At 40.5% G+C, this 122,480-nt stretch overlaps 2 protein-coding genes across 6 annotated transcripts; both read left to right on the top strand.

Moving 5' to 3' along the window:
* Window positions 1-8,143: 8,143 nt before the first annotated feature.
* CD274 (CD274 molecule) lies at window positions 8,144-32,064 on the top strand. Of its 3 annotated transcripts, none has more exons than XM_045563880.1 (8): window positions 8,144-8,188; window positions 14,284-14,356; window positions 16,287-16,352; window positions 17,215-17,556; window positions 24,230-24,514; window positions 26,585-26,692; window positions 28,242-28,301; window positions 29,369-32,064. In XM_045563880.1, the coding sequence occupies exons 1-8, from the start codon at window positions 8,153-8,155 to the stop codon at window positions 29,389-29,391; spliced, it is 993 nt and encodes a 330-aa protein (XP_045419836.1). In that variant the 5' UTR covers window positions 8,144-8,152; the 3' UTR covers window positions 29,392-32,064. The 3 variants fall into 3 exon arrangements, with proteins under 3 accessions (XP_045419836.1, XP_045419837.1, XP_045419838.1); XM_045563881.1 differs by lacking the exon at window positions 8,144-8,188 and adding an exon at window positions 10,697-10,878; XM_045563882.1 differs by lacking the exons at window positions 8,144-8,188; window positions 14,284-14,356 and adding an exon at window positions 10,697-10,878.
* A 25,480-nt stretch (window positions 32,065-57,544) lies between these two features.
* Window positions 57,545-116,645, top strand: PDCD1LG2 (programmed cell death 1 ligand 2). Of its 3 annotated transcripts, none has more exons than XM_045563884.1 (7): window positions 57,545-57,821; window positions 69,317-69,385; window positions 76,946-77,251; window positions 91,198-91,470; window positions 99,001-99,135; window positions 104,557-104,606; window positions 112,222-112,883. In XM_045563884.1, the coding sequence occupies exons 2-7, from the start codon at window positions 69,331-69,333 to the stop codon at window positions 112,225-112,227; spliced, it is 825 nt and encodes a 274-aa protein (XP_045419840.1). In that variant the 5' UTR covers window positions 57,545-57,821; window positions 69,317-69,330; the 3' UTR covers window positions 112,228-112,883. The 3 variants fall into 3 exon arrangements, with proteins under 3 accessions (XP_045419840.1, XP_045419839.1, XP_045419841.1); XM_045563883.1 differs by lacking the exon at window positions 112,222-112,883 and adding an exon at window positions 116,016-116,645 and having other exon boundaries at window positions 57,749-57,821; XM_045563885.1 differs by lacking the exon at window positions 99,001-99,135 and having other exon boundaries at window positions 57,749-57,821; window positions 112,222-112,240.
* Window positions 116,646-122,480: the final 5,835 nt, after the last annotated feature.

The following is a 122,480-nucleotide window of genomic DNA, read 5'->3' as shown; positions in this document are numbered from 1 at the left end:
GCACCCTCTTTTCCAGTTGTGGGAGTGTGTGGTTACTTGGAGCAAAGCCATGTGGAGCTTTGGCACTCTTAAGGGTGGTTAACAACTGAAACAAGAAGTAAGGAATAGCGTTTGAGTGCACAGACTCAATATAAACACACGTGTATTTAATTTCCAGCTCTCTCACTGTCACTCTATGACTTTATCACCTTTACGATAAGACTAAAGCCAACTAATTTATTGATGAGTTGCGAGGACTAAATGAGATTCTTGAAGTACTTAGCACAGTGTCTGGCACATAGTTAGCCTTCAATAGACAGTAGTAATAAACCAGCAACAGTAGGAAGCTGTTACTAACTCTAGGCCTGAAGGGACAGAGGGAAGGGAGCAGTTACTAAAACCAGCAGGAGCTGTAGCTGTGGCTGTAGGAGAGGATACCCAACAGGAGCTATGTTGTTCAGTAGAGGAAAGAAATCAATGCCAACCTTCAGCTGAGCAGGGTGAGACCCTATTATTGTAGCCAATGCTCAGACCTCAGCCCAAAGCAGGGACAAGATAGAGAAGAAAGACCCACCTCTCTGCCCTCCCAGCTCTAATATCTGGCTGGAGGCTTCCATTGGCTGGATCCACCATGAAGCCAGAAGACAAGGGAGCTGGTCAAGTTGATGCAGTCTGTAGAGGTCAGCCTCCTAAGCACAATGCCTAGAAGGAAAAACATAAAATATCCAGTACATCATTTCTACAACCTTGGGTTTATTGTGTTTGGAAGTCCTAGATCAAAAGGAAGAAATTTTTCCACTAGAGGACCTAGCTATGGTTCTATTGAATTGGAAGCTGAAATGCCCCCTGGTCATTTTGGTTTCTCATAGTGATGGAATTGGGATGATTGATCCCAAAGGGGATATTGGGTTACAGCTACACAATGAGGGCAAGGAGAATTATGAAACCCAGAGATTCACTGGGGACTTCTTAATACTACCATGTGCACTGATAATGATCATTAGATAACTGTAGGAACCCAATAAAGTCAGAACCACTTAAGTTTCAGATCATGCAGAAATTAAAATGTTGTAGCACCATACCAGGTAAAAAATTCTGATCTACCTGGTGTGGGCAGGGGAAACATAAGTGAATGAACCAGAAGCTATGATTATCAATTTTAGTCTTGCAACAAGCTATAGAGGCAGGACTATAGTAGTTCTGCACTTAAAATGTCAATTGATTATTTTTTCCCTGCCCATCTTTGCCTGTTACCTTGCATGAAGAGTATTGGTGAAAATAAATATTAGGATTTAGTTTCTAGGTGAGAGTATACCTGAATTGAGATCACCTGAAGGCAATATGGTGGCTGATGGGGCTTGTTAAAGAAAACCAGAGTTGGACAATAGTTAAAGTAGTAAAATTGAATTCTATTCAGGAATTATTGGGAATAATAGGGGAAAAGAGACTTAAGTATAGAACTGGACTCAATTCCAAATACAGCAAGGATAAGTGAGGATTTATAGCCAAGGAGCAGGTTGAGGGGGTTGGAATGCAGTGAGGGGAGGTCAGTGGATAGAAAATTACTAAGAGGAGATAGCAAGAGTAGGGGGAATTCTTGCTAAACTGACCTAATAGGGTTCTTGTTGAAGGCAGGCAAGAATGATCAGACATCACCTGGAGGATGGTGGGGGATGAGGAATTTTATCATATGTTGAAGATGATCAAATAGGCAGGGTGGGGTGATTCTCTCTAAACTGACTTAGCAGGATTCTTCCTAAAACTAATTCTGCAAAGACGGACACTGATGCCCAAGGTCAAGCCCTAGTCAAGGAGAGGGCTTAGAGGAGCTGGACTAAACTTTGGTCAAGGAGAACATCTTTTCTGGGCATGGTGGCTCACACTTGTAATCCCAGCACTTTGGAAGGCCGAGGCAGGAGGATCACTTGAGGCCTGCAATTTGAAACCAGCCTGGCAACAGAGCAAGACTGTCTCTACAAAATGTCTTGTTTTAAAAAATAAAGGAGAATATTTTGTAAAACTCTATGATTCCCATGTGTAAAGGATGAGCTTCTCAGCATCTGAACAAAGGGCAAGAATAAATGCTGGTGCCAAAACAAGCAGGCTTTTGGGTTTTGTGTTTGCCTTCCCTCATATCCATTCTCCTCCCTTTCCTGCCCTGTTCCCTACACCAGATGCCGACCTCGTTGGAAAGCATCACCTGGGCTCTCCTCAGTTGGTTTCCATTTGCATTTAGACAGTGGAAGACATTCAGGCATATGGAAAGCAAGAGGAAAAAGACATCAGGATGTGTATTCTCCATTCTTTCTCTGTTTTTGGCTGAAGACCTGGTGGTGGGTGTGTTTCAGCATAATTGCACCTTTTGACAAGAGGTCCTTCCTCCATGGCTCCAGCTCACTGAGCTCTGGAAACACTTTCCTCCCTTGCTTTATAGCCTAGAGATGGCACAGACTTCCTGCTGTTGCGGGATTCTGGGTGCTTCAACTGGATGGTTTTCTTAAACTAGTCCACCCCCCTTTAAATAGTGTCTTCATTATATATGAAGTATATCTTTAGTCAAACCAACTGAGTAAAATTCTGATTCCTGATGGATGCACCTTAAACTATATACACGCATTATAAGTGTTCTTGTATATATGCTACTGTTCATAATTTTAAAATATAAGTGAAAAATGTGACCATAAGAATATATGCCCAGGTAATTGAGAAAAATCTTGATATAGATATTGGACACATTTTATGGAATGTGGGGTAAGGAGATTAAAAGAAATTTATTTCAGCATCAAGTGGCATATAACTTTAACTGGTATGTGAATTATTTCCAGTTGTATGAATTTATGAATACATGTGTTCTTAATTTTACACAAATATACAAATATGTGCTTTTTATCATTTTACATTATAGCATACAGATTTTCATGTTACATATTTACCATTTTCAACAGCTAAATGATTTTCAACAAGTATGTATACAATAACTTCCATTGTTGGATATTTCTGATTTTTTGCTATTGCCAATAACATTATGATAACATTCATATATATAGCTTTCTAATATTTGCATTAGAAATGCTTGGTTAAATAGTATAAATATTTTAGAGAAATTAATGTAAAATTCTCAACTCATTGGAAGCTCCCTATCCCAGGACAGTAAAATTGCTCAATATTTTCCTATACCTACATAAAATAGTAGCTTTTCAAAAAGTTTTTGGAAGCTCAAGATGTGCCTAGAGACATTTCCTTTTAACAGAGATGCTTTCACAAGGATGTGAATTTCCCCGTTAATCTGGGAACAAGGTTTAGCCAAGAACTTCAGCCCGTGAAGGACTGCAAGCATGCGGCTGAGCCTAGAAGCTGTTTAATATTAAACCATTCTGGGATGGTGTTCCCCAGTTTCTGAATTTTAATCTTTCACTCCAATCCTGGGGCATGCCTGTGCCCTGGGCACAATCTTCAGCAACAGAGCATTCCTGGAGCTTTGTACAAGACTTCTTTAGACTTTGTCCATTCCTCAACAGTGACACCACATGGCAGTGTAATACAATGGCAGCAGTGGACTCAGATCCTGTTCTCTCCCTACCTAGAGATTTTTTAAATTGAAATACAATTCACATACCACAACATTCACCATCTTAAAGTATACAATTGAGTGGTTTTTATTATATGCAAAAAGTTGTGCAACTATCACCATTATCTAATTCCATAACATTTTTGTCAACAACAAAGAAATGTCATACTCATTAGCAGTCACTTGCTATACTCTCCTCTCCCCCAGCCCCTAGTGACCCTTTCTGTTTTTGTAGATTTTCCTATTTTGGACATTTCATATAAATGGAACCTAATAATGTATGGCCTTTTGTGTCTGGCTTCTTTTACTTAGTATAATGTTTTCAAGGTTCATCCAAGTTGTAGCATGTATCAGTACTTCATTCCTTTTTTATGGCAAAAGCAATATATGTAACCTAAACATTTGTAGCCCCATAATATTCTGAAATTTAAAAAAAATTCCAGTGCATGGATATACAACATTTTGTTCATTCAAAATTGATGGGCATTTGAATTTTTCCCATTTTTTTCTGCTATTATAAATAATGCTGCAAAGTTTTAATGTGAACATATGTTTTCAATTCTTTTAGGTATATATGTAGAAGTGAAATTGCTGGATCATATGGTAATTCTGTGTCTAACTTTTGGGGGCTGAACAAATACACAATGCCACCAGCAAAGAATAAGAATAATAATTTCACTGCACACTTGTGTTGTAGTTAAGAGCATAGATACTGGAAGCAGAATCCCTCAGTTTGAATCCTAGCTGTGCCATCTCCTAGCTGTGTAAGCTTAGACAAGTTACTTCAATTCTGTGCCTCAGTATTCACATATCTAAAATAGAGGCAATAGTAGTACCTTTCTCATAGGATTGTTGCAAGATTTAAATGAGCTAATATATATAAATCAACAAGACAGTGTCGACGTTTTTTAAATGCTATATGTTTTGCTATTACTGCTATTTTAATCTTTATTATAACTATTGCATTTTGTTAATTTGATAGTTTGAAAAAGTGATGATATAGTTTATTGAGGTTTGTCTTTGCAACAAAGTAATTGAAGATGACAAAAATGTAAGGGGGCAGTAATGTGAAGGGAAGCTTTTTTGAGCAGGGAGCAATTATCCTTCAGAGTGTAACCTGAATAAAAGTGAGGCTTCACATGGTTGAGTCCAAGCATGTAATAGCATTCTAAGAAAACAAACTGACTGCTGAAGCAGTGAAGAATAATGAGAGTCTTCACATTAAGCTTTCTTAAGGAGTCTCTGCAAAGGCTCTGTACGCAGCGTATCAAACAGGAAACTCCTAAAACCCACTCTAGATATTTTTCTCTTTACAATTTTTTTCCACTCATAGTAGCTGCTTATATCTGTCTTTCTCGACTGTAGTTTAGTGGTCACCATACCACTAAACTAAATAACCTGTTAATTTCCTTTTCCTGAAACCCACACAATTCACATGACCCTGTTCTCAGCCTGTGAACCTCTGCCTCCTACAACTCTGAGAAATTCAGCCTGGTGTCCTACCCTGAATGACTAAAAATAACAGAGACGATTCCCTGAACTCTGATGAGTACAATGATCTACCTTATTATGTGTGATATTACATCATAATAAGAAATATACATTTGGTCTCTGTACCCATTGTCTGGCACGTAGCTTCTAAAACCCTTGTAGTTTTTCAAGCAATATGTGTGCTGGGTACGTCTTTTGTTCTATGTGATCTTTGACTCCAGTTCCTGACACAGCACTCCTAATCCTTTGGGATTTCCTGGGTTTTGTTCTAATGAAGTGACTCTTGGTAGGCTCTTGAAAAGGGGCCAGAAAGACCAAGCCATGATTAGAAGCTCAGAATTTTCAGCCGCACCCCTATCCTCCAAGATGGGGAGAGGGGCTGGACATTGAGTTAACAATTGCTAATGTGTACATGAAGAAGTCTCCATAAAAATCCTTGATCTAGGGGGTTTGGAGAGCTTCTTGGTTGCTGAACACGCTGAGGTGTTTAGAAGGTACCATACTCAGAGAGGGCATGGGAGCCCCTCACCCCTTCCCCCATACCTTGCCCTATATACCTCTTCATCTGGCTGTTCATCTGTATCCTTTGTGACGTCCTTTATAATAAACTGGTTAATGTAGGTAAACTGTTTCCCTGAATTCTGTGGACCACTCTAGCAAATTAATGAAACCCAAGGAAGGGGTCATGGGAACCTCCAATTAATAGCAAGTTGATTAAAAGTTCCAAAGTGTTGTGAGACTGAGCCCTTAACCTGTGGGATCTGACTTTAACGTCCCATAGATAGTGTTAGAATTGTATTGAATTACAGCACACTCAGTTGGTGTCCAGTGGGGAACTGCTTGGTATGCAGGAAAACCCCACGCACAGTGTTCTGTGCTATGTCAAGTGTGAGAGTAGAAAAACACCTTATTTAGTTTTTCTATCGCATACATATTATACAGTTCCCCTTCTTTGCAATTTTTCACAAGAGGGATACAGTATCCCTTTGTGCCACCCAGGGACACCAAAAAAACCATACCTGGACCTTGGTCTTCTTTCTTTTCCTCCCCCTTCTATGGTAAGCATCCTTGGAAGTGCTACTTAGCTTGGCCGAGCAGTGCCCATCAAAGTTCTTCCAAGCAAACCTGGGAACAAGTGTTGTCAGTGTCAAAATTTATTCTTCCCTGTGCCAACTATCCATCTTCCTCTTGCCCTCCAAGAACACATGAAAAAGGATGAGTTAACTGTGTTTAAATGTTTGTGGTCACAGCAGGCATTAATTATCCCCTTAACTAAAACCAAGCAAATGAAGGTTATTGCCATAACTATTGGAGTCTGTGAAATATAGTGTGATGGACACCCAATGATTTTGCTTTAGAACAACCTTTTTCCATCAGAAGTAAAATAAGGCTACCTTTTCTAATCCAAACCTAAACTAGCCCTCTCTGGGTTTGGAAAAACTGCTTATCTCCTCCCGCTGGGGCCTTGTCTTGAGAGAGTTGGACTTCATGGGGTAGAATTATGTTTACATTATTTCTGACTTTCCAGGAATGTCATTATTCTATCTTACTCTGAAAATGCTGCTGTGGTTCCCTTTGCCTTGTCAATTCTGAGTAGCACAAAATTAGCAAGAATTTCTGGGTTGGTGATCTTCACTTGGGGTTGTGAAATGACTATAACTCTAGTCTGTAATTCACACATTTCTATTTGGCTTGTTCATGCACAGGCATGACTTAAACCTACACTTTCTAATTACTCTCCATCCTGCCATATTCTGTAAGGTAGTAAAACAGTGCATCCCCAAACAGAGTTCATACGCACTTACCTTAATGCCGATGCCTCAGTTGATGGCATTTCTAAGCCTTTGAGGCTTTGTCAAAGGAAAGCTCTAACCATAACTCACAGCCCTTTGCCCTTATCCCTGGCACAGCGCTTCCTGTGAATTTCTTTATTTTCTGGACCAGTCATTTTAGAGCCTGGTTAATAGCAAGTCCTAGCAGCAGGGCCACGGCCTTGGATCTCTCCCACCATACCACCACCAACATCCTCTCCATTTCCAGAAAGGATTGTAATTTCTTCTTTATGAGTCTCTTGATTGGTTAAAACCAGTTTTCAGTTGTTAATTTACCAAGAGAGTTTTTTGTTTGTTTATTTTTAGACTTCCTTAGAGAATTCCTTAGAGAATTTATATTATATTGTAAAAGCCCAAACCCATCTATAGTATCCTATTCTGGAATAGCATATTAAAATATACATATATATGTATGTGTGTATGTATATATCTGTGTGTATATACATACAAATATATATGTCTTCCTTGATTCCCTTGTTTCCATTCCTACTAATATCCATCTACAATTTCTATTGATTCTACTTTCAAATTATATTTTGAATGTGGTCTACAGCAACAGCTCCTAAAGGTTTCCCAGCTTCCATGAATACAAGGTCCCCTCTATATGCCATTCCTCAGACCACAGCTACAGTGATACTTTTATCAGTAAAACTTCCACCAGGTAACTCTCCCACTTTAAATCATCCAGTAGCTTTTCATTGCAATTAGAATCCAACCTCTTCCTTTAGTCCTGAAGGCCCTTCATGGTCTGATCTGATCCACCAGCCCTCCTTGTACTCTATACTCCAGTCACAATGATTTTTTCATCTTTAGAATTTGCCAAGCTTGTTTCCCCCTTATAGTCTTTGCACTTTTTGTTTCTTCTGCCAAATATGCTCTTCCTGCAGATCTTTCCATGGTTATCTTCATAATTCATTTCTCCAATATCACCTTGTGTGCATTCCCTGAGCACCATAACTAAAGGAACCCCACACGTGAGCACTCTACCACACTACCCTGCCTGGTTTTCTTTTTTCTCTTATAGGACTTTTCAGTGCCTGAAATTTTTATTTATTAGTTTCTTTTTGGACTGTATCTCTCTCAGAAGAGAAAGGTCTTTCTGTCCTTTCAGGAAAGGGTGGGGAAAAGAAAAAATGACTTCTCAGTCTTTTGTGATGAGCCTATAAAATACATTATTAAATATTCAAGTTTACAGGAAACTGCTTCTTCACTAGGAAATTGCTCATATCACTGCAGGCCCCGGCAGAAGACCTTGAAATCTGTCATCCTGAAATCAGTACAAATGAGGATCACCTCTCCTGTTTTAGAAGGAAAAGTGGTAAGTGGGGTAGGCAGAGGCAGAGGGAAGGGTGGTATTGATAAATGAGCCAAATTGGAGGAAAGGGAGTTATAGGTGTTCTAGCAAAGAACTCTTAGCTGAATTTTTACCTTAAAACTGTTTTCAAAACTTTCAGCATGAACAGGACTTGTTAAAATTTGACAATGTTAAAATGTCAACTCCCATAACCACCTCCCAAAGGTTTGGATTCAGCAGGTCTGTGGCAGAGCCCTGGAATCTTATTTTAAACTTGATTTGCCTACCCGCAAGTCAAATGTGATGCGAGTGACCCTCAGAGACATTCTGAGAAACAGAACATTGGCAATGATGAGTTTTCACCTGTAAAAATGAATAGGTGGGATATGAATGGGAAATGGTGACAGAGGAGATGACCAGAGTGTCTAACTTTTCAGCCCTGGCTGCCCATCGCTTGTCTCCCACCTCAGCACTTCTCCATCCACTTTGCCCAAGTCACAAAACTCATGCAAGTTTTCGGGACTTATTCCCCTTCCCCAGCTGTTTTGATTTACATATAGTTTTTGAGATGATAAAATAAGATTTCTCTTTTTCTAAACATATCCTGTTTTTCTATCTCTGGAGGATACCAAAAATTTCATTAAGGAGCTTGATCAATTGCATGGGAAAATGAATGGTTGAAAGGTGGAAACAAGCAGAAGAGATGAAAAAAACCCACAAATCCTCCAATTACTAATATGGAAAGACTGAGCAGCAAATTGAGTAAATACCTCCAATTCCCACCAATAACTTCAGCGAAGGGCAAATTCCATTCACCTCCTGCCTTCCCTCTAGATCATTTAGGTAGACCCTGAACATTGCTTTCATAAAACAAACAAACAAACAAAAACCCCAAACCCCCCCCTCGAGTTTTAAAAGTTATTCATAGACCATAGAGGCCATGTAAGAAGATATGACTTAATCCTGGTTGCTAAGTAAATTGTCCAAGTTAGCTAGTTCACGGTAGATGGCTCTAGAGCCAGTTTTTTCAGACCACACTAGCAGATGATGAAGTCTGTGTCCTAGATCTTGACCACCATTTTTAGCAAAACGAAACATTAAGTGGAAAAGGTCAGACAGCATTGCACCTGGAAGGTCTAAGTATTTTTTCATGAAACTTATTTATATACGTGTGTGTACACATACTACACACATCCAGCACCCATAAATTGAGAAAGAAGAAAGAAAGAAAGAAAGAAAGAAAGAAAGAAAGAGAGAGAGAGAGAGAGAAAGAGAGAAAGAAAGAAAGAAGAAGAAAGGAAGGAAGGAAGTGAGGGTGGGAGGGAGGGAAGGAAAGGAAGAAAGAAAGAGAGAGAGAAAGAAAGAAAGAAAAGAAAGAAAGAAAGAGAAAAAGAAAGAAAGAAAAAGAAAGGAAGGAAGGAAGTGAGGGTGGGAGGGAGGGAAGGAAAGGAAGAAAGAAAGAGAGAGAGAAAGAAAGAAAAGAAAGAAAGAGAGAAAGAAAGAAAGAAAAAGAAAGGAAGGAAGGAAGTGAGGGTGGGAGGGAGGGAAGGAAAGGAAGAAAGAAAGAGAGAGAGAGAGAAAGAAAGAAAGAAAGAAAGAAAGAAAGAAAGAAAGAAAGAAAGAAAGAAAGAAAAGAAAGAAAGAGAAAAAGAAAGAAAGAAAAAGAAAGGAAGGAAGGAAGTGAGGGTGGGAGGGAGGGAAGGAAAGGAAGAAAGAAAGAAAGAGAGAAAGAGAGAAAGAGAGAAAGAGAGAAAGAAAGAAAGAAAGAAAGAAAGAAAGAAAGAAAGAAAGAAAGAAAGAAAGAAAGAAAGAAAGAAAGAAAGAAAGAAAAGAAAGAAAGAAGGAAGGAAAGGGGAGTACCTAGAAGTCCAACGGTGTTTGGAAAAGCTTACGTAAATTGTGACACTACTCTCTGTGAGTCATAATATCCGTTTCACCGATCCATTGACCTGAAGTTACCAGAAGCGCATTCTTAGCCCTCACTTAGAATCTGCTTCCCCAGCCTAGATCCCAAGGACTGCAGGATAGGAGGAATCAGGGCATTCTTAAAAGGTGTAGCTCAGGATGGGAAGTTCTTTGAATGACAACGCAATTGAAGTTTCATTATGTCGAGGAACTTTGAGGAAGTCACAAAATCCATGATTTAAAAATATCTTTCCTATTATACACACACACCTACTTTCTAGAATAAAACCCAGAGCCATGTGGGTCTGTTCTTTTACCTTCTATATGTTGTAGAATTTCTGTCTAGTTATGTCAAGATATTCAGTCATCTTGAAGGCTTTTATCAGAAAGGGGTAAACCTGATGGCAGATGTCTGTTTTAAGAATAAAATCAGGGTCTGACATCTTCGTGCTCTCAGATGTTGGCTTGTTTTAAACTAGATGCGGATGTACTTTTATCCTTGGAGCTCTTCTTGATGAAAATCTGACTTATGGGAAACCTATTTTACTGGTTTCACTTTCGACTCAGTGGAATGTATAAATTGCAAGCACGAGCATCCGCTAGGTTTCCACATTGAAAGCTCGAGCCAAAGGGCAAGGAAAGTCCAGGCTCCACCTAACTGAATTTCCTGGAGCGGGTCTGCGGGGCAGAGGTGGGCGGGCCCCTCCCCGGAGGCCGGGCAAGGTGACCGGCGAGCCGACGCGCCACCCGCTGGCTTCCAGTCCCTGGCGCAGCAGCGCGAGTCGCCGGCAGCGAGTGTCCCCGCGCAGGTAGGGAGCGTTCTTCGCCCGCGGGGCGCCCGCTGCCCAGTCTCCGGCCGGCGCTCTCAGAACTTTAAAATAGAGGGTCTCTGGACTCTTCCTTTGGGATACAGAGAGGAGGAGGGAAAGGAAAACGGGATAGTTTGAAGGCAGTAGAGCCAATTACCTGCCAGGGTTAACAAGATCAGCGGATATATTTGGCCTTTGGCAGGTGCGATGTGACTGTGTGTTCATGAATATGGTCCTGAGGTGGGTAGCTGGGTCTAGAGAGAAATTCCTAGGCTGGAGGTCGGGACACGTGGGTCCCAGTCCACAGTCAACAGCTCACTGACAGTCTTACTCCGCATAAGTCACCCCACCTGCAGCATCTCCTAAGGTCCCTTCCTGCCCTAAAGATGCAGGACTGCCGAACCTAAATTCTTTGCTCCATCTGCTCCGAAGACCTAAGGGACTCCTGAAACAGGAAAGAGGAGCCTAAGAATAAGAACCTTAAAATATTTCTTAGACACATTTACCCTGGCTTATGTCAATGTTCAGTGTGCATTTGTCTTATAACACGAGGAGTAAAAGTACCATTGTTCTACCTTGTCTTTTTCAATCTGAAAAAATATACTGTGGATGGTTTTCTATGAATTAAATAGCCTTCTAAAAATATTTTTTTATTGCTGCGTTCCATCAAATTGGGAAACCAAATGAAATTAATCTTCCATTGCTGGACATAAAAGTTATTTACAGTGGTTCACTGTCTTAGCCATTTGCTGATCCTCATTGCATAGAAATCTATGGGACATTGCTGATTATTTCCTTCAGATAAACTCTTAGAAGTGTTACTACTTAGTCAAAGTGTCTGTTAAAGGCCTTTTGATGAAAACTGAAATTGCCTTCCAGAAATGATGTACCAGCTGACAATGGCAGTCACTGATGGTATTTAAGGAGAACTATGATACTCTGAAGAAAAAATTAGCCTTTCTCAATAGAAGAGGATAGGCAGAGGCTACATGACTCAGTCAGAGTGTGATCTTCAAGAAAGCCACAGAAATACTGTGGGGAATTGAAACCTCATGTGGAAAATGTAGAAGGGTGTCTCAGTGTGACTGAGGGCAAGGAGTTTGGGTACAGGATTGAGTAGAGTTTAATAGAGTTTGATCATTTAGCAGAGATTTAATAGCTGAACTCTCTTAGTCCTTGCTCCTACGTTTGAGAAAGAAAGCTTGAATGTTTTCCCTGTCTCTTCCTCTTACCCATCCTACCCTTGGAAGATGGAGAAGTAGTATCAGTTCCATAGTGTTATGCTGGGCTTCCCCCAGGGACAAACCCACTTCCCCATCCTGAATGAGCCATCACTTCTTCCCCAGTTCACATTTCACTGGTCTTTGAATGTCTCCGTTTTGTCTGGGAATTCACACACAGTCATAATTTCTTACCTGAAGGAGGAGATGTCAGTGTTCTTCTCTTAGACCAACTGCCCTGATGGCTTTAGACATCAGCCGGCACGGTCTCTGTATTCCTCCTTTTCTCCCCCCACTAATGACAGCTGTACTCCAAGGGATTAGAGCCTTGGAGGAGAGGGTAGGATAGGAAATTAGGAAAATATTGGATCTAATCCATCACCTTCTAGTAAGCCTTTATTATCCCTAAAATTTTCAATTAAATTCATTAAAGGATAAGAACTCCACCAGTGTATGCTATAAACATTGGCAAAATTTGGTATAATCCAAGAGTGGACTTAATATCTCTCTGTTTTATTCAACGGTGCTTTGATTGGAGTTTAAAGTATCTCAAGTTTCTTTCTGCCCAAAAAGTGTATTTGTGTTTATAATATCACATTAGTATTTTGTAATTGTGGTATAATCAACTCTAGACCAAGGAAAGGACAGTTAGATAGCTGCTGTAGCACCATTTTAACAACCTTTGTGTCCTCGCAGGCCTGCAGGCCATCTCTCTTCACTGTGTACAGGGTTGATGGAAAAGAGAGAAATAAGAATTATGCAGCTAACTCTAGCAAAAGGATCACAACTCATTTTATTTTATCTTTTTTGTATTATGTTTTTTTTTAACATGAATGGTTCATACAGATGCATAAGAAACCAGTAACATAAACAGACCAAAAAATTAGATAACTTACAAAAGAACCAAACAATAAACAAACCAATGAAAAATTCAAGTTGTACTTTTCAATAATCAAATTAGCAAAAAAAAAAAAATTTTTTTTAAATAATACTCAGTACTGGGCATGGTGACTCACACCTGTAATCCTGGCACTCTAGAAGGCTGAGGCAGGAGGATCACTTGAGGTCAGGAGTTTGAGACCAACATGAGCAAGAGTGAGATCCCGTCTCTACTAAAAATAGAGGTGGTGGCATGCACCTGTAGTCCCAGCTACTCAGGAGGCTGAGGCAGGAGGAGCACTTGAGCCCAGGAGTTTGAGGTTGCTGTGAGCTAGGCTGACGCCGTGGCACTTTAGGCTGGGGAACAGCAACACCCCTGTCTCAAAAAAAAAAAAAAAAAGTACTCCGTGCTGGGTGGAGAGACAGCGTAATGGTACAATTATCAGCATGTGTCAAGAACCAGGAAAATATTCTTTCCCCTTGATTAGCAGTTCTTTTGAGGAAAATCTATCTTAAGGCCTAGCCTGGGGCCTGGCATACAGAAAGCACTCAACAAATATTTGCTGAATACACAAATTCTTATAATATTTTAAAAATTGACAATGATTTGATACCTAACAATAGAGGAATTAAATATTATGGGATCATCAAGTAAGATGCTTATGAATATCATACAGTAAAATGGGGAATATGTCATAATTTTAAATGAAATAAATGGGCATTAAATGTTAGATAAGGTAATAATTACTTTTTAAAAGATTCACAGAGAAAAAGACTGAAAGAAAAGTCTGTACTGAAATGCTCACAGTGGTGACAGGGTTTCTCAACCTTGGTATTATTGACATCTTAGGCTAGATATGTCTTTGCTATGGGGGGCTGCCCTGTGCATTGTGGGATGTTTAAAGGCAGCAACTCTGGCCTCTACCCCTAGAGTCAGCAGCACCCCTCCCCCCACCAACCAAAAATGTTTCCAGATATCACCAAATGTTCCCTGGTGACAGGGTTTCTCAACCTTGGTATTATTGACATCTTAGGCTAGATATGTCTTTGCTATGGGGGGCTGCCCTGTGCATTGTGGGATGTTTAAAGGCAGCAACTCTGGCCTCTACCCCTGGAGTCAGCAGCACCCCTCCCCCCACCAACCAAAAATGTTTCCAGATATCACCAAATGTTCCCTGGTTGAGAGTGATGAAATAATGGTGATTTTTCCTTTTTCTTTTTTCCTCTTGTTTTCTATAATGTGGTTATATTATTTTTATAATAAAAAATAAAAATAACTGAATGTCGTTATTCCATCTCAATTCAGATGTTTGGACTCCATTCTGCGGGTTCTTTACATTATACCACTTGGTCTGCCAAACACTCTGCAGCTTGGCAAGGTAAAATGATTCATTAAATTTTGTTTTCATTTTTTTCTAATAATGAAAGTGAAACATTCAATTCATTTGAAAACTTGAACACATTAAAACACCAAAAAACTAATTCATAATCTCACCTGTCTTGTTCTATCTTTTCTTCCTTCCTTTCTTCCTTTTAAAACTATAAAGGGGTAAAAACCTGCCTATCCTCCTTCTAATTTAACTCCTAAATATAAATGTAATCACTGCCAGCATCTTGGACATTTTCTGAGTTTAAAGACACACACATCCACACATACACATTTTTCTTCTTCTATTTTTAACGAAAATGGATTTCTGCTAGATATACTGTTCTGCAACTTACTTTCTACATCTTTGCAAAATCAATACATATATATGTACTGAATTCTGTCCTTAATGGTATTATATTTTATGAATATACCAAAATTTATTTAACCATTTAGGCCATTTAGGGTATTCCCAGTTTTGTGCTATTATTAGCAGTTCTGTCCCTTTATATATATAGTTATATGTATGTGCTTTTGTTTTTGTAGAATAGATTTCTAGGAGGGAGAGTGAAAGGTCCTATGACATACACATTTAAAATTTTGATAGAGATTATCAAATAGCTCTCCAAAGAAGTTATACAACTTCACATTCCTATCCTTAGCAAGCAGGCCTATTTTTCCACATCCTCACAAACACTAACTATTAAGAATCTTCATAATTTTGGTCAAGCTAATAAGTGGAAAATGGTATTGCATATCTTAAATATATACATTTTTATTGGTGATATTGAGCATCCTTTCCTATGTTTTCATGTCAGTTATATGTTAGAACCTTTTGCTTATTTTCCTTTTTGGTTATGTGTAGTTTTCTTACTGACTTTTAGAAGCTCACTATATATTAAAAGAATTGTCTGTCTTATATATGTGTAGCATTGATTAATTGATCATTTGTGTATGTATATAGAGGTTGGAGAGACACTAAGAGAGAAAACTGACTTCTCCATCAAAGTGTATAAATATATACATAACACAAGAGAGAGAAAATATGTTAATAAGTAGATTGGCTGAAATAAGTACAGATCTTCTTTTACTCCCCTACTTGAATATAAGCTCCAAGAGAAGAGTGACTTTTCTTTCCTGTTCACTTCTGTATTCCCAGTGCCTTCAATAGTGCCTGGCATGGGAGAGATGCTCAATCAATGTTTGCTAATGACAGAATTAGTCAAATTTCAAGCAGGATGACAAAATGAAGAATAGAATTTAGGCAGATACCTCTGGAAGAATGGCAGTGAGTCATTCATATCTTAGTATGCATCAGCCACATCTAACTCTCCTTCCCACTCCCTCCTGTTACTAGTAGAATCTGTTTACTGAGAAAATAGGATTTATGATTTTGAATAAGTGAGAGGCAGAAGAGGAGATTTTGAAGGATGGCACCTGGAGGAGAGCTGGCATGGTTGAGATCATGAAGTAGAGTCTTGAATAGTTAAAAAGTAGGATGAAAGTATTTACCTGTAGGGAGAAAGAAGCATTGAAAGGCTGGAGAAGTGGAGGTCAGATTCTCCTTGCTTTGAAATTTTGAAAGGGCGGGTTTGAATTTCTAGATATGTTACAAAGCAGAGAAAACATGAAATAGGTGAAAGGATTTTTGTGCAATATTTTCTTCTTGGCTTCTTTTGAGTGTATATTACAAGTTTTTGCAGGGCCTGTTACTAAATTTAAAAAATGCATATCTTAGTAACTTTTTTTCACTTGGCTTATATGACTCTGGGCTATTAAATGAAGGTATTGAATTTCCAAATTCCTCACTGCATTTTCACACTTACAGTCACGGCTGGTTATTGGAAGACTATTTCAATTAGAACTTCCAAGTTCCATACTGTCATATTGTGTGTTTAATTATTGAGTAAAGCAGTCTTTTTTTGTGTGTTTTTCATAACTAGGTCATTCCAGAAAGATGAGGATATTTGACATCTTTACATTCACAGCCTACTGGCATCTACTGAATGGTAAGACACCAAATCCTTTCATTAAGATCTATATTTTAAATATTTTAACCATGAGTTAAAAACTAAAATAATAATTTTAAATGGAGATAATTTTCTTATAGAGAGAACATTCTATTTTTCCTTCTGTATTCCATAAACAAGGCACCTGTGTCATTGTATAAAGACATAGAGAATATAGGCAAACCAAAAGAAACAAAATTAACCTATTACCCATTTCCCAGGGATAGCTATTGAAAATATCTGAGGAAGTGGCCTATATGTATACTTTTATTTGTTTGTTTTAAATAAGGCCTGGATTATTCAATCTAGGTGCTCTGTGATCTGCTTTTTCTGTTGAGGATATTCTAAGGAAGAATTTTAGTATACATAGAAAGTGTCAGGGTATCACAGTGTTAGCATCATCCTTCGGTCCTGCCTAAACTCCATACCAATGGACCACTGGCGAAAGAATTGATCAAAAGTGTTGGGCAATACGAATAGATGAATACTCAAATCTACAGTTCACTCTATGTAGAAGGCAAATAGGTGTCTAGTCAAAGGGCATTCTAGAGTTGTCTCCTTGAAACCAAGTCTCCTTGGCTATAAGTACTCCATCACAATATAATATTTCTACAGAAATATATGCTTATGAATTGTGGGGCAACTTGTTTAGCTAATTTTATTATTCTAACTCAGGGATGAGATATAGCATCCCAAAACATGTTTCAAGTCCACTGGATAAAAGGTGTATTTTAAGGAAGTAAGTCCTTAAATACAATTATCACATAACTAACAAGATAAAGTTATTGTAAACCCTGTACTGATTCTGTAAATGTTTTGAGGAATTTTCCCTCTTCTAAAGATTGGTCGTCTTTCTTTTCAGCATTTACTGTCACAGTTCCCAAGGACCTGTATGTGGTGGAGTATGGCAGCAATGTGACAATTGAATGCAGGTTCCCAGTAGAAAAACAATTAGACCTGATGTCATTAGTTGTCTACTGGGAAATGGACAATAAGAATATTATTCAATTTGTTCGTGGCGAGGAAGACCTGAAGGTTCAGGACAGTAGCTACCGTGACAGGGCGTGGCTATTGAAGGACCAACTCTTCCTGGGAAGTGCGGCGCTTGAGATCACAGATGTGAAGCTGCGGGATGCAGGGGTTTACCGCTGCATGATCAGCTACGGGGGTGCAGACTACAAGCGGATTACTCTGAAAGTCAATGGTAAGAATTATTATAGATAAAAATGCCTGACCTTTATTAAAAATATATCCCGAGTCTTGAGAACTTTTCATTCTTGAGAGTCCAGATTTACTTTCAAACAGCACAGCACAATCCATTCCTTCATTGATTCACTTATTCACACGCTGAGCCTTTCTGGAGCATCTCCTATTTGACAGTCTCTGGAGATCTGGAACCAAACAACACAGAGCCATGTTCTATATTATGTTCAGTTTAAAAAAAAATCCTAGTCTTTACTTTTTTATTATTATAAAAGTAATACATGTACTTGCAAATAATTCAGATACTATGGAAGGGAATAAAATGAATTGCAAAAGTGTTTCTCCTCCATTTACCACCATCTTCCATAGCAAGAAAAGATAGTAGCCACTATTTGTGTGTCCCTCCAGAATTTTTTTATTCAACTACTATTTTTTTTATTTTATTGGGTCTATTTTCCTTCCTTTGAGCCTCTCTGTGTCAAACCCATATAAATATATTAAGGACAAATCCCATTGTAAGGTTCACATTCAAAAAGGCTTGAAGTCAATCTATGCAAACAAAAAATAATCTTAGTAAGTGTAAAGGAGTCATTCTTCCTCACAGATGGTATAAGCTATGCTCAATAGGCATACATTCATCTTGAAAATGTATACCAGTGTTATCTTGGATAATTGAAAAGGAACTGTGAGTGTTAATTCCTGGGTACTGACCCACAAATATGTCACTAGGTTACTTGATTTCAAAGTTTGGGGTTGGCCCTAGCTAAGCAAAGGAAAACACCTTAACTGGCCACCTCTGCTTTCACTATTGAGTTTCATCGGATCGAGAGCTGAAAGGACCCCAGGCATGAGCAGCTAATCCAAACTCCCACGAAGAACAAAAGTCCCCCAAAGGCTCTTCTGCTCATATGCTTCCAGCAGTGGCACCCCTGTCATTTGGACACCCCTTCCATAGCCTGTTGAAATTACTCCCTGATATTAAGCTGAAATCTGACCTTTCTAGTCATAGTTTTGAGATTATCTGCCTGCTTCTTTGGTTTTCATGGTGACCTTTCAATATTTGAGTAGAAGTAAATCATCTCTTCTTGGTCTTTCCATTACTGGGCTGATGACCATCAATCTGAAGGTCAATAATAGAAGTAGAAAAAGTTTACATTTATCATACTGGATCACTGATAATTATAAACTCAAAACCAAAATCATGTAGGGATTAGAAAAAATGCATCCATTTTATTGCATATTATTAGTCTTTGATTCTGGCTCAATTAATGCTACTGTTGTCAAGAAAATGTCACTTGTGAAGTAGATTTAATTTTCACTGTATTTTTTACCGTATGCTTCTCCATTCATGACACTCATGAAAGAAAGTTTGGGATGTAGTGATTTACATTTTCAACTTTTCTTTAGTCCATCAGCAAATATCAGGCATCTACTGTGTTTGAAGTCATTAAAGAAATTATCAAGCCTTAGCTTCATCAACAGCTAGCATTTTTAGGTCTGGGATGGAGGGGAAGAATATAATCCTGGCATTCAGGAAGAAAGAAGCATGGAATACAAGTTTCTGCTTCTACAGAAGGTCGTTCATCAGCCTGTAGGGAGTACGCAGGGAGGGGACAGCTGTCCCTATACTGAGGAAGTGTTTCTTCCAGGTCATCTGGGCTCCATAATATCCCTTATGGATCTGCAATTTCCTTTACTGTCATCCAACACAATAGGAAAACTTCTGGCACTGATGAGGGTTTTCCAAGGAGGGGGTCCTTGATGAAGCAAAGCAGATGACCTACCAGGTTTAAGGATCTGATTTGTATTATAACATAATACAAATATATACAAAATTGTCATCCTAGTCCCAATCTATTTTGTTGGCATTTGCATAATGTGGTCTTGGGAGTTGAGTTGAGTTATACCAAAAGGCTAGACCTTCTGCACTGAGAACAAGACAGCCACCAAGCTTCAGTTGCACTGAGGTATTGTCACCAATAGAGACATGGTCTCTGGCTCTCAGGAGCTTTACAACTTAAGGAAGTAGAACTCCTGAGTCACCTCCATATGTAAATGATTTCACAGTAAGAGTTTTTCTTCCCATCACAGCAAATGTGTGGTAACACCGCTTCTCCCCAGGGAGTTTACCCATCATGGGACTTTAAGGGTGAAGCATTTTGAAACTGAAATTTGAGTTTTGTTTTGGATTAACTCAATTATCATTATTACTTTGGGTGTTATTGCACCTTTCATCTTTGATAGTTTAAATACCAGACTGTCAGGCATCTGACTTTCAATAAAAAATGTTTACCCCTAATCAGTGAACATAATAGGAGGGAAAATGAAACGTCCATTTATACTTTCGGGATCTTAAATGGAATTAGGCAGCTGAAAGAACACAAGGTTGCATAGTTATCCTGATAAAGCTGTTTTGAGCCTATGGACCAAAGATTAACTGCTGTCATTCCATCCCAATCCCATCTCTCCCCCCAAATTCTCCAGCCCTGTTTAAGTATTCTCTATAGCATGTATCCCTGTCTAAGATATTGTGTAGCTGAAAGGGGTGGGGAACCTGTGGCCTTAAGGAGAAATATGGCCTTGTAGGTCCTTAAGTGTGGCCTTTTGACTGAATCCAAATTTGCAGAACAAATCCTTTTATTAAAAGAGGTGCAGCAGAGAAAGATGAAGCTTTTCTTGCCTGTTTTGGTGCTTAAGAAAGAAGAATCTTGAAATCAGAAGGCCTAGTAGCATATCATATAGCTGTACCTATCTATTTTGTTTATTGTCTCTTTCATTCTAGAATATAAACTCTACAAGGGCAGGGATTTGAGTCTGTTTTAGTCATCATTGCATCCCTGGGGCTTGACGTACAGTACAGTAGTGTGACAAGAGCCCACAAAAAATATTTGTTGAATGGATGAGTGAATGAATGATTCCCTCAAGTAGGATTAGCCTAAAATTTTGGAAACATAAACAGGTTTGGATATGTGAAAATTTATTTCCAAGACTGTCCATCAGAAATTGTCAGTACTTTCTAAAGAATACCACAAGATTACACTTAAGCGGTCGTAGTCAAAAGAGGAGGAGAAGGAGCAGCTCTAGTACTACTACACGTACGCAGTACCATTCTGTGTTAGGCCCTGTATGAAGCACTCTGCCTATATTAGTTCTTGTAATCCTCAGAATGACTCTACGGGGTAGGTGCTTCATCCTGTCTAAGATAAATGTTTTTCACATTTTACTGTCTCTGAAATCTGAGTGTGTCTTTCAATAGATGGAATCTTTGATTCAATAATATGTGGTGTTATTCTAACCATTTTAAGGGTGAGGAAACTGATGTCCAAAGAAATTAAGTTATTTGCCCAAGTTCACCCAGCTAGTGAGTGGTAAAGCCAGGTTCTAAATCCAAGCAGTCTAGCTCTGAAGTCTGTGTCCTTAATAACCATGTTTTACTGCCTGTATTTGTACCTCTGGAATGTGTATCAAGTTGTATATTGACTTCAGAACAATCAAGAGCAGGCTGGGTGCAGTGGCTCACTCCTACAATCCCAGCACTTTGGGAGCCCAAGGCAGGAGGATCACTTGAGACCAGAAGTTCAAGACCAGCCTGGGCAATATAGCAAGACCGTGTCTCTATAAAACAACAATAAAAAATTAGCCGAGTGTGGTGGCCCATACTTATAGTCCTAGCTACTTGGGAAGCAGAGATGGGAGGCTCACTCAATCCCAGGAGTTCGAGGCTGCAGTGAGCTATGATCATGCTACTGCACTCCAACCTGGGCAACACAGCAAGACCCTATCTCTGCCAAAAAAAACAAAACACACACAAAAAACCCAACAACTATCATGAGCTTTTCTTGGTCCTGATTGACCAACATTAGCACAGTGCTCTAGATCTAATAAACCAGGGGTCTGTAAAAATTTTTGCTTACATACCCTATCTGTAGGGCATTTTGAACTAGTGTGTGTGTTCATGCACGTGTGTGTGTAATTATAAAGAATTTATTTTCTACTAATATATAGACTGTATCATAAAGAATTGCCATTTTGAAGATCAGGAGAGGTTGAATATCACCAATTTCATCTTGTTCAACCTAATATATTGTACATTCTTAAAATGTACAAAAATAGACATTTTAAGAGGATGAAATAAAAATTTAATAAACAATATTTTCAATGTCTTACTAATTTTGATTCTTCACTATCATTAGCTAATATGTGAAGCCATAATATCCTTAGAGTGAAATTCATTATTAACAAAGGTGGATGATCTCGATAATCTTGAGGTTTTTTTTATTTTACTTTATTATTATTTTTTTTGAGACAGAGTCTCATTCTGTCGCCCCAGGTAGAGTGGTGTCACATCATAGTCCACTGTAACCTCTAACTCCTGGGCTCAAGCAATCCTCCTGCCTCAGCCTTCCGAGTAGCTGGGACTGACTACAGGGGCATGCCACAACGCCCGGCTAATTTTTCTATTTTTAGTAGAGACGGGGTTTCGCTCTTACTCAGGCTGGTCTCAAACTCCTGACCTCAAGCGATCCTCCCCCCTCAGCCTCCCAGAGTTCTAGGATTACAGGCCTAAGCCAATGTGCCCAGACAATCCTGAGGTTTTTTAACCAACACTTTGTCAGGTCCAATTAAGTACTTGTTGTTCTTAACCTCATAAGGGGCTGACAAAAAGTGTAAATTCTGTCATTTCTTTTTGGTCTGTGCTTGAATTATTAGTGTTGTCTTCAATCCTCAGTTTCTTTGAAGGAAATTTTCTACTTAGTTGTTCATGTTGTAAGATGGTTAGTTTAGTCAAATTTAGATAAGAGAATTTGAAAATCCATCTTAACCCCAAAGTAAGTCACGGTCCTCCCTTCAGTGTCGTAAAACTCTTATCTTCCTGTAAGACCCTTGTATGGCACGCAAAGTGTGACCTACTGTCAATCACTAAGGCTTACTAGGCCTAAATTATTTCTTAATTGTTATGATAAAAACACATATGTGAAAGTTTTAATATTTTTTTCTATACCCCATGTATGTGCCCCACTTTAGAGACTAATGTAGTGGATACTTAATTCTTGTGGAATGAATCCACTCATTCATTGGACCCAGAGGTATACCATATTTATACATATTTCTCAATATAATACAGCATTCTCCTTTACTCTTATCCCATTAGAAATGATGATAGGAGGGTAAATAAGCAAATATTTTACCCTTAATGTTTTACCATTAACAGTGATTTTAGGGCTGAAATTTTAATTGCCCAGAAATCAAGCTATGTGCCAAGTGAACTACACCCCATTATGGTAATATTACTTTATGAAATATTTATTCCATGAAGTATAATCAGTAGATTCATTTTTAAATAATTCTTAAACATGACAGATGCAAGATTGAGGACTGGAGTATTCATAATATTATTTGTGTGTTTTCAAATCATAATTATGTTGATTTCCAATGTTTTCATTGATGGTGGTTTCATTGATTTAAGAGTACCAAAATATCACATCATTATTTATTTCAGTTTTGTTTGATCCTGGGTGTTTTGTGTTAAATCTCTGTGAATAAATCATATTACTAGCCTATTGTTACGTATTTGGTAAAGGAATGGAGAGTTAAGGCTCTGGACCATTAGTGGTTACTCTAAAGTATTAGAAGTAAAATAAAGATTATACCAACAAAATAACATGTTAATGTTATTTATTTATTTATTTATTATCTAAAATTTAATCAAACTTTCTTCCTTGAATATAATAATTATTTGAATAATTTGTTAAAATAGCCAGCATTAAAAAAATTTTAAAAATAAGTATCATAACATAGTATCCTAGATGGAATCCTAGAAAAGAAAAAGAACATTGGGATAAACTGGTGATGAATGGAATAAATTATGGAGTTTGGTTAATAATAATGTACTAATGTTGGTTCCTTAGTTATGAAAACTTTACCATGGTAATATAAAATGTTAACAATAGGGGAAACTAGGTATGGGGTATACAGTAACTCTGTACTATCTTTGTAACTTTTCTGTATCTAAAACTATTCTAAAAGAAAAAATATATTTAAACTTTAAAAAGTATCACCAGGAATGTGGATCAACTTTTACAAATAAAATAGTACATATTTTCATATCTAATTTCTGATCATTGACTTAAAGTCAGAAAAGTGAATGACAAATCAAAATCAGATTTTCTGTTTATTAAATAAAGTCTAAGAAAACGGTACTTGCCAGCCAGCCGAAGAGGTTTATGTTTATGAAGACAGCTTTACAACAACAAAAAGAAACTATCCAGGAATAAATTTAAGAAGAAATGGGCCCCATGTAAAAACTATAGCACTTTACTGAGAAATATGTGAAGACTCAAATAAATGGAGAGACATATTTTATATTAAAGACTATTGGTTTAAAGTTAACAGTCTCTTTAAATTAATCTTTATATGTACTTTAAGCCCAACAGATAGACCAGCATGATTTTTTTAGTAAGATAGTCATTCCTTTAAGCCCAAACTTGACCCAACTTTGAACTGAGTTGAGGCGGAACTAGCAGAGGTTCTCCACTGCTGAGGCATCTGAACATTAAGCTTATTTCTCTGAGAACCAGCCTGCATTGACATTTTTTCTAATGTGGACCATACCAAGCCACATGTTTAGTTCTGTGCTAAGCAAAAATCCTGACTTCTTTTTGCTCATGATCTAGCCCCGTATCGCAAAATCAACCAAAGAATTTCCATGGACCCAGCCACCTCTGAACACGAACTAACATGTCAGGCTGAGGGTTACCCCAAGGCTGAAGTCATCTGGACAAGCAGTGACCATCAAGTCCTGAGTGGCAGGACCACGATCACCAGTTCCAAGAGGGAGGAGCAGCTTTTCAATGTGACCAGCACATTGAGAGTCAACACAACCGCTAAGGAGATTTTCTACTGCACTTTTCAGAGATTAAATCTCAAGGAAAACAGTACAGCTAAGTTGGTCATCCCAGGTAATATTCTGAATGTGTCAATTAAAATGTGCTTAACGCTGTCCCTTAGCACCTAGCATGATGCCTGCTCATCATAGTCATTCAGTGTTTGTTGAATGAATGATTGAATGAATGAGTAACACTATATTTATGAAATGCATTCTGCTTTCTCACCTCCATTTATCTGGGTTATATTGGTACTTAATAAACATTCACTAAATAGTTATTGAATATGCCCTATGTGCCAGGCATTATATTAGGCATTGCGTGCACATGGAAGAATGAGATACAGTTCACACTCTCCGGGGGAAAGAGATAAGAAAACAGGCAACCCCGTTCTATGTAGGAAATGCTCTTGTAGCTGGAGAACCTGGGGGAATACCTGAGAAGAAGGCTCAATTTAGGCCATGTTTCAGGAATCCAAATCCTAGCTCATCAGAGCTGCTCCCTCTTTCCAGAGTTTCTGTGGCAGGAAACAAATAGAATGTACTTTTCTATCTTATTCCAAACAGGATAGATCCTTTCTCCCCATGTACTTCTCCCAAGGTAGTCTATGATATTTTAACTCAGGACAGTCTGCGTGGTGCCTAGGACATGAGGCTGTGTTTCTCTGGGCAAATCATTAGACTTCTTTGTGCTTCACTTTCCCTGCAGGGTTATAACCTACAAAGTTATTGTAGGGATAAAATCAGCAATAGTATATGAAAATGGTTTGAGACTCTTGCCTGTACAAAGTCAATGATTTTTTTTTTTAATCTCACTACCCTGCAGAAGTAGGTGGGGTGGGAAACAGTCTGGTGAGAGACTGTTAGAGAAAGTGAGGTGGGTGAGCATGACGTGCAACACAAACCCAGAGATGTCCTGAGAAGCACTTCTCACTGCTCCCTCCCCCAATAGATGTTGACAGGAAAACTCCAGGTACTTCAGAGAAAATAACTGAAATAACTGGATAGAAAACTCAATCAATAGGAAAAGACAAGCCAGGATGGTCTTGCAAACAAAAAGAGGAAAAAAAAAGTTTAGACAATTAAGGAGATGCTTTCACTGGGGTATGAGACCTCAGGTCCTGAACTGTCCTTCAGTAAGAGTTTTATTAGTGGATTCCTACCATTTAAAAGCTGTTTTATGATAACTAATTTGTGGGGCATCCTAAAGTAACTCACTTGACTGCTCTGAGTCTGTGTCTTCATCTGTAACTTGGGATTCTTTTTTTAGTACCTGGTACGCCTCACTCATAGAATTGTGTTGAAACTCATATAAAATGTACATGAACAGGCTTTGGGAACTGTAAGCTGTTAATACTAGTCAAATGCTGGCTGTCATTGTGGCTTTAAAGCTTGAACCAGGTAGCTAGGGATCATGGATCTCAGTTCACAGTTGAGCCAAGCAGGAACTGACTAATGGTGAGAGGTGGGATTCGGCAGTCTGAGCATCCGTGTGCCACAGGACCCGTTTTCTTCCTGCATTGGACCACAGACAACAAGACTAGTGAGAGGCACCAATGACTAGATGTCCAGAGGTGTTCAAACTTCAGGGAAAGACAAGAGAACAAGCATTGGTCCCCAATCATAACCTCAGATGTGGGGAGGCAGGAGCTCCTTAGCAGTGCCAATTGGCCTTCCATATTGCACTCTGGGCCACCTTTGGCACGTACAGTGGGCTGCTAGCTTCTGTATTAAAGAATGCAAGAGGAAGTGAAGTTATCAAGGCCCCCATTTAGTATTGAACAGCCATTCCCTGTGGTCCCATGCTAAGCATTTCACAAACATTAGCCTCACAAGAAATTTATTAGCATTTCCATTTTGTAGGCTGGTTAAAGGACTTGCCCAAGATCTCAAAACTGGTCCATGGCAGCAGAATTTAACCCCAGGCCCACCTGTCCAAAGCCTGGGCTTCTTCCACTTCTTCATGCTGCCCCTACTTTCTTATCATAGTATCTCACTATTCCAGCCACTCACTGGCCAGGAACTTTGTTATTTAAGAAAATTAACCTAAAGCTATACTAAATTAAATTTCAAGAATGATTATTCCCCTGACCTCTTCCCATCAAAATTTTATCTTTAGTCACTTTCTTTTTGTCTTGTTTTTCAGAACCACCTGTAATACCTCCCCAAGATGAGAGGACTCACTTGGTGATTCTGGGAGCTGTCCTGTTCTTTGGTGTAGCACTGACAATCCTCTTCTGTTTAAGAAAACAAGGTATTTCCTTTATTGCAATGATCTCCACCAGGGATGAGGGGAAGTGTAAGAAGGTGTTATTATTGTCACGATAGCACTTAGTAGGCAGAGCTAAGGATGCTAAATATTCTGCAATCTGCAGGGCAGTCCCACATACCAGGAAACTGTCCTATCCAAACTGCCAGCGGTACCTCTGCTGGGAAACACTGATTTATAACATGCCACCCTCCTGTTAGCCTTCCCTCCCAGGGCCAAGTTTCAATTATGCAAAGTGGGTTTTAGCCATGCCACAGTGTTCACTGTGCACCACCTCTTCCTTTGGTCCTGCTAATTTTACTGTTCTTCAGCATCACCTACATTGGAGGGCAGCAACAAACACTCGTAGTAGTATTAACTGGGGGAGGTGGGGGTGAGTTGGATCATGGATTCAAGGAAACCTGACTTACCTTTGCAAGTCGGCACAAAGGCATTCCACTGTTCAATAGCAATTATAGTAAAGCTGAGTGGGATTGCTGGGTGAAAATCAGATGTACAGAAGTAAGGGGTGGGAGAATGAGTGGAGATGGAGGTCGAAGAAGACTCAGTGTCAATGGCTTCCTGCCATCATGCAAATAATCACCAACTTACAGAGGAGAAAGAGCTAAAATGCTTGTCAGTTTCAGTTGAATTTTAGTCTTGCTTTAGTCGCACTGTCCTACTGAGCTTGTTTGTGAGTGCCCCAAGTAATAGAAATAGTTCCTTTTGTAGAAATGTGGTATTTTTAACTTAGAGTATTCTGCAGGATTTCCGGTGGCGGATGTTATGTAGATTTTGAAATAATTTGCATGTGTTTATTTCTCAATTTACCCATGGGAACAATTAAAATCCAGGAAAATGAATATATTCAAATAATTTCCTCCCATTTAAGACGATTTGAAGTGAACATTTCCCCCAATACTTTCAGACGTATACCAAGGATGGCCTGCCCGTAGGGTTGTCTAAAGACAAACAGGAAAGTAAAATATGGAAGGGAATTCCAGTAGTCACTAAGAAATTCCCCACAATGTTTTATGAAAGTGGGTGTGTCTGAGAAAGTGGTGTAACTGAGGGAAGAGAGATCAGCTGTTTACAAAGAACAGGTCCTTAAAAGAACTAAGTTAGGCAAAATATTAATATAAGGATCAGGTTTCAATGACAGTAAGATCCTGAGATGGAATTGAGTTGCCCAAGGAAATGATTGTTGTCAACTTGCATTTTGAATGTTTCCCTGGAAAAAAATTAGTTGGCTTTAGGAATATCTAGAAAGCCAATAGATAATAAAGTACCTCAGAATATGGTCCATCTCTGAGAGAAAGTTGGAAAATAAAAGTATATACTCCTCAAGAAAATCTAGGAACAAAAAAAGCATGTGCCCTAAACTGCTGAATCATTACTAATTACCCCCAGGGGTTGGGACCCATGCAATAACAAAGTCTACCAGACTTCCTAAGGGATTAAAAATGTTTTATAGGAATGTGTGATTTAAACATGAGTCACTGTATGGATGTAGCATTGTGCTATATGAAAATAAAAATGATTTCTTTTTCTCAAGTGAGAATAATGGATGTGGAAAAATGTGGCCTCCAAGATACAAACTCAAAGCAGCAAAATGGTAAGAACATCAGAAGGGATTGGGAAGTTGAAAAAAAGAAGGAAACAAGAAGCCAAAGCAGTAAAAAGGAAAACTCGATCAGTGATCATCTCCCCACCTTTTAAAGAATGCTGGTGGTAGAGACTGAGAACTCTTCCCACAGTCTGAGGAGATGTAGGAGCAGCCCTCAAAAGTAGGGAGTGGGGAGCAGCTCTGTGGAGAGAGAAGAGGAGAGAGGAAGGGGGAGGAAGCAGCTTCTCTTGCCCTGCATTCCAGCATCTCCCTGCAATAGGGGACCAGGCTGACTTAGGTGGATGGATCATTCATTCATTCATTCATTCTAAAATCCCACATGTCAGGCACTGTGTTAACTGCTTCATGCACGGTATCTCATTTAATCCCCCCGCCCACCAACCCTGCCGCCAAAAAAAAATCAAAGAGATAAATACTAGAATCATTCCCATTTTACAGTAGAGAAACAGAGGGTCAAGAAGATAATGTAAAGTGCCCAAGAGCACACAACTGATGACAAAACTCAAGCTTAGAGGCCCACTCGCCTAACCATGGACACTTAACCCATCAGCTTCAATCCATTTTACTACAAATGTCTACGTTTATAAAAGGGCAGAAAAACCTCACCCAGCTTACTGAACTAAGATGAAATTTATATTAGGGTTTTTAATTCTTATTAATGTAGTTAGAAAACAAACTTGAGCAATGAGCCCAAGTTTAAAGTAGTCTAATTAACTTGCACAAGCTCAACCAGGTTTTATTATGTGGTCCATAGCATTCATTTGTGTGGTAAAGCCAATTAGCAAGTGTTGTTTGAGTCCATCCCAATTTGCTCAAGACACAGGGTTTTCTCAGGATGTCAGACTTTCACTTTTAACACTAGGAGAGTCCCGGGCAAACTAGTCGACCTTTATCATGTAAGAGTTATTGAGCATAAATACAATCTGGCTCTTTCTCTTATTTCAAATTTATTATATCATCTAGCAAATATGAGTTATATTTCTCTTTGGACTTTATTTTGTTATTTTTTCCCAGTCCCCTCCTCATAAAATTAATGTACTATTATCACTCTCCAGATCCACAATTTGAGGAGACGTAAGCCAGCATTGAAACTTCTGATCTTCAAGCAGGGATTCTCAGCCTGTGGTCTGGGAGTTCCGCAGGGCTGCACACAACCAGAGGAATGAATGGGCCCGTGGGAAGTCGACGATATAGGAATGAAAAGGCTCAAACACTGAAAATGGGAACCTGGGGAAAGAAGAGAAGAACAAAGAAAGGAGGAGTAGAAACACTGAAATGGGAACAAGAGAAGAACAAAGAAAGGAGGAGTAGAAAGGGGAGCCTGGAAAGAGACCTTGGTACTTCATGATGCCTGAGAGACTCACCAGCGCATGTGAAAGGGAGAAAAGGCACTTCTGAACGAGGAGCCTCCAAGCAAATCACCCATGGCTCACCCCAGGAAAACAAGTTGAGAATCCCTGACGCGATGGTCAGTTCCTGCAGAAGTGCCCTTTGCTGCACGCAATTCCTCGACTTGTCTTTTGTATGACTGAGAGTCCCAGTGTTGCGACAGTATTTATTGTTTCTATTTATTTGGAGTCTATGGAATCTTGTGATGTGAGGGTGTTTGTGAACGATTTCCTTTGAAGATATATTGTAGTAGATGTTAAAATTTTGTCACCAAACTAGGCTTGTTACTTAACCGCTTGCTTGCGTCCAGTAAATCGTAAAGTATTTGTAAGGTGCTTGGTACCCTCCTGTAACCATAAGTACAAATAGGAAGCACAGAGAACAAACCATTGGTTTGTATAGGATCTGACTTTATTTAACCCCCTGGTACTTTGGTTGACTTGAATAATCTTATTCTTAGACCTCAAGTGTCTGTTGCAGCATCTGTTTCTTTTAAACATCAGCTTTACAATTATGTGGAAACCTACACCCATAACCTCATTTCATCCCTGTAACGACCCTGTTGTGATAACCACTATTCTTACACTCATTTTACAGCCCAGGAATCGGAGAGATTAAATAACTTGCCCGAACCAGTAAATAGCAGACCTCAGATTTCCACAACTGTCACCCATTGTCCTTTTGGAATATAAGTTACAGCAATTTTACTTTAAGCAATTAATGTTTTCAAAAGCTATTTATTAAGTGCTCTTGGAATATCAATCACTGTGCCAGGTGTTGAGTCTACAGATGTAAGCAAGACAAAGTACCTGCCCTCAAGGACCTCGGAGTATAACGAGGAGCTTGGCAAGAAAATTTGTTATTACAATTTAGCGCCATGTCATGGCATAAGGTGTTGGAGGAGAATGATGGTGTGAAAGAGAAAGTCTAGCAATATTGCCATGAGGAGGAGTGGCCAGTCAATGTGGTCTGAGACAGTTGGATACACTTAAACATTTTAATAATCAAAACAATTTAGTTTACAAAGATAAGTCAATATTTTAAAGAACTATGGGAAATAACTCTTGAATTCCTGCTCTAGCATTAGATTTATCCCTGATTTATTTGCCTTCACCATACAATCTGATGCTTGTATGTATAGTGTCTGGTATTGTTTAACCTTTTTCTTTGATTTAAGTACTATCGTATTTTGAATCCATACCCTTCCATGATTCAAAATTCAAACAATCCCATGGGAGACAGTTAAAAAAACTCTTCATTCCATCCTCCCAGCCTTCTAGATTCCCTTTCTAGAAGCAACCTCTGTTGACTTTTGTACATGTATTCTTCTAAAGATAGTCTATATATGGAAATGTATGTTAAAAGTACATATTTTTAAACATTTTTCCTGAGTGGTAACATTATGCATCTGCTGTGCAGTTTGCTATTTTTATTCAATATATTATTTCTTATGTAGCAGCTTGAACAAATTTGAAGTTCTAAGTGGTCAGGAACTGTGTCTATTTTGCTTCTAGGTCATGTTTCCCATAGCCTTTCAGTATCTTTCATATGATTTGGTACCTGCTAAAATATGTACTACTTACATGTTTAGACAACCAGCATTTGTTGAGTACTTGCTCTGTGACTGAATTCAAATCTGGTTTGTTTTATGTTTGGTCAAAGGAGACCCATGGGTTCTCCAGGGTATACTGAGTCAACTTAGTGAACCTGACGGGCAACTTTATTATTAACTCTCTATGACAGAATCATGTCTGGAACTTTTAATGTCATTTTCTCTTGGGTATAAACTTCATTTTGATTCTGATTTGCAAAATTACATGTTCTTTCTGGAAATTCCAGTAGTGTACCTTGACTGTTGGCTGCCCTAGACCCTCATCTGTGCCAGCAAAGTCTCATTAGCTGTGCTTGAACTTTTGAATGCCATGAGCTCTCATCACTACCTCCCAAGGAGTTGTTTTCCTCAGACTGTGAGAATCAGATATCTCTCAGGAGGTCCAGCAATTTTCCTTCCCTCTTGGCCATTTACTGGGATCAATGAAAAGGAAAGCCTTTGTTTTGCCATGGTCAAGGCTAAAGAAACAGAATCTGCAACAGAACTCCTGTCATCTATCTGTACATGTTCATTTGCACAATAATTTGTATGACTCTGCCCTTTGTGTGAGGTACAAGCGAGGACTCTGACTGAGGGAAGCCACTCATTCCATTCTTAAACCTTCTCGTGGTGGTATATTTGTAAAGCACTTTATCCCTTTGTCTTGTGTCTCATTGTAAATGACATAGGCAGAGATGATGTCTAACTCCACATTTGATTGTCACTTTTTATACCTGCATTAATTTAATAAAATATTTATTTTGTTCCTCAGTACACCAGCATGTCCATTTTCTTGTTTCTTTTGTATTTTATAAAACCACTCTGGTTTAACATCCCAGAGGAGAAAATTACTTGGAATACCTGCAGCCTTCTTCCTAGTTCTGTTTTTCATAGCTTCTACGTTTATACAGCATGCTCTTGAATCCTGCATGATGAAAACATATCAAAAGAATTTACTCTTTTTAAAACAATTATTGAAAATTTTCATTCTCACTTGGCAGCTTCTTTTAGGACAATACCAAGAAAGAGTCAGAATTCTTTCTTCTAAATTGAAGATCTGAGGGAACGAGGGTGGGAGAGAAGGAGTGGAACTTGGGAGAACTCTAGGGAAATGAAGGGACTTTCCTCTATGAGGGTACTCTTCTCAGATCTGTAAACATAGATGTGCAAGCCAGCGCGTATGAAGCTGGATATGTTTCAGTCTTCATGTTCTGGAAAGGAAGTGAGAAACCTAGAACTAAGCCACGTTGAGGGTTAAGGCCTAGAACTGGGTGGGACCATAGGAAGATCGGTGGTTTTAACACAAACATGACAACATTTATCATTCAAGGAAGTGTAGACCTCCAGTTTGACACCTTAGTCATAAAATTCAGTTTAAAGAGATTTTTGATCATTCCTCTGAATCAGACATGCTCAAAGGATGATAATGGCTATTTCTAAGAATATATGTCAGACTCCAGATGTTTTTAAGAGAAGAATAGCAATATCTTTGTAGTAATTATGATGCACTATTTTTGCCAGCCCCTGGGTCATCAAAGCAATAAAAATGAATGCTGGGCATCAACATATCTCAACTTTCTGATCAGGGAAGGATGTAGAGAACCAGTCTACCTAGCTGGCTTTGATAGTCTTGGTTCCAGCTGGAATTCTGTCATTAAACTTTTATTCTAGTCCCTTTTACAACCATGTGACTGTCTGTCACAAATGGGCCAAATATCTATATGCACATGTACACACACACACACACACACACACACACACACACACACACACACACATGTATGGTATTACTTTATTTTTAATTGACACAGAATAACTGATACAGAAATTTATGGGGTACAGTGTAATGTTTCCATACATGTGTACATTGTGTAATGATCAAATCAAGTTATTTGGTATATCCATCACCTCAAACATTTATCATTTCTTTGTTGTGAGAACATTCCATATCCTCTCTTCTAGTTATTTGGCAATATACAATTTAATATTGTTAACCATAATCACCCTACTGTACAATAGAACACCAGAACTTATTCCTCCTATCTAACTACAATTTTGTAAACATTGACAAATCCCTCCGCACCTCTGTCTGCTTTCTCCCCTCCACAGCCTCTGGTAACCACTGTTCTACTCTCTACATCTGAGAGATTGTTAGATTCCACAGATGAGTAGATCATGTGGTATTTGTCTTTCTGTCCCTGGCTTATTTCACTTAACATAATATCCCCCAGATTCATCCGTGTTGCTGAAAATGGCAGGATTTTATTTTTTATTGCTGAATAGTATTTCATTGTACATGTATACCACATTTTCTTTATTTATTCACCTGTTGATGGACACTTAGGTTGATTCCTTAGCTTAGCTATTGTGAATAGTGTTGCAATAAACATGGGAGTGCGGATATCTCTTCAACATATCTGATTTCATTTCCTTTGGATAAAAACCCAGTAGCAGCACTGCTGGATCATGTTGTATTTTTAATATTTTGAGGGGCCTCCATGCTGTTTTCCATAATGGCTATACTAATTTACATTCCCACCAACAGTGTATTAGGGCCCTCACGTCTCCACATCTACACTAGCATTTGCTACTTTTTGTCTTTTTGATAATAACCATTCTAATTAGGGTGAGGTAATGTCTCATTGCAGTTTTGTTTTACATTTCCCTGATGATTAGCATTGCTGAGCATTTTTTCATACACCTGTTGGCCATTTGTATGTCTTCTTTTAAGAAATGTCTATTCAGGTCTTTTGGTGTTTTGCTTATTTTTGAATTTAATTATTGTTTTGCTATTGAGTTGTTTTAGTTCCTTATATATTCTGGATATTAACTCCTTGTTAGATACAGAGTTTGCAAATATTTTCCCCCATTTGGTAGATTGTCTTTTCACTCTGTTGTTATTTTGTTATTTTTGTTGTGCAGAAACTTTTTAGTTTTATGCAATCTCATTTGCCTAGTTTTGCTTTTGTTTCCTGTGCTTTTGAGTTCTTACTCAAAAAAACCCTTAAATATTTTAGGAAACATATAGATTGTTACTATTTTAAAGCTGAAAAGTCAAAATTAACTTTTGCACTATTAATATCCCTGGCCAAATTTGTGAAGACAGCTACATCCTATTTTTATTTAATAGAATTTTTCCCTGTCCAAGGCTTCCAAAGTTTCAAGAAAATTGATATACTAAACCAACTTACTCCTATTATAATTTAAACATTTTCAGAATTGTTTACATATTAAATAAAAGAAGTTAAAATTTAACCAAATGAAACAACTGTTAGTAGTGTTGTTTTATCATTAATTTATGATAATTACCATTTATTGAGCATTAATTCCATGTAAGACACTAGGATTACATGTATTATTTTATTAATGCCATGGGCTGTCAATAAGATGTACCAGTTAAAGGCACCATGTTCACCTGGAGAGCTGCCAAATCAGGAAAATCAGAGCATTAAAATGGCAAAAACAAGCAAGCAAAAAAAAAATTTATATTACTGGAAAGCTTTAAAAAAACAAAAGTTTTTATTGTAATTTTTGCTGATAATTTACTTACATCTTTCCCTCAACAGAAAAATATAAAATGGCCATTTACAGTTAATGCATACAAGAATATAACATTAATTTTGAATGGAGAACAAGTGGCCAAAAATCAGCTGAAATATACATATCTCAGTTTCTTAACTGTTGTGAAGCTATCATATGTTGGCTCCAGTTTCTACTGATTTAGGATCTAATTGGAGATGCTAAAGTAGAAAATCGCAGTTGGATGGACAGGATGTTTATATCTGTTTCCATTCAGGGGGCACTACCAGTAAACATAGATTCCTGGCCTCCTCCTTCCAGTCAGTGTGACCTCGGTAGGAGATCTCTTCCTGCACAAGCTGAGAGCAGCTAACACTATCTCGCCAAGGAGAGGGTCACGTTGGGGAGTTGGTCAGCAGGCAATGGCATGGTATAAAATCTCACCCACAGCCCCATGGTATAAAATCAATCCCACATTAGAACCTTTCAGGCCAGGAGACTAACCAAGGGATGACCCAAAGGGAGTGAGGAGGCCAGAAATGTTCCAACCCTGGCCACTCCTCCTGCAGGCATAGGCCTGAGAAAGTGGGGAGCAGCGTCCTGGTTGAAGATCCACCCAATCTCTAAACTTGCATAATCTCTAGGCTGGGGACCAGGCAAAAGGATCACACACTCTCACATTCAATGCATTGAGACTCTGGGGATGACTATGACACTGGTGAAATGGAATTAGGACAGTGTTCCAGTGCCAACATTTTGGGAGAGGAAAATCCTCAAGATAAGAAGTAAATGGGTTTACCAGAATAAAGCCTTGTGGCAGGATTGCGGCATATCTCAACATATCACTCTGATTTTTCTCTATGTGTTTCCTTCTGCCTCTGCTCTCCCTCTTTGTAGCCTGAGGGTCAATTTCCTAGTCCATGCCAAAGCTGAGACAGAAAGTATTACTTTAATACCTGAAGTACATTTACATTTCCCACTACAAACATCTCAATGAGTCACAATTACTCACTGGGTATCTTCTACAGGCATTTTACTGGGCATTGTGAGGGACTCAAAGAAATATTCAGTGTGGTTCATGCCCTCATGGAGTTTACAGTCTAATTGAGAAGACAATATATAAGTTCATGAAAAATTAAGTAATAGTTCAAGTGTTAGAGAACATGAGGGTTTAGGAAAATGTCTCGAGACAGTGAGAAGAGAGGACAGCAAGTACTGTGAAGTGTATAAAGGAGATAATCCCAAAAACTAGAAGCCCATCACAAAGGAGGCCAGACTCACGTGGACTCTGTTCAATGGAGATGATGCCCATCTCTGATGGTGTGCAGAGTAGCTTCTTTCCTTTTCAGAAAGAGTAAATTTAACAACCAAAAATAAAAATCTGTGATCCCTTACATTGCCAGTGGGAATGTAAATTGGTACAACCTTTGGGGAGTTGAGGAAGATAATCTGGCAGTATTTATCAAAATTATAAATGCCACAGCAATTCCACTTCTAGAAAATTGGCCCTATAGTGATATTCTCTTATGCACAAAATGACATATATATAAGAATATTTGTTGCACCTTTATTCATATAGAAAACACTGGAAAAAACCCAAATGTCCCTCAATAGGGAACTGGTTAAAAAAAATGTTGTGGTGCACCCAAACAATACAATACTATGGTAGACAGCCACAGAAGCAAATAAGGAATTCGCCCATACTAATGTTAAGTAAAAGAGGAAGATACAGAACAAGAAGTACAGCATGCTACACTTTATACATTATATTGATTATATACAGAACATTCATACTATGAACACTTATTTTGCATACTGGGTACATAGTATGAATACTATGTATACTTAATTTGCATATTATGTATCTTTCCAGATACAAATTTTGTTATTTTTTGAAAGGGAAAAACTATAGGTGCATATTTGCTTGTATATGGAAAAAATACATATATTTAGAAGGATGCATGAGAAACTGATAAAACTTCTTGCCTCTGGGATGGCAAATTGGGTTCCTAGTGAAGGAATTTTACTGCATAACATTTTTTACTTTTTAATTTTTGAACCATGTGAACATATTATTTATTCCAAATAAATAAATTACAATTTTTTAAATCCTGAGCTTAACAATTTGCCTTTCAGGGACCTTCATGCACTTTTAAGGAAATGATAACTCTCATTAACGTATGAATCCAAATACAAATGTCAAAGGTGAGGCAGTTTAAACAATTAAATTCAACCACCCCTGGATTTCAGTCTGGACCTGAACCTGACTGTATCAAAAATTTTCTTTTATTTAATTTTTCCCTATTTAGACTACTCTCTCTCCTATCACAGGCGCTAATATGTGGGAGTGTGATCAGTTTATTTATGGCCTCTGATTAAGCAGCTATGGATTTGGATATGCATGATGATAAATGATACGATTATAAGAGAATGAATAGACCAAATCAACCCTCATTGTTCATGCTTCCATAAACATGAAATAATCAAGACATTTGGACCTTGAGAACGCTTGCAAGAAACATCCCAACTTATATTTATTCAGTCTGAGAGCTGAGTTTAACATACCCTTGCAAGAGAAGCTTTTGTATAACAGAGGTGGGGCTTTTAGTCAGCATTTTGGGGGCTACTGGTGACTATCAAAATTCCCCCACACCTAGGCTTCCCTTCTTAGCATCTTGGCTTCTTCACGGGAGACTTTGGCTGCTTGCCTTAAGATTAAGCATCTAGCCTTGGACAAGAAACAAAAAGCTGTTTTTGTGTCAATGCTCTGCAGTGGAGAAAAATGAAAAGAGAAAGAAAGCTCACAGAGAAGTTTCTCAATAGGCAACATAATTTACGTAACTGAAACTTATTAGAAGAACTTTTTTGGGTTTTGTGAGAGTCGAAGAAAATGCCATGTCAAGCTTAAATAATGAAAAACTAGTATCAGCAACAGCAAATGGCTGAGAGCAGGTTTCATCTGTCAAACATCTCTTCTTTCCGGACACAGACAATTCAGCAAGCTTAGGGGAAGTTGTGAATGCTAATATATATTAAATCAAGTATAACGGTCATATGCTTAGGATATTTGGAGACTTAAAAACTTGATTGAAATGATTCAGGCATCTAGGAGAAAACTGCGTGAACACACACACACACACACACACACACACACACACACACACACAGCCCAGAAAAGATCTATTTGTATATACCAGAAAATTCACTGCTCTAAGAGTTGCACTCCAGGTTACTATGAAAGAAAAAAATATCTAGCTGTATAGAATTGAGAAACGTATGTGCATTTGGGGAAAATAGGAAACTGTATTAAAAACCTGGAATCAGTCACACCCAAGTTCCAGTCTTTTTAGCTGTATGACCTTAGATATGTACTTTAACTTCACTGAGCCTGTTTCATTGCAGGTAAGATGGAGTAAGGACTAAATAAAGCAGCATATCTAAAGCGCTTAGCACAATGCCTCGTCCTCAGGAAGGGTGCAATAAATCTGTGTATCAATATTATCAATGCCAAAAAATGGTTTATTAACTTATTTTTAGATCCAAGAGCTAGGAATCCAACCAACTATTATCATTACATATAACTTAATTTTTTAATTAAAAATTTTATTTATCCATTTATTGTTAAAAATTAAAAATATTTTAAAAATTAAAGTGTATAATTTTGCTATCTTAAAATATAAAATGCCAGTTAAAGTTGTGCCAGTTTGAAGATCTAAATTGACAGACTTAATAATTTTGGAATTTTTCATAATGTCCAAGTTAACTAGAATTTCTTTTCTTTTTCAATTTGCACACTTAAAACTCTGGCATCTATTCCTTTTTGAGTCATCTAGTCCCTTATGTCAATAAATATTGAGCTACTGTAAATTTAAAGTTACTTACATAGAATAACATAACTTATTTAGAGGCAATTTATAAATATTTTAGATAAACCACATTTTATCTTGTTTTGTTTTTTAAAAAGATGCCTCATTCTTCACTAACTTCAGAAGAAACACGTTTCTAATGGAAAGCAATTCCTCTTTTTATACCTCAAGTTAAATATTTCTGTCTATTCTTTAGTCAGATTGAAAACAAAACATAACAATGACCTAGCTTGGTTTCTAACTGCACACTATGTGATAGCTTACCCTCTTTGTTAAACATTCATTGAGTGCCTACTGTATCTACTAGGCATTATAAAGGATACAGAGATGACTCAGATATCCACCCTTCCCTTAAAAACATGAATATTGAAACATACTATTATAATTTATGACATAGCTCCTCCTACAAAAAAAATAAGACAGAAAACACAAATAAACAACTGTGTTTGTCAGAAATACAGACACATTTGAGTGCAGATGTCTCTTTTATAGAATGTCTTTTGTTCTGTTGGGTAGATGCCCAGTAATGGGATTGCTGGATCAAATGGTAGATCTACTTGTATCTCTTTGAGGTATCTCCATATTGCTTTCCACAGAGGTTGTACTAGTTTGTAGTCCCACCAGCAGTGTATGAGTTACAATTCTCAATTGCAAGGATGTGGAAACAACCCAAGTGCCCATCAATACATGAGTGGATTAATAAAATGTGGCATATGTATACCATGGAGTACTATTCAGCCACAAAAAAAAATGGTGATATAGCACCTCTAGTATTATCCTGGATAGAGCTGGAACACATTCTACTAAGTGAAGTATCCCAGGAATAGAAAAATAAGCACCACATGTACTCATCATCAAATTGGTTTTAACTGATCAACACCTAAGTGCACATATAGGAATAGCATTCATTGGGTGTTTGGCAGGTGGGAGGGGGGAGGAAGGGATGGGTATATTCACACCTAATGGGTGTGGTGCGCACTGTGGGGGGGGGATGGACACTCTTGAAGCTCTGACTTGGGTGGGGCAAGGGCAATATATATGTAACTTAAACATTTGTACCCCCATAATATGCTGAAATAAAAAAAATAAACATATTCATAAAATTTCAAAAAAAAAAAAAAAAAAGAAATACAGACATAAACCATCAAAGCACCAGAAAATAATTAAGGCAGTTCAATCTTTACACTTGCCAACCACTTGAGTTATAGTTTATCAAACCTCTGTTAAGTTAGTTCAAGTATTAATATTTTGGTGCCTCATTGGTTCTAATCCAAGTATAGTATTTTTGTAGTTCCATCTGGTTCTAGTGCTATATAACAGCGCTAGAACACATGTAAGAGATTTAATAACTAGTATTAACAATTATTTTTTTTAGTATTTACTGCATCCCAGACAATGTTCTGAGTGCTTTATGTGTATTAATTCACTAGTGTTCCCAATAACCCTACGAGGAAAGTACTGTTATTATCATCTCCTGTTGACAGATGAAGAAATGGAGGCATAGTAAGTTCAAGTACCTTGGCCATGTGAACACAGTTTGACTACAGAGCCAATGCTCTTAAACCATACACTATGCCACACCTAAATAATTATGAGTCATGTTAACGAAGGGATTTTGAAGTTTGATGATATTGGAACAGTATAATATGCAGATATATCTCTCTGGGTTGGACAACTCCAGGAGCAGTCTGATGTTTGTTTGCCTGAATATTTTTGCTTTTCTAGGCAATTGGGGGCTAATCTGACTAGTGCTGCTATAGATATTCTAGTATGTGTCTTTCAATTAATGTTTGAACTTATTTTCTGTTCAGTACACACCTGGTAGTACAATTGCTAAATCATTGGTATATATTAATACAGAAGAGTAGAATTTCTGGATCACAGTATGAAATTGATGGAAAAATGTACCAATTTGCATTCCCACCAGCAGTATATGGGAGTTCCAGTTGCTCCATACTCTTACCAACATTTTCTACTTCTTTCATTTTAGGTGTTCTGAAAGGTATGCAGAGATATCACATTATGGTTTTAATTTACATTACCCTGATAACTAATGAAGTTGAGCTCCTTTTTATACGTTTATTGGCCATTTGGAAATAAAGTGTTATGAAGTATTTTTTCAAGCGTTTTGCTCATTTTTCCAAATTAGGTTGTCTGCCTTTTTGATTTTGTAGGAATTCCTAACAGATTCTAGATATAAGTCATTTGTCAGATACATAAAATATCTTCTCCCATTCTGTGAGTTGCCTTTTCCCACTCTTAAAGTCTTTTGGTGAACAGTTCTTAATTTGACATAGTTCAATTAACCAAATTTTTACTCAAGACTAATACTTTTTTTGTGTCCTGTTCTGAGCAAACTTTGCCTATTCCAATTATGAAGATTTCTTGCCCGTTTTCTTCTAAGTCCCTCGTTTTATCTTTCACATTTAGATCTGTTATCCTGGAATTAATTTTTGGCATGTGGTGTGAGATAGGGGTCAAAATACATTTTTTAATATGGATATCCAACTGTTCCTACACCATTTATTGAGAAGACCACACTTTCCCCTACTATACTGCATGTCACCTTTATCATAAACTAGGTAATTATATTTATATTTATGTCCATCTACCTACCTACATACCTGTTTTTCTAACTATCTGTATCTGTTTATAAACTCTGTTCTATTATATTGATCAGCTCATTTGTTTTTTGTGTCTAGAAAATTTGGTTAAAGCAGTATTGATAAGTTTGAATATTGCCTCTTGGGGCTATGATAATGCTTGAGGTTGTGATTTTTCATCAGCAGCCCTAGCTATGCCATGGCATCCACTGAAGCATCCATCCTGTGGATATTTATGGCATGCAAAAGACACTCCCTCCCTTTCTCCCACTGTTTTCCCTTCCCACTCTCACCCCAAGTCTTTATGCAGTTCTGTCTATCTCCCTGGATGTGTTTATCTGTCTTCCCTTAAGTACAAAAGAAAACTTTTGTCATTTATTTTATCTCATATCTTCTCTTCCTTGTGCATTATTTTAAAAGTAGCTGAAAAAATAACTGGCAATATTTTTTAAAAAATAAAAGAGAAATTAAATTACATTTAATGTAGCCTTCAATGAATTTTCTTCTACTGTAAATTCAATGGCTTTTGATTCTCCAAAAAGATTTTGAGCTCTTACTATAAAATTGTGTGGGTATTTGAAGTCTAGAAGGAGGTGATTTTATTCCAATCTGACAATTACTGTAAAACAATATGTCCTTTCTGCTGTAATTCATACATCTATAACAAAAACCAATATTGTACATAACTGTGCCTTCCTAGAATGTTTGCCCTCAGCTACAATGTTGTAGGAGCTCATATCATTTCACAGTCACATGTTGGGAGGAGAGCCATGTAGCAATATGCAAAGCAGACCCCCTTTCGGGATGTCTTTTGGCCTCAGACTAGCTCATGTACTGGGCAAAAACTTGCCCAAAAGAGAAACCATGCCCATCATTTTCCCATTTCTGTTAATGGCCTTTCAAATTCTCAGTCATCAGTCTCAAGACCATCTTTTACTCCTCTCTCTCCTACATTGTGCAGCTTTAATATTGACTTAATCCCCTTTTACAGAATAGCTTGTTCTAGTTCCTTCATTTGTGAAGTCATTGTTGCTGCTCTCTCTCAAGCTTTATATTAGGATGTTCATACTGGCTTAAGAAACTAGAAGGATCATTATAGCATAAAACAAGAAATACACAGGTAGAATGGCTCTGTCTCTGCTGCTCTGCAATTCTCTTGGCCCCACCCTACTGGTGGATCTGTACCCAAGCTGGTAGCAAGACAGTGGTGGCAGTTCCAAGTTATACTCAGCAGACCACACCTCATGGCTCATTGGCCAGAATCAGGTTACATACCCACCCCTAAAACAGTTGTTGCAAGGATTTACCCTGGAGCCAGGGATGAGATCATCTTCCCCGAGGTCACACAGGGAAGGACATCTGAACAAAATCAGTCTTGTCACCATAGGAGATGGGGTCTGAATGATGGTAGATAACAATAGTGTTTTCCCCAGTCCTTAGCAGCCTCCCTTCCACCTCCTAAGTGTGGTCCCTGCCTCCTGTTTTTAGCCCCATTTTCTCAGCATTTGTAATGAAGCCAGTACAATCATCCTTACACACACTTCTGTCATCACAGCACTTTCTTGGTCGGGGGCCCAGGTGGCTTCACTCTAACTGATGGATAAAGTCCAAACACCCTTAGCCCCCGTTCAAGATGCCCTCAGTCAGACTCCAACCTAACCCTTATCCTTCCTTCTGCCTAGTCCCTCTTAACAGGGGTGAGCAAACCTCTTCCTTAAAGGGCCAGACAGTAAATATTTTAGGCTTTGCGGGCCATATAGTCTCTGTCACAGTTATAGTAGTCCCCCCAGCATCTGTGGTTTCACTTTCCATGGTTTCAGTTATCTGCAATCAACCGCAGTTTGAAAATAGGTGAGTGCAGCACAACAAGATATTTTGAGAGAGAGAACGAGAAGGACCATATTCACATAACTTTTATTGTAGCATATTTTTATAATTGTTTATTTTATTACTAGTTATTGTTGTTAATCTCATACTGTGCCTAATTTATATATATTAAACTTTATCATAGGTATTTATGTATAGGAAAAAACATAGTATGCACAGGGTTCAGTCCTATACTCAGTTTTAGGCATCCACTGGGGGTCTTGGAATGTATCCCCCATGGATAAGGGGAGACTATGGTATTCAAGTGTGCCCTTGTAGTGCAAAAGCAGCCACACACAATACAGCACAAAATAAGTGTGGCTGGGTTCTAATAAAACTTTACTTATAGAAACAAGAGTAAACCAGATTTTTCCCACAGACTACACTTCGACACCTGCTGTCTTTGTAAGAACCCCCTTGTTTTACTGGGCCGTAAACTGGTATAAGCCACATCCCATTGGAGCCACGAATATGACAAGGGGATGGTATGGGGCAGTCCCAGACATGCAGGCTGTCTGGTAGGGTCTAGGCTTCATATCTGACACACCATCAAAAGGTACTATGGCAGTGAGACTGTTTTTTGTAAATGTATTAATTGCATTAGATCATTTGGCTGATTCAAAGGTCAAGAGATCCTCTAGGGCTGCGTCTCCTTGCCTTTTTTAGGCTGTGGTACATGGATTTCTTAGGCTAACTAAGACAAATAAATGGATTTATTTCCTCACCATGAAGATAATATCTTGGTAAGGCATCAATTCAAGATTTCTTTTCTCACCCTTGTTCCCAGATATATACCCCACTCACATAATCTTATCACTGTCTCCATCGCCCTATTTAAAACCTGATGAAACAAAAGGAAGAAACCCAGAGACAGTAATACCCAAGATTACACTGACAGGCCTACATGACACTGGTTGAGAAATAATGTCTAATGACCCAAGATAATCCACACCACATGTCAAAGGATTTCACACGGTCCTAGGAAACAAACATGTTGGAAAAGACTAGAATTTGGTTTATTTATTTAGTTGTTTTGTACCTACATCAACAAAGAGTTTAATAAAACCATTAGGGAAATAGAATGGTAGAGTGATTGAGAGTATGAACTTTAGAGTTAGCCTATCTGGGTTTGAATTCTGCCTCTGCTCCTTCCTGTTTATCTGACCGTGGGTAAGTTACTTAACTTCTCTGTTTCTCTATTTCCTTATCTATGTAATGAAACCAATGACAGTATCTTGACCCAGAGAATAGGATAAACATATGAGTTAATATGTGTAAGGAATTTAAAACAGGACCTATCACATTAACAGCATATATGAGTTGGTAAAAGAATATATATGTTCTGTCTTAGGCATGGAGTAGAATTCATATAAACAAAAAGACAGAGTCAATATCCTCTTAGGCAGGCAATCTGCTCCCTGTACTCACTCAAGGACTCAGAGAGACAAAGGCTCTACTATCTTTAATACATGGGTTTCAAGTTTTCCCTGGAGGTCTCCAGACAGCTAATGGACTAGGAAAGCACAGAGAATCTCATTGGGAAATTTCTACACACCAGGTTTGGAAATGGTGTACATAATATCCTCTCACATTCCATTAATTAGAATTTATTCACATGACTATGCCTAATTGTAAGAGAGGCTGCAAAATGTAATCTAGCTGCCCAGAAGAAGGGGAATATATGCATTGGGAGGAAGAGCTATCAGACTTGGTTATGGCTGAGCATCTAGACAGCAGTTTGTTATATTGGTATCCTAGCAATAAAAGTGTACATTGAATTGCAATATCTATAATGTCATTAGCCTTTCTTGAGATTATGTTAATGAAACAATTTTTTGAAACTGGTTATTAAGTATAGTCTAAGAACACTGATGAGGAACGCTTTGTTTCATTACACAGTGTGCTTTCTAAAGAACACTAGGAAAGATTTCACTTTGATCTTAATGCCAAAATAGTTGTTTCCGCAAGTGACAAGTTGCTTTGCTTTGCCCCCTGCCCCTACCAATCTTAGGACTATTATTAATTGTTTAACTACCCAAGGTTGGCTTAGAAAGCTTAAAGCCAATTCTATTCTTTCACTCAACTAATTTACTGAGCATTTGCTACATGTCAAGCTTCAAGTTAGATACTGAGGATTCCAGAGGGAACAAAACAGACATGGTTCTTGCCCTCAAGGAACTCACATTCTAGTCGGGGGTCGGGGGATGGGTGCAAAACTATACAATAAACAAACAAATGTCCATATGAGTACAATAATACCAATCAGTGAGAGGCCAAGCTAAATGATTACAGAGTTAGGAACCAACTTTATTTTTTTATTTTATTTTTTTATTTTTTGAGACAGAGTCTCACTTTGTTACCCGGGCTAGAGTGAGTGCCGTGGCATCAGCCTAGCTCACAGCAACCTCAAACTCCTGGGCTTAAGCGATCCTCCTGCCTCAGCCTCCCGAGTAGCTGGGACTACAGGCATGAGCCACCATGCCCGGCTAATTTTTTTGTATATATATTTTTAGTTGGCCAGATAATTTCTTTCTATTTTTAGTAGAGACGAGGTCTCACTCTTGCTCAGGCTGGTCTCGAACTCCTGACCTCGAGCGATCCACCCGCCTCGGCCTCCCAGAGCTAGGATTACAGGCGTGAGCCACCGCGCCCGGCCAGGAACCAACTTTAAATAGGATGGGTGGGCTGGGGACAGTGTCTCACACCTGTGATTCCTGCACTTTGGGAGGCTGAGGCAGAACGATTGCTTGAGGCCAGGAATTCGAGACCAGCCTGGGCATCACAACATCTCTACAAAAAATTAAAAATTAGCCACATATGGTGGCATGCACCTGTAGTCCTAGCTACTCAGGAGGCTGAGGTGGGAGGATCACTTGAGCTCAGGAGTTGGAAGTTGGCAGTGAGCTATGATGGCACCACAGCACTCCAGCCTGGACAACAGAGTGAGAACCGGTCTCGAATAAATAAATAAAGCAGGATAGATGGGACAGGAGCTTCTTTGAAAAAGTGACATTTACACTAAGCTAGCCTAGCCATACAAAATGTGGTGTACCCCTAGCTGGATGTACAATGTACAGAGAAACTTTGAGGTGGGATTGAGTTCAAGGAGTTCAAGGAATATAGAAAGGAGGCCAGGAAGAAGAGTGGTGAGCACGGCGGGAGGGCACAAGATGAGATTGGAAGCTCTGCATGCAGCCCCGGATGACTGTGATAAAGAGTCTGGATTCTGTTCTAAATGCAATGGGAAATGGTTGCAGGCTTTGAGCAGGGGAAGGACTGATCCAGCATGTGCTAGGGGCAGTGTGGAGGGAGCACTAACCAGGCATGAAGCAGGAAGAACAGCTGGTGATGGGTGCCCTAAGCATGGAAAACACTGATGGTAATGCAAGCAGGTGAAGGCCAAGGACCCTGACAGCCAGCACACCTTCCTGGCTAGTGCCCAGGCAGAGGAAGAGTGGGTACTTCCGGCACTATTCTTATTTCCCTCCCCTTTCTAGTCCCACTTCTCATCTCTACTCTTTTGTTACACGTTATAGACCCTTGTAAATAGCATTAAACCCTTTCTGGATATCCTAGAATCCATGAATACGGATTCTTTCTTTGTTCCAAAAATGATGTCATGATATTACTTGGAAAGAAGAAATGTCCTTATTGTTTCTCAAGAAGGTTGGTGTTTCTGGGTAGGTTGATTAATAGGATTAAAAGTTGTGAAGACAGTTGGGACTTTTAGAGAAAGTGGATCTAGAAAACCCAAATTGCTACTAAGAAATATTGATAAATGTAGGTCATGGAATTCAAAGAAATTTCTCTATTTTTCCTGGATTATGTGAATGGGAGACACTGGGAAATTCTGTGGACAGAGTCAGAAAAGCCTTGAGTTTGGTGGCTATGAAGGGAGGTGCTACCAATGGGGAACCGAGGGGTGGATGTGGAGAGAGGGAAGTAAGACCAGAGGCTACTTCCTCAAAGGTCAGGGCCATTATGGGAATGCTCTGGGTTGAACTTCAGGATGTTCCTGGGAATGAGTAAGTACATACACATGTGTGTGCGTGCACCCACACACACACACATCTATCAAAAAGAAGATATAGCAAACATCTCTTGTGAGTGAGCTTGTGTCAAGTTAAAGTACCATAATTATCCTTCAAGACTCTTGCTAGGGGAGAAGGGGTGTTGACTGCCCAGTGTGGGTGTGGACAGGGACCGAATATCCTGGCCGTTGTACCATAATGGAAATGGACTATACCCCTCTCCAGACCAGCCCTCCCAGCCTCAACAGGCTCCATCCTACCCACTGCACAAGGGCTTGCTGAGTCTTTTCACTCTTTGGTCACTCCCAACAGCATCCCATTCTCTTCATTCTTACTACATCACATTGTGACTCAGGCCTCTTGGCTGGACCCCGGAAGTCTCAGGTAGGTACCTCATTTGGCCCAACTGCTTTCCTGTTTTCTTGAGCAGTATACATCCATAACGACCTTGGCTACACATTGTATGGAGTAAAATGTTTATGAAATTGGATAACTTAATATTTTTAGAAAATTAATAGTCTGTGGAGACAAATTATGTATGTATGATACATTCACACACATATATACACACATGGAGAATGTCTGCATGCAAGGGAGATTACCAGTGTGTTTGTCTGTTGGGTGCAAAGTAGTGACAGCCTATGGAGAAGGGACAGAAGAAACAGGGAGGGAAAGGTATAGGAACTAGGGTTGACAAAGAGTAAAAGCAAAAATGCCCCTATACATCCTAGCTTTAATGCAGTTTGTCAGTGTCAGATATGATCCCAGATCCCACAGCTAGAGTCCCGTTTTTCTGTCCCTGAAAGATGCCTTTCTCTTTCCCAACCCCAGGCCTGGTGGGGCTCCATTCAATCCCCTTTTGCTTAATCAGCTTTTGATCACTCTTAAGTGGCTTCACTTAGCTCAACCAGCTCAAGATGGATCCCATTAGTTTCTCTAGAGTTATCCCTGATGATATATTTTTTATTTTTTTGATGATATATATATTTTTTTCCGTTTGTCTTAGGAGTGTCTAGTTAAAGACGGAATCGCAGAAGCCCATTATTACATGCACTATCGTAACAATAAAGAGGAGCAATAGTAAATAAAGAAACCTGGAGCCAGATTATGGAGGTTAAATCTGTTCTCCCATTTACTCGATGTGTGAACTTCAGCAAATGGTCTATCCTCTCTTTGCCTCAGTTTCCCTATTTATAAAATAGGAACAATGAGAGTATCTACGTCCTGGGGTTGCTGTGAGTGTTCCATGGGTTAATACACATAAAGCACTTGGAATTGCCCTGGCAATGTTTAGACTTCCGTGAATGGTAACTTGTACTACTGCTTTTCTCTTCAGTTAGGAATTACTAAAAGTAGTAGCAGAATGCACATTCCATTGACCCTTCCTGGTCACACTTCACCTACCCCACGGCTGTGCGATGGAACGTTCCAACCCAGAACCACATCTGAGGTGGCCAGGGAGACTGGAGGGAAATGTGTAGACTGGATGACCTCTGGTTTGGGTTGGGGGTCCAGGAGTTTCCTTCCCTCCCTCCACCCATGAGAGGAGCCAGCCCAGCTGGCCAAGCCTTGGTGCAGTCCATCCAGCGACCACTTCCTTCCCACCCTCTACTCATCTTTTACTACTCTCCAGCCAGCAAAAGCTGATGGGTCCTTTGGCCACCACTTTTGTTTGTTGCCTCATGTTCCAGCTTCATTTGCTTAGGAAAATGCTCAGGATTATTGCCAGGTGATAAGGAAAGTTTGGGGCCTGGAAAAATCTGTCATAAGCCTGTTTGGAACAAAATACCCTTGGCCATTATACTGTCAGAAGGTTCCTCAAAATTACATGACATTTTTCAGCCAATTGAACTTCCCTAACCTGACTTCCTAGAAAAGCCAGAAATTCAGAGAAATTGTAGGGCACTGGTGGTCTAACAAAGAGGTCAGTAAATTCTCCCATAGAGTCCCCTCTTGGGCCTGAAAAATGAAACCTGTGGCCAGGGACGGCCTTCAAAATTTGCCATCCCACACAATGGCTATCAGCTCGTTGCCCTCCCACAGCTAGGTCATGAGTTGCTGCAAAAGCCACAGCCACTTAGGTCCTGGCAAAGCAGCTAACACGCTAATCTGTTGTCCTGCAATGAATTACACTCCTGGAACATGTGTCCTCAGGTGTATACACTTGGATCCACTTGCAGCAAGTTGTCTGAAGGAAATAATCAGAAAGGGGTCCAGAGCTGACTGGGCAGGGCCACTCACGGTGCCATTGTTTTGTAATATCAACACTTACTGGAAACAATCTAAATGGCCATCACGATGGAATGGTGTAAACAAATTATGGCACACCCATATATACAATGACATACTTATCAGTCTCTACAAATAATCATGGGATTTGTTATTATTGAGATGGGAAAATGCCCATGATATCTTTGATGAGTGATAAAAGCAGTTCATTGAACTGCATTCTGATATGATGGCACTTATTAAAATTATGTTCATATAGATGTGTCCAGAGAGCTATAAAGAATTATGTTCACCAAAATACTAACAGCAGTTTTCTCTGGGGTTGGGTATTCGGGTAATCTTTACTTTCTTCTTTACTTTTTTTTTTGATATTTTAATTTATAATGATACAGTGTGTTATTTTGTACTCTGGAAAAATTAAACTTTTAAAATTTTAATTCTGAAGGGGAAAATGAGCTAAGTTAATCACGTTTTGGGGATTAAGATCTCGGGTTGGCCACACCAATCAGGTAATAGCATAGGAAAAAATGATTAACATTTATTGAGCAGGTACTATGTGCCAACAGGCTCTGCTCTAAATACATTTTCCATGTGTCAACTCATCTCATCTGTGCAACAACTCCTTTGAGGCAAGTCTTTTATGATCCCCATTTTATAGATAAGGAAACAGGTACCAAGAGATGAAGTCATTTGTTTAAGGTCTCAGGGCTGGTAAGGGGTGAAACAGAGATTTGGACAGAAGTCTGCTTCCAAAGCCTCTGGACTGCTGGCCACATGGCTTACCTGCTCCTGATCTGCAGGGAAGGTGCAAAGGTGCTGAGGTCTGAGGAGCGAGGGGGTGACAAGACAGAGGTGGCTGCTGCCAGCAGGGACCAGGACTCTGTGCTCTTCCCCCTGCTGTTCCTGAAGACTCTTCAGTCAGTCTCCCACTGGCCACTTGTTTACTTAACCTCTCTAAGCTTCTGTTCCCTCTTTTGTAAAACCAGGAGCCTTCTTAGGCCAGTCAACTTAGAATTAGTCCCCTCTAATGGCATATACACATCTATAATAGTAGACCCTTCTATTGTGGCACAAATACTGCCCCATCACCACCACTGACATCCCATTTCAGGCTGAGAGACACAGGCCCCAGTGTCCCCCAGTGGGCAAGCGTCAGCGTAGTCTGGAAGAAAGCTGGGCATTCTCTGTCTCGGCACTTACCATCCTGTATGATAATCCTGTTCCTTTGTCATTCTCCACACTGCACATGAGCCCCTCGACGCAGAAACACTGTCTCGTGCACCTTTGCATGCTCAGTGCCTGAACATAACGTTGCTCAATAAATAATCATCCTAACTGGAAATTACAGCCATGTAGCCCTACCATTCCAGAGTAATAGGCAGGGAAAGCAACACTTGCATATTGGTTTCTTTATTAGTTGTTTCTGTTTTCTACTTTACCTGACACAGTTCAAGAGTGAGTACGGTCATTAAATAAAGAAGTCACTAATTTTTAATGTGCCACTTAAGCAAAAGGGTCCAGGAGGTCCTATTTTATATCGATTACCTAATTCAAGAAATTCTAAGCATTCTATTCTATAAAAATTATAAAATATAATTCACAAAACTCTGACTCTTAGTTCAGGCATTTTACAGCCAAGGCTCGGAGCGGTCAAGCCGCCCGGCTAGAAGGAGTGAGGCCAATCCGGCATCTCCGCCCTCCACATCAACTGCTCTTCCTACTTTCTGCATAGCTCCACCCCTCTAACCAGTTACCCTCGTTTCTAAAGGCAGACCTGCCATTAACTGTCACCTTAGGAGAGAATAACTTATACCTGAGTGCTTCCACCACCCCCATTGGTAAATCGAGGCTCATGATATCAGCTCTTCTTAGTGAAAGAAAATCTAAGCATGGACAGACGTAAGCCACCATCTTGAAACAGCTAAAACTTGTCTTTGGGTTCTTACCTTCTTTTCTCCCTCTTGCTCACTTCCCTTCAATGATTGCTGTCACCAGCGTCACCAAACCCAAATCCCTAATGCTAATCCAATTACAGCAGAACTGGCTACTTCAGAACCACCTGATAAGTTTTGAAAATGCAGATTCCTGTACCCACCCTTGGAGATTTTGAACCACGAGGTCCGGGGTAGTGCCCGGGCACCCCTATGTTTTTCAAGTTCCCCAGGGGATTCTGATGTGCCCCCAGGTTTGGGAAGCACTAACCTGACCCCAAAATATGAGTCAGATGTCTCCTCCCTCCCTTTTGACTGTATTTGAAGAGATGAATCATCATTTCACTTTCTTCTTTTTTTTTTAAACTGAGCTGAAACCATAGAGTCATTGTGAGAACCCCTGATTTCCTTGACCTACGTTTGAGTTCAGATATCTCCTCTGTTTGGTCCAAGAACTTCCTCTGCTTCTACAGGTCTTAGGGCCAGAGGACATTGGCCCAGACTTCAGGAGATAGATTCCCTCCCCGGTTCGGTCCTGGGAATATGCTATAGCCCTCATCAGCCCTGGTTCGAGAGTCCCCGTGGGAACCAGCTGGCTCTGGCAGTCCTCCAGTGCAGAGTTGCTGGGGCCACACCAGGTTCACCCTGCAGCGTGTGCAGGTGTGGGGGTCCAACAGTCTTGCTTCCCCCAGCTTCCTGGCACCAGAAGCAGGAAGAAGAGAGGACTCTGGGTTATGGTCAACTGCACAGGGCTGAGGCAGCCATTCAGATTCTCAAGACCGGGGTGGGAAGGCCTGACACTAAAGGGCAGGAAGTTGCTAGAATCCATGATGGGCCAGGTATTGTGTTAAGGCAGCAGAAATTCTGAGAAAGCAGAGGCCACGAGGAAGAGAAAAGAGGTTCAGAGTGGAGGGAAAGACTGAGGAAATCGGCAGGTGGAGCTGCACAGAGGAGATGTGCAGATTCCAGCTGAGGGAGAGGGACCCGCGAAGCACTCCTGCGAGGTGAGCAAGGAAAGCGGTTGTGCCACCCTGCCTTTGCCTCTGACAGTTTCAGGTCCCGCCCGCACGATCTCACCAATGTGATTGAGGAGACTCAATCAAATGTTTTATTTTTCTAGTAACTGTGGCTAACAGTTTTCTGTCAAGCCCTCCTAGCCTGTTGGGTAGTGAGGGACTTTCATCAAATCTCAGTCCGATTTCATAATTTTCAAGTCACTTATTATGACTCAGTCTAGTCTCATGTTTTCTAACAGCTTTTGAGATAGAATTCACATACCATGCAATTTACCCACGTACAGCGTACCTTGCAATGGTTTTTAGTGTATGCACAGAGACATGCAACCAACACTACCATCAATTCTAAAACATTTCATCATCCTGAAATAAAATCTCATACCCTCTAGCAATCATTCCCCCACTCCCTCTTATTTTTCCCAGTCTCAAGCAACCATTAATTATTTTCTGTCTCTATGAATTTGCCTATTCTGGACATTTCATGTAAATGGAATTGTACAATATATCGTCTTTTGTGACTGGCTTCTTTTACACAGCATCGTGTTTCCAAGGCTCATCTACATCGTATCATGCGTCAGTACTGCATTCCTTTCTGAAGCTGAATTATAGCCCATGGCATGGACATACTACATTTCATTGGCCCGTTCATCATTTTCTGGACATTTGGCTTGTGTCCGCTTTGGGGCTATTATGAATAATGCCGTTATGAACACTTTATGTAGACATTTTTGTATGCACATAAATTTTCATTTCTCTTAGTATATACCTAGGAGTAGAATATGGGTCATACTGTAACTCTATGTTTAACATTTTTGAGGAACTGACTGAGTTGGTCTCAATTAAAATCCAACCCCATATATTTTTCAAATCTCTCTCCTTATCCCAGAATAGGCTAAACTTGTGGCCCTGCCATCTTGGAGTCAGAGAGGGAAATGTCCCTGGTCTTAGCCACAGTCAGTCTAATGGTAGTGGCCTCTGATGAGGGCCCAGGCCTCCCGTGCCTCCAACCTCCCTCCCTTCTGCATCTCCAGAAGCCACAGTATCAGGTCTTTGGTGATCCCTGAGGGCTCAGGGTTCTAGGATGTAAGGTGCCCCCATTTTTTTCATTCCTGAAAACAACCCTACAGCCCCTCATACCTCCTGGGCATAAGATATCCAGTGAACCTCCCACCTTCAGAAACTTCAGGAAAGAAGCAGGTGTTAATCTCTACATAAGGCACTCTCAAACTTTAGGGATGTGTGTCCAGCACCCACTTCCTCTCCCCAAGAATGAGAGGGGAAGAGGACAGTACATACCCCCTCTAGGCTCTCAGAACCTTCTCCCTGCCTCTTGAGTCCTCCTTTTTTACTTTTCATTGTTAAAGGCCAGTGGACTAATTCAACCTCTTCCATCCCCCTCTGTTCTCTACCCTCCTTTCCTGCCCCACCTCTGCACCTGTGAGACTCTCTTAAATTTTTTTCTTACCATATTAACAAAATGATCTTTATTTTTCTTACTGCCTTTAAGATTTTGTCCATATGCACCTGTTCATTATTTTTAATTGATACATTATAATTGTACATATTTATGGGAAACTGTGTGATCCTTTTTGCCTAGTCATGTGTAGCTCTTTTATTTTCCTTTTTTATTCTTATTTTTAATTAACATAATAATTGTACACATTTATAGGGTATAGTATGATACTTCAATATATGTATATAGTGTGTAGTAATCAAATGAGGGGAATTAGCATATCCATCACCTCAAACATTTATTATTTCTTTGTGTTGAAAACGTTCAAACTCCTCTCTTCTAGCTATTTGAAAATATTGAATAAATTATTATTAATTATAGTCGCCCTCCAGTGCTATAGAGGCAGGCCTTACTTAAGTTTGACCTTTGTGAGCTCATAATTTTTTCTCACCAGGAGCCATCTCCTCAGTTATTTCTTCACTATTCAGTAAGACGGGGTGGGACAGAAAGCTGAGGCAGGAAAACCACCTAATCCATTACACTTACAATAAACCTCCCTTTATTTTGAAAAGCTCCTTTCAGTGAATGAGCCAAGCCTACACTTCTGTCCTTCTAAGAACAAACAAGCATCTCAATTGCTCTGGCCATAACGTCGATCCTCAACTTCTCTTCCCTCCGCCTGAGACCAGGCCTTCCCCAGCAGGCAGGGTTCAGGTGGGACTCCAAGCAAGTACATGAGTTGGAGTATGATGACCAGTGACCGACCTCAAGTCCCTGGGCCGACCCTGACACAAGGGAGGCTGGCCCCATGTGGACTCCTCCCTCCTCCTCTCTCTGTCCCCAGCTGCCTATGACCTTCTCTCCACCCATTGAGTCCCTGTCCCCATTTTCAAGAGTGGAGGCTAGCCTCCACTCCCTCTCATCACATTCCAGATAGACTTGCATCAGAACCTTGGTTCCTGACTTTGGAAATGTTGCTAAGGCTGCTTCTAGATAAACCGCTGGCTCCTCGCAGTTCTTGCGCCTTCCTTAGCTCTTGCTCTTTACTCATTTCCCCCGCCGCTCCCCAGATTCAGATGCATTTCTTTTTCATCCTCAGGCTGTGTTCTTTTTTATCCCTATAAGGCCAAGTAGAGTAAGAAAGGCTGGACTTATTTTTTTGGATCTGAAATAGTAAAGATTGATTTGGTGCCTGCTATGTGGCAAGTACTGTCTGTCCTAGGTGCTTTACAGGAACACTTACATCATATCACATACATACATTGCATTGCATCATATTGTATTGCATTGCATTACATTCACATCACATTGCATTTGGGAGAAAATATCTTGGGAAGAAAGAACAGAAATGGTTGTAACGTTTCTTCCCCAATCTGCTTTGCACTCACAGGGTGACCATGGTTAAGCTCTGTAATCTCTTGTTGTCTCAACTTTCCCTTCTATAAAATGGAAGGGGCCTCATAGACTAGTTGTGTACACTGGTGAGATTATTATACTTATTATAGTGCAATATTGTATGACCTAAATTCTGATTTTCTATTACCAACTATCAGTGCAGTGTTGGGGAGTCTGAGTCTACACACAGACACACGTGATTTAACTATGCCTCTCAGGGATCTTCTAAGGAACAAAGATAAATTAAATAAATTAGGAATACACATAGCCCTTCGCTAAGTTCTTAAATGTTTTCTTGTTATTGTTTAGCAATCTAACTATACTTTCCATTACTGCTTTTTTAAAATTATCATTGTCTTTACAAAAGTAATTTGTGTTCATGGTAGGCTATTTAGAAAGAAGATGTAAGCAAAAAAAGGAAGAAAGGGAGGAGGAGGAGGAGGAGGAGGAGGAGGAGGAGGAGGAGGAGGAGGAGGAGGAGGAGGAGGAGAAGGAGGAGGAGGAGGAGGAGGAGGAGGAGGAGGAGGAGGAGGAGGAGGAGGAGGAGGAGGAGGAGGAGGAGGAGGAGGAGGAGGAGGAGGAGAAGGAGAAGGAGAAGAAGAAGAAGAAGAAGAAGAAGAAGAAGAAGAAGAAGAAGAAGAAGAAGAAGAAGAAGAAGAAGAAGAAGAAGAAGAAGAAGAAGAAAGGAACTAAAAATCATCTACAAGTCTTCCACCCAGAAATGCCCTCGTTAAGACTTTGGTATGTTCCCCTCCAGTATTTTTTTATAGGCTCATAGATTTATGAGGCAGGCTAACTTTCTAAGGTATTAGTCTGAATTTTAATTAGCCCTGTCATGAAAACACCTGGGCTTCCCCTTGCTTTTAGATGGGAGAAACAGGGCTGAGCTGCCCACAGGAAACAGTGGGGGGGGGTGGCTAGGCAGGAGGAAAGTTACCCCAGATAGAGGATGGAGAGGGTACCTCATTCCTAAAGAGGGACGGGCACTCTGGCGGGTGGTGTGTGGATTCCACAGATACTGAACTCTCAGAGCCATGCAGGGGACATCTGTCCATTCCTCAGCCAGTCACTACAGGGAGGCAGGGTCAGGTGAGGGCGTGGCAACTTCTACAGAAACCACGAGCCTAGAGCCGTAGGTAGAGAAGCAGGTCCCCAGAGGAAGGACAGCTCCCAAAGACACAGCCCCCATTCTTGTGGTCTAGGCAGCCACTACCATTTGTAGCTACTACTATAGAAAGCTTCTTTCTTGTTTAAGGGATGGAGTAAAAAGAGGATACAGAACAAGAAGGAGGAAAGGAGAGCCCTGCTTTTGCAGAAGAAAAACAAAGAGGCACGGGAGGCTTAGATGGGAGCCAAGGAGAGAGGACAAGAAAACATTAGAGAAATGTGACCAAGAAAACATATTGAGTGTTCAGACCCTGTCACTACTGAGATGAGCTCAAGGAAAATGGGGGGTAGGTGGTAGGAAGGGGATTGGTCATCCAGACCTGCACTCAATTTGGCCTTTCCTTACCACCTGGTTTTAATTTCACCACGAAGCTTGCAGTGGGGCCACCAAGGCCTGAGTTCAAATTCAGCTGTGCAACTAAGAAAACATTGGTTGATCTCGACTCTGTTTTCTCATGTATACAATGAGTCTAACGGTATCTAGACTCCAAGTTGCTCTGAGAATGAAATGAGGTACAATAGTGGATTGACTAGCATTCCCCCCAAATTCACGTCTACCTCGGACCTCAGAATGCAGCCTTATTTGGAAATAGGATCTATGCAGATGTAATAATTTTAGATGAGGTCATACTGGATTGGGGGGGCACTAATCTAAAGGCTGGTGCCCTAATGAGAAGAGGACATACAGAGATACACACAGAGAAGAATGCCATGTGAAGACGGGAGCAGAGACTGGAGTGACATGACGCAGCTACAAGCCAAGGATTGCGGGAGCTACTGAAGAGGAAGGTAGGAAGAGACAAGAAAGTGTTCTTGCCCTAGAACCTTCAGAGGGGGTGTGGTCCTATGACACCTTGATGTCAGACTCTCTGCTTGCAGAACTATGAGAGAATACGTGTCTGCTGTTTTAAGCCACCCAGTTTGAGGTAATTTGTTACGAGAGCCCTAGGACACTGAAGAGATGCCTATGCAAAGTTCCTGGCACAGAGCTAGGACATGCTGGTATTCTTTCCCTCCCTTTCCCCTACTCCTAAACGTGCATCACCAGGGACACTGCCCAAGGGGTGCCTGCATGCAGAGAAACGACAAATGATGTTGAAAGTAAAACCAAAACTTCCCAATACACTGTGCTTCCGTCAGTTCCTCAGACCCAGTTCTGGCTTGAATTACTCTCGTGCTACGGCAAAGCTTGAGCTGGATGGATGTGATCACATCTTTTCTTCTCTTCCTTAATATGTCTTCACCCCAATGCTGACTGCTTTTTTGTTGTCCATCCTCAAATGTCCCAGCTAGAAAGAATCCTGGGTTGGAGATATTGCTTGTTGATGATTTTGGTTTTGGTTTTGGCTGTTTGTTTTGTTGGCTTCCATAAGGGAATCTGACACAAACAGCAACTGGTTGTTGCTTTTTTTTTTTTACATCTTTGCCCGAGGAGCTGTGCCAAGTCCTCATGTGAGTATCGAGTGGGTTGAGATTGTCTCCTACTTTGTGAGTTTATAGTGTGAACCATGATGAGGCTGCCACGGTGGGGGAAATGCCTGCCTTCTCTCCACTTCATATGAAGCAGGAGAAATTGCTCCTGAGAAATTGTACTTAGGAGCACAAACAAGCTAATTTCTTCCTGTCCACAATGGTAGGATTTCTCTCGCTAGTCCTTATGCTTACTATTCTTATTGGGCAATTTTAGGAGGGGAGATATTTTCTGTACCAAAAATGTGCACTGTAGAAAAATGTAACTATGCTTGAGATTGCCTCTCAGAGTTTTTGGAGGGTTAATGGTGAAAAACTTAAAACTCTGCTTTTCTACAACTGACATCTGTTTGTGATTTTGCCTTTGGCAGACAGTTAACATTCCAGGCTGGCCTGTGTTTACAAGTTATGCTCTAAGAGTAAGCTGTTAGGGAAAAAAATTAATATTTTATTAATTTATTGAGGTACCATTATTTAACAAAAGCATGATTTGGGGCCTGCAAAAAGGCTATTTTTCCATATAAAATGATCATGGAAAAGGTAGCAAAATTAACACATTGACTGCCGTGTGAGTTGTATTGAACTCAGGCTAGTTTAGCCCCTGGGGCCTCATGAAGCAAAACCCTGCAGTTGGTTCATGAATATCTTGTTCTTGTTGTTACAATTAATAATAACAATTTAATTTTCAAAACGTGGATTGCATTGCCTATAACACACGCACAGAAAACAATAAAAAATAAAATATTAGAAAGGATTGTTTTAATAAAAAACACCGTGTTCCTGGGGAAAAAATTTTTTTCTAGTGTGGCAGTCAATGTGTTAAAGAAAACTGCAACTATTGCTATGGATTGCTCACCACCTGGGCACAAAAAGAAGAGAGATGGCAATGGATTCATATGGACAGGTAAAGCTTGAGTAAGGTCACCTACTTATCAGGACTTCTTCTATCCCTGAAATGCTATGGTTCTGTAGGGAATGACAGACACAAACTGACAAATGCAAAGTAAAAATATTCAGTGAGGGCAGTAATCAGGCAGTTGTATCAAGAGTCCAACACCGATTGATCTGGATGTCCTGCTAGCTCTTTTCCCAGCCCAAGATTCCATGAGTGGGCGAACAATATTGCTCTTGCTGCTCTTGCCATGGGAACCTGTTCTATTTGCCCTTATTACCCGAGCTCTCACCATCAGCAGGCTCTTCCTAGCCTGCTGCTTCAACACGTCATCTCAGATTTCTCCTATGAGCCCATCCATTGAACTGGAGCTCCTCGTAGGCAAGGACCACACCTTTTTAAGGTTCTCTGAGTCCCAAGTGTCTAGCACAGTGCCTGGCATTACACATAGGGTACTTGTTGAATTGGGTATTTGTTGAATGGTTGAATTCATTTATTTGATGAAATGTCAGGAGAATCACCAGAAATGAAATGTTTGTGTAATATACAGTTGAGGTTGGTTTGAAAGGAGATGGTGGAAATGTCCTCAAAGACAGTATTATGGGTCATGCTTCAGACTTGATTTGCTTTACAATCCATTGGACAGTGACCCATAGATTGTTGTGTGCCATTTTTATCCCACACGCCAATGTCTGAACCTGCCATGTGACTACTTGTTGCATACTTGAGTTACCCTATAAGGAGGCAACTGCAGTTTCATTTCCTCATGTTGAATCGTGCTCCACTGCAGCTGGATTCCCTTATCTTCCCATCAACTCACAGAAATCCAGGATAGATAAGGAATCCGAAAGGTTATCTAGCCCCAGTCACCTCTGATGCCTTCTAGCTGTCTCTAACAACCCTAGGACAGATTCCCAGTTATTATTCTTCATAGCTCTCTATTATTAACCACCCCTCCTTTGGGAGCTTTCCCCCACTGGCTGGGAGACAGTGCTATGGGGAGGTGCTCATACTCTTCTGGCCACCTTGTCTCTGTCTTCTCTGGTCCTCTGCTCCTCCCCTCCAAATTTTGGGGCATTCCTCAGTTCAAACTTTTTCTTTTTACTCTCCCCCTCAGACAGTTCATTCTTTCCCCTATATCAACTAACATTTCCATGTTAGAAATAACTTCTTTATCTTTAGCCCTAAATTATGTCTCAAACTCTGGACCTACAGTTTTCTTGAATGCTTTGCATTACCCCATGACTCATACTTAACTCATTGTCTATCCTCTAAAATTAGTTCCTGATCTACTATTTCCCCCACCCACCCCCCATGGCTCCAATATCATCTTCATAGTCTAGCCTTAAAACCACAGGCAACCATGTTGCTTCTCTTTTTCTCTCCTGTATGGCTGATCAGTTGTCAATTGTTTTGTCAATTGTCCTGTAGTAAGTTTCTTTTTCCCCTCCCTTGCTTCCCCTTTCTGACCCTAAGTCAGGGCCTTATTACCAAATATCTAGATAAATATAATGACCTTCTAATTGAACGGCTGGCTGTCAATTCTACCCACCCCCAATTCTATACTCAAAAAAAAAAAAAGATTTAATCTTTTTCAGACACCCCCCTCGTGTTATCACCCAGTTTTTGAGAGACTGTCACTATCTCTCCATTAGCAGCTCTGCATGGCACTCAGCCCTTAACATTTTCATCTCAATTTAAACTTCCAGCCAAGTTAGTCTGCTCATTGTCCCCTCAGCAAGTCTGTGCATCTGCACCTCTGAGAACTTGCCTCTGAGCCATCTGCAGTGCCCTCCAGAATGACTTCAACTCCAAATCTTACCCGTGTTTCAAAGGCCCAGTTCAAAACCCACCCCTCTGGGAAGTCTCCCTTCCCAGGGTTTTTGCAATTTTATCACTCCTTCTACACCAATTCTTACCATTTCTCATGGGTGTGAGTTTTAACCTTATAACTATGTTATAATGCTTTTAAGGGCAGGGGCCCTTTCTTCGATGAACCCTTCTGTGAATTCTACACACTCATATAAAGACTTGCAAGAAATGGGAACTCAGCATTTATTGACTAAAAAATTGATATTCAACTTGAGCTTAAGAGCCCCATTAAAATGAGTAGAATATAATCTTAAGACTAGGGTAGTCTATCTATGCCACAGATGGTTTAGAGATCAAATAATTACTCATCCACCTATGAAAGCAGAGCATTGGCTCTAAGATCCCCTAAAAACTCAGATGCCTGTAGGGGCTGGCAAGTGACAAAACGATGTGACAGCTAGGTATAATACATGGGGGAGTGGTGGGACCTGGGGCGTTCTCTGCATCACTTGCCCAAAGGCATCCAAATTCAAATTATTTTAAAACATTGCTAATTACAATCATTGTCTTAGACTGTTCACTTCAAAAACAGTGGTTAATTCAGGTATTTCAGTACAACTGGGTGTGTATTTATCTAGGTTTTCATGGACATCCAGGGCTCTGCTAGACACTTAGGGAGAGGGAGGAGCTGAAGGAGATGAGACTGACATGTTCACAAAAGAGTAAAATGTTACACAAACATGATCCTTTATGCTGGCTATTATTGCACAAAGGAATTATTTGCTAGAATTCTTGAAATATTTCCATAGAGTGTCTATGCCTTGGTTATTCTACAGATCAGAGAATTCCTTGAAAGTGCTGGCTGTGTCTTATTCACCTCTGTATACTAGAGCATGGCTTATTGTAAATACCAAGTAAATGCTTTGAATAAAAGCAAGGAAGGAAGGAAAGGAGGGAGAGGGAAAGAGGGAGGGAGGAAGGAAAGGAAGAAAGAAGGAAAGATAGAAAAGAGAAAGAAAGAAAGAAAGAAAGAAAGAAAGAAAGAAAGAAAGAAAGAAAGAAAGAGAGAAAGAAAACAAAAGAACAGCTAAAGCTTCAGCACCAAAATTTCATTTCATCTATCCGTTTGCAAATAGATTTCAACAGATGGCAGAAATGTCAAGAAACGTGGCCTACAGCAACCAAGAAGTGAAACTGCTAGCAACTACTATGATTTTTGATCCTCTTGCAAGTTGTGCTTGGAAAAGATTCCCTCATTTTTTGCTTACAAACCTGTCCTCAGAATTTGCAGAAGTTGTCTTGACTTCTCTGGAAAGATACAATGAATGCAGTTGCATAAATGATATGAGCACTTCTTATGTAGAATAAACAGAATAAATTGGGCACAGTGGCACATGCCTGTAGTCCCAGCTACTTGAGGTAGGAGTATTGTTTGAGGCCAGGAGTTTGAGGTTGCAGTGAGCTGTGATCCATAGTGCCTGTGAATAGCCATTGCATTCCCGCCTGGGCAACAAGCAAGACCCTGTCTTGGGGGGCTGCAGCAGGGAAGAGGCTAAGAGCTAAAATTGGACTAGGGAAAAAGTTGAGTATAAACATAAACTGTTAAATGCAAGGCAGACAAAACATATCCTGAGAAGTACAACTGTTCTTCAAATATTTGCTTGGGAGGCTCAGGAAAGGACTTATGAAAAGGTAGCCTTGAGTAAGTTTTAAAGACTGGGTAGACTTTTTCCAGATGAATCTTAGTGGAGTTAGTGAAAGGAGTGGTCATATAGGAATTCTTGGGATTTTTAGACCAAAGATTACCACTCACCCTTGTGAGTGATAATGACAATGAATCTGAAGAATGCTTCACCATTTACAAAGTATTTTTTCACATACCTTGTCCAAGGACCCACAAGCATTTCTGTTCACTACTTGGGATTGGGTGAAGAGAACTGGATGTTAAAGAACTTGATGATTTCCAGCTTCTATCACCTCCCAATACAATTTAAATGAAAATAGACAGCCACTTCAGAATAGACAATAAGACATTAAGTAAATTTTTAAACGGGAGACAAAAGAGGTGGGATGGTTGTTTGAACATGTTCATTTTGTCTCCCGGGGAAAAGTCATCACAAGGCTCATTCATTGGGCTAAAGGAGGGCCTTCCACATGGATGCTCTGTAGATGAGGTGATGAGGTAACTCATTTTGGCCATGCATTCCATAAGTTCTCTAAAGAAACTCTTTTGGGCCTTGGCTGCCTAAGGATAAAGGAGTGCATACATCCCTAACTTTAAAAACACTAAGAAGCTACTCTTTTCAGAAAACATGGTTCGCCTAAGGAACCCAGAAGACAGGGGTCTTATACAGATTGACCAGTGTTTTGAGAGAAATTGGTGAGGGGCCTGAGATACTTGTGAAAACATTCTTCGGGGTGACAACCTTATAAAAGTCTTACTGTTGAAAAGCGATCACCTTCCACCTCTTATGGAAACCCTTGCTTCCACATGGACCCTTTGACAATGCTAGGGCTAATGACCTCCCCACCGCATTAGCACTCCGTTCTGCTGTGAGTGGCTCTAATTGAGGGGGTGTTCTTCCTTAGGCTGGGTCAAAATAAACAAATTAAGATTTCTGTTTTTCCAACAGAGGAAGGAGCCAACTGGAAGCCATTAGTCTCAGATTCCTGAGTGTGATGCTAAATTGTCATGCATGCACCTACTCATTTCTTTGTTCATTCAGCAAATATTATGAGAAATCAATTAAGCACACAGAGCTCTTGTTCTCCCAGGGAAGACAGAAGTGCAACAACTTAGCATACCAGAAATGAGTTAAGTGCTAACACTAGAGGGTAAGTTGTGGATACAATTGCAGCAGAAGGGACAGCCTAATGCAGTTAAGAAAGGCTTGTGTTGAATGTAGAAGAATGTAAGGCCACTTAATGAGAGACATATGATGCAATACAATTTTTTAAAGCTGACGAAGGAATTGAGGTAGAAGAAAAATAAGATTAGAAGAAATAAAATGAGACTAGAATTCTCAAAGCAGCTGTGAGGTCCTATTTATAGAATGCACATGTATTTCCACGTGGCCAAGGCAGGAGGGGCCAGATCCGGGAAACTGTTGCAGGCCACACTAAGGAGAACTTTACTTTGTAAATAATGGGAGCTAATGAAGCCTTTTTAAATGAGTGACATGGTCAAATTTGATTATTTGAGACGTTATTCTGCCTGCTATGTAAAGGGATAATTAATTCAACAAATATTAACTGTATGTGCATTTACTGTTACAGGGATAAAGGCATAGCAGTAAGCAACACTCTCACTGTCTTATCTTAGTACTTACATTCTTATGGAAGATGATAGGGAATAATAAAATAAAGAGGCAAATTGCATGTTATGTTAGATGGTCATGACTGGTTTGAAGGGAAAAAAGATGGTTAAGGATTGTTGGAAATGCTGGGGGTGGGGGGGAGCTGCTCTTGCAGTTTTACACAGGGCAGTCTCAGCAGAAAGAGCAATGAAAGTACCTGGGTCTAGGGATGTGCACACTGGCAGCAAGGTCCTCCCTTGAGGGTTGGATCTGGGGAAGAAGCCACACAGACCTAAGCAGGTTTAAGGCCATTCAGGCAGGGAATTCCAGTGTCCCGAGGATCAAGATTGTGATGGGTGGAGGTAAGAAGGTCAAGGGCTCTAGAAGACACCTCTCAGCCCTGAAAACACCTTACCCTGTCTGGAGGAGTACAGCCACAGCGGGGTCCTCTAAACATGGGGCCCAAGACAGAGGCGCCTCTTGCCTGGACTATCGGAAGGACTGGATTTTACTCCATGTGACATGTTGAGCCAACAGAAGGTTGTGAGAAGATATATTTGACTTATATTTTTAAAGAATCACCCTGGCTGCTGTGTTGAGAATCAACTGTAGGAAGGCAAGGTCGGAATCACAGAGTCCAGTTATCAGATTATTTGCAGAAATCACATGAGAGATGATAATGGCTCTGACCGATATAGAAGCTGTGGAGGTGGATGGAAATGGTCAGATTCTGGATGTATCTAAAAGAAAGGACTATAGGATTTGTTGATGAGTCGGACGTAAGGTGAGAGAAGAAAGGAGTTAAGATGATTCCAAAGTTTGTGTCCTCCACCTCAACAAATGGAGGATGGAGCAGAGGGAAGCAAGAGGAGAAGGTAAAAAATAGCAGTGAGGAGGCTCCACGGTGGTGTAAGGAGAAATGACAAGAAGCTGAATTAAGGTGATGGCAGGAGAATGGAAGAAAGGAGATGTATCATCCACAAAGTACCTAGGACGTAGAATGAGCAAGACTAGGGGACAGACTGATGAGATGAGAAATGTGTAGGTGTAAGATGACCCTCAAGGTTGTGACTTGAGGTGGGTGTTATTAGCATTATAGGAAAATAAGGCAAAAAGAGTTCTCATAAATTGCCCAAGGCATTTGAGGCTAATAATTTGTAGAGCCAGGATTTGAACCCAGATGTGTCTAATTTCAGAGGCTGAGCTCTTAACCATTGCATGGACCATATTTTCCCAGGAAGAAAGATGATTAGGAAAGGAGGCTGGTGGTTGGAAAGTACCTTTATAACAGTGTCTGTCCCTCAGTTTCCTCAAGGAGGCAGTGTGCTAGGAAAGTCCCCTTGGAAGGCTAAGGAAAAAGGGGAAGTTAAAGCCAGTTGTGGGTGATCCAGGGATCTTTTCTGTTGCTAGAACTATGTTACATGCCATCCTTTCATGTTCTAAAAATAGGAATGCTGGCAAGTGTGGGTGCAGCTTAAGATGACACTATTCTCTCATGTTCTAAAAATAAGAATGCTGGCAAGGCCTGTTGGTGCAGCTTAAGATGGCACCTTTTCTAGATATATTTGCATTTTGATAAGGAAGAGTATCTTCAGGTCCTGCTAAAGTGTGCCATGACATTTCCCTGTGGGAAGCACTTGATTCTGTTCCCAGTTGTTACCTGCTGTAAAAGCTCTGTCCCTCAAATAAAAACAGTAATACAGCTCACGGATGACCTCATGTTTTCCTCTAGCTATTTTCTCATTTCCCTTCTCCCTTTTACAACACTTTTCTCTAAAGAGTTGCCTACATTCGTCTCCACATCTTTACCTCCCATTCTCTCTCGAACCCATTCAGGCTTTTGTCTGTACCAAATTCACTGATCCTGTGTTTGTCAGGATCATCCATGACCTCCTTACCGCTAAATCCAACTCTTAGGAGCATTTGGCTCTACTGATTACTCTATCTTTGTAGCACTACGTTTTAAAATGTAGATTTTATTATTATTTAGCTATGGTGAGGCCAACAGATCAGGAGATGATTGCCATTGAAGAGATACTATGTTATACTCACAGATCTCAAAAGAAGAGGGCCCACCATGCCACAGGGGGCCACACCAGCAAGCACTGTGGTCAGCGGGAGGGGGCGAGTAGGGGAGATGTGGGCAAGAGCCTTTGTTGTGGTTTCCACAGGAAGGAATGGGTGAGGCAGGGTACACAGATTTAGGATTAGCTAATATGAATAATTTCAGCAGACTCTGGGGCATAGGGGCTGTCCCTAGCTTTCTGGTACCTGGCCCTGCAGTGATTAGGGCAAGTGGACAGTGGCTGGGAATGTGAAAGCTCCCAGTGAAGGAAGTGGTGGGGGGTGTGGACTCTGTTTATTTGCATTTGAAAGGTGTGCTAGTGGGCAAGTTGTTTACCATCTCTTGGAACTGGCTAGCTGCTGGGGAGTGGCAGTCCCTTCAGCATCAGCAAGTCCCAGAATATCAAAGCATCAGAATACAGAAAATAAAATACACAGTTAATACACACTCTCATTTGCTATTTTACCCTTCCTCTCAATCTTTTTTTGCTGGCGTCCACTCCTCACAAAGATCTATAAATGTTGGAATGCCCCAGGGGCAGTCTCAATCCTTGGCCACTTTCTCTTTCTCCTGTCTCTCTGTAGGTGATACCATGCAGCCCATGGCTTTCAATAACACTTACACATTGATGACTCCCAAATTTATATCTCTACCCCAAACTCTGAGCCATCTGCTATCCAGCTGTCTGCTAAACACCTCCACTGGGATGTCTAACAGGCATCTCAAACCAAACCTACACCAAACACAATTCTTAGTTTCCCTTCCCTTATCTGCTGCTCCCTCGGTCTTCTCCATTTTAATAAATAGCATCCCATTGCCCTAAGGATGCAAGCCCCAAACCTAGGAATTTTCCTGGATTTCTCTGTTTTTCTCAAACAGTATATCCAACCTGTCAGTGATTCCCTTCAGGTCTTCTTTTAAAATATAGAAGACCTACATGAATGGAAAGATGCTGTATTCATGAATTGGAAGAATTAATGTTATTAAGACAGCTGTATTCCCGAATGGATCTATGGATTCAATGTAATCCCTACCAAAAATCCTTTTTTCTTTCTTTCTTTCTTTCATTTTTTTTTTTTTTGCGGAAATGGACAATCTGACCCTAAAATTCATATGGAAATGTAAGGGAGCCAGAATAGATCAAAAAAATCTTGAAAAAGAAGAACGAAGTTGGAGGATTCACATTTCCTGATTTCAAAACTTACTGCAAAGTTACAGTAACCAACACTGTGTGGTACTGACATAGGGTAGGCATATAGTTCAATGAAATAGAAAAGAAAAACCAGAAATAAGCGTATATATCTATAGTTAATTGATTTTTTTCAAGGGTGCCAAGACAATTCAATAGAAAAAGGATAGTTTTATCCATAAATTGTACAAGAACAACTGGATGTCCACATGCAAAAGAATGAATTTGGAGCCTTACCTCATACCATATACAAAAATTAACTCTAAACAGACCAAAAACCTAAGCACTGAACATTTTTAATTCTTACACAAAAAAGCAGTTATAAATCTTTGTAACCTTGGACTAGGCAATGGCTTCTTAGATATGACACCTAAGGTACAAACAATAAAAGAAAAACTACATAAATTGGACTTTATCAAAATTAAACTAATTTGTACTTCAAAATTAAATAAAATTTAATTTTATGCTTCTCAGGGCTCATTAAGAAACTGAAAAGACAATGGCAGAATGGGATATTGTATCTGCAAATTATATATTTCATAAACAGTTTGGCAGTTCCTCAAAAAATTAGAGTTACCATTTGATCCAGCAATTCTAGTGCTACGTATCTGCCCAAGAGAATTGAAAGCATATGTACACGAACTTGTACATGAGCGTTCATAGAAGCATTATTCATAATAGCCAACAAGCAGAAACAATGTGAATGTCCATCAACTGATGAATGGATCAACAAAATGTAGTATATCATACAAGGGAATATTATTTAGTCATAAAAAGGAATGCAGTACTGCTATGTGCTATAGTACAGATGAACCCTGACAACAGTGGCTTCTTCAGTGGAAGAAGCCAGTCACAAAAGGCCACATATTGTATGATTCCATTTATATGAAATGTCCAGAATTAGCAATTGGTAAAGAAAGAAAGTAGATTCGTAGTTTCCAGGAGATAGGGGGAGAGGGAAGGGGAAATGGACAGCTTCTGCTAATGAGTAAGGGGTTCCTTTTTGGGGTAATGAAAATGTTCCAAAATTAGATAGTGGTGTTGGTTGCACAACTCTGTGAATATACTAAAAACCACTGAATTGTATACTTAAAAAATGTGTGTTTTAAATACACACACACACATATATAACCCTCTTTTGTACATCAATTATAATTCAATAAAGTGGTTGAAAATTTTTAAAAATAATTTTAAAGGACAAAGAAATCTATAAAATCTCCAACAGACCACTTCTCACTTCTGCTAGCCCCACCACCCTACCCTGAGCTGTCATCATTTCTGCAAAGACATTCTTTACTTCCCTTACTGCTTCTGATCTTGCCAACCAACTATCCCTCCCAACAACAGCCTACTGCCTACACCAAAGCTGGGTCCTCTTTTAAAAGTGTAAATGAGGTTATGTCATTCTCCTGATCCAACCCCTCCACTGGTTTTCTGTCACGCTCAGAGCAACTCTGCTTGTACCTGATTTAGATGGATGGCTCCAACAGATTTCCTCTGAAGAAATGATGCCATGGCTAATAAAAGTTTGAAAGCCTCTTTGAGGGCAGAATAGCTGACAGTGGTGTGCCCTGTCTCTTTTGCCTTCAACCATGAGAAGTCCATGGATGAAGAAAGCAAAGGAAAAAGGTAGAGCAGGACCAAGGTGGGGCACCCTCATCAGAGCCAGTGTCCTGCTCTCCCTGTCTAAACCTCTTAGTAAAAGGTAGTTCAAGTGATGGGCAAACTCAATCGCAACACTCAAGAGAGCTTGACTACTTTGCCTGCTCAGTCAACTAGTAAGTATTTACTGAGAATGTACTTCTCTTCTACTGAGCCCTGTGTTTGAGTGTCTGATTCCCAGACTTCCAATCCAGGTAGACAAAATTTTGTGCATTATTCATTTGACAAACAAGATTGGGGGGTCAAGGGCCTGCTGCTGAGGAAGCTATGGAAGGCTTCACAAGAGAGACAAAGAGATGCAGATAACATCAGTGTGTGTGAGGCACGAGGACTGGTTCATTTTCTGAAAAGGCCATTAGAAAAGGAAGAAGAGCTTCTCATTTGGATTGATAAAGAGTGCCTCATTTCCTCCTCTCCCTGCCATCAACCTCTAACTTCTCTTTCCAGCTCCACTGCACCCAAAAGATTTGTTATTTCTGTTTTCCTGAGGGAGCAAGCAACAAAGTAATGAGACCCAGCAAAGTTGCGTAAGTCCCTGAAACTTTCAATTATCTATTTCAGATCAAGTACAGAACATGCTTTTCCTCCGGCTAATGTTGAGCCTGGGATTGCAGCTTCATCAGACAGCAGGTAAGAAAGGACAAAGGAGAGCCTGAGAAAGAGGAGCAGGTAGTAGCCTTTAGTCAAAGCCAATAATGAGAATGTGGTCCTCAGGCTGAGGGCTTTCTTTGAGAGGAAGTATGATTTCTGACTGCGACAAGCACCACAAAAAGAATGGTGCCCAGGGTGGCTTGTACATGCCAATGTCTCTGTCTTATAGAAATGGGGCCTGAGAATATCAATCCGTCTATCCCCACTATCCAATGAGGGCGATGACAGGAAACAGGACCACTCGGACCGTGTACATCTCAACTGATACAAGAGAACAGGGGTTGAGTTTCCTCAAAAGTGAGATGCTAACCAGCTGTCCCCTTTCCTTCTGGCAGGGAGAGTATGGAGACATTGACAGGGCACTCTGTTACTCTAAAGATAATGTCTTGCAAACATTCTGCCTATTACTAGATGTTCATATGAGTTCCTCTTCTAAAAAGCAACAGTAGCAGTCATTGATCATTCATACCTCAATGTGGATTACTTGAATAGAAAACTCAGACTCTTCCTAAAGTCCAAATGAACAATGAACTTTAATACTATGCCTTTGGACTTAAAAGAAGGACTTCTATTGGAGGTTGCGGGTGAGCAGGAAGGAAAGCACTTTCACAGTTGGTTGTTTTCCTGGGGAAGGTTGTTCAGACCATTGGAGGGTGCAATCAGGACCATGAGTGTGTTGTTTTGGATGAACACCAGGAGGTAAGAGAGTATGACAGAGGTAGGGACAGGGGATTAGGTCCTCAATGATAGCAGTCCAGACTTCACAAGGAATCATCTATCATTCTGCCCTTGATTGATCCATAATGGCTCCTTTGGCACTTGATAACCTTTTGAAGAGCTTTCTACTCCCTTCTAGCTGGTCCAAATCTGATCTTTTCCCAGTCACATTCCTCTCCCTCTCTTGGGAGAGTCTAGCCCGGCCAGGTCTGGCACTAGAAATATACAGTAAAATTTATTCTTTTTTGTAAAAATGTCTGTGAGTTTTGATAAATGCATAGTCATATAACCACTACCACAATGAAGATCCAGAACACTGATATCATTTGCCAAACAAACAAAAACCCTCTTCCAACTCTTAAACCTAAGCACCTACTGATCTATTTTCTGTCCTTATACTTTTAACTTTTCCAGAATATCATAGAAATGAGATCAGTCATTAGATACTCTTTTTTTGTCTGGCTTCTTTCATTAAACATAATGTATTTGAGATTCATCCATATTGTTATACGTTATCAATAGTTCATTTACTTTTGTTGTTGAGTATATTCCATTGTATGTATACTACATTTTGTTTATCCATTCCCCAGTTAGAGGACATTTGGGTTTTTCCCATTTTTGTTGATTACAAATAAAGCTGCTATAAACATTTGCATGTGGGTTTTTTTGTGTTTACATAGATTTTCACTTCATTTATGGGTAAATACCTAGGAGTAGGATTGCTAGGTCATATGGTTAAGTATATGGTTTAACTTTATAAGAAACTGTCAAACCTTTCCATAGTGGCTGTACCATTTTTACTTTCCAACCAGCCATGTATAGAGTTCCAATTGTTCCTCATCTTCTCCAGCATGTGATATTCTTTTCTTTTTTTAAGTCATTCTAATAGGTGTGTAGAATTATCTGATTGTGATTTTAATTTGCATTTTCCTAATGGCTAATGATATTAAGTATATTTTTATGTACTTTTTGGTCACCTGTATATCTTCATTGGTGAAGTATGTATTCAAATCACTTAACCATTTTTAACTGGGCTGTTTATTTTCTCACCGTGAAGTTTTGAGAGTTCTTTATTCCAGATACAAGTCCTTTATCAGATATTTGCAAATATTCGCCCCTAGTCTGTGCTTGTCTCTTCATTCTCTTAACTATGTCTTTTGCAGAGAAAATATTTTAATTTTGATGAAGTCTGATTTCCCAATTTTTTCTTTTATGGGCCATGCTTGCGGTGTCATATCTAAGAACTCTTTACCTAACCCAAGATCTAAAAGATTTTGTTCTGCGTTTTCTTCCACACATTTTATAGTTGTACATTTTATATTTAGGTTTTTGATCCATTTTGAGTTAATTTTTGTATAAGGTATGAGGTATAGGTTGAGGCTCATTTTATTTTTGCATATGGATGTTCAGTTGCTCCAGCCCCATTTGTTGAAAAATGTACCCTTTCTCCGTTGGATAGCCTTTGAATCTTTGTCAAAAATCAGAGCCATCTTTATGTGGGTCTACTCTGTTCCATTAATCTATGTGTATATCCTTTTGCCAATATCATACTTTCTTGATTAGTATAGCTTTATTGTTGATTTTTTCTTTATTTTTATTTCCAAACCTAAGAATATCTTGTAACCCAAAATACTTTTTACACCTTGTCACGTGTGGGAGGAAAGAGCAACGCCAATCTTCCTTTTCTCAGTGATGTTTCCCACTCTCCCCATGCTCTAGAGGTGGATGAAAACCAGAGGACACGTGACCATGGTGATGCTTAAGGTCACTCTGTGGCAGAGCCAACAGCCCGAGTCACTCTACATGGCCTGTCTTCACCTCCAAAATGACTTGTGCAGACAGCTGAGTTATATATACAAAGGAGAAGAATCAGGTTGGGGAAAGGATTTCTAAGCTAAGACATGTCTCCATGCAGTGCTCCTGCACTGAGCAGACCATGAGTCAGGTGCACAGAGCAGGATTTTGTCCTAAACCAGGAACCTCAGAGTTCTTTTGAAGAATGTGGCTGTGTAAAGCAGCCCTCACCCTCACCTCTCCAGTACATTGTGTAGGACTCTGAACAAACATAAGCTTCTGTTGTGAAATGGGAGGAAATGAGCTTTAAGAAGAAGCTATCTTGGGAGGCAATGCAAATGATTTGTTTTGTGTTTCCTGGAGATGTCACAGGTGCTGATTCTCATTGATGTCAGGTTGCAAATAAAATGCAAAGTTCCCCTGAGAACTTCAAAAGGGCTCCAGCATTACTCAAGTTAGCTGCTTTAATCTGGCTAGAGGTCCAGCATGTACTAGTTTTTTATGTTTTTGTCAAGTCCTTTGCCCTTTAGTTTCGTTAAGGGCCCCAAATGAAGGGAAAACCTGTTTTGTCTACATAATTTTGTAGTTTGGGAACTTTCCAATTTTCTCCTTTGTCTGATAACTTCGGGTGTTCAAAGCTAGGTTGAAGCTTAACTTAATAACCATGTGGCACATGAAATAGAAAACAAATGTCTTTTACTTAGCATCAAGCTAAAAAAAAAGTTTATTTCATTAATGGATGTAGCATACACATGCCAGTTGACATATAGTCATATCTGTAGAGTTATTAGCAGCACAAAGATGAATGTGCATTGGGGCCAGAGAGATGAATTGAATTCTAATTCCATGAGCTGCCACTCTTTGACCTTGGTCAAGTTGTGTTACTTCTTTAAGCCTCAGTTTCCCCATCTGTAAAATGTAGATAGTAACTCCTACCTTGCAGAGTTATTGAGAGCATTAAATGAGCTGATAATATAAGGGTTAGTCCAGTGTCTGACTTATTGTAAGTGTTTAAGAAATGTTAACTATTACTCTACTTCCCAACAATAGTCCAAGAGTAGGCCAGTATTATAAATCTTCTTCTCAAACACTAATGTGCATGCAAATCACTCTGACCTTGTTAAAATGGAGATCTGATTCTCTAGGTCTGGGGCAGGCCTGAGATTCTGCATTTCTACTTAGCTCCCAGGTGAAGATGAGGACAACACTTTGAATGGCAAGATGATAAAAGATGTTTGCAAGTGCAGATGTTTATTTGTCTAACCAATGGTTCTCAATACTGTCTGCACATTAGAAGCTCCCAGGAAAATTTTTTTTTTTTTTAAGTTGTTGCTAGCCTCACCCCGCAAATTTTAATTTTACCAGATTCAAAGTGGGATCTGGGCATTAGTATTTTTGCCTCCCAGGTGATTCCAGTGTCAACCAGGATTGAGGCCCTCTGTTTAGTGAATTTGCACAGAACTGTCTGCAAGAGCATTTTGATTTCCTCTGTAATTTACAACAACTAAGAATGTTTTAGGATTTCAAAAGTGTTTTGCATTTCCTAAAACCCTTGATTTATATGGAGTAATCAATCTCAAAGCTCTGCATGTCTTAGAAGCTTTAACTGGGGCAAAATTAGGCCAAACAACAATCAATCTTCTAGTTATTCTGAGCTACTCAGACACATGACTCATGTTTGCTAACTGCTCCTTTCTGTTATCAATATTAGCCAGAAAATGTCACCTGTCTGAGAGGTAGCATGCTTTTATGCCTACCACCCCTAGAACCTTCTCTGAACAAGGCAAAGAGGAAAAACAAGCAGAAAATGGACTTTTATCAAAGGCCCAGGCATTAAAGAGGGGAGTTCTGCTGTATGCTAAGGGGAATTCCAGAGGAAGTTACAGGCGTTCCCTCTTTCATGAGAAGAAAGCATGGTGTGGTAAATAAATTTGCTAAAGAGTCAATAGCATCTCTACCCAAAGTCTTTTATTTAATTATTGTTTTCACTCAGACTCAGCAACTAACTTTCCTTGCAAACCCCGTTTCCTTCCCTGTTTGCTGTTTTATCATGTGTAATAAAAGAAGTATTATGAGAAAAGGATGAATAGTAGTAAATTCTTTCTTTTTTTCCACAAGTTTTCTCAGTGTGAAAGTAGTAAGTTCTTGAACTTGGCACAGAGAAGATGATTAATGCATTTTTGATGAATGAATGAATAAATTTTCTTCCGGGGAAGTGTGGATTTGGTATCAGGTGGCTCTGTCTTAGGCATAACAGACTTAATAACTCAAGTATTTAGAGATGGTTTTCATCACAAAGGGATCTACCCTTAAGAAGGTTCCATGATAGAGACCCTGAGGTGTGAGTTATCACAAGTGTACAGCAGATTCTGAAAGATGGAATCACATAGAAAATCCAGTTTCACAAGTATTATGCCAGGGTCTTCTCAACCTGGCCCAGCAAGTGCAGGTGTGATTAGTATTGTTTTTGCAGAAGTACTCCCTTACAGCCCTGCTCCCGCTCCTATTCCGCACAAAAGAATGCTGGGCTTATGTGAACTACTCTCTGTACCATAGATCTCTGTACAAAGGCACAGGAATGTTCTATCAGTGGTTAAAAGAGGGGTGGAGGCCAGATATACACTTGTCAGTCATTTCTGATAAATCTCAAGTTTGTGCGTGTCATTATCAAGTATGTCATGTGGCAATTCTTAATAAGAAACCCAAATTGTGTGATCTCAGGCAAGCCACAGTTTGATGAAAGGAAAACAGAAGTCAGTATGATCAGGCTCATCCTTTCTTTCTCTCTCTCTCTTCCTGTCATTTATTTGCCAAACTCTTAACTGGAACTTAGTATGTGCTAGGTACTGGAGATATCAAAGCACACTCAACCCGGTCATTGACTTCAAAGACTTGCAGGTTAGTGGGAAGAAAAACTTGAATGAGAAGAGAATTGCAACATGAACCATTCAAGCAGTAGAAAAAAATTACTCATATTGTGAAATCTGTTCAGGGAATGGACTGTCCTTCCTGGCTAATAAAGGATGGCCACACATGCCATATATGAATGACCACTTTCCCAAGCATTAAAACACGGTACAAAAGACAGGAACTAACATGCGCGGAGTGCCCACTACTTACAAAGCTAAGCACTTCACATCCACCACCTCATCCAGTTTTCACCGCAATACTGAGAGACAGCTGTCAGTCTTGTTTTACAGACAAAGGGGCTGAGACTCACAGAGGTTAAATGACAAGTTCACAGTCAGAGGACTCCTAATCTTAATACAGTCAGAATTTGAACCCAGGCTCATCTGTCACTAAATCCTGTGCTCTTCCAATACCACGTTTTATACTGAAACAACCTCTTGAATAACTAGTGCTTGGAGGAAGCCCCTAAATATTTGTTGAAGGGATGATTTGATTGAATAAATTAATGAATAAATGAAGCAAGGCCTACTGAACATAGTTTAATCTAATCTTCTGTGTTGATTTGGAAACTACTTCAAGATCTTTCCATACCTCCATTATAATGAATACTTATTCATTAATGATGGAAATAACAATTTTGTACAGTTTCTCATGCTTTATTCATGCAAACACCATCTTCCCTACTTTTGCCATGTTTGGCCATTCCTTATGCTATTCGTTTTTATAGAATAATAAAACTCATTTAAATCAATGCAGGTTTTAATTTTCAACAAAGCAGGATAGCCCTGTGGTAGATGGAAAATCAGTATCACTTGTCCTGGTAAACAGAGGATGGGAACCAAAATAAATGCAATGCAAATAAAGCAGTGTTATCAAATTCTACACAGGTATTATTATCTGCCTAGGAACTTCCTGTTTTATTAAAAGGAAAAATAGCCAGTATTAGAGGTGTGAGAGTCTAGTTGCAAATTATATGTAATTGAGATATTGAAATAGAATTAAAAAGGGAATAAATTCCTGTCTGAATAATTCAACTTCCTTTAGGCCTTGATTCTTCCCCATTTAAAATCATCTTACATACTTCTGGTGGTATGTGCCTCACAGTTTGGGAAATACTGTTGGAGTGGAAATGACAGATTTTGAAGTCAAACATCTGACTGGCTCTGAATTTTAAGTTTACAAACTGTATGTCCTGAAGTGAACTTCTTTGAGCCAGTTTCCTCAACTATAAAACCATACTGATAATACATATCTCGTGGTCATATTTTCAGTACTAAATGAGTGGCTAGCACAGTGCCTGGCATGGCACATAGTAGGTATACGTTAAATATCAGTTCCATTTTTCCTTTCCCTTTGACATCTACAGGGGGCTTATGTGATGTGATGGTTAACAGCATTTGGTGCTTAAAATACCTGGTCTGATCCTGGTGTGCAATCTTAGGCAAGTTGCCTAACTTTTCTGTACCTCAGTTTCATTTTTTAAAAAAAGGATAGCAGTATTGCCTACCTCACTGGCTTCCTGGGAAGACTAAATGAGATAACATATTAGCAGAGTGTCTAACACATAGTAAGAACTCAACAAATAATAGTTGTTATTATTGCTGTTGCTGGTGAGAGAAAGTGTTATCTGGCAAGGAAAAATATAAATTGGTCCATATGGATTGAAGAAAATGAACCCATATAATGGGATGTGAAGGCAATTAAGTAAAAGGGGCTCAGATCTTGATGGTAGGGGAGTCATAGGAGACATTTTGTTGTCATGTGAGGGATGATCTGGAGTGAGTGCAGGGCTGTTGGGAGGAGATGGGAGGGGTTCCCAAGAGCAAGTAGTGCTGTCCACCGGAAGCTCTTGCTGGGGGGCCTGGGGAGGTGCAGGAGGACAGTCAGCTGCACAGGTGGGAGTGTTTAGTGGTGAGAACGATCTCAGAGCAGCAGGTCCAGAATTCACTCTTGTCTAGGCAGATGGGGTAAAGGAGAGGAAGGATCCCAAAGGAATGCCCAGATACTAAGAGGCATCTCCTGGAAACTGGAGATGCGATAGGTCTCAGCTCCCACTTTGGAAGAACTGCAATGTAAAGTAAAGGCAGACAATGGCAAAATGTCTTATTTTCTTTTCAGCTTTATTTACAGTGACAGTCCCTAAGGAGTTGTACATAGTAGACTATGGCAGCAATGTGACCCTGGAGTGTGATTTTGACACTGGAGGTCATGTGAAACTTGAAGCAATAAAAGCTACTTTGCAAAAGGTGGAAAATGATACATCCTTGCCTACTGAAAGAGCCACTTTGCTGGAGGAGCAGCTGCCCCTGGGGAAGGCCTTATTCCACATCCCTCAAGTCCAAGTGAAGGACGAAGGGCAGTACCGCTGCGTGATCATCTATGGGGTCTCCTGGGACTACAAGTACCTGACTCTGAAAGTCAGAGGTGAGTGGTTTCCAGGACTAGAATCCACAGAGGCATCTGTCCAGCAGAGAACCTGCATTAGCTGCAGTAACAGAAACTCACTACAAGTTGCTCAAGCAAAAGCTGGGAGGATGGTTCTAAGGAGACAAACCTATTTCAGAGAAAACAAAAGTACCTGCTTAGAAATGTTTTTTGACATCTGAGTATACATCAGCTGAAGTAAAAGTCAATAGGGGTAGGAATTGGAGGAATAAAATGGGGCTAGAGGAAGCCGGGAACATGAGTCCCTGAAAGGTGAGAAGTTGCTAAAGATAAGCTTTGCTTAGTTCACAGTTCTCCCACAGAACATCTCTTACTTGATTATTAAGCTACTCTTTTTCAGTAGTTTATTTCTCTAGTCCAGAGTTTTCTAAACTATGGTTTGCAACCCATTGATGGATTAAAACATCAGTCTAATGAGTAGCAACCAGATGGATGTTTTTTCCCCCAAAAATGAATGAATCAAATAGAATAGATCAGAGGATATCACATGGTAGGGCTAAATGTTGTTTTGTAAAACTCTTGTTCCAGAGGGGAGTGTGTGCGTGCGTGCGTGTGTGTGTGTGTGTGTGTGTGTGTGTGTGTGGTGTGTGTGCACATGCACATGTGTGTTGGGTCATGGTATAAAATTTGATTTCTTACTCTGGTTCATAAAAAGTTAAAAGTTTGGGAAGCACAGCTCAAGTCCAAGCCCTATCTCTAGCAGATGAAGTAGTAGAGGTCCACAGAAGTGAAGTGGATTGCCCAAGAGAGCCCCTTAAGTCAATAGCTGTCCCATTCCTCTGGATTCAGGGCTCTCTCCACCCCAACACAAGCCAAGCACCTAAATCTGAGGAGAATCTTCACATTCTTGTTTGTTCTGAGAAAGGTTATATAACAATTGCAAAAGAATCGCTTTAGCTTGTTCATTGGCTTATACTTTCCAGGCTTCATTGAGTGTTCTGAGTTAAACCGTGCCAATATTTCTCTGGCTCCTCCCTATTCCACTCCTTAGGCCTAAGAAGGTCTGTACCGTCTTCTAGACTGCAGTGGTCCCCAGCCTTTGTGGCACCAGGGACCAATTTCATGGAAGACAATTTTTCAACGGACGGGGCTGGGGCGGGAGTTGTGGCGGAGCTCTGCCTAACAGGCCTGGGGGGGCTGGGGACCGCAGTTCTAGAGGGTCTGTGGATTTTGTCCTGCAAAGACTGTTAACCCTGGCAGCAATGGTGTGACTTTATGATCTGCTACAAAGAAGGACAAACTAGAAGGATTAGACACAAGGGTGAATGTTGTCTTCATCTGAGTCCTTGGGCAGGTGATTTCACCTTTCATAACCTCACATTTTTTATTTGTAAAAGGAGGGCGATAGTATCAATAGTACCTACCACATAGGATTGTTGTAAAGGTTAAGAGAGATAATGAACAAAAAGAACTGAGGATGGTGACTGGCATATGGTAAACGTCCAGAGATTTGGCTAAAAGATCCTCAACTGTTACAGGGACAGAGACCTCCTCACACCTCAACCATCAGTGAGTCACCAGGAAAACCATTAGCCTAAATGCAACTGTTTTCTGTCTTCATTGCATTTCCTACATCCAAGCATCGGCTGGGAGAAACTCTAGAACACTGAAGTTAGTCTGAGTTCAATTCACGTAAGGAAAGAAGGCTGTATATTCTCAGGATCCCCTAATGTACTCATGTATCTGCACGCCTAGATCACCACCCCTGTATTTATTGATCTCTCTCTCTGAATGCTGAATGGGGGACCAGCCATCCCACTCTTTCTCTCAGGCTGAGGACTGCCTCTCATTCCTGAGAAGGCAGCCTGCCCACTTCCTCACCCAGACCAGGGATTTGTCAGGTGGAAGGGATTTGCTCCTTAAAGTAATGGTCATCAAACTGGGATATATGGAAATCACAAAGACTTTCTACGGCAGGGGTCCCCAACCTAGGGTGAGTTGTATAATTATTTCATTATATATTACAGTGTGGTAATAATAGAAATAAAGTGCACAATAAATGTAATGCTCTTGAATCATCCTGAAACCATCCTCCCCACCCACCCATCCATGGAAAAATTCCATGAAAATGGTCCCTAGTGCCAAAAAGTTTGGGGACCACTGTCTAAGGGATGTCTGGGCACAGGCAGTTTTAGGAAATGAGTTTCTAGATCCTCATCTTCCCCAAATACCCCTTCCTAAAACTGGCGAGCCTGAGAATGCGCTTGCTAGGCAAGGCTCTTGGGGTTCCCCTAATATACTTCCTCTTTTACTATTGCTTTCTCCTACTTCATAAAAAGCCGACCTCTCACTGACCGTGAATATAGTCAGTTGCCCCAGGGTGTAAAAACCTCCACAGTGCTAAACAAAAGAGTGATCAGAAACATTGACGCCTTATGGAACTGTCATGACTAACAAATCCTTTTGCAAATATGAAGGATCAAATTTTCTGCTTTCAACAAAATTGAAGGAGACCCTAGTAGAGTTAACAGCTGATAAGCAAAAATGAGTGATTTTTTGTCACATAAATCGTCATTCAAATGAAATGATATTGCTATAACAAAACTGCTTCCACTCCCACTGATTGACTCATATGAACACGATTCTTTAGTCCTTTTAGCTACAAAAAAAAAAAAATGGAAATAGAATTGATGCTGAATTCCACCCTATAGAGTCATTCCAACCATGTCATATGCATCCTCATATTCATGCACAATTTGTAAAAGAGAGCGCTATCCATCTCATTAAGAGACACATTTCCAGTAATTTTTTATCTTTTATCTTTAATAATTATCAATATTCATAATGTTTTACATTTTGATCAAATATTTGCTGTTAATGGAAATTAGATCTCAATGCAGAAGAAAACTTTGAACCCTTAAAGCCTCATAGTAACAAGAAAAAAAATTAATTTCAATAGCTATAAATATTTTATTGTTGTAAAGACACATAAGGACAATGAAAAAAGGAGCTGCCAAAGAAAATTATGTTGCATTACGATAAAATTCTATAGGGAAAATGAAATGGGAAGTGAGGTTCCAGGAATAAAAAGAAACAATGTAAAGCACTGACCATTAAACCAGAATTTTCATATGTAATTTTCAATGGATTATGGTGTGTATAGAAAACACCTTTTTTAAAATTCAGTTGATTTTAAGATCCATAAAAGACACTTTGTTTGATATTTAGACGCCACTGGATACATATGTAAGAATGAAATAATTGTTTCACTAAAAATATAAATATTTATAAGATGCTAAACACTATCTATTTGTCCAATGTAGAAATTTATGAAGAATTCTAAGAATCAAATTAATATATGTGACACTTTGGGAGGCTGAGGTGGGAAAATACCTTGAAGCTCAGCTCAGGAGTTCAAGAACAGCCTGAGCAAGAGAGAGACCCCATCTCTACTAAAAATAGAAAAAAATAGCCAGCCATGGTGGCGGATGCCTGTAGTCCCAGCTACTTAGGAGGCTGAAGCAGGAGGATAGCTTGAGCCCAGGAATTTGAGGTTGCTGTGAGCTATGATGATGCCACAGCACTCACCTGGGCAAGAGAATGAGACTGTCTCAAAAACAAAACAAAACAAAACTTTAATATGTGAATATGTGAAGAGGTACATACTGCATCATAATTCTTTTAGAAGAGATACAAGAAAAAAAGTTGAAGACCACCACCTAAGAGTATCCTATCCTGATCTGGGGCCTCAGTGAAGGTCCCCATAAATGGAGTAGGATTAGAGGAAGGACATGCTTTTATCTTAAAATGCCTGATCTGTAGCATAAACCTTGAAAATATGTTTATAGTACCTTCTTTGATGTCTGGGCAGCAATTTGTATTAAATATAGTGAAAAGAAAGTTGATTTCAAAAAGGCAGAAAAAATACTAGGTGGAATGGCTAGAAAGTCTGGAAGAGACAGTAATAAAGGGCCGTGGTTTCTGAAAAGCCAGGTTGCAGCTCCGGGACGGGGAGCAGTTCGACTGAGGAAGGGCAGGAACGTGAGAAACGGAGGTCCAGAGAGCCCAGGCCCACCGTGCAGGGGCGGGAGAGCCTGTGGCCTTCTGATTTCAAGATTGTTCTATTTTAAGCACCAAAGGAGGCAAGAAAAGCTTCATTTTTCTCTGATGCACACCTTTTAATAAGAGGATTTGTTCTGTAAAATTTGGACTCAATTAAAAGGCCACACTTAAGGACCTAAAAGGCCACATGTGCCGTTAAGACCGCAGGCTCCCCACCCCTGGAAGGGTCTTGCAGAGGAGCTGGGGTTGAGAACTGGTCTGTGCTGGTCTGTGCAAAGGATTCCAGACAGGGTCACAGAGCAAACCCTAAGAAGAAGAACATGAGAGCAGCCAAACCATCCTGGAAGCCTGGGCAGGAGATAGGGAAGGAGGGAGCCAACACATGAATGGGCTGAAGCTGCCAGAAGTACTACAAATCAACACAAAAGCCCAAGATAGACAAAAATGCCACTTAGCAAGTGGAGGAAGGTGGCAGCACGACTTCCATTACAAGGGCCTTCACCCTAAGAAGAGGAAGACCAAGCGCACAGAGAGGAAACAGTCGAAGAGGAGCAAGGCAGGACTGAAAAGATAACTATACACTTAAGCCTCTAGGCCCAGGGAAAACACTTGCTGAAAGAATTTACTGATATTCCTGTCTTTCCCTCACCCACTGAATTTCAAAGAGGGAAAAGCTGTGAATTACAAACTCTTTAACCTGATATTGCCCTCCAAGCAGTTTAACAGATGAATTGGAAGCCCTAAAAGATTTGGTTTAGTGATTACTAGAAATCTGCACGTATTCTCTGAGACCAAGGCATGTAAAACTACATTCCTTCACCTTATTTGCTGTCATTATAATTATAAAGCAGATAATCCTGTGTATACAGCTTATCTTATCTTAGAAATGATATAATAGCATTGCTCATAACATGTCTATCAGGCAGCCAAAGTCAACCAGGGAAACAGAAACCATTTAAACCTGTGGAAATCTAAAGCAGAAAATAGTAATTCTTTTAATGAGAGAGACTGAGGAGCCAACCAGGGAAGCAAATCAGCAATCAGAAGTAGCAGAAGCTGCTACTACAGCCAGGCTAGACAGAAAAGGAGAAGGCAGGGTTAATGAAGCCCAAGGGTTTAGAGTCCCTCGGCACTCACTGTGGTTGGTAGCTGGAGCCGGGGAAGAGATTCATCTGCTGCTGGAGAGGCCATCAAAGCACAGAGCATGGGGAGAAATGCCCTTCCTTCTCTCTCCCATCCACACTCCAGTTTTCGTCTCCTGCTTCCTATTGGCTGTCAAGAGCCTAGGATGCACAGCCTGCAGGAGTCTGCCTTCCTGCAATACAGAACAGAGAAGAAAAAGTGAGGGATGGATCCTGGCAAACAGACCCAGGACCCACAAAGCACACACTTCATGCATAAGGTGGTGAAATGTGGGATGAATAATAAATGGCCCAGTTGACTGGATCTGTAACAGACTAAGCCAGGGCCAAAAAACGGTGATTAACAGCAACCTGGAGACAGTCTCCACACACTAAGGGGTCTGTTATTCAGGTTGTAAGGGTTTAGCCAGCCTAGCTGGGCAGCAGATCATACATTTAACAAAATTGATCTTATGACCTTAGGCTGTGTTAAAACCCTTGGTTTGTCCCAAAGTGTGCTCACTTCATAGGAAGTTATTAGTCACACTGTAATTTGTGCTGTTTAGATAATATCTGGAATACAGGTTGTGTTACAGTATCATTTTTTAGGAACTTGGCAAAAATAAAATGTACCCAAAGACTGATATCTGGAAATGGGTCTGAAGACTATGTCCTGTGAAATATAGTTAAAGGAAGTAGGCATGTTTTATTAGGGTTGAAAAGACTGTATGGGGTCTTTCCAGTTATCTTCAAATACCTGAAAGGTTTCTTGTAATACAGAAGAGCTAATAATTGCTAACACTACTATGTCCTGGTACCTACCTCATTTATTCATTCTAATACGTTGTTATGGATAAATATTACTGTATCCATTTTATAAATGAGAAGACTGAGGGTTTGAGAGGTCACGTAACTATCCCCCGGCTGAAGCCTAGTCAAACCTTCCAGATTTTAAAGCCTATGTTTTTAACTACTATGCTTACCATGTGTTGTTTTACTAGACTAGAAAAGTACCAATGGGTTGAAGTTACAAAAAGGTAAAATTTGGCTTGGCATGAGGAAAATCTTTCCAATGAAAGTTTAACTTACTTATTGTATAATCATGGCAAAGATTGCTTCTGAAGGAAGTAGGAGTTTCCATTTCTAGATGTACTTAAAAGTTAGTTATCTAGCAAGTTATTAATATCAGAAGATAGATATTACTAAAGATAAAAACAGACATCTCATAATGATAAAAGGGTGGGTTCTACAGGAAGGGACAGTAATTCTAAATGTGTCTGTGTCTAATAACATAGCTTCAAACTATCAAACAAAAATTGGCAGACTTAGAAGGAGAAATAGACAAATCCACAATCATATCTGAGATTTCAACTCATCTCTATTATAACTGTAGAAAAAACAAATAAGAAAATAGAAGATTTGAACAACACAATTAGCTATCTTGACCTAATTGACGTATACCAACATGGGAAAGTGAAAAGCTCCTTAGCCCTAGGGTTTGAGGGGGAGAAGGGGTGGAGTGGACAAGAGTCCATGGGGGTGCCCAGTCCCGAGAGAGAGGACAGAAGTGACAGGCCTGGAATTACTAGGATGGGCCTTCGTGCTGAGTAGCAGTGTGTGTACGATTTGGGCTATTGGAGGTACCCGTGGGCAGGAGCCACCACATATGCCCTCCCCTCTGCATGACGCTTCATATCCCAGCTTCTTCTAACGGGGAAGGGAGAGAGGAGAAATTTTTTTATATCTACATATATCTATATACCTATATATATATGTATATCAAGTTTTAAATTATTGATAGTTCGTCTGGATTACCAAAATCACTCTGTAGCCCTGCTGGCAGCTGGTAGGCTACAGTTCTAGTTCCCACACACAGTCTCCTCCTGCTCCACCTCAAGCCAACTATGCAGCCCACAAGAAGGCTCTGTGGGCCCCATTGCCCAGCACTGCCCCATGGGAGGCTCCAGTGGTGCTCCCAGGCCCCAGGAGCACCAGCCCCTTGATCATCTGGGGTTTGTCATCACGTCATCACCGTGTTCTCTCCCTGCTGTCCCCACCAGGCCCTTCTGCCACCTTCTGGGAGAAGGAAACTAAAGGGTCTAAAAGTGGGAGTTGGGGAAAGATTTCAGCCTCTCCCCACTCCCTACTACCCACAGCCTTTACTCCCCAGCCCAGAGAGATGCTGCTCATACCAGAAAAGACTATTGAAAGGTGATTTATTTTATTTTTCTCTGACCTTTCCACGCTTGGGAAATGAGGGGGAAAAAAGACAAAATTGACCATAAAAGACCAAAAAAAAAAAAAAAAGTCAGAAAACCTTCCATCCACAGAAAGTGATGTCTCCCCCTCTCCTTGGAATTTTTGTTTTGTTCTTGGAAATTTTTTTTTTTTTAAGTTGCCTTATTGTGGTGCAGGAATTTAAAATACTCAAATGCCTGTTTTCCTCGGTGGAGTCAACCTGAAGAGCTCCCACCCTCTCTGGATGTGCCTGGGCTTGGACTCCCTGGAATCTTGCTCTGGACTGAGTTGCGTATACGGTACCTCCTGCCTGGAGGCAAGAGAGTTGGGGGTGGCTCGAATCAGAGCTGTGCCCCAAATATCCCTGCTGTTGTATCTTGTGAAGCTGATATCCTGTGTCTGTACACGCTACCGACTGTCGTGTCCTTGCTCTGCTTGCTGCTGTGTCATGCCAGGCCCCATCCTGCCGTGACCCCCTTCTTCCTACCCTTGGAACCCCAAGGCCAAGTTTGCTTCAAACTGTTGGAGAACAGAGTCGGCCTGGATCTGGAACACACTTTTCCTCAGCTTGAGCGTCTCCCCCACCCAGGGGAAAGGTGTACATCTGGCAGCTGAGGCTTAGAAATGTTTCTTGTGTTGTCCTGAAAGATCTCTGAGGCCTCAAGCAGGCTTTGTCTCTCTTAAAAGGTGAAGAAAGGTGTCATTCTCCTCCTAGAGTCCGAAGCGGTCTCCTCATCTTGCATCCCCCTTCTGTAAGCCATCTATCTCTGCCCACTCTCCAGCTGACCCCACCTGGGAACCAGGGATGAGGAGGAGTTCGGGGGACGGTGGAATCTTGCCAGTCAGTGAAGCCCTGTGGCAGGAAGGTATATGTGGACACAGAGTGTACTTGACTTCTCTTCTTCAGCCACTGAGTGTGTGGGTTGGGCTGTGAATGACAGTGGGATGGCTAGAGTCTGCTTTCATCAGAAGCTAAGGAGGCTGGTGAAGGAGTGACCTGTGCAGACTAGGGTGTGTGTCGGGAATGGGCATAACTACGTGCCCACTCTCAGGGGGAACTGGGCAACACGGAGAAGTCTGTGGTCTCATTGCTCAATGACTGAAATTTCTTTGCCATCCTTTTCAACTGCTGCCTCTGTTGGGCCCAAAGGTTGGGAGTAGGAGATAGAATCCCAGGCTGATGAGGGCTTAGCCCCCATCATGGGCACCGCATTGCTTTCAGCTTGTGCCCTTTCCCCACCTGTGCCCTCCCAGTAATTGGCATGTGGGAAGCCCATAAGTTCCTGTGACCCATTCGTCTTGAACCAATGATGAGAGTCTGGTCTCGGCCATGACAGTGGCCATGTCGTACCAGACCCATGTCGTACCAGACCCTGGGCTCCAGGACCCCCTCCTCCTCCCCTTCCTTCCCACTTTCTTTCCTTCAGGTCACTCAGCCCTGTACTGCGTCCAGCACCACAGAAACCTCAGTGTTTGTCCTCTGCTGGGTTTGGGGGCACAGGGAAGCCTTGGGCTGTGGGGAAAGGCTTTTCTTATCTAAAGTTTACCCCCAGGCCAGGGGCCACCATCCTCTCCACAGACAACCCGTATGAGGAAGCCCCTCTGGGACAGGGAGGTGAGGACTTCGTCTCAACATAGGCTGCTGGGTGGGCGGGGGGGGGGGGCTTTTATTTTTGTAATATGTTAGGAGTTAATGTTGCAAAGAGTAGTTTACATCTTCACTTTCTGAAGACACTTGAATTTAGGACTGATTTTCTGTGACAAGCATGCCAGGAGTGGCAGGGGCCATCAGGGCTAGCCACTTCACACCCACCATCCTCCCATGGGGATCTAAGACTGGTGACACAAAGCAACAGCCTTCCAAGGCTGGTTCACGCCAACACAACCTTTGGGCATCAAGCACAGAAGGTCTGTGTCCCTCAGCCCTGTTGAGAGGCAGGTTTCTCTTTTGCCCTCTCCTGTGCCTGGGAGCAAATGTGCACTAGTAGGGAGGGGACATCTGGCTCTACCGCAGCCTGGACGCCTGGGGCTCAGGTGGACATATGAGCCCCCATGTCAAAGTTGTTAAACATTTTTGTTTTGTTCTATCATAGCTCTTTTTCTCCCCATTCCTGACAACTGATTTTTATTATAAAAGAAAGTAACCTGCTCAGAAGGCCCTGGAAGTGGGGAGGAGAGGGGGTAAGGAAGACAACTAGTTAGGAGGGTGAGGGTTTTTTGCCAAATCTGGATCATATGGCAACCTCCTGAGTGGGACCCCAAAATATCTCCTGTGTGGAAAGTTTGCTGGACTTTCCCCAGCCCTGATCCTCTCCTCTTTCGGCCAAGTTGATGGCACAGAAGATAAGAACTTACAGCCCCTTTCTCCCTGGAGAGGAAAACTTGTCATCTGGCTTTGTGGAGAAGGTTTCACCTTAAGCTTGTAGTATGTTTTCTTTACCTTGTGCTAGGACATCACATTTAAAAGGACAAAAAATGTAAAATATTTGAATGAGCTTGTATTGTAACATTAATATTATTGAGCATATCTGCTTTCTAGGCTTCAGTGACTCATTATTCTAGTCCTGCTTCAGTCCTTTGTAATTTGTGGTAATTATGCTTTTCTTTTTAATACAAAAAAATGTATAAAAATAAAAACTTGAATAAACAAAAAAAAAAAGGAACTTACACCCAACAACTGCAGAATGCACATTATTTTCAAGTGCATGTGGAACATTCATCAAAATAGTTATTTAGCAGAATTCCTGTCGAAACTATTTGTCATTGAGCAGTTGGATGACTTAAATTCCTTCCACCACTGACATTCTAAAATTTTCTCATCTTTTCTTAAGAATATCACTCTCAGTCCAGCTTCCCCATTACGGGAAGCGATGCCTTTTCAGCCACTTCCAAAATGAGACAGAGGCTCTGGAGGCATTTTTGATGTAAAAACGTAGGATGTGGGCTCCTGTCCTTTCCCCAAACTTTGCTGATTCTTTTAGCTGAAGATCTCTCCCTCGCCTCTGCTCCCTCATTTATGCATCCCAAGTCTAAGGCTCAACCAAGCTCCTGATTCCTGGCCCTGGTACCTCTGAACTCATCTCTCAACCAGGACACCAAGGTCAGCTGATTGTCCCGCGCCCTCACCCACAGCACACTGCTCCTATGAATCCATTTATTCTACTTTTTTCCCCCAAAGACCTGAGAGTTTGCATAAAAAATCTACAATATGATAGAATGAAATGAGTATAAGAGGACATTGAACCAAGAGAAAATAAGTATAAATAAATAAGAGATAAAGTGAGTATTCAAAATGCACACCTCAGATGCTGTTTTAATTGCTAGAGATACGCCAAAATTTGGCTTCAAGGAGATTGGTTAGTCTAACCAGATCAAGTCTTCAGTAGGCTGCTTCAGAACCTGATTCTCCTCATCTACTGGTTCTGGGTGCTCCTAAGCCCCCAGGGGAACATATTCTTCCTGTTTATGTTGCTCCATCCCCAGACATCTGCAGTTACATAGAGAATCATCTTCTCATGGTGATTCTAGTGCAGAGTGCAGAATACTGTAGCACAAAGAGCATGAGTTCAAGACCCCCATCCACCCCCGATGCCTGCTGTTTCCTTATTTACAAATTAGGAATATGAAATTTACCTCCCTCATAGTGTCTTTGTGTGGTTTAAATGAGATAATGTATTACATACATTATGTATGTATATTAAGGGGCTGGGGTCAGGTTTTCAAGCCACTTACACGTTTCAGACTTTTCTGATTTCTTGACTAAGTAGCTATATGCACAAGAATCAGTAGCCAAATGGGAAATTAACACTGTGGGTTTTTTTGTTTGTTTGTTTGTTTGTTTTGTGAGACAGAGTCTCACTCTGTTGCCCAGGCTAGAGTGCCGTGGCATCAGCCTAGCTCATAGCAACCTCAAACTCCTGGGCTCAAGTGATCCTCCTGTCTCAGCCTCCCGAGTAGCTGGGACTACAGGCATGCGCCACCACGCCCGGCTAATTTTTTCTGTATTTTTAGTTGTCCATATAATTTCTTTCTATTCTTAGTAGAGACGGGGTCTCACTCTTGCTCAGGCTGGCCTAGAACTCCTGAGTTCAAACAATCCACCCACCTTGGCCTCCCAGAGTGCTAGGATTACAGGCGTGAGCCACTGTGCCTGGCTAATACCGTGTTTTAAATTAATAGCTGGATGAGCTCATGATTTCCCCCTTTCCCTTTGGCACTTCTCTGATAGTGTAGCTGGAGAATGTGACTTAGAATAGGAGACCTCTTGTTTCTTGCTCCATTGTCTTAATCTGGGAGCTGGGCTTTGCAGATTAGATCCTCAACTCATTCATCCATTCCAGCTCATGGATAGGAAAACCTGCCCCACCCACCCAATCACAGGCAGAAACTGGACTAACATGAGCGGGAAAGATGTCAGAGCTTTTGGGGACACTCCAGCAGGCCCAGCTGGGGTAGGCTTACCACACGGAAACAAGGACTTCGGGGGAGGGCCAAAGTGTCCACAGGTGATGGTCGGTATGTAGTTACCCTGCTCTCTAGCAAGCCCTGATTCCAGTGAGTGTCTGGCTATAACTAATCAAACCGTCAACTCATAACACAGAGACACACAACAAAGGAGGTGGACAGAGGGGCAAAAATTTTGGAGAGGGGGACGAACAATCCTTCCTCCTCCATAGCAAGTAAAAGGACATGGCACAAAGCTCAACACATAGAAAACAATAAACAAATCGTGCATATTAGATATTTTCCACATGGTTGTTATAATATTGTCACATGAAATGGCTTTTCATAAAGTTTGTGCCCATTTGTACTCCCAAAAATTTAAGAAAAATTAAATTGTGCCTGTGCCTTTACTTCAAGATTACCTTTACTTCAAAGATTTTATTGAAATTCTACTTCTTAAAGGAGTATTCCCTACCTAATGAAAGCCAGTGCTCATTCCCCCTTTCCTTTGTCAAAAATCAACAGGTTACTTTCCACACTCCCTGGTAACTGGATATGGTGTTAATATTTATTTATTTATTTATTTATTTTTGGCTATTGTCTAAGATCACTGGGCAGTTTGTCCTTGTGTCTTCTTGTCCCTCTCAATATTGCCCTTGTCTTATTTATTTTTAAACTTTTGGTAGGGTTTTTATTTTTTCATTTTATTTTAATGTTTTAATTAATTTATTTTTAATTGACAAATAATTGTATATATGTATAGGATACACTGTGATGTTTTGATCTATGTATACATTGTAGAAAGAATCAATCAAGGTAATTAATGTTAATTAATTATTCATCACATCACCAGGTTATTCTTTTGTGGTGAGAATGTTAAAAATCTATACTTATTGCAATTTTGAAATATACAATACATTATCATTAACTGTGGAGTCATCATGCAGTGCAATAGGTCACTAAAACGTATTCCTCCTGTCTAGCTGAGAATTGGTACCCTTTGATCAACATCTTCCCTTTCCCCATCCTTCCCACCTCCAGCCTGTGCTAACTACCTTTATCTTCTGTTTCTATGAGATGAAGTTTTTTAGATTCCAAATATAGGTGAGGTCATGTATAATAGTATTGTCTTTGTGCCTGGCTTATTTCATTTAGCATAATATCCTCCAGTTCAATCCATGTTGTCATGAATGACAAAATTTCCTTCTTTTTTAAGGCTGTATATTCCATTGTAAATATATGCCACATTTTCTTTATCTGTTCATCCACTGATGGACACTTAGGTTGATTCCATATCTTGGCTATTATAAATAATCCTGAAATGAACATAGGAGGGCAGATATCTCTTCTACATACTATTTTCAATTCCTTTGGATATATACCCAGAAACAGGATTGCTGAATCATATGGTAATACTATTTTTAGTTTTTTGAGGAACCTCTATATTGTTTTCCAAGTTGGCTGTACACTCTTGTATATTTTAGATCTCTGGAGGGCAAGGAGCCATAGCTAATTTACTCAGCACATACTGCAAAGAAGCACGTGTGTGCATGAACTGTGTATGCTTGTGTGTGTGTGTGTTGGGGATAAGTACATAATAAATATACCCAACTCTTGATTGTTTATAGACATCATATAGGTCTTTATTTTTTCTCCTCCTAGTCTCAAAGAGAACAGAGGAAAGAAGGAAGTGGAAAGTAAAATTTCAATTAAAGATGTATGAAAAGCATGGAAAAAAGTGAGATATGGGGGTTATCCAGTGCTTTTATTTATCCATCTTCTTTCCAGCCCTCGATTGTGAGATAACTAAAAACACTATAAGAAGCCACCAAGTGGAGTAGCTTAGAGCACTGCTGAGATCCATAATCAGACTTCCAGTGTTCAAATATTGGCTGTACCAGTTATAAGTTCTGTGAACCTGAGCGAAATACTCAACCTCTCTACCTTTAGTTACTCCCAACAAAATTGAAAATATAAACAATGCCATCTTTGTTGTATTGTAAGAATTAAATAATTCAATGCATGTAAAATAGCATGATACCAGGGACATGGCATTAAGTACAGAGCTCTACAGGAATCAGAAAAGAAAGACTTATCTCTCTTTCTTCTTCTATTGTCCAGCTTCCTACAAAAAAATAAACACTAGCATCCTAAACATCCGAGGGACAGATGAGGTGAAGCTCACCTGCCAGGCTAGAGGTTATCCCCTGGCAGAAGTGTCCTGGCCAAACGTCAGTGTTCCTGCCAACACCAGCCACATCAGGACCCCTGAAGGCCTCTACCAGGTCACCAGTGCTCTGCGCCTAAAGCCCCACCCTGGAAGAAACTTCAGCTGTGTATTCTGGAACACTAACGTGAAGGAGCTTACTTCAGCCATCATCACTGACCCTGAAAGTAAGAGCTGCCCTCCACTCCCTACATCTTTCAGTCAGGGTTCAAGCAAGAAACAGCACAATCAAAATGAGTAACTTGAGGAGAGTATAATAAAAGGAGTGTTCATGAAGGTGTGATCAGCATTTAGAGAAACTACAAAGGACAGTGCAGGACACTGGGGCTTCAATGTTGGGAGAGCAGTGACCACTGCTGGAGAGGTTACTGGGGCCAGGAGAAGGCAGCTGTAGGAATAGCCCTACTGTACGGGAGCTGTGGCCTCCAGAAGAGGGAGGCTGTCACCTGCAGCAACTCCACAGGGCAGAAGTTATGTAAATGGACACCCCAAACTCATTCTCCTCTCACCCTCCAACCTCTTGCTGGAGCCTCCCTTTGGCGGAACCAGCTGGAAGTCGGAGAATAAGAGGATCACTGAGGTATTCCATAAAAGCCAACCTCTCAGGGCTCAGAGTAGAGTGTTGAAGTGTAGAGAATGGATCTGTAGAGAAAATAGAAAATATCCAGGCCAGCAGCTAATCACTGTGACTGATGCACGGTACCATGAGTCGGCAGGATGAATATTACTCTGCTGGCTTCACTTCCTGTCAGCTGGTTATAGGGTATTTCCAAGAAAGTTTCAAAATCCTTCAGAGCCTTAACTGGCTATGCTAGATCTTTTTGGAAGGGATCCCATACTTCTGAACTTCATACACCAGCAAAATTCCAAACAACCTTGGGAGACTAACAACTTTTTATTTGCCAAGTAAGAACAACTAACATTTAGTATCTTTTCATAAGAGACAGGTAATTTTAACACCAAGTGTGGAAGTTTCCTATTGCTCCTATATCAAATTACCACAAACTTCACAGTTTAGGACAACAGAAGTTTATTATCTTATACTTACGGAGGTCAGAAGACCAAACATGGGTTTCACTCGACTCAAATCAAGGTGTCAGCAAGATTGCAGAGGCTCTAGGGGAGATACCATTTTCTTGTCTTTTCCAGCTGCTAGAGGCCACCTGCATTCCTTGGCTCATGGACCCTTCCTCTACCTTCAGAGCCAGCAACCCCATCACTCAGCCCTCTGCTTCTGTCACAACATCTCTTTCTCTAATTTTTTTGCTTCTCTCTTCCACCTTTTAAGGACTTTTGTGATTACATGAAGTACACTTCTGCCCTGGATAATTCAGGATGATCTTCCTATCTCAAGGTTCTTAATGTAGTACATCTGCAAAAATCTCTTTTAACATATTCACAGGTTCTGGGGATTAGGTCTGGAACATGAACATTTTTCAGGGAAGCCATTATTTTACCTATCCAACCAAGAAAGGACATAACTACAAAATAAAGGATAGTCTCTTGTACTGATTAGAGTTGGCTTTATGGAAAATTTACTATATTATCATTGTATTTCACCTTTTGCCCTTTGCTTAGTTAGGCAAGACAGAACCTATGATAAGAGCTCACGTAACATGTAGGTATTTAGGTAGTGACCCCAGGGGGCAAAAATGAGAGATTTAGGAGTTTAAGACAGGAAAGAAAGACAAGCAGATATGAAGGTGTATTATCAAAGTTGTTGGTGTGGACAACAGGAACTCAGATATTCAAGGACCACCTGAGAAGTCTATAGATGCATCCTAAGATGTTTACTCAAAGAACTTCAGGTGGAAGGACTTGTCCATCTGCTTTCACCCTCATTGGTTGACAGTTGTCCCCAGGAGTGTAAACTCCCTTCTGCCCTGAGCTAGGCATGTGTGTGGGCTGAGTGAGCTCCCACAGCATCTGTATCATCAGAAAAGTCCAGGGGCAGAAAGCAAAGTAGCCACCTGAGGTGAATTGCTAACGTTGAAGTGAGCGGAAGCCCACCCAGACTTCTACCCTAGCTGGCTGAAATCAGAGCTGAGGCTGAGAGGGAGTGAGGCAGGAATGCACCATCCCCCTTACACTGCTCACCTCCACTCATGCCCTACATTAAGTCCGCTCCGTCACTGAGCCTTCTAACTGGGGGGCAGCCACAATCTCTACAAAAGAAGAGTTTGTGGAACAAGCTGCAGTTCTCACTGCTGCCATCAATCCCAAGCCACAATTGCTATTTGTCATTTCTCTCATCCACCACACATTCTATATTTCCCTCATCCAGCGCTTCAGATGGAATAGTTTCTTTGCCTGATAAGGTGACCCAGACTTTCAACCCTAAGAGATCTGACCCCTTGGTCACCTTGCCCTTAAAACTAGAGTTGCTGCAAATATCTTTTCATTGTCACAGGATGTGGAAGTAGAAACCACCAGTGAATCAGTGGATCCCTGTGTTTCAGACATATTCTTCCTTGCCTCCATTATGTGGCAGCATTCAAGATCTTCACAGTAATCAAGATTAATAACTCCACCAGTATGGCAACTCATTTCTTTGCCCACTGGTCTGCCAATGTGAAGAGTTCAAGGTGATCAGGCAGTAGCTATAACTTTAGATACATTAGGACAAGTAAAGTATCCCTGGGAGGAGAATTCCCCATAGAAAGCCAGACCTTTGATCCAGTAGAGCCTAAATTCACGCAGATGAGAAGGAAAAATTCTGTAAGTGGGCCATTGGAAGTAATGGTGAGAGGGGCCAACCTTCAGCACTGGGGGAGCCCTGGCACAGAAGCAGAACATACTAGAGGTGAGATCAGCAGTGGGGAGTTAGACCCCACACAGCACCATCACCACCAGCCACATTCAGCCAAGGCTAAAACTAGGGGTTGGACAGATGCAGACAGGATCTGAGTTGGGGCATCAGAGATATCTACTCTATCCAAATTAAAAAAAACTTTTTCATGGTTTAGCACTGATCCACAGACCAAACTTTGAGAACTTTAAAGTGACTACATAAGTACCCATCTCATCATTACTTTCCTAGTATTTTCATTTGGAAAAAAAATTCCCCTTGGATAAAATTTTCAGAGACAGCTAGATGCATTGTCATCCCTGCCCTCCTCCCACTTCCCCATCTAACTACACTTCACTACCCAATTCCAACACTAAAGTTAGCTCAGCTTCTTTCTAACTAAATTATCATGATGAAGTGGGTAAGTAAAGAGAAGAGACATGCTGAGAAGCTTGAGAAAAACAAAGACATAAGAAAGACATCAATTTTAGGGCCAACTTTGGGTGAAAGAATGAATTAGGCAAGTTGATCACTTAGCATTATCTACCTCTCTTTATATCACAGTTAAGACCACCAGATTTGTCATCCCATGAAAAATGTGCCATAACTAATTCATACTAATGCTTTAGAAGCTTACATTAACAAACCCACAGGAATTTTTCCCCCTAGAATTGTTTACTTAACTGTCCTTTGTTATGTGGAATTTCATGCCTGGCTAAGTGTAGGCCAGTACTTTGGGTGAAATGTAGTTTTCTAGACGGACACTTACGTGAGAACCTCTGCAGGGAAATAAGGTCCTCTGTAAGGCAAATTTAGAGATAACGAGAGTCCACCTTTTGCACCACTGATCATGTCACCATTTTTTCCTGCATGGTGGAAAGAGTGCAAGGATAGACTGACCATTGTTCTGGAAGCCTTTATACTGTGAGAAGTTAACAATAAACTGGCCCCTCTCGCCCTGGAAGTCAACATGACTGATTAGATAGACAACAACCATGGGAAAGGCCTATGGAGTCTTCATCAGAGATCACGATCTCCTAGGGTATCACCCATAAATGCAGCCAGCAGGGAGATGGAGACATCTTTGTGCAGCTAGAGATTCTCAGCCTGGTTTTCCCCATCCTTACCAGCTTTGTACTCATCCTACTATTCCCTGACATGGGTCCTCTGCTCCATGCAGAGCCCCTTCCTCACCACGTGCTCTCTGAACATCCTTGCACCTTTCCCACCTCCATGCCTTTTTTTGCTTGTTTTCTTTTCCCACAAAAATGCCATTATTCCCCAGCTCCAAGCCCACCCTCTCTCCAGGGCAGCTCAGATAACTCCAGGGTACAAAAGGGTCTTTCTCTTATCTCATCTCTTAAGATCTATTACCTGCACCATTTGTTTGTTTGCCTTATGACTACGACTGTCTTTTCTCTTTTACTGCTATTTTATTTTCCATGTGTTTTTTATTGTTCACACAAGTCTTCTTTATATTCAGACTAAAGCAAAAGCAGAGTGCTTTGCCCCTAGTAAGAGTTCAATAAATGTCAGATTGGTAGGTTGAAGACTTGGTCTTAGATAATCCAGTCCCATCATCCCAGCCGCCAGACTGTGTGGACAGGCAGACCAGAGCAGCCAAATGATGTCTCGGTTTGTGGCACAAATGCCAGCACAAAATAACCGAAGTCACACATCCTCTCATGGGTTCCTTGCTTCTATTTCTCAAAGGCATTTTTAAGTTGTCTTATGACTGTTTCTTTTCTACTTTTTCTCATAAATTGACCTGCTGACTGCTGTGAACCACCACAGGCTTCTCCAGAAGTTGATGAATAAACAAAACAAACACAGAAATGAGAATGTGCAGGGTGGCAGGTGCTCCAGTGACTCCAGAATGGATGACTGAACATCCTCATTTCCAAGCAGAAGTTTAGGAGCAACAAGATTATTTTCCTTTTGAAATAGGCTTTCTTCTGCTCAACCAGTTGTTGTATTTTCATTAGGAAATGTAATGGGACTTGAGCACAAAAACTAGCTGTGAAAAGACTCTCGTGGGGCTGGCAGAAAAGAGAAGCCTCCTAGGAGACCTGGAGGTGGCTGCCAGAAGTTGTCGAGAGCATGGGCTCTGGGCTCTGAAGTCAGACAGACTTAAATTTCCCTCCCTCTCTGCTACCTACTAGCTTTGAGGACTTGAACATACTACTTAGCCATCTTAGCATTCAGTCTATCCTCAGTGTAGAATGAGGGTAAATAATAGTAGATACCTCATAGGGTTATTGTGAGGATTAAATGAAATATGCTTGTAAAGTGCTTGGCACTCAGAAAGTGAGTAAACAGGAAGAAAATATGGCACCTCTAGCAAGATGCATGGCTTCCTTGTGAGTGCATGATATTTGGTAAGGACAAGACAAAAAATTTTTTCCCACTGCATCATTATATCATTATTGAAGAGTTTTCAATTATTATAAAACAATTTAGAAAAATATGTTATTCAGATATAGTCTGGCCAGGTGCAGTGGCTCACTCCTGTAATCCTAGCACTCTGGGAGGCCGAGGAAGCAGGCTCACTTGAGGTAAGGAGTTTGAGACAAGCATGAGTAAAAGTAAGACCCCATCTCTACTAAAAATAGAAAAAATTAGCCGGGCGTGGTGGCATGCACCAGTAGTCCCAGCTACTTGGGAGGCTGAGGCAGGAGGATCGCATGAGCTCAGGAGTTTGAGGCTGCTGTGAGCTAGGCTGATGCCACGGCACTCTAGCCTGGGCAACAGAGTGAGGTTCTGTCTCAAAAAAAAAAGATAAAGGCTAAACTACCATAATGAAGAGACTCCCACACACACACACACAAAAATAAAGTGACTCAAACAAGACAAGAGTATATTTCTCTCCATGTAATATTCAGGTGGTTCAGAGCAGCCAAGTAGTTGTGTTTCATACTTTATTTTCATTCAGTGATCCAAGTTCTTTCCATCTTGTTGCTCTGCTTCCAGAGCAACATCTCCAAGATGTTGTTCCTGTTGAATTTTCAAAGCTAGGTCATGGCCAAATCTATATTTCAGCCCTCAAAAAGGAAAGAGTGGTGGAAGACATAGTCAATGTTTAAGGCCAAGACCCAGAAGATCCATTCTCTTGGCCAGAACTTAGTTTACATGGCTGGGCACGCCTAACTAACTACAGGGGAGGCTTGGAAATGCAGTCTCTGAGAAGACCTAATACAAGGGAATAAAGACAATAGATTAAAGGAATAACCAGCCATTTACCACAAGGTAACTAATGTCTAGGAAGATCAAGCTAGGTGGACTAGACAGACAGACAGTCAATTCAGCCCAACAAATCTTTATGGACACCTTTCATATAACTGGTGCTTGGCTCTATAGAGGATCAGAGATGACTTAGATAAATAAAGCCTTTGCCCTCCAAATATATCTAAGCAGATTGATGTCCTGTTGGATTTACAACTTTGGAAAGTCTTCAGGGAGGAGAAGAGCTTCTGCATGTGGAAGGCACTAAGGGGGATTCTGCACAGGGCAAGAGTTTGCATAAGGCACTGAGGTGGGGACCCCTCCAGTTGTGGGAGACAGTGAGGAGCCCAATGCTCCTTGACTTACAGTGCTACATGCAGCAAGCACTCAATAAGCACTTGCTAGAAGTAAAGAAGCAGATTACAATCAATATGGGTTATCCAAGGTGTAGGTGAGCCAGGCTCCTTATCTTTTCCTTCCTTAATGTTCACCACACTTTTTTGGATAGTGACAAATATCTGTGGGGACCAAGCTTTGGGTTAGAGAGATATGGGTTTGCAACTCTGGCTCTACAACTTATTTAGCGTCTCTGAGCCTTACTTCTTCAACTCTAAAATGAGGGGCTGAGGCTAAATGATGTCTAATCCCTTCTCAGAGAAAATAATCTATAGTTCTCAGACGCCACTGTGCTAGAGGTGGTGTGGGGAGTCCTGTGAAGCTGGCAGGACTGAGCCCTTCCTTCCTCCTGAGAAGCTCTGTCCAGTTTTTCCTGCCCAGCCTATTATGTTTATTCCCTATGAGTGACTCACAAGGCAAAAATCAAGTTATTGAAAAGGGCACAACTTAAGCTGGGTGCTCTCTCCTCTCCCTGTTGTGAACACACCTGCAGCCTTGCTGGAGCCCTTGTTCTAACCTGTAGATACCCAGAGCTCTGCTTTGACAAGGCTTTCCCCAGCCTGCAAAATTATTCTCCTCATCCACCTCTCTACTACACTCATCTTTTCTTCAGTGCCAGGACCTTGATTAGCTGAAACAAAGCCAAGGACCAGTTGTAGTAACCCATACTAGGACACGAGGGGCTGGATTTTGTATATTAGCACTACCTAGGATATTCAAGTTTTTCAAAAGGATCCTGTTAATGCTTGAAATTGAATAACTAATGGTATAGATCTAATCACTGCGAGTGCTTGTCAGTAGAGGAAAGACATTTATGGGCTGAGGGACCTTCCCACTGGAAAGAGAGAGAGGATGATGAGGGGAGCAGGGGGAGAAAGAAGAGGAAAAAGAAAGGTTGATAGATAGATAGATAGATAGATAGATAGATAGATAGATAGATAGATAGATAGAAAAAGAGAATATGGTAGATATAACAGAGTGGCAAAAAGCACAGAATCTGGAACCAGACAGCCTGAATTGTATCTCCGATAAGTCACTTTTGGGAAAGTTTCTAGCCTCTCTGTCTCACTTTCTTCACCAATAAAATAGGGACAGTAGTAGAGCCTACATCATAGGGTTGTTGTGAGGAGTAGATCAGCTAGTAGGTGCTGAGCACTTAAAACAGTGTCTGGCCCGGAGTAAATGCTCGACACACCTGGCCATGGTGGTTATAACTCACTCACATGGCCAACTTGCTGGTCTACCACTGAGCTGCCATGTAATGGGATTCTGGTGCTTTTCCTTCACCCAGGTCGGATAGATCCCGAGGTCACTCCAACTTCGCTGCTTCACATTTTCATCCCTTCCTGCACCATTGCTTCAATTTTCACAGCCACAATGATAGTCCTAAGAAAATGGCTCTTCCAAAAGCTCTATTCTAGAAAAGGTAAGTGAGTTTTATTCATGGTAACCAAAAGGACAGGCTGTCCACAGCGTGAGCCTCTCCTTCGCACCGCAGGCCTCCCCTTCCCAGCTTCACACTAAATCACTTGGGGCTTATGAACCCCTTTGAGCTTGTTCTGATGATTTTTCCCCCCAGAAGAAAATGGCTGTGGTCTTCAGTGAACTGAGCTCCTTACACTGAGTTTTTTTTTTAAAGGGAATGTGATGTTCCTGTGTCTGAAAGAGTTTGCTTTGTTCTTTGAGCCAAGAACTTTCATCAGCCTCGTGATAGTGATGCTATTTTCACAATACAGACAGGCCAGACTTTGCCGGAGAGAGGCTGCCAGGATCCTTTCTGAGGATTCCTTTAGTTCTCATCCCTTTTCCCCATTCTGGGTATGAGCTGGGTTAAACCCACCCCTGTCTCCCAGGAATCCAAATCGCCTGGTTGGGTAAGGAAAGAAGGGTTTGTGAGGCCATTTGTGGTGAGGAGAGCACCTGGTTGGTGATGCCCTGAGATCTTCCAGCAGCTCCCCTGGAGTTTCTCCTCAGCCTGTTCTGTTCTCACCAACCCACTCCTGTTCTGTTGTGCCGGCTGGGACAGAGGATGCCTGCAGCCTCTGAACCCTGGACAGAGAATTCAATTGCTCCTGTGGCTGTCCTTGGTTTACCGGGAGGAGGCTGCCCACAAAACCCCCAGGATGTATGCAGACCTATCTGGTGCTTTCCTAAACCACCCAACAAGTGTCTCTCAAGGTCTTACATTGGCCTTGTCTGTACGAAAGGAAATGACATCTGGAAATAATTCAACAGGAATCTGGGGAAACACTATTTGAGGACTAGGGGGAATTTTAGGTAGTTGTTATCCTGCATGTACAGTCATAACTTCTATATTCTCAACTGCCATAAAATATTGTCATACCCTTATTTATTCATTGCCCTGTGTGTGCATTAGCTTGGTTGGTGACCACAAAACCTCTAGCTATAGAATGCAAGAAAGAACTGTTGTCAAAAGAAAAAGGGTGGGGGGATAAGAGTGGAAGAAAAAAGAGAGGAAGGGAGAGAAAAAGGGAGGACTGGAGAGAAGAAAGGGGGGGAAGAGAGAGGAAGGAGGAAGGAAGGAAATAAAAGGGGAGGGGAAGGGAGCTTCACAGTAAAGGAGGATGAATTACAGGGTTTATCCAGAAGAACTTTGAATTTCAAGTAGAATCACTCCTGTAAACCCATGACCTCAGAGGGCTGTGGTAGATGCAGCTCATTAGAGTTGTGTCTTCTGTCATTCTTCTTTTACCTCCCACACATATACCTCTTGGAAACAGCTTTCTACCAAAGTTCCAGTCCTGGGGCCTGAGGACTCCTTATTCACTTCTTTAATGAGCAGCTGAGTCTTCTGTTCTGGCTTTCTTTAGGAGAACGGAATGGAGTCGCACTTATAGACAGAGAGGGGAAAAAACCTTCCCCTCTTGCCCCATCCTAATCTCAAGAGTGAGTGGATATCAGTAGCTCAGAGCTGGGGTATGAAGCTCGGGCCCCAGCTGTCGTTGGGAGAGCTTTGTTCCTAATAAGAATTAAGTGAATACATTTGCAAAATGATTCCTTTTTTTGTTTTTAATGAACCAGAGGGAAATCATACAATTGCCTATATAATAACCCTCTTCTCTAATTCACTCGTATTCAGATCTGCTTTGTCTCATAGGAGATACACGGATGCACATGTAGAAATGTGTCTGCCATGCACAGAAATTTATGTGCCATGGGAAAGGGTTGAGAACTGCTGGTACTGCAGCTAGAGCTTTAAACCAGAGTCAGACAGCTAGATTTGGACCTGGTGTGACCATTCATTTATGACCTTTCATGAATCACCTAACTGCTTTGGAATGGTCTTTCTATCTATAAAATGGGAAGCAGCAATAGAATTAATATTTTACAGCTTATTGATCCAACTTCATTGCCACTACTGTAGTCCAACCTGTCCTGCAGCTGAATCCTCTTAACTGGTCTCCCTACATCCACTCCTGCCACCTCCAATATGGTCTATTCTCATTTTTAGCTAACCAGGCCTTTAAAATTACAAATCTACCATGTCTTCTTTGTCCAGACCTCTCCCATGGCTTCCCATTGCTCGTTAGATGAACTTCCAACAAGCCCTGAGAGTTTTGACTCATGTCTCCACCTTTAACTGCATCACCATCACCTGCATTGTCCACGCTCTAGCTATACAGGATTTTCCAGTCTTCAGAAGCAACCGACTCTTTCAATTCTGAGTTTTCTCATATAATATTTTCTCTTCTTAAAATGCTTTCTTCTTCTTGTCCACGTGAGTTGAAGTCAACTTTAAATCTCAGCTAATCTGTCACCTCATCAAGTGTCCCCTGACTCTAGCCCTCCTCACCACACCCATTACATAAAATCCCCTTGTTATATGCTTCAATAGCACCTACTTCTCCTTTCAGTACACTCAGCACACAATTACATGTCTAGGGCCTGTTTTAATAGCTTGGGCCACAAATGCAATTGCATCCCTTTTAATTTTAAGTTTCCAGTTAATTCCTCAAGCACCTACCTGCCCATCTTAGCAAGAAATCCAATGTCTCCCTCTTATAACCTGTGCTTCCTCACCTCCCACAAACTGTCAGGAGGCTACTGGGGAAGGATACTGGGGAGCTAGGTTAGTCTACCAGAGGCCCTGGTTTTGAGCTATTGCTGTTTCTGTTCCTGCCATGCAAAATCTCTGTTTTTTCCAGGTGTCTTCATCCACTGTGCAAAGGTACCCTTGCTAGTCCAGATCCACCCGCCCAAAGGCCACAGTGATACAAGATAATATTACAACTGTTATGGCTCCCCCCACCTGCTGAATTGGTCCTAAAGCAGGACCTCCATGGGCTAATGAGATGGGAAGGGATTCCTTCCTTGGCCACAGCTGTGCACAGCCAGCCTCTCCCACTCTAGGCCCTGATGTTGAGCCTGGGACACAGTCCTAACTTCCTTCTCTAGAGTTCCTCTTAGGGCCTCTGTTGTCCTCAACTTCTTAGGCCATTGGAGAGTCAAGTAAAGAGATAGCAATCTAGGGCCCTTTCATTCCAGAAGGCTCTTTGCCTCCTAAACAGATTTACCCACCTATGCTCAGTGACTAGCTCTACGCACTAAGATATATTGAGAGGGGAGCCATTGTTGGTCCATAAAAGGTCCTGTTTACCATCTGTTTATCATTTTCCCCTAAGAGGAACTATTGTATAGTTCAGGGCTCTGCGGTGACCTGCTAATTTCCAGAGAAGAAGTTTGCAACTTCTGTTGTAAAAATAATGTCAAATTCTGTTTTATCTGTGAGTCTTTAAGTTTTATGAGTACAAGGAATGTGTTTCTCTCACTCACCACTGTATGCCCACTGCCTGGCATATAATAGATGTTCAATAAACTTTTAAGCATTGAACCTACTATATGCAAGTGAGTATGCTAGACCTGTTTTGTTCAATATAATAGCTATCTGTGGCTATTTAAATTTAAGTTAAATAAAAATTCCATTCATCAGTCACATTTTAGGGGCTTAGACTCTGTAAGTGCTCCATAGCCACATGCAGCTAGTAGCTACCATATTGGACAGTGCAGATATATTATGCAACATTTTTATCACTGCAGAAAGGTCTATTGAATATCACTGTGCTAGACTCTTTACAAACTTCATATAATTTCACAAAATTGTTTGAGGCAGGGAGTAGTATCTTTATTTTGCAGATGAAGAAACTGAGGCTCAGAAAATCTATATGACTTTCTAAAGTCATACAGCTGAGATTTGAATACAGGTCTATATGGCTCTAAAACTTTTTTATTGGAAAAGTGCTTAATAAAAATTGGCCCGATCTAAATAGTATTATCTTTGGGCAATGGAAGGAGAAAGAAAATCTCCACCCAGAAGACTTGAGTGACTTGTTCATTGACTTGCTGGGCCAATGGCAAAGCCTAGTTGGAGTCTAGCAGGAATCAGCAGCTATAGTATCTAGATCTCTAGACAGGTCTCTAGATCTGGAGAACAGCATTTCTCAAACTCTCTGGTGAAGGACCAGTTTGTTCGTTTGTTTGTTTTTTAAATTTCCAATATGTTTGGATCGATATATTTTAAACACTATAATGAATCACTAAAATATGTAATGGAAAGTACAAAGGCATAAAACAATAAGCCCAATGTTCATTAGACTCAATAAATATTATTTTACATTTCAATAAACATAATCAGAAAAATCATAACATAGTAAAAGAATTACTAAAGTTTCTAGACATTTACACTCAATTTCTATACTTATCAAGAACTGGTAACAAATGTACCAGCACCAGACCATGGACCAGACTTTGAGTGGCACTGCTCTAGAAGACTGAGCCAGAACTTTACAGGAATTTAAACCAAAGGTCAAATATGCTGGTTTATAGTTGCCTAAGGCCCACAGAGAATGGAAGCACTGAGCTCAGGCATTAAAGCAGCCTCCACTGAAATCCCAACATTTGAGAGCAATCCCAATGGGTTAACCACTGGGTTCCTTTCAAATGCAAACCCTCTTGGAGGAGACTACACTGCTGAAATTCCAGGCCAAGGTCAGGCTGGTCATGAGGGGAATTACTGAAAACCTGGTGTACAGAGCAAAACCAGAATTAAGGATAGACTGAGTTCAGGAACCCAGGCAATGGCAGGGGCTGGACATCAAGTACTGAAAGAGAATCAGAGTGGGAGGGAACATGTGAAATCAGGGGTTAAGAAAGAAATGAATCCAAGGAAACTTAGTGGTGAGCAGCATCCCATTATATGAACTTTGCTTCTGCCCCGTGAGATACGTTGAACTGGTATCAGTCATTTTCACCCTAGTGCAGATTAATTGACCAGATCTGCTCTGTGCCAGGGCAGGAAGACAGGAAGTAGCTATCAAGGCTAAAGCAGAAAAGGGATAGAGAATTTTGGAGACATCTCCTGGGTTGAATACCCAAATTAGCAACCTCTCAGCCTTTGAGTGACTGGGGGCCAGGGACAGACAAAGGAATGGGAAGTAGGGGCCTTCTTTGTTCACAATCTTTGCCTAGGGACCAGATTTTACATTCAACATTACCCAGCCTGAGGTCCCAAGCCACAGTGGACATTTAAACTTCTACAGATGGATTTCTTTCTTTCTTTCTTTTTTTTTTTTGAGATAGGGTCTCTTTCTTTTGCCCAGGCTAGAGTGCAATGTGGCATGATCATAGCTCCCTGTCACCTTGAACTCCTGGGCTCAAGCAATCCTGCTGCCTCAGCCTCCTAAAGTGCTGGGATTGCAGGCATGAACTGCCACACCCAGCCTATATGTGCATTTGTTTGGATTTGCTTTTTGTTCTTCCATATTTTAGTCTGTAAACAGAACAATTTTCTCATTAATTTTATTCTAATTCTGGGATTTTTCTTTTTCAGACACAACAATAAGATCTGTCACCACAATAAAGAAGGAAGTGAATAGAGCTGTGAGTAAGCAGGATTTTACTTTTCTTTTTCATCTCCTTTATTCTCCTAGCTTGAATTAAGAAATAACTACTGTTCTCTTAATTCACAAAAGGCAACTGAATAGTTTCAACTTACACAGAATCTTCCTGTTCGGTGGCATTCCAGCTAAGGCTTGTTCTTCAATCCAGATGTTTATATAAAATCTCCTCGTTTTTAAATGCTGGCTGAAAAGATTTTAAATACTGAACAAGCCAAATTAAATATACCCAGAGGTTTGCAACCTCTATCCTAGAGAGAAAATACTATCAGAAAAAGCTTAGGATCTGAGTAATTAGGGCAGAAACATCTATTTGAGGGATCGAGGCACATTCAAAGGCTTGTTAAATGTCCTTTGCAGAAAGATACAGACATTGTAATACCAATTGATAAAATAGGACCAAATCCAGAAGAGCAAATAGGCCTCATTTCAGGCCAGGGATGCCTGGGGCAAAGATAAGGATGGCTTGGGAGACCATTTCTGGGGGAGGAGTGTGGTGATCAATCAATGATGTTGCCTTTGATGTGGTATAAATCATAGGCCCTGTCCATGTATTTACCAAATGTGGAGTAGATGCTCTTTTTACAAAATAATTATGTTGTTTATTTATCAGTATTTCCATTCATCTTCGTCATGGACATACATATTTTAATACTTATAATGGTGATATATTATTTTGTGCCCTACATGTTTCAGTTGCATTCAAAATTCTTTTCTGATTGAACCAAATCTTTTTAATCATGTTTAGAGCTGCATGAAATGTAGCAATTCACTAGTGATCAATAGTAATGGAAAAAATTGCCCATATTTATTCAGCATAATGTTTTATGGTTTTGTCAAGACAAATACCAATGTGTTAGATTTTAGTAGATGCATTTTAAGTTCCTCCCTATTAAGTTACTCAGCAGTTATTAATTCTTTAGCAAGAACTAATTTAACATTTTGGTTAATATCTCCTGGCAAGGATAGGGAGCAGGACATGAAGATACTGATTTTTGGAATAGAGAAAGGATCAGTCAGGGCCCCAGTATTTGGACAGCCCGGAAAACTAGTTCCTGTTGCTGGGGGTAAGAGGTACCCTATCAGTCAGGCTTCTCCAGAGAATCAGAGCCAGTGTGGTGGAGGGGCAGGAAGAGAAATAGAGAAAGAGAGAGAGATATTCAATGATTTAATCCCATTTACAATAGCTAACAAAAAAATACCTAGGAATAAACTGAACCAAGGAGGTGAAAGTTCTCTATAAGGTACAAGGAAATCCACAAACCACTGATGAAAGAAATTGAAGAGGACCCAAACAAATGAAAAAACATCCCATGCTCATAGATTGGGACACTATTGTTAAGATAACCATACCACCCGAAGCAATCTGCAGATTCCATGCAATCCCTATCAAAATACCATTATCATTTTTCACAGATGTATTAATAGAAAAACCAATCCTGAAATTTCTATGGAATGAAAAAAGAGCCTGAACAGTCAACATAATCCTGAGCAAATCCTGAACAATTCTGGAGGCATCATATTCTCTAACTTTAAAATATTAATATATTAAAAGACTACAGAAACCAAAACAGCATGGTATTTGCATAAAAACAGACACATAGACCAATGGAACAGAATAGAGAACCCAGAAATAAATTCATGTATTTACAGCCAACTGATTTTTGACATGGTCACCAAGAATATACATTGGGGAAAGGACACCCTCTTCAATAAATGATAATAGAAAAATTGGACATCTGTGTACAAAAGAATGAAACTAGACCCCTATCTCTCACCATATACAAAAATCAACTCAAAATGGATTAAAGACTTAAAGGTCAGATCCAAAACTAGCAGGAGAAAACTTAGGGAAAACACTTCAGGACATTGGTCAAGGCAAAGACTTTATGGCCAAGTCCTCAAAAGCACAGGCAACAAAACCAAAAATAGACATTTGAAACTATATTAAACTAAAAAACTCTTCACAGCAAAGGAAACTATCAACAGACTGAGGAGATTACCTCTAGACTGGAAAAAAATATTTGTAAACTATTCATCCAAACTAGGACTAACATCCAGAATATACACAGAAGTCAAACAACTAAACAGTAGAAAAAAATAATAATCTCATTATAAAATGGGCAAAACACAAGAATAGATGTTTCTCAAAAGAAGACATACAAATGGCTGACATATATATAGAAAAAATGCTCAACATTCCACTAATCATCAGGGAAATGCAAATCAAAACCACAATGAGAGGCCATTTCACCCCAGTTAGAATGGCTATTATTAACAAGACAAAAAATAACAGATGCTGATGAGGACACAGAGAAAACGGAACTTTATACACTGTTGGTGGGAATGTAAATTAGTACAGCTACTATGGAAAATAGTACTGAGATTTCTCAAAGAGCTAGAAACAGAACTACCACACGCAGCAATTCCAGTACTGGATATTTACCCAAAGAAAAAGAAATCACTGTATCAAAGGGATACTTGCACTCACATGTTTATTGCAGAACTATTCACAAATGAGGTATATACCCCACCCCCATTTTGTAGAAGAAACTAAATATGGGAAGGTTAAAAAACTTGCCCAAGGTCATATGGCTAATATTAATAAATACAAGAGCCAGCAAATTGATCCAGGTATTCAAGTCCAGAGTCCACACCTATACACTATATGTATTTTGCTTAATCTATAAGAATCTCTCCCATGACTCATACTTCTTTATTTTTCCTCTGCATTATACACACAGTCTATACCACTTTTTTTGTTTATTTGTTTATACTCCAAGTGGATAAAAGATTAAACACATGATTATAGCATTATTTTCTGGCTGCTTCTGTGTCTATATTTAATGTCTACCTGGTCAATGTAATGAAGTGAGATATTAGTATTAATGCAACTATTGGGTATTTGATGTTTTTCATGTCCATTTGTCTAGGCTTCTTGTAGTTTATTCTGTGATAAATTTAAAATAAGATGACTGATTTTGACCAAACTTGGCTCACTACTAACAAAAAAAATCAACATAAATTTTGTTTATTTTAGTTGAGTCTACCAGCTCAAAAAAGAATAACTTATAACAATTTTGAGAACATTTTTAAGTTACTTATTTTTTTCTGAGTATAAAAATAAAAAATATAAAGAAAATAAAAAAATTTATAATTCATTTCCCAGTAATTATCATGGTTAATTTTTTTTTTAAGAGACAGAGTCTCACTCTGTCTCCAGTCACCCAGGCTGGTGTGCAATGGTGTGATCACAGCTCACTGCAATGTCCAACTGGGCTCAGCCTCCTGAGTAGCTAGGACTATAGGCATCCACTACTCCACATGGCTAATTTTTTTAATTTTTTGTAGATATGGGTTCTTCCTATGTTGCCCAGGTTGGTCTCATACTCCTGGCCTCAAGCGATCTCCCACCTCAGCCTCCCAAAGTGCTGGGATTACAGGTGTGAGCCACCATGCCTAGCCCATGGTTAATATTTTAATATTGCTCAGGCCCAGCCATCTCAGGGCTCTCATTCTCCCATGCCCATTCTCTGCCATCCTAGCTGTACCTCACCTTGAAACCACCCATTGTGAGGAAAGTGTCCAGTTCTAGGTTGCCCAGGAGCCATCCTGCACCCTCATATTCTGACTCAGCATCACCTTGACAGATGGTGTCATGGGACTTGGCCTGGGCATGCCATTGCACATACTTCTGACATGACTTTTATTCAGATGAATATGCACCCTTCCCACATAAGAAGGGAAGGGTTTGCTAGTTTTGCTTCACTAAACGACTGAAGCAAGATCTGATTATTGCAAAAGTACCTGGAAGGGTTCAGTATCTTAAGCAACAGCTGCTCAGAGCTGGGTTTTCCACTGCATGTCTCTGCCCCTAGGCAGTTCTTATTCTTAGCAAATCCATATTCCTATCTCCCCAGATGGGCCTTCAAAGCCTTAACTTTAATACTGCAAAGTAAAAATACTCACATAAAACAAAATGTGGCCAAAGAGATAGCTCATTCCCATCCTTCTGCAGGGTGGATGTGGTGGTCATTAGTGTTGTTTCACCATTTCTGAATCTCTTGCCTTTGTGCACATGATAAGATTGTACTTCCCTGCAATTAATTTGTAGTTAGGTGTGGTCATGTAATTTGCTTTGGTCAATTAAATGTAAGAATAAGTGATGTGTGTTAGTTCTGGGTGGAAGATGTAAGAACTAGCATGTGCTTTGCCTTGTTTTCTTTTTCCATCTGGCATGGTGACCAGCAACATTCTAGGCAGTGATTTCTATATCATCCTTGGTCTCTGAGTAACGAAAATTAAGAGAGCTCCCTGCTAACTCTCAAGGTACATGGAACATGAGCAAAAATAAACCTTTGCTTATTATATTGACTGGTTACTGCAGCATAACCTAGTCTACTCTGGCTGATAAAACAGGGGAAATATTAGAACCTATACTCAATAGACTATATGTTGCCATTGAAAATCCTATTTCTGAGGAATAATGATGTAGGGAAATGTTTTCTATATTATAAAAAATAGGAAAAAAATAGTAAGATATAAAAATATGTTACCATATCATTCATCTTCTATTAAAAATGTGTTTTTTTATGGCCGGGTACAGTGGCTCACGCCTGTAATCCTGTCACTCTGGGAGGCCAAGGTGGGAGGATTGCTTGAAGTTAGGAGTTCGAGACCAGCCTAAGCAAGAGTGAGACTCTATCTCTACCAAAAATAGAAAAAATTAGCGGGGTGAGGTGGTGTGTACTTGTAGTCCCAGCTACTCAGGAGGCTGAGGCTAGAGGATCCCTTGAGCCCAGGAGTTTGAGGTTGCTGTGAGCTAGACTGACGTCACGGCACTCTAGCCCAGGCAACAGAGTGAGACTCTGTCTCAAAAAAAACAAAAAGCAAGAGCAACAAAAAAAAAAATGTTTTTTATATACTCACCACACCCTGCTTCTTCAGAGAAATAGAAGTAAGAACATAAACATTCTCAGAATCATTGTATTTGGGTTATGAAAACTTATAATGTTTTCTGCTGTTCTTTCCTGAAGTTTTTGTGGACTTTATTAGATTTCTAAGTTCCCCAATGTATTATTTTTGGGTTGCCTGTTAGATGAAGACCGATGGTTGCTGAAGCTCTTTTAACCATCCCACTCACCTCTCTAGGTCCCAGTGGCCAATGCATTATATGGGACTTTTCATCACTCTTTCAGGAGTGGAATGCTATACCTTCTTTAAAGATCACATACCAAAGTCTTATTTGTCTTAGTTGTTCTTCAAAGATTCCTAGCCCAGCCAAGCTATAAAAGATGGCTACACTCCTAGGATTGAAGAGATTAGGTGACTTACAAAAAGTCATCTCATAACTTAGTGGTAGAATTGGAGCTAGAACTCAGGCCCACTGACAGTCCTTGTCTATGGCACACAGCCCTTTCTATTTGAGGAAATCGTCCTTGTGTCTAACCTTACTTGTGCTGCTCTTTGGGCCCCCATGCCTTCTTGCTCTTATGCAATCAAGCAGTCAACCAGTAAAACTTTAGGAGTAGATTCTGATACCATAAATATGTATCAAGCTTCCTTTAAAAAAAAGAGTTACTCTAGTCATCAAGCCCTGGTTTGTTAGGGTTTACAGACCATGGAGCCTAGCTCCCTCATTTTAGGGATGGTAATATTGGGGCTAAGAGACATTAAGTATCCTTCATGAGTGAAATGTGGCAGACCCCCCCCCAAAAAAGTCTTGTGATTCCCAGTATAGTGTATTCATTTATTCATTTATCCACTCACAAATGTGCAGTAAGTGTCTGCTATTTGCAAGACTCTGTGTCAGTTAGGTCACGTGGGAATTATAAGGATGAATTAAACAAAATATCAGTCATCCAAGAGTCTCAACAATCAACTATTAGAGATAAGGTACTCAAACAACTGTTCTCATTAGCATAATTTGGGTTAAAATCAAAGTAAAAGGCCAACTTTTCATATACCCTCTAGAAATGGGTCCCCTGTGTTTTGTTTCGTTTGTTTTCCTGAGTATACTGTCTTCCTCCTAAGAACTTCCACCTGAGCCCTGACCACAGCCTCAGCCTTCCACCATGGGTGTGTTTCCTTTCCCCTTTCCTATTCCAGTGATTTCCAGTGTTTTTCTTTTACCTTTTCTTTTCCTTTTTACAAAGGAAATATTAGACAGAACTCCTCTGTATAAAGCAGACTAAAGCAGTGGTGGAGTTAGAGTGGAGCATATACACACCCTACCATAGGTCCCTGCAAAGGTCTCTAAGGCACCTTGTACTTCTTGGAACATATTTGGAAAATCATGTAACTCTCAGATTATCCCTTTATTCCCAAGCCCACCTTACCGATCTGTCCTCAGAGTCCCCAGGAATGCCCAGCCCATGTCAGGTGACCTCAAGCTTTCTTTCTGAGCAGAGCGGGCTGTTGCAGGGAGGGGGCAGGGTGCTGCAGGGGAAGTCGCTATCAGCATCACTCACCTGGGCTCGTGAACTTTTAATAGTGTAAGAAGTTTGTGTATTTTTTATTGTTCTCTATGGCTTATACAAGAGATACAAATAATACAGAAAAGTTGAAAGAAAGGGGAAAATGTCACTTTAGGCTGGAGATGATCAGGGGAGAGGAAAGGTTTCATGGAAGAGGTGACATTTGGACCACATGGAAAAGGAAATAACAGATTCTTCTAGCTACAGGGAACATCCAGAGAAAAGGCAGAGAGGCAAGAAGGCATGGAGCATCTGCAGAGAAGGCCATGTGATCCTGTTTGGATAGAAATCCAGGTGTGAGATAAGGTGGAAAGACTTTTGGGGGCCATATTGTGAACCATGAATTCCTGGTAAAGTTTAGATTTACTTACTAGACATGAATGCGTCAGTCAGGTCCCAGCAGGAAACAAAGGGCATGCTGAGAAACAGAGGCAGGTTTCATAAAGAGACTATTCACAAAGGTGTGGGTAAGCATTATGGGAAACCAGTAAGTGTTGCTGAGCACTCTGGGATTAGCAATGGCCATCCTCAGGTCTGAAAGAGAAGGTGGAGGGAGCAGTTCCCAGGACCCTGGTAATAATGGCAATAGGAAAGGGACAGCTAGCAGGAACTGTAGCCTGTAACAGACAAAGTCAACCTGCAACCTGTCTGGGAGGTTGTTGAGGAAGTGATACCCCAGCCTCACTCTCTATTCACTGCAACCTTCTTTGTTCCCTAGACTGAGCTCAGTCAAAGCCAGAGGGAAAAGCCCAGTGATGCAGTCCACAGTCTTCCTGGGACGTGAACAGGACGCAGCAGGGTGGAGAATGAACTAATAGAAATATCCAACACAATAGGAAACTATGAAAGGTTTTGAATGGGCGAGTCCCATGAAATGTGCTCCAGGATTAATGAGCTATCTGCAGCCCATAGAACAGAGGAGGGAAGGTCTGAGGAGAGAGGTTGAAGATTTGGACTAGGGCATTGGTAGAAAGCGGGGAAAGAAAGGTTTTAAACCATGCTGCTTCCAGACAGATGAACTTTTTAAAAATGTAGTTTCTCATTCCATTCCATATTGGTGAGGTTATATATTTTCTAATCAGAAAAAAATGATTTTTCTTATCTGTGGACTTTTCTTCCCAGATGTGAACCTGTGGTATTGGGAGCCGGGGTGACCTGATGGGACATCCTCAAAAGGCTTCTGGACTCTGAACAAGGATCCTCTGGCCTGCAGAGCTTGCCATTTTCACTTTTCAAGTGCCTTTGGATAACTCAGCACTTTAATCTGGAGTCTGCAACAAGACCGGGCAGCACCTGGCCCATGGTGTGCCCAGAAGTCAAGCAGCCTGCCACTTCATTGATCTGGCCCTCACCTCTGCGGCTTGTGGCCCCTGAGCAAGCACTATTGCACTTTAGAAAATTACCCCACTGGATCCTGGACGCCAGCAAGTGTCTGGAGGCTCCTTCTCGCTGCCAGACTAAAACCAAAGGGAATTCTTTCCCCCTAAATTTCCAAAGTGATTTCCAGAAGCAGAGATATGTGGAAATGTCCAGTTATAGAAACTGACAAGTTGCCAATAGTTATTTTTAATCTATAATTTCCTCAGGAAGAGCCTCTTGAGACTCTGAGCCCACAGATAGGGCTTTGCACAAACTCAAGCCATAACTGACATGTTTTATGGCTTGCTGGAAATCTTGGTAGCATCTGAAGTTGTTCTAATTAACAGAAGGTGTTTAAGTACACACTAAGTGCTCAAATTGTGGAGTAAAGACATCAAGCACTTTGTTGTTGTTGTTGAGGTATACATCACAAAGCATTTGTTTTAGCCTGATCGACACCATGTTTAATGATATTTTTTCTTTTTTAACTACATCTTTCCTTTAAAAAATTCTTAGTTTTTAACCTTATCTAATCAATGATATATAGTCAAAAATATTTGGCATGCTAGTATGTTGTGCCTGCAGAGATTTCAGATGAGTAGCTACAATGGTCAAAGCCCCAAACTAAGTCTCCTTTTCTGGTTCTCTAAATAACTTGAAACTTAACCTTTCCATGCCTCAGTTTCCACATCTGTGATATGGTGATGCTGACTAGCCAAGGCTTTTGAGGACTGGCAGTATGGAAATCCTGCAAGATCCCACTGCCTGTGTGTCAAGGGAGAGGGTAACTGGGCTATAGCAACAGGTTGTATTAAATTTGCTCTTTATACTGGAGCCATAAAGCTCGACCCTTGATCTATTCAGTACATTAGCTAGTATAACAGACTCACATTAGTGGGCCAAAAGCAAACTCTTTAACTAGTATTAAGACTGAGTAGAATTTGGGGTTAATGGGAATGGAAGAGTGTGAAACAGAGTAATGGATAAATCACACATCTCCGTTTCTCAATTCTCTGTCTATATAAATCAGAAAATTCTTTTGAAATATAAAACTCAATTGTTTACTCTTCAAAATTCTTCAGATGTTCTACTTTTGGTGAGTGGTTTCCTGAGGGCTCTTTCAAGTCACTGAGTTTAATATTCTATCATTCCATTTGGCTCCCAAAGGTTTGAGAGACCTGGAGGCAAACCTGGATGCCCTTTTCAGCAGGGTGGGGCCCAGGGATGCTTACCAGGTCCCGTGTCTTGATCCAGGTTCCCCATTGGAGGAGCAGTACTTGCTAATGCCACAGGGCAGACAGAAAAGGCCTGCTGCTCTGGGAAGCAAGCCCACCAATGCTGCCCCCAGCCTGGCCCCAGATACGTGACTGGCATGCTGAATCCTTGGGTGTTTGTGTTTAACTCTACTAGGAACCCAGTGGCATAATGGCCTCTATCAAAATATTTCCATCTTTGTTCCTAGATTGAGGCTATTTTCTAGACTACCAAACAGGGAGAGGGCTACTCAGTTCCAGTATCCTGAAATCTGGGTGTTGTTGGGGGGAAGACAATAAAGCATTGTGTCTTAGCTTGAGAAATGTTCTATACTACAGCATGCACTCTTAACACTTAACATTTATCAAGGGCTTACTATATGCCCAGTATTGTTAACCTTTTTATATGTACTATTAAAATTTGGAATGAATACTTTCAAAGTCCTCTGAAAAAGACACTACTAATGTCTCCATTATACAGATAAGAAAACTGAGGCACAGAGAAGGTAAATAATTTGGTTACCGTTGCCTGTTCTGTTTGAAAGGGGTAAAGTTAAGGCAACAAACCCATATTCATTACACAACATAATATGCCCTGCTTTCCTACCAGATAGGACTTTTAAGGTGAGACTCGATGGGTTACATACACCCTATGGTCTCTTTGCTGGTCAGGGATGAATTTTATTCTTACTATTTCTGGAGAAGGTGCTATAGGAGGGTACGTGGAATACGGGTTCTGGCATCAGAGATTCAAACCCCAGCTCAACCATGTATGGGTTACACAACTTTGGATATATCAGTTGATCTCTCTAAGCAGCAGTTTCCTACCTAAAAAATGAATGACAGAAGAAAGGTATTAATAATACTTAGTACTTTCCTTTATCAAGCCCTTAGCATGTGTGACACATGGTAAATGCCTGATAAATATCAAGTCTCACTGTTAATCCCCCTGGGTACCAGCCACTATCCCTTGCCAAATAGGGAGTGCCCAGGACATTATCAAGCTGATCTATCTGGAGGAGATTTCTCCTAGGGGAGCCGTGAAGTGTGCTCTCCAAGAAATTTCTAGCCTAATTATATCAGATGGGTTATATGTCCCATGGCTCTCCTAGACATGCCACATCCTCCTGCAAAGTCAAAATGCTCACCAGTCCTCAAGTATGCTCCACCCAGACTACCTCCTGTCTGGGACCTCAGTTCTCCCTGGCAAAATCCTGTCCATCCTTCAGACATCAGCTCTGCCAGTGAATTTTTTTTTTTTATTTTTTCCAACTGAATATGAGCTCTCTTTTCTTTGGGCACAGCAATGCTCTCTTTGTCCCTCGGAAAGCAGATATCTTACTCAGTTTTGAATCACAAAGATTTGAGCACATGTTTTATCTTCTCCTTGGACTCCTAAAGGGCAGGGAGAGAGTGAAGTTTTGTCATTCCCACAGTACTTCCTTGTCTGTGACAGGCAAGTCAGCTCTGAGACTCATCATATATTAAGGAGAATGGCTACAATTAACACTCTTACTTTTTATGACCTTGATACACTTGGCTAAAAAGTATACAATGGCTCGGTGGCTCACGCCTGTAATCCTGGCACTCTGGGAGGCCGAGGTGGGTGGACCGTTTGAGCTCAGGAGTTTGAGACCAGCCTAAGCAAGAGCGAGACCTCATCTCTACTAAAAAATAGAAAGAAATTAGCTGGACAACTAAAAATATATAGAAAAAATTAGCTGGGCATGATGGCGCATCCCTGTAGTCCCAGCTACTCGGGAGGCTGAGGCAGGAGGATCACTTGAGCCCAGGAGTTTGAGGTTGCTGTGTGCTAGGCAAACACCACGGCACTCTAGCTGGGACAACAGAATGAGACTCTGTCTCCAAAAAAAAAAAAAAAAGTATATAATGACAATCCTTAAAAGAGCTAGATGAGTTCTAACTCTTTCAAAAAAAAAAAAAGTACCTTTTACAAAGGGAGCCAAAATAGCATTCGGGAGAGCTTGAGGAATTGAGAAAGACCAAACAAACCAAAATCACCTATGATCTTATCCTCCAAGCACAAATATTTTCACTTTTGCTGTTTGTTTTTGCTGTAGTTCCATCTATGTGCATAAATTTGGATATAGTTGTAACATGTGATTTTCTATCCTTTTAAAATTTTTTACCCACAGTAAGTTCACACCTATGTTGCTGGCTAGTTTTCCTGATTACCATTTTAATGGCTCTATAATATTCTACTAGGCAGCTGGGACAAAGTTTAATTAACCATTCCCCTATCGATGGAAGTTGATGGTTCCTTCTGATTTTTTGCCATTTTAGTTAAAACGTTTGTGCCGGGTATCCTCCAGATCTGCTCTCCGGCCTGCTCTGTGCCCCATGGGGCTGACTCGTCTGGACTGTCTCAATGTGGTTCCCTTGCCCTTCGGCTTCTGATGGGCATCATCCAATGGGACTCTGGCAGGAGATCAGAGGATGGGAGAAGGGTCATGTTGAAGTCTATTGCTCCAGGGTCACTGCTGCCTGGACAAGTCTCTCAGCCAAAGGTCATAGCTCCTGCTCAATGACCCTTTCTGCAAGGCTCCTTCTGCCTCTGGGTTCCAGTAACTGCTCCCTTCCCTTTTTTAGGCTCCCCCCCCACACACATACATATACACAAACACACTCTGTTCCTGTCAGCCCCCAGGGTACTGCACTATTCCTTAGCATTCCCTGCACCCAGCCCACAACGAGTCCCTTTAATACTCCTCAAATTATCCAGTCCCATGCCCGAAGTGATGTATCGTACTATTTCAGATAAAGCATATCTTTTTACACATAATTTTGCTAGGATGGATACCTGAAAAGGGAATCATGGAATCAAAGAGCAGGGACACTTTTCAGGCTCTTGAATCACATTGTCAACTTGCTTTTGAAAAGGATCTATTTGCTACATACTTCCAGCATGGGATATTTTTTAAATGTAATTTTGTTAATTCAACAATTTTTTTTAAAAATGGCACATTATGGTCATTTAAGTTTTCATGCCTTGGATTACTCTCAAGTTTGCTTCTAAACCCATTCTTTGGATTTTGTCTGTGTTTAAATCTGCTCCTCCCTCCCCACTTACTCTCTAGTTGTGTGATCTATTTACTTAGTAATTTAATCTTTTAAACGGATTATTTAACTTTTTAAGCCTCAGTGTCTTCATGTGTATATAAAAATAATACTTTTCTCACAGGATTACTGTGAGAATTAAATGAAAATAAACACCTAGTACATAAAAATCATCCAAGAAACATGAATTCCTTTCTCCTTGATAAATGTGTTGAGTTCAATTAATAAATCATGTCAATTTTGTGACAAAAATTGTGTCAATTTTCTTTCAAGTTTATGTTGAAACTTACTTCATAAAATACTATTATAGATGACCTGGACAAATCATAACAATAAAATTTAAATTTCTGTGGCATGTTAAATTTTGCTGTACATACCTCTTGTATTATCCTGGATGGAACTGGAGCCCATTCTACTAAGTGAAGTATCCCAAGAATGGAAAAACAAGCATCACATGTACTCACCAACAAATTGGTTTTAACTGATCAACAGTTAAGTGCACATATAGAAGCAACATTCATCAGGTGTCGGGCAGGTGGTAGGAGGGAAGAGGGGTTGGGTATATTCACACCTAATGGGTGCGGTGTGCACCATCTGGGGGATGGACACACTTGAAGCTCTGACTTGGGTGGGGCAAAGGCAATATATGTAACCTAAACATTTGTACTCCCATAATATGCTGAAATAAAAACAATTTTTTTCTATATGGTTCAAAACTGGAAATAACCTGTCAAACAAAATGGAAATGAGTCAGTAATAGTACTTTGTATTTGCTTTATAGACTACTATCTGGCCATAAAGTGGCAGTTATAGAGATTAGATAGAAATATGATATAACTGTTATGATATCATTTTTAAATGAAAAAATAGTTTCTGTATATGAGCTTGGAACATAATTTACATACATTATCTATTCTCTTCCTCACAGAACCCTATGGGCGGGGAGGATTGTACAGATGAGAAAATGGAGACAAAGTTGCTTAGTAATTTTCCCAAGGTCACACAGTAATAGAGTCAGGATTCAAATCCAAACTAACTGATATAAAAGCCATTTTCCCTTATCCAATATTCTATAAAAGCCCTATATGCTAGAAGAGAATAAACAAAGGTTGTGTGTGTGTGTGTGTGTGTGTGTGTGTGTGTGTGTGTGTGTGTGTAGAAAGACAGAGAAAATATGAGTGGAGCAATAATGTGGGTGTTATAATATTAATTACATTAGTATCCTTTCAATCACAATGTTAAGTCAAAATAAATGAATAGATACCAAATAAATAAGAAAAAACTGAGAATGGGACAAAGGCTGGAATGAAGTAAACCAAAATATTAATAGGTTTTTGTTAAAGTGGTGGGGTTGTATGTGATTTCCCTCTTTTCTCTATCTTATAAGATTTTTTGTAATGTTTTATAGTACTTTAGCAAAATACTATTGTAAATATTTTTCATCTGTGATGTGGAGACCAAAGCTCTGTAACTAATTGACCATTGAAACACTGTGGTGTTCAGAAACAGCAATGATACTCCTGGCAATATGTGATATTAGGAATCTGAATACCTGTCCTTTCTTTCCAAAATTTGGGGGGAATTCCTCCACAGTATTTTTTTTTAAGTTAGAGAATAAAATCTAAAAGCTCATTTTCCTTCCTTCCTCTCCTTTGCTTTCTCAACTGTAAAATTTAGAATAGTAATAACAGTGATTATTTTGTCAATGTCATGAGTCTATGGGCAATTTTTATTTTCTTTATATTCTTCCTATGTTTGAAAGGCTTAAAAAACATTTAACGTTTTTAATTTGAAAAATAATATTGAAATATCAGGTTTTTTTAAATGTTGTAAAATTGTAGAATGTCAGTGTCTGCCTATTGCAAACCAAATGGTCACACAGACGCTAGACATAACGGGGTTTTTGGCAGAATTTGTGTATGCACAACTTGTGTTTTTTCCTTGATGTCAGCTGCAAACTTTCACCAGTGTTTTTATGAGAATCTAAAGAGAAACTAAAAGAAAAGTGTACTAAGTGAAATGAAAGTTTGGTTGCCAGCATCCTGTCTGCCTCACCAAACGTGGTACGGGCCCCTCGACACGCAACGCATGACCGGCTGCAGCAGAGCATATGAGGGGCATGTGATGGAGTGAGCTGCTGAGAGCCTTTTCTGACTAATGCTCTGGGGAGTTGTCAAGAAACTCTGTCCTGAAGGCAGAAAACTCAAGGGTGGTGAGTGAGAGGGGTCTTTCCAAAACACAAAAACTTTCGGACTGCTCTCAAAATGAAGAGAACGAAAGAACAACGTCTGTGAGTATGTAGTGCTGAGATGTGACATTTGAAAGCTGTTAGGGAAAATGCCAGCCTGACGGGCTCCAGCTGTATCCCCTGAGAAGTAACATGAAAAGTTCAAACCCAGGTTGACTAGAGCCTCTATTTTCTGATTGTTCATCAGTGAGACAGGGTGATTCACGAGGCTACCCCGACAGCATCCTCTCCCTTTCAGGGCCATGTGGAGTAAAGGCAGCTCATCTAGTCCCCAGGGTCTAGCAAATTTTGTCTTGGGATTTTGAACCCCCAGCCAGTGCTGTGCACTGCGAGGGATGTAAAGTATGTATTAGATATGCTCCACGTTGAGGACTTTACAGTGAGATGGAGAAATACATCACACGCAGAGTGAGTGGGAACTCCCCGTGGGAGGCAGTATCATGAGGCAGCAGGAAGGGAATGAAAAATGTGCTGAGCCTGGAAGATCTCCCATGATGGGTAGGGATTAGGTAAGCAATGAGGGCAGGCTGATACTCAAACAAATTTACCAACCTGCCCAGTAGCATTGGCCAGTCAGATTGGATACTGGTCAAATGCTAGAGAAGCATCCTGGAAGCTCCTTGTTGAGCCAGGAGTTACTCCTTTGGTTGTTAGAGGGTGGGGACATCTGAGGGTCCTGAAGAAGAGGCAGGTCCTAGGGGATGGCTAGGGTGGTGGCAGGGCATTAAGGGTGCTTGGGACAATGGGTATTGTCCATTCAGTTCTAACTGCTATAATGATGCAGCCATGCCAGTGAGTACCTGCTGAAAACCAGCCCTCAATGAGGATAAATGGTATAGCAAAAAAATTAAAACTTGCTTTTACATATAGTATTTCATTGATCTACCTATCTGTCTATCTATCGACCTGCCTAACTATCCATCTATCTGTCTCTCTGTCCGTCTGTCTTTTTGTCTATCTACAAGAGAAGAAAAACATAGGCAAAGGCACAGAAGAAGGAATGAAGGTGGCCTTTGTCTTTCATTCTTTGAGTCAGTCATTCATCTAAGAAACTCAGTACCCCGAGTGCCAGACACTCAGCTGGGCACCTTTGAAGGCTTCGAGTTGAGAGGTAGAATTGTCACATGGGAATTGAGCCTCATTACAAGTCCTGATATGTCGCCAGGTTAGAAACTGCAAACGGCAATAGGAGGAAACAAGTAAATCATAATTTGGGTATAAGTCCATGTCAGGGTTTGGAGGAGGCAGGTCCATCAAGAAGGTCGAGGCAGATCAGAAACCCTGTCACAAGGCTGAGTCAGGAACTGATGGGTTCTCAGGCACCACAAACAGGAGTAAGAAGGAAGCAAGTAAAGCCTGAACTAATCTCACTCAACATTAGTAACAAATCACAACAGTAAAATTTAGATTTCTGTGGCATGTTAAATTTTGCAAAGCATTTGCAAATGTCTTGTTATACTAGTAGAGAACTTAAGTAACTTGCTCAACTTATCTCATTTCTTTTTAAGTAGTTACCAGTTTGGTAGCTCAGGGAGATGCTGTAGACAGAGACTATCTTGATTTTTATTACAGCTCATAACAAAGTGTTGAATTTGTATGTTTGTGAATAAGTTAATGTGGTTGAAAGAAGAGGTTAGGCTGACAAAACAACTATTTAAAAAATTATCTTCTCTTTCTTTACCTCTTTCTTATCAGCAACTTGGATGAAGACATAGAAGACAAGCTTATAATATCTGATGATTGATAAAGAAGGGAGGGATAGTCAGTTGGATAGAAGAATTTCTAATTTAAAATCCCAGGTTTTAAAGCACTAGGTCAAAACTAAAGAGGTAGAATGTAAAGTCCTGCTTTTGATCCATACACTTCAGATGGAAGAAGCTTGGTTTGTTAGCAGTTAATATAAAAAGCTCTGGAGACTTAATATAAAATAATATAAAAGTGTCATAAACTACAAATGTGCCGTAACTACAAACGCAGGTTGAATTGAAATCCAATTGCCAAAAAAATCTAAGGAGAACTTCAGCAGCATTGACAGTAGGACACTGTTCAGAACTGGGAACAAATAGTCCTGCAGTAACTTCCAAGTCTAGATTAGCCTACCTCTGTTTTGTTCTATTCTGAAACCCACTTGTTCATTAGGACATTAATAAATGAGAGTAGATCTGGAGGGAGGCAATCAAGATGGCAATGGGCCTGGAAACGTCCCTAGACTAGGAATACTTGAAGAAGCGGGTGCTATTTCTCTTGGAGAAGAATTATCAAGGGAAGACATGAGACAAGGCCAGTGGGTGCAAGTTACACTGAAGTAGAATTTGGTCCAGAACTGGAAACAACTAACTACCAACTAGAACTGTTCATCAAAGGTTAATCTCCTGGTTCCTGGAAATATGCATACAGCCTGAAACTGCCATTTTTCAGGATAATCTAGAAGGTGTTCTTCCCTTAGGTGGTAAACTTATAAGGTCTCCTTCATACCCTAAGATCTTGTGATTCTTCAAACTAGTCTATTTATTTCTCTAAGCCTCAGTTTCCTGAGAGGGTTGAAACGAAATGGCTCATAAATTCTCTTCCAGCTCTACCCGTCTATGAAGTACCTGGTGCTAAAGGGTAGTTTCACAAAGACACCAGAGGCAGGAATCTTTGATCTTCAACTTGACTCTCAATATCTGATCCTCAAGTGAACTTTCTCTATGAACTGAAACAAGTCCTTAAAATCTTTAGTCAATGAATCATCAAATGAGCCAAGTTTTCAAATCTCATTTGTATGATTCCTTGGTAACTATGTTAACTTGCCATATTTCTCTCTGAATATTATTCTCTTATTAACTCTTTTTTTTTTTGACCCAAACATCCTGTAGTCAACCATCTTTGTATCTAAAGACAGAATGAGGCTGATGACATAGATGAGAAATTTGTAAAGCATAGCAAATTAGGACATTTATCTGCCTTTTATCTGGTGGATAATGTTAGGATTAGAGAAGGACTGACGTGAAATTCTGGGCTTGGTTTTAGGGCAGTAACTAGGGGTAGTATTGCTTCAAAGCATTGCCTCCAGACAGGACCAGTCACTGCAGGCAAAGTAAGTGACTGCATCTGAGCATGTTAGGAGATGTGCTGCTAAGTCCCTGTCCTTCCCCTACACACGCACTTCCCCCATCTCTTCGTCATTCTGCACCAACACTCACTTTTGGAGATAATGTCTTTTAGGCCTCAAAGTCTTTTTAGACTTTAAGAAGTTCTTTAGCTGCTGTTTATTAGCTCAACCAGGACTTGGTGGAAAGGGCCATTTCTATGGAGGTAGGGTCCAAGGCTACCCTGGAAAAGTGCCATCCTGGGAAAACCAACCTATTGTTCGTTTTCATTTATTTTGCCATTCAGTCAGTGCTCAACACTGTACTAGGCACCAGGACACAGAGATAGAAAAACATCATCCTTGTCCTCAA

Source organism: Lemur catta, chromosome 10, assembly GCF_020740605.2.
Source record: "Lemur catta isolate mLemCat1 chromosome 10, mLemCat1.pri, whole genome shotgun sequence".
NCBI classification, from domain to species: Eukaryota; Metazoa; Chordata; class Mammalia; order Primates; family Lemuridae; genus Lemur; species Lemur catta.
The sequence above is the reverse complement of the archived record's forward strand: the minus strand, read 5'-3'. Positions and strand labels throughout refer to the sequence as shown.

Coding starts and splice junctions, on each gene's coding strand:
- CD274 (XM_045563880.1), top strand. CDS start 8,153: ATGAGGATCACCTCTCCTGTTTTAGAAGGAAAAGTG. Junction 24,515..26,584: donor AGCTAAGTTGGTCATCCCAG/GTAATATTCTGA, acceptor CTTGTTTTTCAG/AACCACCTGTAATACCTCCC. Junction 26,693..28,241: donor CTTCTGTTTAAGAAAACAAG/GTATTTCCTTTA, acceptor CTTTTTCTCAAG/TGAGAATAATGGATGTGGAA.
- PDCD1LG2 (XM_045563883.1), top strand. CDS start 69,331: ATGCTTTTCCTCCGGCTAATGTTGAGCCTGGGATTGCAGCTTCATCAG. Junction 77,252..91,197: donor CCTGACTCTGAAAGTCAGAG/GTGAGTGGTTTC, acceptor TCTATTGTCCAG/CTTCCTACAAAAAAATAAAC. Junction 91,471..99,000: donor CATCATCACTGACCCTGAAA/GTAAGAGCTGCC, acceptor TCCTTCACCCAG/GTCGGATAGATCCCGAGGTC.